At 43.4% G+C, this 144179-nt stretch overlaps 3 protein-coding genes across 5 annotated transcripts; 1 reads left to right on the forward strand and 2 right to left on the reverse strand.

Moving 5' to 3' along the window:
* The first annotated feature begins 9419 nt into the window (after nucleotides 1-9419).
* On the forward strand, nucleotides 9420-39292 carry ALG1 (ALG1 chitobiosyldiphosphodolichol beta-mannosyltransferase). Of its 2 annotated transcripts, XM_069983657.1 has the most exons (13): nucleotides 9420-9723; nucleotides 12938-13015; nucleotides 14111-14214; nucleotides 15563-15711; nucleotides 19415-19504; nucleotides 20633-20743; nucleotides 26390-26511; nucleotides 26921-26959; nucleotides 28608-28667; nucleotides 31366-31476; nucleotides 32378-32492; nucleotides 35674-35749; nucleotides 37926-39292. In XM_069983657.1, the coding sequence occupies exons 1-13, from the start codon at nucleotides 9459-9461 to the stop codon at nucleotides 38064-38066; spliced, it is 1461 nt and encodes a 486-aa protein (XP_069839758.1). In that variant the 5' UTR covers nucleotides 9420-9458; the 3' UTR covers nucleotides 38067-39292. The 2 variants fall into 2 exon arrangements, with proteins under 2 accessions (XP_069839758.1, XP_069839759.1); XM_069983658.1 differs by lacking the exons at nucleotides 9420-9723; nucleotides 12938-13015 and having other exon boundaries at nucleotides 14128-14214; nucleotides 15559-15711.
* A 382-nt stretch (nucleotides 39293-39674) lies between these two features.
* Nucleotides 39675-56631, reverse strand: EEF2KMT (eukaryotic elongation factor 2 lysine methyltransferase). Of its 2 annotated transcripts, none has more exons than XM_069985396.1 (9): nucleotides 56561-56631; nucleotides 54908-55024; nucleotides 54212-54268; nucleotides 52912-52992; nucleotides 51291-51392; nucleotides 45784-45917; nucleotides 44335-44606; nucleotides 42846-42995; nucleotides 39675-40087 (listed from the first exon to the last, which is right to left on the reverse strand). In XM_069985396.1, exons 2-9 carry the CDS (start codon nucleotides 55022-55024, stop codon nucleotides 39981-39983), a joined length of 1020 nt encoding a protein of 339 aa, XP_069841497.1. In that variant the 5' UTR covers nucleotides 56561-56631; the 3' UTR covers nucleotides 39675-39980. The 2 variants fall into 2 exon arrangements, with proteins under 2 accessions (XP_069841497.1, XP_069841498.1); XM_069985397.1 differs by lacking the exon at nucleotides 56561-56631 and adding an exon at nucleotides 56241-56398.
* Nucleotides 56632-66713: 10082 nt separating this feature from the next.
* Nucleotides 66714-106733, reverse strand: LOC138801140 (ectonucleotide pyrophosphatase/phosphodiesterase family member 7-like). The gene is made up of 6 exons (XM_069983660.1): nucleotides 106406-106733; nucleotides 103428-103573; nucleotides 94165-94791; nucleotides 84254-84515; nucleotides 82849-82954; nucleotides 66714-68834 (listed from the first exon to the last, which is right to left on the reverse strand). Exons 1-6 carry the CDS (start codon nucleotides 106716-106718, stop codon nucleotides 68762-68764), a joined length of 1527 nt encoding a protein of 508 aa, XP_069839761.1. The 5' UTR covers nucleotides 106719-106733; the 3' UTR covers nucleotides 66714-68761.
* Nucleotides 106734-144179: the final 37446 nt, after the last annotated feature.

Here is a 144179-nt window from a genome sequence, read left to right on the forward strand (position 1 = left end):
TGGGCATGGTCCGCATAGCGTGGTCTACAGCACTGTACTCTGACCCAGGAAGTCTCCCTCACCTTCCAAATCATAGCAGATCCACTTCAGGCTGGGGCTTAAATCAGGGGACAGGATTGGGGAGGTAATCTCTCCATAGCTGTAACCCCTCTATGTGGCCACATCTGCCCTGCTCATTCCTTTTTGCTCCCTGCAGTCTGTTAGCTTTTGTGTTTCCATTCTCTCCATTCCTGCTATAATGTGCCTGCACTTACACTCAGCTATACACACTGCTGCTATAATGTGCCTGCACTCACACTTAGCTATACACACTGCTGCTATAATTTGCCTGCACTCACACTGAGCTGTACACACTGCTGCTATAATGTGTTTGCACTTACACTCAGCCATTCACACTGCTGTATAGAAAAGTTTCTGTCACTATCCTCCTGCAGAGCTCTGTGATTCTCACTTTCTGATTGGTCCATGCTGAGCACACCACCCTTCCCCATTGCTGTCATGTAACCACACAGACCTCTGACAGCGGCCGTACTTCTCTATTCTAGCCTGTTGTACTACTCTACTGCATTATAGGGATCTGCAGTTCCATCCTTTATCTACAAAGTGCTGCTGCTTTTTTAGGTTTATGCCCTTACTATACATTATACTCCATATGATGATTGCTATACTGTACAGTATTTAAAATATGACATATTCAGCTGTTTATAAATGTTTGTTTCATTAGTTTTACATGTTATTCAGAATAAACAAATTAGTATTTTTGGGGTGTGGAACCAATTGTCTGCATTTCAATTAATTCTTATCGTAAATTTTGCTATAGTTTAAGAATGTTTTGGTTTACAAGCACAGTCCCAGAACAAATTATGCTCGTAATCCAAGAGACCAATGTATACATATACATATAAATCAGCTGCTTTAAAAAGATCTCTATGAAAGATCGAAACGTTGCACATTGATTCAACTATTTGTGGATTCGGAAGCCTGGGTCTGGCTACCTGAGTTCGTGCACCCACCTGAGCCTTGAGCCACACAGTAATAAGCCATGAGACTGGTCTAGACTATCCACATTTGCACTGCAGTAATATGTGCTCATTCTATCACTGGATCAGGATCTACTGTATAATCTCTCATGTTGTCAGGCCTCAGGGTACAAACACACAGGCCGGATCGGCAGCGGAATTCTTACTGCGTATCCCTTGCTTGTACTTTCTATGGGAAGAAATACAGTGGAATTGACACCCCGCTGTGAGTATGTAAGTGACAGCCCTGTTAACCCCCCGGCAGCCCAGAGTATACTGTACCTGCTCCCCTCTCCGGCTGGCTTCAGGGGCTCCAGGCGTCTGGACATCCCACTTAGCCACTGCGGCGGGCAAGCGCACTGATTGGCTGACCAGGATGTCCAGCTGGGAGCCCATGAAGCAAGCCGGAGCGGGGGACAGGTAAAGTTTGCTCTGGGCCGGCGGGGAGTTAACGGGGTAGTCTCCTTACATTCTCGCCGCAGGATATCAATCCCGCTGTGAGTATGTCTTCCCATAGAAACTACAGACAAGGGATCCGCAGTAACAAGAATAGCTGCTATAAAAGAAGCAAACCCAAACCAGGTTACCACATTCTTCTTTTTCTATGTTCACAGTTTACAGAGAGTTCAGAGAATGTCTTGAAGACTGAGAATCTCCAGCACAAAGTCTGTTGCATAATTCCACATTACATCATGATTTGGGTCATTTTAAATACATCTGTAGAAACCAGAAAAAATGTGAAGCTTCTGGTCCCCATGCAATTTTCAGCAGGGTCCCCCACCTACCCTGTCCCCTTTATAATGGTGTTTGTTCTCATGAGACAGATGGGTTTTGGGTCTCTCTAAGGCACGAGGGCCTTCTACCTCTGCACCCCCTATGGCTAGATATTTTATTATCTTATTCTCTATAAGCTGGCCTTCTTGGTTCAGGAGCTTTTCTGATGTCATCCATTGCCTTAGGACCACTGTGAGGTAGAGGAAGAATAGTGAACCTGATATGAAGAATAATTGACGAAAACTGAGTCTGGCACTTTAAAGTACTACACCCCGGCCTAGTGAAGAGCGCAGCAATCCTGATCAACCCGGATACAGCTCATACATTTACATGAGGAAGTATCTCGTATTAAACTGATTGAGTACACTCACTTTTGTAGAACCTTATCTGAGGTAACTGCATAAAAAAAAGAAATTCACTAATGTACAGCCATGGACAGAAACTTTATATGGTACAGGAAGAAGTGACTTTCACTGAATAGATCAGTGGTAGGGATGATCCGAACCTACCGAGGTTCAGGTTCGTATGAACCCGAACGCTCGGCAGCAGATTCCCGCTGTCTGCCCGCTCCGTGGAGCGGGCGGATACAGCGGGAGGAACGCCTGGAAAACTGGGATACAGCCTATGGCTATGGCTGTATCCCAGTTTTCCAGGCGGTCCTCCCGCTGTATCCACCCTCTCCACGGAGCGGGCAGACAGTGGGAATCATTACGAGGGTTCGGACCATCCCTAATCAGTGGTATAGAGACTTATTTGTCAAGCAAGCAATGCAGCAACCCAGGGCAAGAGGGAGGGGTATGGAGGCCCAGTGGGATGATTGGACATAGGGTGGAGCTGTCACAGTCTGGTAATGATAGGATTCACAGTTGCAGAGTTTATCCATTTGACCCCCCACAGTCCCAAAGCTGACACAGTGTAGACACGGTTGCATGAGGAAGATGATGGTAGTTGTCCCCTGGGGCACTCCATGTGTAATGTCTTCTGGCTGGTGTTGGTTGGGGTGTCCATGATGATGACAAGCCAATAGTCAGCCAGAGACAGATAACACAAGTAACACGTAAAAGAAGTGAACACACAGTTCTCTACTGCAGAACACTGAAGAACTTTAAGATGGAAGCTGTATATGTAAGCTTTGCTGAGGCTGGAGCAGGTTTTCCCAAGACAATACAAATCTGCCTCTTTAGCTGTTCCTGTATCAGTAGTCATGCTTCCTCATTTAGGGTACAAACACACACACCGTATACGCAGCAGATACACAGCAAATACGCAGCAGATCTGCAGCAGATTTGATGCTGTGTTCAGTTATTTAGAACTAATCTGCTGCGTATTTGTTGCGTATTTGCTGCGTATCGCAGCAGTAAATACGCTGCATATACAGTGTGTGTTTATACCCTTAGGGTACGTGCACACTGAGGAATCCGGGCTGATCACCTGCTGCAGATTACGCAGCTTGCCCCCTCATTCTTCGGGCAGACACATGCAGATGCGAGCAGGGGCAAGCTGCGGAATCTGCAGTGGACATACCCTAACAGATAGAAAATAGTCTCTATGCAGTGTGGTTCCCAGTGCAGGGTGCACAAAACTGAGTACTGCAGTTCCCAGCTGTGGCTTATTTTGGCGTATTTTTTAAATTATTTATGGCCGTTGTTGCAATTTGCAATTGAAAATTAACAGGATCCTGACCGGGTTTTATAGACATAGCTTCGGCCGGCATCCCCAGCGGCCGCACAGAACTGACAGTACACACAATGGGTAGTGCTTCACTCTCCATTGTGTGCTATGGTGAATTGGGATGCGGGCGCACACGGATGCACAAATGAAGTTAATCCGGCTAGTACTGCAGTACCGGCCAGGATGAACTTCACTGACACCAGCCGTTCTGTGACATGGCCGGGTCACAGAACGGCCGGTGTCATACGCTGTGTGAACCGGCATAATACTGCACAAAAATACAAAGACACATAAAATTCCAATGTTAAACTACACAAATTCACACTGCCCCAGAAGGAATAAAGCTTGTATTAGCCAAACCAGAGGCTGTAATTCTCAATAGAGAGGAGCGCAACTCAAGCATTCAGCATTTGAATACCGGTAGTTGACGAAGTTGAATGCAAAACATGGATACAGCCATAGGCCATACACTGTATCAATTTTTTTTCAGGACTCCCTAGGGCTGCATCCAACTTCTTCAGCCATCAATATTCAAATGCCGAACATTTAGATTTAAAAATGCTCGAGTTGCACTCATCTCTAGTTTTCAATAAACTTAGATGAAGGGAAGACACTGATCCTGGATTCTTGCAGGAGCCTTCTGGCCCAGTGGGGAAGGAAAAAATTTGTAGGGACTTGTTATAGTCCTCATCCCTAGGCACTAGGATATCTCAGGCTATTTATAAAATAAAAAATCTGTCTATGGATGGGTATGTGCTGTTTACCGAATATGAGATTGTTTTCTATTTTCCAAGCAGCAATCGGATACGTTGTGTGTGTTTGTACCCTTAGGGTAATCTCACACGGACAATAAACACACAGTATTTCACTGCATCAATTTCTGTTTTCAAAACAGCAAAAGTATCACTGAAAAGTGCTGAAAAGAAGTGAATAGAGATGAGCGAACCGGGTTCGGGTTCCACTAGAACCCATTTAATGTATGTACCATAAAACTGTTTAGTTATAGCCAATGTGGATGTCTGGAATATACATGAGCTCAAAAGCTAACATGGTGGCTTAAACACTGAGGCCAGGGCATACCTATAGGGGATCTCATATCATCATCAAAAAAAAAAAAAAAAAAGTATCATCCCTCTGTAGACAGCTGTTTCAGAGGGTTCCATCTGAATAGGGTACTAACTTTTTACACAACACTACATGGGAAAAATCTATGCAAATCCCCTTTCCACCAGAAAATAATCTCATGCTACCCTGTTTCTCCAAAAATAAGTATGTATTTTTTATGCAGGTTTTATGAGCAGGCTTGATATATAAGCCCTACTTCAAAAATAAGCCCTGGTTAAAGGGAAACTGTCAACTCCTGGGCCCTACCTAATGGTCCTTTTACACGGGACGATTGATCGTTCGTTTTTGCACGATAACGGTCAAATTCGAACGATAATCGTACGTGTAAACGCAGCGAACGATCAAACGACGAGCAAAAAATCGTTCATTTTGATCTTTCAACATGTTCTCAAATCATCGTTGCTCGTTCGCAAAAAATTCGCAGATCATTCTGTGTAAACATTCTTTCAGCGATTTCACCTATGTGTAAGATAGGCTTAAACGATCGCAAAACGATCGCATAGCGAATTTTCCGTACGATGCATCGTTCCGTCTAAACGCTGATCGTTATAAAAAAAACATTGTTCCTTCAAAATCGTTAATGGCGCGATCGGGCGAATTATCGCACCGTGTAAAAGTACCATTAGGTGCTGAGAGGGTGCTGTAGCTGGCAGCCCCCTAGTGAACATGGTGCCTTTTGGTAAATTGTCTGCAGTGGATTATGTATAATTGTACTGTAATGAAGTGTTAAAGAGTTTTTTTGTGCCACACTTCACCACTCCATCCTCCCCCTCTTCTTTAGGCTATTTTATATGCGGGGATGCAGGGGGGGCTATTCTATATGGGGGAATGCACAGCAGGGGGGCTATTCTATTTGGGGGGATGTATAGATGAGGATGTTGCTGGAGCAAGAATCCTAAAATGTCTGTCTGGCAGATCCCGTGGAGAGGAGTCATGGCCAGAGAAGCCTTCATGATGGCCGGAGCCAGATAGAGAAGAAAAGGAAAAGTGGACGTCTCTTCATGCAGACAAGACGCCTACTGTGAGTGACAGGATGTAAATGCACTATAATCACTTATAAGGTCTGCAGAACCTTTATACAGCTGGGATCTACCTCCGTATCAGGGGTGTCAAACTCGGCCCTCCAGGTGTTGCAAAACTACAATTCCCATCATGCTTTAGCTGTCCAGTCATGATGGGATCTGTAGTTTTGTAACAGCTGGAGGGACGGAGTTTGACAACTGTATTCTATTGTCAATGTTCTGGGAGAATATTGGTCTTCATTTAGTGTCTGTTATTTGGTGCCAGTATAGTGGTATTATTCAGTCACCGTATGCTGAGAGTAGTGGGCATGGTGTGATGGTATAGTGGTATTATCCAGTCACCGTATGCTGAGGGTAGTGGGCATGGTGTGATGGTATAGTGGTATTATCCAGTCACCGTATTCTGAGGGTAGTGGGCATGGTGTGATGGTATAGTGGTATTATCCAGTAACTGTATGGTGAGAGTAATGGGCATGGTGTGATGGTATTACTCGTATTATTGGTAATATTAGTGTTTTATATAGTGGATTGTATTCAGTCACAGTGTGGCGGTATTATTCATTATGTGGTGGTAATGGCTCATGGTGTGGTGATATTATTTGTTTCTTATATACTGGTAGTATTGGAATATTGGAAGGTTTGCTTAGTAACAGTATGGGAGTAACGTGTACAGTATGGTGATAATATTTGCTTTCTGGTGTTATTAACTATGACAGTTTTATCATGCACAGGAAATTCTTACCTATGTGACCATTATATATCCTTCAATTTGTCCTGGGGCCCTACTTATACCTGAGATAGATAGATAGATAGATAGATAGATAGATAGATAGATAGATAGATAGATACTGTAGATAGATAGATAGATAGATAGATAGATAGATAGATAGATAGATAGATAGATAGATAGATAATTTCCTACTGGATATCTATCTATCTATCTAGCAGCTCATTATGTAGCTTTAAATTACACAACCAGCAGACACATTTTAATAATGAAAACCTTACTACTTATACCGCCATTATATGGAGTGCAGACATAGCCAGGATAAAAGGGATTCAAAAAATATAGTAACTTTTGTCCAAAAACAGCACCACCCTGTCCTCAGACTGTGTATGGTTATTACAACTTGGCTCCATTCACTTCAATGGAACTGAGCTGCAATACCTTACACAAACTGAAGAAGAGTGTGGCACTGTTTCTGGAAGAAGGTGGCCATGTTTTTCTCCTTTAAAGGGAATCTGGGAGGTCCATACCAGGTCTAGGGCTGTAGATCTCAGCAGACAGGTGTGAGGGAGATATCATTGACAGGACCTTTAGTCCAGTGTAAACTTCTATAATTGTCCTTTTCATTACCAACTTAAGTTTCACAACAGCAGCTGCAGCGCCACCCTATACAGTACGTCCATCAGTCAGGGCAGGAAGGGACGGGGGCAGAAGGTGCTGCTGTGGCTCCACCTCTCTGACACTTCAGCTGGTAATGAAAAGAATGATTATAAAGGTTTACACTGGACTAAAGGTCCGATCCCTGACCTGTACGCTGGGATCTACAGCTGTGTTACCTTGTATAGACCCCACAGGTTCCCTTTAAGGGCACGTTCATACCTAACCCAATGCGGATTTGATGCTTCTGATTTAATCAGTTGAAATGAATGCATAAATATGCCGCATCAAATCCACAGCAGATTATGTTATAGCATTATTTTTAGGTGCTGATGGTGGGGTTCACATGTTTAAGGGAGTAGTGGGGACACAGCTAAATGAAGCAGAATTTACTACAGCACGTATTTTACACGGCTATCCATGATATGGTATGTGGGCTGCTGGGGTTTGATTGGCAGGGCTGATTTTAAAGGGGTTGTCCAGCGCTACAAAAACATGGCCACTTCTCCCCCTACTGATGTCTCCAGTTTGGGTGGGGTTTTAAAACTCAGTTCCATTGAAGTACATGGAGCTAAATTGCAAACCACACCTGAGCTGGAGACAAGAGAGGGGGGAAAGTAGCCATGTTTTTGATGCATTTAATAACCCCTTCAAGCTCCATTTACTTCAATGGAACTAAGGAGCAAAACCCCTCCCAAGCTGAAAACAAGAGTGGGGCTGTCTCTGGAAGAAAGTAGTCATGTTTTTGTAGCGCTGGATAACTCCTTTAAAGTGACTGTACTACCAGGCCCAGGCTGAAGCACTGGAGGCGGGCCGACCCACCCTTAGTGGGAGGAAACCCTAGCCCCTCTATGATAGGGTTCCATTGATTCTAATGCAGTCTTGTCATGGAGGGGCTGGGGTTTCCTCCCACTAAGGGTGGGTCAGCCGCCTCCAGTGCTTCAGCCTGGGCCTGGTGGTACAGTCATTTTAAAGGTAATCTGTCATTAGGTTTATGCTATTTATGCACCTGCGTGTAGGGAAGTGAATTGCACCTCCGTAAGTAACAAAGAGCGTGTAATCCCTTGGTTATACCAACCGCAGCTAATACTGTGCATCACTATTCATCTATCTGTGTAAGGCTCCGTTCACAGGGAGCAAAACTGACGGAATGCACATGCCCATTCTTCAGCGCTCAGAGACATCCCATAGACTGTCATTATGTCAGGGAGGCTGCCAGCCAGTTTTGCTCCGCGTGAATGGAGCCTAAGGGTGCTTTCACACGTACAGGATCTTCAGCAGATTTGATGGCGCAGATTTAATGCAAAGTAACTCTGGGCCATCAAATCTGCTGTGCATCTGCTGCAGATTCAAATCTGCGCCATCAAATCTGCTGTGGATCTGCTGCAGATCCTGTACGTGTGAAGGTGCGTTCACACCTACAGGATCCGCAGCAGATCTGCAGCAGATTTGATGCTGTGTTCAGTTATTTGAATGAAATCTGCTGTGGATCCGCAGCAGAAAATACGCTGCGGATCCGGTAAGTGTGAACGTACCCTAATGGTGCGTTCACACCTACAGGATCTGCAGCTGATTTTCTGCAGCAGATTTCATTTAAACAACTGAATGGTCCCCGGCTGCTTTTTGGTGTCCGACGTGGGCCCGAGACGATACTTCTCTGGTCCGCTCAGCCAGTCAGTGACAGAGGCGGGATCTGAGCAGACTTGAAACGGATCCCGCCTCCATCACTGACTGGCTGAGCGGACCTGAAACGTCATGTCTCGGGCCCACGTTAGACACCAGGAAGCTGCCGGGAACTGGAGCGCCGCAATGCGGGACCTGCCGCACGGGAGGTGAGTGGATGTCGTTTCCCTCAGCCACCTCCTCCCCGGTGTCAGGAAAAAAAATGCCCCCCTGCCAGACTACCCCTTTAATCTAATATATACTGGCGAATAGTCAGGTATTTGTCGACCCCTAGTGGCCAATCAGTATTGGTGCAGGGCAAGCACATAACACAGTGGAGAAATGTGTACAGTGCGACCTCGGGATATGGACTAATCAAATATATCATCATACCCTGACTCCGGCATATTGTAATCTTAGTGTGTGTCCTTATAATATTACCCATCACAATAAAGGTAATTTAATTTATCAATCCTTTCTGACACTTGGGAAATATAAGGCATCAATCAGATCATGAGATAGACCTTCCAGGCCCATATTTGGTGCTTCCATAATAAACCCGTGGCTCTCCAGCTGTACGGAGGCTACGACTCCCAGCATTCCCTGACAGCCAAGTACTAGTAGACTTGCCGGACAGCCAGGTAGGAGGCCCTGCTATAGAACCTCCGAGCCTGCAGGCTGCGGTGACGGGCTCGGTAAAGGCGCGGCTATAATCGCGCATATGACAGTTAGCCAATCAGCAGGAGGTGGGCGGGGCTAGCGCGATGTCGCCGGTCACAGTCACTTCCGTACACAAACACAATGGCGGCGGTCAGAGCGGCGCTGCTGCTGGCCGGTTGTACGTGTGCTGCGGCTGCTCTGCTGCTTGGCGCGGGACCCACTTGTATTCTGTGTGCGGTAACGCTGGCGGTCGCGGTGGTGTACACTACCGGCTTGTTTTCCCCCGGCAGTCCTTCCCATGTGTGCGTGCTGGTTCTGGGGGACCTGGGCCGCAGCCCGCGGATGACGTATCACGCTCTCTCGCTGGTTAGAAATGGGTTTAGTGTGACCCTCGCCGGCTTCCGTGGTAAGAAAGCTGAACTAGACGTGTAGGCTCTGAGCCGGGTATACAGCGGGGTAACTAGGGGACGGCCATTCCTTTATTATTGTCTCCCAGCGTGTAATGTACAAGGGGTATAGGGTTACTGACAGGGCAGAATTGTGGGGGCTACAGCTCGGTGACCCCGGCTCCCATTGTGTCACATGCATTCTCTCCATTATAAGTGAACCCAGACCCCTTTCCGTAAACATCTGTCAGAGTAGCTCTGGCGCCCCCTGGTGCAGCGATCTGGTTTTAGAAAGTTCCATACCTACTGTCTGTCTATGGTCCCTATTCCACCGGACGATTATCGTTTGCATAATCGTTAATGATTAACAATCAGAAACGACCGCTATTGCGAAAGACCTGAAAATGTTCACTCATTTCCATGGAACGATAATCGTTACTTATGATGGTAATTGTGATCGTTTTTCTTCGCTATTGCGTTCGTATCTATTGCGAACGACCGAACGGCGTCTTATTCAATGCGAACGATTTGCAAACGAGCAACGATAAAAATAGGTCCAGGTCTTATAAAGCGATCAACGATTTCTCGTTCTGTCGTTAATCGTTAACTGCATTTCAACCGAACGATTATCGTTTAGATTCGAACGATTTAACGATAATCTGAACGATAATCGTCCGGTGGAATAGGGCCTTATGGGTATGTTCTTGTGGTGGAACTTCCTGCAGATCAGCAGGGATTACACTGCAGTGTTCCATTGCCTACAATAGGAGTGTGTAGACATTTGGTGCACACCTTCCGTTTTACTGCATGTTTTTGCTGGGATTTTAGATGTGGATTAGTGCTGTGCAATACAGCTAATACGGATTTCTGCTCAGTCTGCGGGTGAGCCCTCTTGCATGAGGCTATCTATGTCCAATACAGAGGTAGAAGCCTCCGGATTAGACTGAACATTGCACTAGACTATACACTTTATTTCTAATGTATATAATTATCCAGTTTTTAAGCAGCCTATGGAATGTTCTGGTTGTCTGGCTACTAAAATACCATAGTGGCTCCTTGAGTATCCTACATGGTGGTAACTCTTACAGTATGGCCCTTATCTGTCTGTGTCTGCTTGTGGCAAAACATCTAGTTACTGTTTTGTATGGATCTGTATTTTTCTGACTCTTCTGCTACAGGGAAGAATCTTCTCATGCCCTAGAAGCTGCATAGAGTACTCTGCAAAGCATATATGGAGTTTAGTAAAACGCTAATCATTTGTATTGTACTGTTTTTTTTATACTACAAGAGAAATATAAGTGTAATGGATCTTTATACAGTCAAATATATAGAGAATAATAAAGTCTGTCACTACATGTCAAAAGTTATTGATCACTTTGGGTCTCATTCCATCACTGTTTTTCAATGTAAGTCTGTGAAAAAATATTGACCAAACGAGTGGCTGAGTGAATCATAATCTCTCAATGGCTATATCTTCTGATCAGAGCGGGTCTCAGCAGTGAGGCCCCATTCACACGTCCGTGTCAGTTTTTACTGTCAGGAAATCCTGATCAGGAGACCTCAAATGTCATGAGGAAAGTATCAGGATTTCCTGACAGTAATCCGTTTTTACCATCAGGAAACTATCAGGAAAAACCTTCAGGATTTCCTGATGAGATAATATGGTCTAGTATGCCAACATAAATCACAGGTACCCACACAGCCCCTAGTGTACCTGGATGGCCACAGGCTGCAGAACTACAACTCCCATCATGGCCTGTCAGTAAGGCATGATGGGAGTTGTACTTCTGCAACCCGGATGGCCGCATGCTGCAGAACTACAACTCCCATCATGGCCTGCCAGCAGAGCCATGATGGGAGTTGTACTTCTGCAACCTGGATGGCCACAGGCTGCAGAACTACAACTCCCATCATGGCCTGTCAGCAAGGCATGATGGGAGTTGTACTTCTGCAACCTGGATGGGCACAGACTGCAGAACTACAACTCCCATCATGGCCTGCCAGAGAGCCATGATGGGAGTTGTACTTCTGCAACCTGGATGGCCGCAGGCTGCAGAACTACAACTCCCATCATGGCCTGTCAGCAAGGCATGATGGGAGTTGTACTTCTGCAACCTGGATGGCCGCAGGCTGCAGAACTACAACTCCCATCATGGCCTGCCAGCAGAGCCATGATGGGAGTTGTACTTCTGCAACCTGGATGGCCACAGACTGCAGAACTACAACTCCCATCATGGCCTGTCAGCAAGGCATGATGGGAGTTGTACTTCTGCAACCTGGATGGGCACAGGCTGCAGAACTACAACTCCCATCATGTTTAACTCACCTGTCGGCGGCGGCGGCAGCTCGTGGTGAGTTTCGGGTGGTGGTGGGGGTGCGGGTGATCAGGCGGCTGCTGTCCGGGACGAGTTTGGGGCGGGCTGCTGTCCGGTCCGGGGGGGGTTGGTGATCGGGCGACTGCTAGCAGAACGATCGGGCGGCTGCTTTGCGTCCCCGGGGGGGGGGGGGGGGAGGGGGGTTGGGTGAGAGAGTGGTGTTTGCTGACCGGGCGGCTGCTTTGCGGTCCGGGGGGGGGGGGCGCATCGGGCGGCTGCTTTCTCGTTCGGGTGGCGGGGGACCGTAGTTGCGGGGACCAGCGGGCTCTCGCCTATCCGGAATCTCGTGATTCCGGCACTCCCATACTTCTATGGGGGTGTCCGGGCCGGAATTCCGGATATAAATAGGACATGTCCTATTTTTTCCGGATCTATTTTCCGGAACGGACACCCTTCCGGAAAAATCCGGAAGGGTGTCCGTGACTAATTAAAGTGTATGGGCCTGGAAATCCGTCCGGATTTTCTGATAGGAAATCCGGATGGTTTTTCTGGACGTGTGAAGGGGGCCTGAGAGCTGCAGTGATCAATAACTTGTTAGTCCCAAATGGACATCCCCCTGTGGCTTTAAAGTGACTGTACCACTAGGCCCAGGCTGAAGCACTGGAGGCTAGTGGAGGGGGGAGGGGGTCGGGGGGTGACAGGTTCCCTTTAAGGTACATCAGTTAGGAAGATGTTAATAGTTCAGGAAAACAAAACTTGCCATGATTCTTATGTTGAATTGCAAAGGTGGTATCATCTCTGTGAAATACTCTTGCATGGTATTGTGTACTCATTATCATTACAGTAATGTTAGACATAATTGTGTTGTGCTTGCTGGAAAGTAACAAGTTTGTTATTTCTATCTTCTTTATATTAAAAGAAACTGATCCTCACAGAGATGTCTTGAACAATCCGAAAATACAAATCCACCCACTGTCGGACTTCAAGGTGATAAAAGGTAACTGGAAATAGTTTTCTGTTGCTTTTTGACCATCAAAATTATTATTCTCAATAGTAACCCTTAAAGCATTACTGTCATTTAGTTATAATGGAGCTCTTCTCCTGCAATAAGTAGGATCAGCCAGCCAGCCTGGGATTGAAGAGCAATACCCACTATGACTAGCATTCAGAGGGGATCTTGGCACTGAAACCCTGAACGATGCTTGTGTGACATGTCAAAAGTTCATTTAAATGACAGCAGTGCTTTAAAGTGACCCTGTATCCACCAACCCACCCCACCAAACTGCTAGTACCATCTGTTTGATGAGAGTAAATCCTTCCCGGTCGTGTCTTTTTAAATGCGCCTGGCGCTGTGTCATACTGGCATAGCCTAGAGTGTCTGTGTCCCAGGTCTGCGACACCTCTCCTTCCTTCCTTCTCCTCCTCATTATTAGTATTGCCCCCGGGCTGGAATTCTCCTAATTATCACTTGTCTAAACCTGTATCGCTATGGCACATCTGCACTGTTTAGACAAGCAATGAATAGAAATCCTGCCTGGGGGTGTTCCTAATGATAAGGAGGGTGGAGAGGCATTGCAGACCTGGGGCACAGACACTCTAGGCCACACCAGTTTGACTCACCTGCTACAGATTAAAAGATAATTTTTTGTTCTAACCAAGGGACCAGGCGCATTTTAAAAGAATTACTGGTAAGGATTTACTCTCCTCAAACAGATGGTACTAGCGGTTTGGTGGATACAAAGTCACTTTATAGGAGTACGCTGATGTATTTACAATTCATAGTGCAGGCATTAGGGCTGTAAAAAGACCACCTGTCCCATACACAACTTGCCTGATGCAGCACTGGTGCTTCGCTCCACCCCTTACCCTGATGACACACACTACATGTTATACTCAACATTTCATACCCACTGCAACCTCGATGACTGGCCACAGTCAGCCGAGCAGGGAGGCAGCAGGGTAAGAAAAAAATATTCAGTAAAATGTAATGTTAAATGTCAGTATTTTTACCCAAAGACTTGGTAATTTTTCATCATGTCAAATCTCTGATCTGGAGTATTAAAAAATCATTATTCAAATTTTGTTAATTCAGTTGGACCAAGAGTACTTCGCTATGTGCTAAAGGTTGCTGTGCAGGCTGTTCAGCTCTTTTGGGAACTGTTAAAGATTGATCCTCCATCATTTATTCTCCTTCAGGTAAGAACTGATCAGTACAGCTTTGAGTGACTGCTACTAAACTCCCCTCGTCCTCCAGTTAGGGTTACACTACGCAATCCGCGTGGATAAGTTCCGGGGATTCCGTCGCTCGTAGCCACCTGTGGCGGCGCGCATCCCCTGCCTTAGACACCATTCTATGGCCGGACCAATTCCCCAGTTCACCGAAAGGATTGACGTGTCAATTCTTTTGGCGGACGGCTGAATTGGCAGAACACTGCAATTGAACTGACACAGCCATGAAGATCAGCACGTTTGAAGTGCCTTTACACAACACTAGAAATCTAGCAGCTGAGCTGCACAAATCATCCTTGAATTGTTCATGCAGCCCTGAAAAATAAATAAACATATATTTTTATGTTTGTCTTTACTGTCAGTTTCCAGATCACAAGCAGTGCATACAGTTGCGTCATGGATGTCTGTCACCGACACACCGACATAAATCTATGTCATGGGTCTCTAAGGTGCTATGAATATAACATTAGAGAATCTGTGTAAACCTGCATATTTTTGTGTTCAGACTGACCTATAGACTAATGGTGTCATGTCGCTTTTACCGTATAATGTATTACGTAGACACAGGAACCCCCGAAAAGTTACCATATTGCATTCATTTTCCCAATTTGACCAACTTATATTTTCATAAATAATATTTTGGGGTTCTATCATACATGTTATGGTAGAATGAAAGACCATTACAAAGTACAACTATTCCTGAAACAAACAAGCCCTTACATTGCCCTGTAGATAGAAAACTGAAAGTGCTGGAGCTCTTAGAAGAGGAGGAGGAAACAATAAAAACGCAAAAATGAAATTGTTGTGGTCCACTGCAACAATTTGGGCTTGGTCCTCAAAGGGTGAACAGACGATCAGCCGAGGATTGGGTGTTTTCCTGGTCCTTAGCTGATTGTTTTCACTTTTACATGGACCGATTATCAGCCAAAGAAGGTTTTTAGCAACACTCCTGGACGATAATCAGCTCATGTAAAAAGGCCTTAAAGGGGTTATCCAGCGCTACAAAAACATCGCCACTTTTCTCCCTTCTCTTGTCTCCACTTCAGGTGCGGTTTGCAATTAAGCTCCATTTACTTCAATGGAACTGAGTTTCAAAACCCCACCCAAACTGGAGACAACATTAGGGGGAAAGTGGCCAAGTTTCCTAAGAATTGAAAAGTTTTAGTATTTCTCCCTCACTGTGATCAGTCAATCACTGGGAGACACCTTTTACAAGAAGTGTCTTTAGAAACCAGCAACTCTGTTACAGAGCAAGCTTCGAGAGTTCACTGTATAACTCCCATTAAGGATTTTGTTCCTGTCTCTTTTAAGGTAGAATCCTCCAGGCTTACCAGCTATAGCAGTAACATGGTTCTTTTGTCTTCTGAGAAGATGTCAACTGATAATAGACTGGCATAACTATGGGTACTCTATTATGAGTCTCACAAATGGACCAGGACATCCAATTGTACGAGTTGCTAAATGGTTTGTATATTGGTAACATTTTAAATTAAAGAAGGGTTTTTCTCTTGTGCTCTGTTATTAAAAATGTAAATCAACAGTAGATGTGATATAAAGCAAGTTTGCAACATACATTCATTATTTATTTTATCATGCTATAAAACAAAGCTGTAGCTACCAGAAACCCAGGTCCAGTCTCCTAAAGGCAGGTTTTTAGACTTGTGCTGGTTGTAAATTGCAAACTTGCTTCATTTCACATCTACTGTTGATTGACTGTTGACTATTATCTGGGGTTAGGAAGTTGGAAAAAGCTTTCATATACATAGACAGAATTTAGTAAGTGGTGCAGATAAAGCACAATTTTTTGGTATTAGCTGAACACACTGCTCTATAACAATTGCAGGTCCATAGTCCTAGCAGCAGCAAAAGCGCAAAACATATTGTGCTGTTTGGCTAATAGGAGCAGTAACACAGTGGACTATGTTATTTAAGAGCAGAGTGATGCAACTTTCCCTGTTTTTTAGGATGCTGTTATCAACCAGAGGTGCTGAGAGGCAGTGGTAGCACCCACCTCATGAATATCCCACTATCATAACTATAAGCCCACAGTTTTCTTTTTTGGTGCCATTTTGACTTAATGGGCTACAGAACTGTGGCCCTAATATAATGCCTTTATTAAAAGCAGCATGTAAAGCTTGACAGATCCAACTGACAGCTGTGTTTACGTGTGTTAGGAGTCTTTTAACATTATTGAGATACTTGGCATTGGTCCATCAGGGGTAAGTTTTTTTTTTTTTTGATGACAAGAAATGTTGGTGTATATTCATGGCAGTTGATTCGTCCAGTATTAGTTTTTCTTCCGTATACATTTGTGGTATATTATGTGAATATGATGTTACAACCAGGGCCCTATTAGATATGGGTGGTCGGGGGAAAAGTTGTCGGTCACTATTTGGCAGCTTGTTTCTGAGCTGGAAGAGTCTATTGTGTGGGGGAGATCTGTGCTGTTTTCTTCCTGGATGCTTGATGACTGTATATGAGAAGTAGTGTAATATGGAGATATCCTGTGTAATATAGAGGAGGAGAAGACATAAGTAGTGTAGCAGTAACCTCTGTCCTCAGTGTGGTGTTTTCTCTCTGAGAGAAGATCGTGTTTTTTTTTCTTCAGTGTTCTATGGCTGCAGCTGTGTGTGTGCGTGCGTGTGCGCGCGCGCACACACTATAGCTGTAGCAGGCTGTGTGTGTATGCTATGGCTGCAGCAGGCTGTGTGTGTGTGTATGCTATGGCTGCAGCAGGCTGTGTGTGTGTGTGTGTGTGTATGCTATGGCTGCAGCAGGCTGTGTGTGTGTGTGTGTGTATGCTATGGCTGCAGCAGGCTGTGTGTGTGTGTGTGTGTGTATGCTATGGCTGCAGCAGGCTGTGTGTGTGTGTGTGTATATGCTATGGCTGCAGCAGGCTGTGTGTGTGTGTATGCTATGGCTGCAGCAGGCTGTGTGTGTATGCTATGGCTGCAGCAGGGTGTGTGTGTGTATGCTATGGCTGCAGCAGGGTGTGTGTGTGTATGCTATGGCTGCAGCAGGGTGTGTGTGTGTATGCTATGGCTGCAGCAGGCTGTGTGTGTGTATGCTATGGCTGCAGCAGGCTGTGTTTGTGTGTGTGTATGCTATGGCTGCAGCAGGCTGTGTGTGTGTATATGCTATGGCTGCAGCAGGCTATGTGTGTGTGTATGCTATGGCTGCAGCAGGCTGTGTGTGTGTGTGTGTATGCTATGGCTGCAGCAGGCTGTGTGTGTGTGTATGCTATGGCTGCAGCAGGCTGTGTGTGTGTGTGTGTGTGTGTGTGTGTGTATGCTATGGCTGCAGCAGGCTGTGTGTGTGTGTGCTATGGCTTCAGCAGGCTGCGTGTGTGTATGCTATGGCTGCAGCAGGCTATGTGTGTGTATGCTATGGCTGCAGCAGGCTGTGTGTGTGTGTGTATGCTATGGCTGCAGCAGGCTGTGTGTGTGTATGCTATGGCTGCAGCAGGCTGTGTGTGTGTATGCTATGGCTGCAGCAGGCTGTGTGTGTATGCTATGGCTGCAGCAGGCTGTGTGTGTGTGTGTGTGTATGCTATGGCTGCAGCAGGCTGCGTGTGTGTATGCTATGGCTGCAGCAGGCTGTGTGTGTATGCTATGGCTGCAGCAGGCTGTGTGTGTGTGTGTATGCTATGGCTGCAGCAGGCTGTGTGTGTGTGTGTATGCTATGGCTGCAGCAGGCTGTGTGTGTGTGTGTATGCTATGGCTGCAGCAGGCTGTGTGTGTGTGTGTGTATGCTATGGCTGCAGCAGGCTGTGTGTGTGTGTATGCTATGGCTGCAGCAGGCTGTGTGTGTGTGTGTGTATGCTATGGCTGCAGCAGGCTGTGTGTGTGTGTGTATGCTATGGCTGCAGAGGGCTATGCGTGTGTGCTATGGCTGCAGCAGGCTGTGTGTGTGCGTGCTATGGCTGCAGCAGGCTGCGTGTGTGTGTATGCTATGGCTGCAGCAGGCTATGCATGTGTGCTATGGCTGCAGCAGGCTGTGTGTGTGTGTGTGTGTGTGTGTGTGTGTGCGCGCGCGCATGCTATGGCATGCTCCCACAATGACCCCTCTATATCACTATGGCTGAGCCTTCTATATCACATGTATCTGGCATTGTTAGCAGTGTGTCTTTGTGTATGGTGAATAGTTAGAAACATAGAGGATTGTCAGCAGGAAAAGACCACCTGCTCCATCTAGTCTAGTTGTGAGTAGTTTAGGACATGGAGGCTGGAGACTGTGTGTGCAGTGGATGCAGACATAGGATAATCTGCTTTATATCTTTCCTTATTCCCCTTTAGAAGTCGCCCCAGGATCATGTAGGACATTAGGGAGAAGCTGCTGAGCCAGTGTGATAAATAACTCCCCTGGTATCTGACTGGCCATTTATGAAGGAGCAGGAGTCTGAGTCGGTCCTGATGAAATTCATGAGTAGGAGTTGGAGCTACGGCTTACCGACTCCACAGCCCAGGTTACATCTCGCTGTCAGAATGGATGGGCTGTGCATGGGTTGAACTAGTGGATGACAACTGAATGGGCACAGAAATGAAAAGAGAACCACTGGGTGCTTGATGTTAAAAAGATTTTTATTTTTTTTTGTTTTAAAAGCGACATTGGTTGTTAGGAACAGGGCTGGTTAGAGGCTTTAATAGATAACTATCAGCATGAAAAGGGATTCAGATACCATAGCTAATCCTCTTATATTCCTCCGTGGTGCTAGTTTGGGGTATTTTCAGCCAAAATATGTGTAAATTAGGTTGTTTGGTGCACTGGGGGCACTCCCTGGCCTGAGTGCACCATCCCGCCCTGCTTGTGCCTTACCTCCTACTTTATGCTTATTCATTTATGCATGAGTAGTGACATCTCCCTGCCCAGATCTCGCGCAATAACTTTGCCCGTCTTGTGTTACTGCTCAAGATTTGGGGCAAGAAGGGAGACATCACTACTTATGTATATATGAATATGCATAAGTTAGGAGGTAATGAATGAGCAGATGGGTGGGCTGGCCAGAGCACTAAGGTGCCAGAGAATGCCCCCATACACCAAACTGGTTTTATATGTACAAACAATCAGCAAATAGTTTCCCTTTTAAGTTGCATTTTGCAATGAACAGATTCCATTGTTGATATATTAACTCCTTAAATCTTGGTAATTAAAAAATTTCCTTTTGCAGGTATGAAAAAATCTTTGGCCGGGTGTCAAATTATAATTTCTGTGTAACAAATGCCATGAAGGAAGACTTGCTGCATAACTGGGGAATAAAGTAAGACTAAATTAGATTTGCCACAGCTGACAAATGACATGATGCCATTATGTGTAGGCTGAATAAACCTTAAAGGGCTGTTGTCTGGCTTAAAGTACAAAACTTTACTGCTGCAGGGGACACGTCAGTGTGGTATACTTACCTGTCTCGCTGTGCCCTAGCTGCAGGTTCCCGACCTGCCTGCTGTCCTCTGCTTTCTGCCACTCCTATTTCTGACAACTGTCTGTGCTGAGTGTCTTTCCTGTCAGAACGTTGTCAGAAACATGACAGTGGAGGAAGACAACAGGGACCTGGGAGCCCCAGTGGCAGCAGAGTTGTGTTCTATAGGCTGGACAACCCCTTTAAGGGAACGAGTCACATTAAACATTTTTATCTTCAATAATCCTGTTACAGAGCAGGAGGAGCTAAGCACACAGAGATCTATCTAGTTTAGTTTTATGTATAATGTTCAGGATAACTTGTGATTTATTTTATTAAATCTGTGCTCATTCCTAAGCTTAGGAGTTCAATGGGTGTTCAAACTTAGGCTGGGGTCACATTGCATTTTTGCAATCCGCAGATGAAAAAACAAGTGCATTTGTATGTATCTGTTCTAATTGTTTTTTCCATTGACTTCCATTATAAAAACACAGCTCAAAACGGATGCGTTTTGAACCTTTTTTTTTTTTGTTTTTTGCCAACTGAAAAACGGATGCACACAAATGCACCAGTTTTTTTAATCCGCTTTTTGCATAAAGCGGTTGAAAAAACTGATTGCAAAAACGTAGTGTGAACCTTACTGATTGGCAGCTGTCTTTGTATACATCACAAATGTCAAACTCGTGGCCCTCCAGCTGTTGCTGAACTACAATTCCCACCATGCCTAGACAGCTAAAGCTTTGGCTGTACAGGCATGATGGGAATTGTAGTTCTGCAACAGCTGGAGGGCCACGGGTTTGACACACCTGGTATACATGCTGATGCTGTCAAATGAGACGGCTCATTGGACTCCTAAGCCCAGGATGAGCAAAGATTGAATATGTTACTACTTCTCTTTATGCATTTTCATAGCGACAACTTCTTTTAAGTTACTTTATATTCTCTTGTTTCATGATAACCCATATAATATGCATTTCTTTACTGCTGCAGAGCCATCACCCTGTATGATAAACCAGCATCCATATTTAAAGAGACACCAGTGGAGCTTCAGCATCAGCTGTTTATGAAACTTGCAACAGACTATGCGCCTTTCAAAGATGGGTACATAAAAATTCTTATATACATAAGGACTAATGAAATGTCCTTATGGACAAAAACATATAATGTAACATGAGTTTCTCTGTAGCTAGGACCACTGGTTTCATTTTTAGTGAACAGATTCCAGGTACTGCAGCCATCATATCTTCCGGTCCATGCTCCTTTTGTCCTTTGTTTGTTCTTTTGATGATGTTGCAGAGCGGGGAAGGAGGGCGTCATTGGATGAACACAGGACCGCAGACCAGGTGATATGATTGCTGCGGAGGGTAGTGTGAGTATACAGGCACTTATCTGGTGGTAAATGGAGGCATAGGGTTAACTGGGTAAAGCGTTGGTACCAGTCTCCTGTTGTATGCCTCAGTTGCACTAAAACTAATGCAAAAAAAAGGGAAGAGCACAGCTGTGCAGTCCGAAGGACACTCTTACGCTTGGTTTTCTACTACAGGTCTCCCAGTTCAGCCCTAAAAATTCTTTATTTCTGTCCTTTAAACTTGTCCAAAAACATTGCGTAAAGTTATATGCACAGCAATGTACATTTGGGACATGGTCAATACACATTGAACAATTACGCAATTCATTTATGGTGTGCCAACTATGCGTTTTCTTTGCTAAATGCAGCAGTTTATACAGATATGTCCTTCCTTAACATCCCAAGATATTTGGCGCAAAATGTTAAAAGTGAGAAAAATTATAAATCCAACACATGATGGACACCTTCTGTTGCACACCCTTTCACATTCTTTTTGATAGATACTGTATTCACTGGATAGGCTATGAAGCGGCTGCATTACACTGACAATGGGGTTGGCACCCTACTGATCAACTATTGACAGCTGATGGTTTATTTTTTTTTTCCTGGCAAACCTCTAAGTGACCCAAGTTAAGCACATTTCTATACCAAATGCTGAAATATTCCGATCAGTTTTAGAAAATTCGACACCAAAGTTCTGTGTGACAAAACACTATACAACCAGGAGAACAGCGAATGTGTTATATAATGGATGCACACACAACAAATGAATATACAAATACAAATCTTTGTTAGCACCACAAACAATGTTAAAAACACTTAAAATTTGACCTCATAGGTCAAGCACAAAACCTAGCGACCCCCACAATCATTGGGGAAACGTCACAGTACCAGGACAAAGCAATTAGTTAAAGCGACTCTGTACCCACAATCTGACCCCCCCCCCCCCCCCCCCCCCCCAAACCACTTGTACCTTCAGATAGCTGCTTTTAATCCAAGATCTTTCCTGGGGTCCGTTTGGCAGGGGATGCAGTTATTGTCATAAAAACAACTTTTAATCCGGCAGCACTGTGTCTAACGGCCGGGGCTTACATTTGTATATGCATTAGGCTGGCACACCCTCTCTGTCCTTCCTCCCCATCCTCCTCATCATTAGGAATGCTCCAGGCAGATTGCTTCCTATTCCCCACCTGTGTGTATAATGAACATGTTAACACACACTTGAGCCCTCTCAGAAGGGTCAGGGGTCTCTAATTCAAATAAACTCCAAACCCACAGGCCGCAGCCCGGGGTAAAAAACCCCTTTAATTTATATCACCCCCGAAATAAAAATTAGCTTTTATTATGTATCTTTTAAAATAAACATGTGAACTTGTTTAAAATCACAACACACCTAGTACTACTATCACTAGCTAGTGCTATATGATATATAGGGATATAACTACCCTCTTAACTAACTATCTCAATCACTATCACAGTCTGCAGTCCTGTATAGAGGTAACTAGGAGATACTAGGTGTCTGCTATTCTAAAACCACAAATAGTGCCCCCTCTCTACATGTTTCGTTGCCACAGCAACGTCATCAGGAGAAAATTTAGGCAACTTTAGGTTGCCTAAATTTTCTCCTGATGACGTTGCTGTGGCAACGAAACATGTAGAGAGGGGGCACTATTTGTGGTTTTAGAATAGCAGACACCTAGTATCTTCTAGTTACCTCTATACAGGACTGCAGACTGTGACAGTGATTGAGATAGTTAGTTAAGAGGGTAGTTATATCCCTATATATCATATAGCACTAGCTAGTGATAGTAGTACTAGGTGTGTTGTGATTTTTAAACAAGTTCACATGTTTATTTTAAAAGATACATAATAAAAGCTAATTTTTATTTAGGGGGGTGATATAAATTAAAGGGGTTTTTTACCCCGGGCTGCGGCCTGTGGGTTTGGAGTTTATTTTATTATAATGAACATGGGCTGGATCGTTAATACAACTGTGCAAAGCTCAAACAGCAGTAAATGTTCCTGGATCATTCCTAATGATAAGGAGGGTGGGGAGGAAGGACGGAGAGGTGGTGCCAGCCTAATGCATATACAAATGTAAGCCCAGGATTAAAAGTTGTTTTTAGGACAATAAATGCATCCCCTGCCGAACGGACCCCAGGACAGATCTTGGATTAAAAGCAGCTATCCGAAGGTACAAGTGGTTTGGGGGGGGGGGGGGGGGGGGACAGATTGTGGGTACAGAGTCGCTTTAAGCTAAACAGCTAGCATGTGAGTTATACACAAAAACGGGCAATAAATACAATGAGTAAGTGCATACACTATAGCAGCAAATGAATTCGTAACGAAGTGCCAAGTGCCCTAAACTGAAATCATAGGTTAAATATCATGCAGCTATCCTGGTACAATATGCGTTCTGTTATGTTCCCATAACTTCATCAGTAGTGAACCAAAAAAACATCTATTTATTAGTTATCATATCATAGTTTATATCGTCACAGTAAACTACTGTAACAATACCTGAATCATCAAATTGGAAACTGACTGAGGCTATGTTCAAACGTACCATATCCGCAGCGTATTTTTCGCTGTGAATTCACAGCGAGACCTGCTGCGGATCCAGTGCTGTGAAGGTGAATGGGTCCCATACATACAGCAGATACACTGTTTGTATGGGACCCAGCCCCTTTAACTCCCCCCCCCCCCCCCCGCCGGCCGCACGCCCGCCGCCCCGAGCATACATTACCTGCTCGTCGCTGCGGCAGTGTGCGACGCTCACGGCTCCCATCACTCCTCATCGGCCAATCAGCCGGGAGTGTCACACACAGCTGCGGAGCTGAGCAGGTAATGTATGCCTGCAGCCCTGGCCCCGAGCATACAACTGGGGGGTTAAAGGAGTCGGGGCTGCGGCCAGCGGCGGGGGGAGGTGGGGGGGGGGAGTTAAAGGGCCCGGGTCCCATACACGCATCCGCTGCATGTATGGGACCCATTCACCTTCACAGTACTGGATCCGCAGCTGGTATGCTTAACCCTTTCATGACGCTTAAAATGCCGTAAATGACAACACCAATTTTCACTTGCTTTTTCCTTCCCCCCGCCTTCTAAGTTATAGCGTTTGCATTTTTCTATCTACAGGGCCATGTAACTGCTTGTTCTTTTCATGAAAAAATGTACTTTGTAATGATGCCTTTCAATCAAATAAAAATTAATGACATTGGGGGAAAAAAATGCTATTTTGTAACTTTTGGGTGGTTTATGTGTTTACTTAATGCACTTTACAGTAAAAGTGACATGATACCATAATTCTGTGGGCCAGTCTGAACACAATGCAATTTTACACAGATTTTTTAATGCTTTATTTATTTATTTTTGCAAATATTATTTAACGGTTTTATTTTCTCCCCTATGGGCCTGTATGGGATGTCATTGTTTGCGCCATGATCTCTAGAGTGGTCCGGTGATTGATAAAATCCTGCAGCCGGCGGGGGGGAATTAATTACTAACTTACCTCTCCCCTTGCCCACAGTGAGCCGCAGTACCCGGCCGCAGGACCCTCGTCGGCCTCTTTGATCTTCGGCGCTGACATGTCACGACCTGGCTGATGGACTTGCTGCTCAGCCTGCCGGTGATTGGGGCAGGACGCCAATCCAGTCTTCGATGGCTGAGTGGCAAGTCCAGCAGCCGGGACAGGTCTTTTCCCCCAAGTCGTGACATCATCACAACTCTGGGGGCGGGGGCCACTGCAGCCTGTCATTATCGGTGAGGGCTCGGCTGCTGATAGAAGCTGGGCCCTCACTTGCTATAAAGCGAACAAGCTCGTCTAAGGGTTTAAGAGACCCTGTCAGTAGGTTAAGGCTGTCCTATCTTAGGGTAGCATAAACAAGTGACAGAGAAACTTACATTGTTCTGTACAGCTAATTCGGAGAGATCCCCCTGAATAACATGGACAATAATGAAATTCAATAAAATATTGAACAACAAAAAAAAAACATGGACAATAAGTCCCACTACATCATGTGCGTGAGCCCAGTAGTCCTCAATATTCATGAGAAGCAGAAAACTCCGCCCACCAGCTGCTGATTGACAGTTATGTATCCATGCTGTGTATAGGCAGTCAACTGTCAATCAGCAGCTGAAGGGCGGGGGGAGGGGTGTGGCAAGAATCCCATTCTCTTACGTATTAGGAGAACAGCTGAACAAAATAATGTAGGTAATACACTGATCTGTTCAGCATTTCTGTCACTAGTTTATCCTGCCCTCATTTAAGGTGACATAAACATAGTGACAGATTCCCTTTAAACACCAAACATGGGTATAAATTGCCATAAAACATTTCATAATCTTATTCAAAATTGTTGCAATATCATGATTTTCACTGTGCAAAAAGTGACCCTATATTGACACAAGCACATGGGATTTATCAGACCGTAATAATGATTGCACAATTCCCAGATCTTAGTCACCTGTACAGAGCATCATGGGTAAGAAATATTTTCATAATTGCTGCACAGTAAAGTTCAGGGTATTGGTTGTTAGTTACCATTCCCAATGGCTGCAGGGCTCCTATTACCGTAGGTCATACAACTGTGACCATTGTGTTGAATTTACAGTTGGACTAAGATCTGGGCATTGTGCAATCATTATTACTGTGATAATTCCCATGTGTTTGTGGTGACGCTGTGTCAATATAGGGTCTCTTTTTGCACAGTGAAAATCATAATATTGTAACAATTTTTAATAAGATTATGCAATAATGTTTTATGGAAATTAATACTCACTTGGTATTTTAAGTATATTCCATTTTAGAAAATGTAGAAGACATTAACATTGACATTTTGTATACTACTTCTTACACTATACCATAGATGTCTTCACTGCTTTGTGTGATATCTATTTCATCTTCACGTGTATTGCGTCATACTTTTTGTTTATTGAGTTTCTAACAATGAGATGCGGAGGATTTTCTCTTCTCAGCACATCTTTTATTCTGTTCTGGCGTTGCAGCCCTGAAACAGAGATACAATTTTCCATACAAATAGGATAAGTTTTGATTAGCTACTTCTTGTGCTGAGCACATACTTTTGTAGTTGCCATGTATAATCTATTATATAATGAATTCTTGTAGTCACGATATTACAAGTGCTAACCCTTGCCTAAAAAACTACAAAACTACTCTGGGTGTTACTTCAGGCATCTTTATAACCTACCACACTGGTCAACCCAAATATACCACCACTTGTAGCATAAGGGCTACTACAAAATTACATATAGTTTGCATTTTAATCCTTTATTATTTTCAAGATATTAGATTGTGTAATCTAATTCATACAGTGAGTAAATGTCTATTTTCATAAAACCTTAAAAATAATTGTCATTTGTTTTTTTCCCTTGTATTTTAGATTAGAATGTACAGACATCAAAAAGGAAAGATCTGCTTTCACAGAGAAAAAGCTGACAACTGGGATTATTACATACAGGGAAATAAGACCTGCTTTGCTGATCAGTAGTACAAGCTGGACAGGTATTCTGTTACTCCCTGTTTTCTCCTTGTAAAGTATTTATACAGATACACATGCTCTGAGTGAAAGGGGTTCTCCATCGCTACAAAAACATGGCCACTTTCTTCCAGAGACAGCCCCTCTCTTGTATCCAGCTTGGGCAGGGTTTTGCTGCTCAGTTCCATTGAAGTGAATGGAGCTTAAATCCAAACTACACCTGAACTGGAAAGAAAAGTTGTCGTTGTCTCTGGAAGAAAGTGGCCATTTTTTTTTGTAGCGCTGGATGACCCCTTTAAGTATAGAGCTAGTGTATTAGATCAACATCTATGCAAAATAACTTACTATGCCAAATAGTTATAAGGGACAGAGATGTGTGTAATGTTTTGCTGTATGTGTGTAACTATAGTCACAGTGCTTTTCTTATTTCTCTAGAGGATGAAGACTTCAGTGTTCTGTTAAGTGCATTACAAGGTATGTGCGTAACGTTCTGCATAATGTCTTGTCTTTTCTTGTTATGCCTTCATTAGTGTCAGATAACAGGGTTTAGTGTGATACCACTGTTGCGATCCTGATCTTCTGGCATGTCCCTAGTGGCAGGGCACGCATGGAAACAAATGGGAGGACATTTTGGGATGGCATGGGTGCAATGGAGGCTCCTTATGGCACTCTCAATCCAGATGTGAGCCTTGTCTAAGGGGGGTGTTATCGAGAGGACTATATCATGTGCATGTCCTAAGTAAAAGAAACTTCACTGGTGTAATTTGATTTTGAGCATAACGTACGCAAAATGTTAAATCAGATGCGAAAGAAAAAAGTGTGACTAATTTATAATGGTCAGCGCTGCCTCTAAGGGCATGGCTACATTTAAAATACATAATACAAAACCAGAGCTTAACATAGGTTGTTACAGTCACATGTTGGAGACTGCCAGTGAACAAGGAGGGATTGTAATCCATCAGCCAATCCCAACAAGATACAGACATTCTCAGCATTGAGAATAAACTGATAGATACAAAGTAAATGCAAAAGTAAACAAATTAATCACATTATGAAAGCCTCTGTTAGGACCTGCCTTGCTGTATAATACCCAGTCACTGCCCCATGACAGTCAGCTGATATTATCCAGCAAGGTAGGTCCTAACAGAGGCTTTCATAATGGGATTACTTTGTTTACTTCTGCATTTACTTTGTATCTATCAGTTTACTCTCAATGCAAAGGATGTCTCTACGGGCCCCTATCTGTGAGTATCCCGTTCAGGCTATCCCCTAATTCTCCACTAAAAATATTAGCATCTTGCTAGTTTAAAACCTGATACCCACTTGGGTGATATGCATAAAGCCCAAGGGGCTTGAAGGTGAGCACCACATCAGCTCTCTGCCTATTAATATGACTTGTTTGTATGGTATCACACGAGGCGCTTCTGCCTGGCTTTTTTTTTTTCTCCCTCTACTTTATGATATGTTAAATCGGCCAGGCCATGGGAGGCCATGTCGCCTCTGTTAGTCTGTTAGCTGAGGGATGCACAACTTTGTTGTGTCCGAAACATGCTCACAACTTGTTGTTGTTGTTTGTGTTTTTTTTTTTTTACAGTAACAGGCCGGCACGGGGATGTCGGTGGTGCAGTCTTTTTATTGAACCGCCACATGGTTCCAACAGCACCGGTCTACTCTGGAGCACTGGGGACAGGCCCCACCTGTGACGCGGCTCCATTGATTCTAATGCAGCTGTGTCACAGAGGGGAGTTTTTTCACACTCTGGGCCGCTGGACCATTGCTTGGGAATAGACTGGTGCCGGTCTGTTAATGTAAAAAAAAAACAAAGTGACTCACCTGGTGGTGCATTCGCTTTAATTTATATTTACGAGTACCTAATATGCTGTGGATTTAATCAATATAAATAAACAGCAACGGATTAAGTACTTGTGAATGTACCCTAAAAGAGGGAGGCAATTTCCCAGGGTTTTTTGTATGACCTTTATCAGAGCAGAGCTGCAAGCAGAACTCTTATTTCATTTCTCCTTCAAAAATACTATTGAAGAATCTTGGATTTTAGAAACATGTAGTTTAATGATATATTCCTCTTATTGAACATATTATGTTTGTATTTTGCCTCCCTTAGATTATGATACATTTATTACAAATGGATCCGAACTTCCTTCTCTAATTTGTGTTATAACAGGTAAAGGAACTGTTCTATTTTTTTTTTTCTATTTAACCATTTAGATTTTCTTAGGAAACATCAGTGGAATTTTAGACCATAAAATTTCATTTTTAATTGACAAGTTGGTTGGCAAGGATTTTTATATAGAAAACGTGACACAAATTGTTGCAGCAGAATGTCATTTACAAGTGCCACAGGGTAGCTGCAAAATGGGAGCTTTAAAGTGACCCTGTACCTACAATCTGCTCACGGGTACTGTAGGCCACGCCAATTTGACGCAGTCCTGCAAGTTTAAAAGTCGATTTTTGGAACAATAGCTGCATCACTTGCCGAACTGACCCCAGGACAGATCTTGAAATAAAAGCACCTCACCTGCTGTTAGTTTCCCTTTAACCTGCTATTATGCTCCCTTATTTATGAGGCAGACATTGGGTGGGGAGGTCTATGCACTTAGAGGGTGGTCCATGCAATACGGTGGCACACACAGATGTGTGGATAAGGCCTAAGACCATTATTTCGTTAGTGTTTGTACTGACACTTCTTCCTCTACTAGATATTACAGGACTGTGATTATTTCTTTTTCTTTTTTTTTTAAATCATATTTTAAAGGGAACCAGTGAGCTCCCAGCTGCAGCAAATAGAGCTTCTACAAACCTCCCATACCTTATATGTGGTGTCTTTATCGATAAGGTTAGTTACTGGAAAAACATCTTATTCTGGTGTGCATGGAGGGGGAGAGCCATGAACTAGTCATCTGGGCGGTGTCCTGGCTGTCATTAGTCACGGCTCTCTGCCTGTCAGCACGCTCTGCGGGGATAATTGACAAGCAGAGAGACCCGTTAGTAGCTTCTTTGCCTGTCAGTTACCCCTGCAGAGCGTGCTGACAGGCAGAGAGCTGTGACTGACAGCCAGGACACCGCCCAGATGACTAGTTCATGGCTCTCCCCTTGCATCGCGTGTAGGAATAAAAGATGTTTTTCAGCAATTACCCTTACTGATGAAGATACCACAGCTGCAGCCATGAGCTAGATCAGCATCGTGCTGATTGGCTCCCTTTAAGAAAACACCTTTTAAGATGATCCATTTTTACTAGTAGGGTGTCCTATAGTCTGTGTGTGGATGAGACTTTGGAATACAAGTTTCTCAAAGGGGATATCCAGAGAGCAGGAAAGGTTCTGCCTTTTCTTTAGCGCTCGACTTCCTACTCCTGCCCGTCCGTGCTGATACTTTTGCAGACGAGAGGGGGGCAGGAGCATGTTGCGGGCAATGATCGCAGTTACTGGAAGTTACTGGACATTGCATGCGAGCATACTCCTGTCCCCATTTCGTCTGTGAAGTATCGGCACAGACCGGGCAGAAGGAGGAAGTGGAGTGTCGGAAAGCAGACAAGGTAGAACCTCTCCTGCTTTCCAAATATCCCCTTAAGGTTACAAACACACTTGCCGGATCTGCAGCGAGTCTCCTTGCTGCGTTTTTGCAGCGAGACTCGCTGCAGATCCCGGCCCTATACTTTCAATAGCAGAGAAACTCGCAGCAGGGATGTACATCCCTGCTGCGATTTTGTCTGCAGCCCGCCCCATTAACCCCCCGGCCGCCGGACATTATACATTACCGGGTCCCCGTTCCTGCTTGCTTCGGGGCTCCCGGTGTCTTCACGGCCCGCCCGGCCAATCAGTGCGCTGCGGCGGGGCAGCGCACTGATTGGCCAGGCGGAACGTGCCGGGAGCCGCCGAAGCAAGCAGGAGCTGGGATCAGGTAATGTATATCCTGCCCGCCCCCCTGCAGCCCCGATCGCCCCCAGCCCCATGATCGCCCCCAGCCCCGCAGCCCCCGGCCGCACGATTGCCCGCAGCCCCCGGCCGCACGATTGCCCGCAGCCCCCGGCCGCACGATTGCCCGCAGCCCCCGGCCGCACGATTGCCCGCAGCCCCCGGCCGCACGATTGCCCGCAGCCCCCGGCCGCACGATTGCCCGCAGCCCCCGGCCGCACGATTGCCCGCAGCCCCCGGCCGCACGATTGCCCGCAGCCCCCGGCCGCACGATTGCCCGCAGCCCCCGGCCGCACGATTGCCCGCAGCCCCCGGCCGCACGATTGCCCGCAGCCCCCGGCCGCACGATTGCCCGCAGCCCCCGGCCGCACGATTGCCCGCAGCCCCCGGCCGCACGGGCGATCATGCGGCCTGGGGGCTGCGGGGCTGCGGGCAATCGTGCGGCCGGGGGCTGCGGGGCTGGGGGCAATCGTGCGGCCGGGGGCTGGGGGCGATCATGCGGCCGGGGGCTGCGGGGCTGGGGGCGATCATGGGGCTGGGGGGCGATCGGGGCTGCAGGGGGGCGGGCAGGATATACATTACCTGATCCCAGCTCCTGCTTGCTTCGGCGGCTCCCGGCACGTTCCGCCCGGCCAATCAGTGCGCTGCCCCGCCGCAGCGCACTGATTGGCCGGGCGGGCCGTGAAGACACCGGGAGCCCCGAAGCAAGCAGGAACGGGGTCTGGGTAATGTATAATGTCTGGCGGCCAGGGGGTTAATGGGGCGGGCTGCAGACAAAATCGCAGCAGGGATGTACATCCCTGCTGCGAGTTTTCTGCTATTGAAAGTATAGGGCCGGGATCTGCAGCGAGTCTCGCTGCAAAAACGCAGCAAGGAGACTCGCTGCAGATCCGGCAAGTGGGTTTGTAACCTAAGTCATAAATGATTATGCTAAAATGTCTTTTTAGGTAAAGGGCCTTTGAAGGAATATTACTGTAAGTTGATTAGAGAGTTGCAGCTGAAGAACATACAGATCTGCACTCCTTGGCTAGAAGCTGAAGATTATCCTGTTTTACTAGGTAAGGAAATGTTAGATGAATTCTTCACGCAGAAAAAAAAAACATAGTTGCTTTCTTTCAAAAACTGCACCTTACTTGTCATTGAGTTGTTTGGCATTGCAGCTTAAAGGGGTTGGCGACTTCATAGTAAAATTGTTCAGTATTAGAGATGAGGGAACCTGGAGCATGCTCGAGTCGATCTGAACCCGAACTTTCGGCATTTGATTAGTGGTGGCTGCTGAAGTTGGATAAAGCCCTAAGGCTATGTGGAAAACATGGATATAGTCATTGGCTGTATCCATGTTTTCCAGACAACCTTAGAGCTTTATCAAAGTTCAGCAGCCCCAGCTAATCAAATGCCGAACGATCGGGTTCGGATGGACTCTAACCCGAACCCGGTTCGCTCATCTCTATTCAGTATGCAATATAAGTACTTACAGCACTTACTGACAGCAGCTCCCTGTGTGCCTCATAGAGCTAAAATCAGACTCCCCTCCTCCAGGCTGGGCTGCCCCGCTCTGTGGTGAGTCTGTCCATAAGGTGGCCGACATGGAGGGGCATGCGACTATGCCACGCCTCTAGTGTCCACCATAGGCATATACAGGCTCAGTGGGGGGTGGGGCATGGTCACATGCTCCTCCATGTCGGCCAGCTTATGGACCGAAACACCACCGAGCAGGAAAAGCCCAGCCTGGAGGATGGGAGTCTGATTTTAGCTCTGAGGCACGCAGGGAGCTGCTGTCAGTATATACAGTGACTACACTAAGTATTTTTACTATAAAGTCGCCAACCCTTTTAACTCTATTGAAGTGAGTACAACCTTTTGGAAAGTAACCATATTTATCTAATCTAGTAAAAGCTATATACACGTACTATTATTTTACAAATAAAGCTGTATTTAGCACAGTTCTACTTCTCCTAGGATCAGCTGATCTTGGAGTCTGTCTTCATAAGTCATCTAGTGGTTTGGACCTTCCTATGAAAGTAGTGGATATGTTCGGCTGCTGTCTTCCTGTGTGTGCTGTCAATTTTAAATGGTAATAATTTCTTATTTGCAAGGACACTAGTCTACATATGTTCTGAAAAAATAATATAAAAAAGTCTCTTGTGCAAAATTGGCAAGACTTAAAGTGTACCTGTCATAACATATAAAAACCCTACCAAACATCTAATTAGTGCTTGTCCTATGTATGCGGTCCATCTTTATTTAAATTTTGCATCTCCATCGGTCCGTTTAGTGCCCCATTGTGCTGCTTGTGTTTCTGCATTATACGGTGTCTGTGGGGGGACTCTTGTTTATCACTTAGTTTGCTCAGTTACTCACTTTTTATTTTGTATGTTAGTGATCTGGCTATCTGTATTACTGAATATATTAACATATAGTCACATCATAAAGATAGGTCCGCAGCAGGAACCTACTCAAAAGAATCATCTCTTGCTCTGGTGGATTCAGAAATCCATGAATAACATGGATGGTCATTTCTCTGAATAAACACCATGTAACACCCCATTTCCTTCTAGCAGACACTGAAAGGGAAATGATCCCCGATGGCAACTTCCTTTAACAGAATCAACTGAAGGTGTCTAGGCAGCTGTGTCATGTGATCAGCAGCGTTGTGGCTACCATACTAAAGACTTTTTCCGTGATCAACCCCTTTAAAGAAAACCTGTCACAACTTTGTTTTTATAGTACATGGTCAAAGACTGTATTGAATTGGTATTGCGACAATGTATGTAATCTAACACCGTTCAAGAAAGGTTAAAGGGGTTATCCAGTGTTAGGAAAAACTTGTCTACTTTCTTCCATTACAGCGTGACTATTGTCTCCAGTGTGGGTGAGTATTTGCAACTCTGTTTCATTGAAGTGAATGAAGCTTAATTGCAAACTACATCTGAACTAGTGACAAGAGTTAGGCTGTTAAAGTGACACTGTCACCCTCTTTTTTGCATTCTGACTTCTCTACACAGGTGTAAAGGGTAAATTTAGCAGTTTTCATACCTTATTTTATATCATACGTCATTGTGCTTGTTCACGTAAAAAATTATCTTTTATCAACTGTAGATTGTGATAAGTGGGCGAAGCTTCACGGCAACAGTGCCACTTAGCCCCTCCCACAGTGCCACAGTTGGCCCTGCTTCTCTGTGACGCCATCCACACATAGGCCCCACCCCCTCGACACCCATTGGTATGGGCCGGCCTAGAGGGGGGGGGGGGCCTAGACCTTTAGGCCAGCCTGTTCCAATGGTTGGCGAGGGGGCGGGGCCTATGTCCTTATATCATGGAGGGGCGGGGCCAACTGTGGCCCACTTAGCACAATCTACAGTTGATAAAAAATTACTTTTTACTTGAATAAGACGTATGATATAAAATAAGGTATGAAAACTGCTAAATTTTACCCTTTACACCTGTGTAGAGAAGTCAGAATGCAAAAACTGGGCGACAGTGTCACTTTAAAAAAGAAAACGAACACTGGATAAACCCCTTAAAGAGTGGTCACATCTGTGCATCTATGTAAAGGCACCAACAGGAATGTAAACTATACATTAGAAATGCAGACACCAACTTTTCTAGTTGACTGAAATAGGACATGTGTACGGCTTTTAAAAAGGACAAACTGCAAAAAGGTGGACTTTCACTGTCTCCTTTACATGCCTTTGACTAAGGTTACACATTTTCTCATTTTAACCATTGATCCCTGCACTTACCAGGTATCTCTTACTGCATGTGGCTCAAACCATGTGTCAGTGCACTCACCACCGCGTTGCATGGACGCATGGGTTTATTAGCATGAGGGAACATTGCCCAAGGTGCAAGCAGCTCATTGTGTTCTATTGGGCATCAGGTGTTGCATGATGGTTAAGACAGGTTAATCTCTCTCTGATGCTAGGGTTCATATATGGCGTTCTGGCACGTATTATGTGCCAAACCGTGTGCCATGCGCACAAATTGTTTTCAATGGGATTACAAATTGTGGCACATTATTTTTTGCTGGGGCCTAATATAATATAATATAGCCTAATATCTAAAATATCTGTGTAGCCTTAGGGCCCTATTACAGGGAGTAATAATCAGCAAAACCGGCCTGATGAGGCCGAATATCGCTCTGCGTAATAGAGATGATGATCAGCTGATTGTTTCTTTAGACCCTGACCTAAAATCATCGGGTACTGACCGCGCATTGCTACGTATAATAGCGATGCACTGCTGGGGGCTGACGGTTCAACAGTTTACGTTACCTATCCACGTTCCTGGTCGCGACCAGTGATTGACTGAGCCGCCTGTTAGCTCTGACGGGCCACTCTGAAACTGCAGCACGCGGGACCAGGAAAGAAAGCAGCGCGCAGGAGACCGGGACAGGTAATGTAAACTATTTAGGTATAGGCTGCACGGACATCGATAACTATGTCCGTGCAGCCCTCGCTTAATGATTATAGGGCCATGTAATACACCCAGTAAACGAGTGCTGATCTAACCCCCCGTTACAGCCCCCTATACTCACCTGATCCCGCTTTTGGATCCGGTTGGGTCACGGAGATATCAGCTCCCGAAGCCCGGCGCGCGCGCGCTGACAGTAGAGTCCGACGCTCATGGAGAATGAATGGGGAGTCCGATGCTCTGTCATTCTCTATGGGCATCGGACTCTCCTGTCAGCACACGCGCCGGGCTTCGGGAGCTGATATCTCCGTGACCCGACCGGATCCAAAAGCGGGATCAGAGTATAGGGGGCTGTAGCGGGGGGTCTGGAGCCTGTCACCCCTGCACTGGGGGTGACAGGTCCTCTTTAATGAAGTATGTGTTTAGCTGATCAACTTCCCAGCATTTAAAAAAACAAAATGGATATACATGAAGCCTTTTTGTCTGCAAGTACTTCTCAGACTTGGCTAATTGCAGTCAAATTTACACAAAATCACAGAAAAATTCAGTAAAATTTTGGGCACATTCACGCCACTTGTCTGCATACAGATTTCTGTTTCTAGGGCTGCAGTGTAGATTGAGATGTGCAGGTTTTACAGAACCTGACATTTACCACTGAGCTGTGCTGCTGCCCCATATAACGCAGTGTACCTGCTGCAGCACATTTCCTCAGTCCGCACTGTTGCTTTCCTGACAGACAGAATGTTGCTATTTATGAGAGGCTCAGTGGGTCGTCACTCCAGCAGCGCACAATAAATTGCTACACAACACTGAAATAATAAGCATGATTATTTTCTTTGCAGTTTACATGAACTTGTAAGACACAATGAAAACGGGCTGATATTTGAAGATTCTAAAGAGCTTGCTGCACAACTAAAGGTATCTAACCCGTCACTGGAGATGCATATATTTTGACATTAACAAAATATAAACGTGGCTTATAATTGTTAAAATAACAAAGTGCATAACCTCCTGTTAAAACCTTTGCTGCTCCTGTGCTGATGACTACAGATGAGCGGACTTTTCGGATTTCTGGTTTGTGAGAACCAGAACGATCGGCGTCTGATTCCCGCTGTCTGCTCGCTCCGTGCAGTGCATGGATACCTCCTAAGGAACGCCTGGAAAACTGGGATACAGCCATTGGCATTCTCTGTATCCCAGTTTTCCAGGAGTTCCTTAGGAGGTATCCACCCGCTGCACGGAGCGAGCAGACAGCGGGAATGCGACGCTGATCGTGCTGGTTCTCACAAACCAGAAATCCGAAAAGTCTGCTCATCTCTACTGATGATCATGTGGTTCTCCACTGGTCTGTCTGCAGCCACTTGTTGATGGAACGCTTGTTTTAGCTAAACCAGACTTGGACTATGTTCTATGGTGATCTAAGTTTAGTCGGTGTTGAAGATCACAGATGACCTTTATTTTCTGATCAAGTGGATTCTGCTTTTGATCAGTCCTAAATTTGCTATGGAGATGGGGTCAGTTCTTGTCATTATGGGACTCTTTTGTTGCAGTAACAGCCTCCTCTATTTTGAGAGACTTCAATTGTGTCTGTAAAAGTGTATGCCCATTCAGTAATTTTCAATGTTAGATACATATGTTGGGTAAGAAGCACTGGTTTACCATTGACACTCCATTGTATTTCATAGATGGTAGTTAATGTGTTCAGGCATTTTAAACCATGTCTTTACAGACCTCACTTTGTGCAGTAACTCTGGAATAATGAAAACTTCCTTTCCCAAACTATTGCCACAAAGTTGGTAACCTAAAATTGTAGTAATTTATTATTCTTCCAAAGACCTAATCCTGAAAAACAGCCCCAAATCATTATTTCTACTGCACATGCTTTATGAATTCTATGTAGGTAGACCTCCACCAAACGTGAATTTGTTTAGATTGCCAGATACTGAAACATGATTCATCATCTTTCCAGTGCTCCAGTGGCGCTGGGCACTGCACATTGTCATCTTTGGCCTGTGTGTAGCAGCTCCTGCCATGCAGTGCCTGTGCTTGTCACTTGAACTCTGTAGTAAGTGATAAAACTAGGAATAGGCAAGACCCACCACCCTGCTCTAAGGGCCCTATTCCACGGGACGATTATTGTTCGCAAAATAGTTAACTATAAATGATCGCTATTGAGAAAGATCTGAAATCGTTTGCCCACTTACGTGGAACGATAATCGTTATGATCGTTCTTGCGGTCGTCTTGTCGCTATTGCGTTCATCACTACTGCGAACGATTGACTTCTTATGCAATGCGAACGAGCAACGATAAAAATAGGTCCAGGTCTTATTAAACGATCAACTATTTCTCTTTCAGTCGTTAATCGTTAACTGTTATTCAACCGAACGATTATCGCTTAGATTCAAATGATTTAACGAAAATCTGAACGATAATTGTCCCGTGGAATAGGGTCCTAAGACTCTGTAATGGGTCTTGTATAGAGATGAGCGAACCTCGAGTTCATCCGAACCCGATCGTTCGGCATTTGATTAGCGGTGGCTGTTGAAGTTGGATAAAGCTCTAAGGTTGTCTGGAAAACATGGATACAGCCAATGACTATATCCATGTTTTCTACTTAGGCTGCATTCCCACTTTCCGTGATCCTGACTGATCACAGACGTGGAATGCATGTACCGGAGTCCTCCCACGCCCGGACAGCATCTGTAATTAGATGCTGGGAGCGGGGGAGACTGTATTCATAAGCGCCGCGCTGTAATAAATCAGCCGTGCGGTGCTGTTACTACAGCACGGCGCTTATGAATACAGTCTCCGGTACATGCATTCCACGTCCGTGATCTGTCAGGATCACGGAACGTGGGAATGCAGCCTAAGCCTTAGGGCGTTATCCAACTTCAGCAGCCACCGCTAATCAAATGCCAAATGATTGGGTTGGATGGACTTGAGCATGCTAGAGGTTCGCTCATCTCTAGTCTCGTAGTATTCAGTTTGTGGGAGGTTTCAATTATATAAGTCTGTGTATTACATTGGCTAAGCTTCTACTAACATATAGATACCCCTCAGTTGTATTTTTAACTATATTAAATTGCTTTACAGATGTTGTTCAAAGACTTTACAAGCAATTCAGGCAAGCTGAAACTGTTTCGGCGGAACATTCACAAGTCGAAACAAATAAGATGGGATGAAAGCTGGGATCAGACTGTTCTGCCAATATTTAGAGACCATTGTAAATTCTAGCAGCATTTTTCTTTCATTACAAAAAAGCACAGTTAGTAGAAAGAACGTCTTGTTAAGGACATTAACCACCATGGAGACCAATGCTGAAATGCTTGGATGAAGAGTGAGAGACTTCTCTCTGAATTTTTATACTGAGGCAATGCCGCATTCCAAAGATCTGCTTATAACCTGTTACATAAATCACAATGAGGAGGACCAAATGGGGAATCTATGTTGGCCAACTACAAAGGAACCTATGGTTGTGTGCAGCTGTTCTGGCAATTACACTTCTATGTGGATCTGCATTGGCTGAACTGTACACTGTTATAATTTGTGGGTGGGGTTGTTAGCTGCTATTATGACTTTATTTAGACTGTTATGGTGGAATGGTCTGGTGAGTAAAATGCTACAATGTGTGTGCTCTGACATATTTCATGTGTTGGATTCCTATATTATCTAAGCATAAAACCTTAGGGTTGTCTGGGGTCTGAACTGTTCTGCTCCACTTCCTCTGGCTGTTTAGGAAGTATACCATTTAAGGTGGGAGTGTGCATGTTGTGAGCATTTAGGAGTACAATGAGATGGACAAAAATGTAAAAGATGTCAGTCTTGGAAGAGTGCTGTTTAGAAATGTAATTTGTATTCATAATTAGTGTTGAACAAAGTTTGGGTTTAGCAACGTTTGTCTGAACACAAACTCTTGGCATTTGACTCCTGGTAGCTGGGAAGTGCTGGAAAACATGGATATGGTCATAGGCTGTATTTATGTTTTCTTGGCGGCCCTAGTGCTACATCCAGCTTCTCAAGATGCCAAGTGTTTAGGTTTGGACAAGCGTTGCTGAACCCAAGCTTTTGGCAGGTTTGCTTAACACTACTCCTTCAGCAGTGTTCACACATGGTGTAAAGTGAAACTGGCTCAGTTGCCCCTAGCAACCCATCAGATTCCACCTTTCATTCTCCAAAGAGTCTGTGAGGAATGAAAGGTGGAATCTGATTGGTTGCTAGGGGCAACTGAGCCAGTTTTACTTTACACCATGTTTAATAAATCTCTCTCATGGTGTTTATGAAATTGTGCTACTTTACTGCAAATTGCACAAATGTGGTGAAGTTCGAATACAGCCTAATTACCCAGACCCCACCTCCAAAGACAATTATGGTTGGACCCTCATTTGGATGTAACGTTTATGACCTTGAATTGTGCAAGCCAACATGCCAATGTTATTCAATAAATCTCTTCCATAATCCTGTACTGCTTCCTTCTGCACTTAGAGACATTAAAGCAGAGACTAGCTCTAATCCTTTACTATTCTCTGAGATTACTGGAGAAGTGTATTGGGTATATGTGAGTAGTAGAGATGAGCGAACCAGGCTCGAGTCGATCCGAACCCGAACTTTCGGCATTTGATTAGCTGGGGCTGCTGAACTTTGATAAAGCTCTAAGGTTGTCTGGAAAACATGGATACAGCCAATGACTATATCCATGATTTCCACATAGCCTTAGGGCTTTATCCAACTTCAGCAGCCACCGCTAATTAAATGCCGAAAGTTCGGGGTCGGATCGACTCGAGCATGCTCAAGGTTCGCTCATCTCTAGTGAGGAGCAATACAAAACAGGTAAGTGAGCCATGGTTGTTATATAAAATGTACTTTATTACTAGCATTTACTGTACACCACTTACAACTAGGAATAAGTGAATATATAGTACTAGCGAAGCGCTAGGCTCGGCTGCCTTTAAACTGTGCTCAACTCTGGGTGCCTGATAAAGCTGGATACAGTCCTGGGAAACTTCCTGCAGGACTGCATCCAATTTTTTCAGGCACCTGTAGCAGAGTTTAATGGTAGCCAGCTGATCAGCAGACCTGCCGAATCTAGTGAAGCCCTTCACTAGTACTGTAAATTCGCTCATCCCAACTAAAAGCCTCCTGCTAAAATAGTTACACTTGTAACGTCAGTTTTAGAATTTCTACTTTACAGTTTCTATCATATGCAAATATGTTCCTCTTTTGGTCCGGAAGTACTTGCCATCTTATCCCAGTGTCATCTAGTGGGAGAAGAAAAAAAGAAAAGTCATTTTGAAAGTTTAATTGTGTATCTCAACCAATATACTTAAACTTTTAGGGCCCGTCAGGTTAAATATTTTAGCAAATATATTAACTTGTCTCCTTCCCATATGCCCGCTCTTTTCCTTCCATTGTTAGGGTAAATTCATAGGGGCGGATCCACCGGGAGTCTCACGCACAAAAGCCGCAGCTAATTCGCAATACACGTATTATTCTTATTAATACGTGTATTGCGGATTTCATGCGTGATTCCCGGCGGATCCGCCCGCGTGAATTTACCCTTAAAGAAAATCTGTCAGCTCCTGGGCCCTAGCTAATGTGCTGGCAATCCCCTAGTGAGCATGGTGAAATTTGGTAATTTTCCGTGCAGTGGATTATGCACAATCTCACGTCTCCTACTGTACTGAAAAGGCAAAGAGGAGTTGTTTGTGCCACACCTTTGCCGCCTCACCACTCCTGCCTCCTCTTCATGAATAATTAATGCTGCCTGACCTCCTGCTTGCTCAGCTGTCAGCCAGTGTCTGATTGCAGACCAGTCCTCTGTAGGCAGTTAATGTCTTAGGGTCCATTTACACAGAAAGATCCATTCCTGGCTTTGGCTTCAAATCTTTGGCAGACAATCTTTCTGTGTAAATGGAGCCGATAAGAGTAATTCAGATATAGTTAAATCTCTCTGCCCAAATCCGTTGGAGCTGTGGTCTAGGGACAATCTCTCCACAGACCTGCCAACAGTTTATTCTCTGGTTCAAATTCCCTGAAGGAAACGAAATAGAGGTCTTTACATTTTTTTTTCTTTTTCTCAGTATTGTATCATTTGTAAGGCTATGTTCACACACCAAAACCAGGAATGGATTAAAAACATAGGCTATAGAAACACTGTTGAAATTGAGCAGATAGCCTTCACAATGGCAAATATCGGCCGTTTTAAAAAAACAGTAATTATTTGCCATTAAGTGGCTGCCATAAATTCAATTGCAACAGTGTTTGAACATTGCCTCTCTGTTTTCAATCCACTCCTGGTTTTGGTTGCAAAACACTGGCAAAATGAGAAAAAAAAAGACCTATTTAATTTCCATCAGGGGATTTGAACCAGAGACCAAACTGTCGGCAGGCCTCTAGACTGGTGAGTTACAGCTTCGACACATATGGGTTTAGAGATTCAACTATATCTGAGTGTTTCTTTCAGACATAAACTGCCTACAGATCTGCAATCACAGACATTGGCTGACAGCTGAGCAGAATTATTCATGAAGAGGAAGGTGTGGTGAGATTTGGTAATTTTCTATGCAGTGGATTACAAACAAAGTCACCATGCTCACTAGGGGATTGCTAACTACAGCACACTGTCAGCACCTTAGGTAGGGCCCAGGAGCTGACAGATTTCCTTTAATGGTTCGTCATCTAGATTACGACCAGTACTTTGCTCCAAAAGCAGTGGTCTGGCTGGTATATAGCTATTACACATATATACGTACACACAAAAGGGAGGTGTGGGGTTGAGGTGTTGTTTCCACCCCCTGGAAACAGGAGGACATAGGAAATTCATTATGCAATTAAGACAGCAACCTCACCCATTTATATAGGAACTTCTGACCTAAGTAAAGTGAGTAATTATAAAGAAACGGGTTCCTTGCTTGTGGAAGGTTTGGTCGTTGGTATAAAAAGTGTTTGGGAGTTTCCTGAGACTCCACTAACAGATGATGGTGAAGAAGGGTTAGCTGTAAAAGAATTTCAACACCTCATCTGGAACCCCACCCACCACTGTGATCACCTGTCTAAGGGCGGGTAAACAGCCTCTCCTGAGTAGTATAGGGGAAAGGAGATTATCCATCTACATGTATATATGAGATTTTTTTTTTTAGATAGGCAGAAAGAAAGATACTGTATTTTCTATGCAAATCAAGCCAGTAACTGGCAGTTGATTCTGAGGTGCAATGCAGTTTCCATGGTGTTAAACTGGGATCATTTGTAAAGGTTTGAATATGCGGCTAGAAGCAGTGTAAACAAGCGGGAAAGGTGTCAAAAATTGGTGAGGTATCCACTCCAATTCACAGGTTACCAAAGTACACCCATGTCGTCATCTCTGGTCCACAGACTCACCGGGCTACACCATGGCGGCCTACAAAACTGCAGACTAGAATCCATACTGTGGTAGAACATGAAGTAAGTATCCTGCAATACAGCTCCAGGGAGCTGGGGTCTAACTCTGCAGTCACAGGGGAAAAAAATAACTTCTTGTTCTGAGCAGAGATGAAGAAACAGCCAGGCCTATGGCTAGGGGTCCAATGTGGAGCATTCCAGGTTGCAAGAATTTGTTCACATCTAGTCCTTAGCGCAGAGGTAGCTATATACCTGAGGGAAGGTCACTATCTTTACTGTATAATTAATTTCATTAAAATATTCCTGTGTCCGGCTCACAGGTGCGGAAACACTCCCATCTGTTGTGCTGCTAGGGGACACCAGGAAATACCCCTTTAATGGAGGACCATTGTCTTTTATGATCTTATATATAGCATAGATAGGTTTGTGTTAATCCTAGAAACCAATCATACATATTAACAGTGCAGAAATATTTTACAACCTACCGTATAAGTTAAGGATTCAATTACTGTGCCCTTTAAGACTGGTGCAAGCTATTACAATCTGTCCGCCAGGTCATTTCTATTATGCTGCATACTTACAAAATGTTAAAGAAGCAACTGCAGCCCATCATTGTCATAATTCTTAGAAATCACTTACCTAAGGTTTTCTGGAATAGTCTGTATGTTTCAGGGTTACGAATAGTTGATGCTACCAAAACTTCCAGGCCATTCCCAGGTTTTGTATAATGGAAAAGTTTCCTCAATATTTTTGTAAATGAGGTTACAATATCTGGATCATACACAACATCTAGATACAATAAAACATACTGTTAACTTGGCCTGCAGCAATGCAGATTCTCAAGTTCATATTCAGAAACAAAAGTGTCACTCAATAGGAAATGTATGTTGCCTTGGCCATTTTACCTGCTGTCAATGACTGGTATTAAAGTTCACTCAATTCCATCTTACCCTCTAGATATGGGGTGTCAAACTCAAATACACAGTGGGACAAAAATAAATTTTAAAAAGTTGCAGGCCAATCTTAATATTTAATGAAAAGTGCATGTGGCGTTTCTGGCACTGCCTACCCTAAAGTAATTGTCCCCACATGGTAGTTACCCATTATATCCCTCAAGCAGTAGGTAATCTCATAATTGTACCCCATGTAGTAGCCCCCCCCCATAGTGACCCACATACTAGCTAGGCCTACTATTAGAGCCCCACATGGTAGCCAGCCCTCCCAATAGTGACCCATATAGTAGCCAGCACACCTAATAGTGCCCAATATAGTAGCCAGCCCCCCGATAGCGTCCCATAAAGTAGCCAGCCCTTCCAATAGTGTCATACATAGTAGCCAGCCCTCTCCCATTGTCTCCTATTTAGTAGTCAGCCCTCTCCCATAGTCTTATATAGTAGCCAACCCTCTCCCATAGTCTCTTATATAGCATACAGCCCTCCCAATAGTCTCTTATATAGTAGCCAGCCCTCTTCGATAGTCTTAAAAAGTAGCCAGCCCTTCCTAATAGTGTCTTGTATAGAAGCCAGTCCCTAAAATAGTCTTTTATATAGTAGTCTGTGGCCTAAGAGTTTATAATATGTGCGGTCTGAGCGACCATCCAGACCACCCATATTATAATCTGCTGCAACGTCAGAAGGGCCAGATTTAGCACAGCAATGGAAAAGCATGGCGGGCAAAAAATAGTAGCGCCCACGGGCCAGAGTTTGACATGACTGCTCTAGACGCCATGGGCAACAGCTACCATCGCATCTAGGCGGTTACATGCTTGAAGCTGATCAGCTGTGATGGCAGTCGGGGGGCCTTCTATTGGCTTCTGTGGCTGCCATGACAAGTTGTGCTAGAACAATAAAATGAGTACAGTGCAATGCATAGGCTTTGTAGTGTATGGTATAAGTAAGCAAGTGATTGCATAGTAAAGTCTCCAAGAGACTAAGAGAGAAAAAAAAAAGTTAACATTTTTTTTAAATAAAATTAAAATAGATACCCTTTTCCCAGCTTAGACAGCTCTGTAGATGGAAAAATAAAGTTACAGAGGTCACAATATGGAAATACAATAAAAAATAAAAATTTCAGACCAATTGATAAACCTAGGCCACTGATGTAAAATAGCATTTTATTTCTATGGTACCTGACGCAATCACTAGGTCAGCATCCAGTTTTAGAAGTTTATGTTCTGTAACCGATTCCCAGTCTAGGTCAGTTACTGAAAGAAGAGTCTTCGGTTTTTCACTGGTAACTGAATGCTCTTCCTCCAGCTTAAAGCCATTGAGCCGGATGTTTTCTTTGAGCTGCTGAAGCACTTTCTGGTGACAGTCACTGAAGGTGTATTTCTTGGGATAACAGCTCTTGCATATGACCAGTCCAGTCAGACCAATTCCACTCCCAAGTTCTAGAATTGTTCTCAAAACATGAGAGCAATGTTAAACTTTGACCACTCCAAATACAGAATTCCTCCATCTATTTTCCCCCCCTAAGGTTATGTGCACACTGAGGAAATTTGCCTGAAAATCCATTGTGGAATTCACCGCTCACACGCGTCCCCCCACGTCATATACTCTATTCTATGCATGGGCGAATTCGGCCCCTGCATAGAATGGAGTCTATGACACGGGCGGAGACACGCCCGCCACAGTCCACGAGTGGTGAATTCCGCAACAGATTTTCCATCAAATTTCCTCAGTGTGCACATACCCTAAAAAATATCAGATGTATAAGGCAGCAAGCGAACAGTCAGTTTTTGAATTGTGTTGGCTTGACAATGCGTTTACAGCATTACAAACATGGCAGGCCTTGTGGGGTGTTTGGTTAATCTTAAAGCAAATGTACCATCAGTACATTTGCTTTAAGTGACTTCACATGAATAGATGCCGGTGCCGCGCTCCTTTTTTTTGTTCCCGCTGGGGGTGAAGCACTGGAGGCAGGCTGGCCTGCCCCCATTGGGAAGAAACCACTGCCCCACTGAGGCTGCTCCATTGCTTCTAATAGAGCTGCGTCATAGAGGTGCGATGGTTTCTTCCCACTGAGGGCCAGCCAGCCCGCCTCCAGTGCTTCAGCCCGGGTCGGTGCTCAGTAGTAGACCGATGCCATGCATGGGAACCAGGCCGCGGTTTTAAAAAGAAAGGACAGCGGCACCGGCATCCCTGCGCCAGTGCCGTTCTATTCCTGTGCAAAACTTAAAGTGAATGTAATGACTGTATAATTCGCTTTAAAAAGGGCTTGTACTTGCTGCAGAAACATCTCCATTCAGCTTTATGGAACAGATTTCTCAGCCCATCTAGCAGTAAAACAATACTAAAATACAGATGTAATTTTGAGTGAAAATTAAAGTGTTAATAATGAACATGTTTATTATTTTTACACTTCTACTAAATTATGACTGCTTTTCTGTGCTTGTGCACTGATGGTCAAATCCCCATAGACATCGATAGAGCACATTAAAAACACAGCAGTAATGTGAGATGTTGATTTCTTAAACAAATAGTAGCATGCTGCAAGTATGAATGTATAGTGGGTACTTCATTTATTTATAAGCATATGGTAGATTATAGGTGGGGAAGGAATAGAAAACTTTTCTTACCGATTATTAAAGATATCATTGTGTTCAATCGCCCATTCGGCTAAAAAAAGAGCGGCTTCCCATGTCACTAGGCCTGTGGTTCCTTCTGAGATTATTGCCGCATTTTCAGATAACGTAATAAGGTCCCCTGTGGGCTGCAAAACAAATGCTGCATCTGTATTACAGTGAAAAGTTATAGCCTGGAGCCCCATGTGGCGGCATTTATTTAGATGATCAGAAAGCATGTACGGATACTGCTTGTAGCATTGTATGTGTTAACACTGCAGAACAAGAACTGCTGAAATTCCTAACTGGAAGATCCTTCCTTTTCCTTTAAGTCATTAACACAACGTAGAAAGCTTGATTCATTACACTGCAGTGCAGCCGTATCCTTGTTACTGAGAGGAAAGCAACCAAGCATTGCCTGTTGTCTGCTTGTCATGTGGAACACATGTACTGAAACTGTGTTCACTACTAGGAAGTCATTTCTCTTACCTATAAGGTGATTACACCAAATAAAAATACACAACTTATTGTGATATGGGTTATTTTATGCTTTATCAATGGGGAAGAACTAACACAAAATGACAGCATGAGGACAGGCTGGAACCATTCAGTGATTTAGCGGGATTTAATTCCTATTCACTCACAGGTAACCTCTACATATTGCAATTCATCATGTAAAAACAAACAAACATGCACCCCAGACACCTCCTTTCTACTGCATATACATGAATGAAGGAAAATACGTGTACAGCTTTATACTTTTCACCTTCCTTTCACTGTATCAGTTTCAGTATGTTTAACATTTAACAGAAAAATGTGGGCAGCCATGTCTTGGTGTACGTTAAGGAAAGAAAAACATATTTTTCTGTTAATTTTTTTTTTTTAAATAATGTAATAATAATAAATAATAATAAATTTATTTGTATAGCGCCAACAGATTCCGCAGCGCTTTTTTTTTTTCAATGCATACAGTACAGAGGTACATAATACGCAGTTAAATTGGAATAAATAAGAACATAGTAAATAAAAATAACAAAAATACAAAATACAGAGTATAAACGAGACCTGCTCGTTGGAGCTTACAGACTATAATTTTCGTTGACACCAGGCATAAGTGCTTTATTTGTCCATGGTCCAGCCATTGTACATAATTAGAATTACAGGATGAGCCAGTAACAACGCCAATGTCTGATGCAGGTAAACATATAAAGTGCAGGAACCGTCAGAGATAGAGCAAGGGAAACAACAGAAGGGGGAAACAGTTTAGGGAACGTTATAAGCGAGCCTGAAGAGATGAGTCTTCAGGGCACGCTTGAAACTGTGGGTATTGGGTATGAGTCTGATGTGTTTGGGTAGGGAGTTCCAGAAAATTGGTGCAGCACGAGAGAAGTCTTGGAGGGGGGAATGAGATGTTCTGATTATGGAAGATGTTAAGGTTAAATCATTTGCAGAGCGCAGAGCACGGGAAGGATGGTAGGTGGAGATGAGGGAGGAGATGTATGGAGGGGCAGAGTTGTGTAGAGCTTTATAGGTGAGGGTGAGGAGCTTGAAGTGGATTCTGGATTTAATGGGTAACCAGTGCAGTGACTGGCACAGAGGAGAGACATCGGTATAGCGGCTGAAGAGGAAGATGAGTCTGGCTGCTGCATTCAGGATAGACTGGAGAGGGGAGAGCTTAGACAGAGGAAGACCGATTAGTAGGGAGTTACAGTAGTCAAGACGGGAATGGATCAAGGCGACAGTCAGAGTCTGAGCAGTGTCAGTGGTGAGAAATGGGCGGATTCTAGAGAAGTCAATAGAAAACCGATCCTGCAGTATGGCATACAACAGCATCTGTTTTTACAATCCCTTTTTTTTTTCTTTCATGTAAACATATAAGTTAATGGGGGGGAATTTATCAATGCTTTTACCAGAAAACTAGAGTAAACAAAGGGGGAGATTTATCAAACATGGTGTAAAGTGAAACTGGCTCAGAATCAGATTCCACCTTTCATTTTCCAAAGATTCTGTGAGGAATGAAAAGTGGAATCTGATTGGTTGCTAGGGGCTGCACAGTTATTTAACGCTGCTGCAACATGCACAGAAGCAGTGACCGTGCCATTTGTGGTAGGTCCTGGCTGTCAGTCATGGCCAAGCTCCAATGCTGACAGTTAACACTATAGAGATGTTGTGGTCAGCCCACAAAGTCCGGATGGCAGCCAGGGCGACTGTACACCTGACAGAGGCCTTTGATATCCTGGTCAAGAGAGACCTGAGGCAGAGTCTGATCTGTTATGCCTGTCATTGTATTCATGGCCCAATGTGCCAGGGAACCAAGCTTTCCCCTCGCTGCAATTTCCTTTTACACTGCAGCAGACTATCGACTATTCACACACTGAAGGCATAACAAGCAATCATTCTTTTACTTTTCCTATGCTAGGCCATGAAACTATGTGAAAAGAAATAAAATCAAACAAGGGCAATAATATCATAGAACCTGGGTAATAGCTGATATAAGAAAAAATATGGTAGTAAATAATAAAATAATGTTTATATATAGAATAGGATCCAGCAATTGGTTCCATTAGGTAATATGGAATCAGATACAGATATACAGTGGTGCCTTGGATTATGAGCATAATTCGTTCTGGGACCATGCTTGTAATCCAAATCCACTCTTATACCAAAGCAAATTTTCCCATAAGAAATCTGTGAAATGCAGACAATTGGTTCCACACCCCCAAAATAATGATTTTTTTTATTCTGAATAACATGTAAAAGAAATGAAACAAACATTCAGAAACACCTGAAAATGTTATATTATAAGTTACAGTACAGTATAGCAATCAGCATGTGGAGTATAATGTATAGTAAGTGCATAAGACTGAAAAACATCAGCAGTTTGTAGATACAGGATGGAACTGCAGATCCCCATAATGCAGAAGCGTAGTACAACAGACTACAATAGAGAAGCAGGGCTGCTGTCAAAGGTCTGTGTGGTCACATGACAGCAATGGGGAAGGGGGGAGGGGTCAGCATGGACCAATCAGGAAATGAGAATCACAGCGCTGTGCAGGAGGACAATAACAGAAACTTTTATATAGCAGCAGTGTGTATAGCTGAGTGTAAGTGCAGGCATATTATAGCAGGAATTGAAAGGTGGGAAACACAAGGGCTGACAGAGACTGCAGGAAGGAATGAGCAGGACATGTGAGTGCACATAAATACAGGACTCTCTGTCCAGCGTTACAGCTATTAAGAGATTACCTCCACAGTCCTAGCCCCAGCCTAAAGTGGATCTGCTATGATTTGGAAGGTGAGGGACTTCCTGGGTCCTGAGTACAGTGCTGTAAACCCCTCTATGCAGATGACGTTGTCCCCCACTCCCCCTCCCTCCCACCCAGTACAGGGAGCTCTTAAAGTGTCACTGTCGTTATTTTTTATTTATTTATTTATTTTCAGAAATCAATAGTACAGGCAATTTTTAGAAACTTTGTAATTGGGTTTATTAGCCGAAAAATGCATTTTTACCATGAAAAAGTAATTTGAAGCTCTCCCACCTGTCTTTATTGTTCTCTATGACGAGTGGAGGGAGATGAGGCACCAAAACAGGACACCAAAGATTTAATTTACAGCTATATCACCAGGCTCTCTCCTCTGACTCAGCACTGACCTCTCTGACCACTGAGTAGGGGCTTTCAGCGGCTCCCTGCTGTGTAATCCTTTGTTCTCTGCTGCCTAATCTTCCTCCTCCTCCTCCCCCTCCCCTCTTCATAGAACAGACAAGATCCGAATGATGTAAAACAGTCGAGATTTCCTGATAATGAGCAGTGGATGAGAGAGAGGAGGGAGGGGGGACCTGGGAAAAGGCTTTTTGAATGCAGATAATGGCATATTTTCCTAATAAACCCAATTACAAAGTTTCTTAAAATCACCTGTACTATTGATTTCTGCAAAAAAAAAAAAAAAAAAAAAAAAAATTTTACAACAGTGACACTTTAAACCAAAGCAATGCTCTTAAACCAAGTTACAATTTTGAAAAAATGTGATCTCTTCTTGCAAAACGCTCTCAATCCAAGTTACCGAGGTACCACTGTAGTGTATTTTAGTCTTAACATGATTGTGCTCTATGGTCCAGGATCATATAACTGATACTATGTGGATATACTAAATAGGTGTGTTGCTTTGGCTACTGTGGATATACTGATAGTAAATCTGAATCCTATCAATAGACAGACATAGGCAAGAATTTATATCAGATAAAAGAGGCGAAGGAGAGGGATTGAGGCCCATAGAATACAGCGTCCTCAGATGTTAGATTCACTGGGCCTTCTTTGTAATAGATGTCTATCTACATTACCACCTCTGAGAGAAAGGCCTTGGAAAGTAATTGCAAAAGGTGTTGTAGGGTGTTTTTATCACTTTTAAAGTGCCACAGGTTTTCACAGTGATGTTTAAAGTGTCACTGTCGTGAAATTTCTTTTTGCAGAAATCAATAGTCCAGGCGATTTTAAGAAACTTTGTAATTGGGTTTATTATCCGAAAAATGCATTTTTATCATGAAAAAGCAGTTTGAAGCTCTCCCCCCTGTCTTCATTGTTCTCCTATGGAGAGAGCTAAAGAAAAGACCAAAACAGGACAACAAAGAGTTAATCTACAAATCCCTCACGGGATATCTCCTGTGACAGTCACCAGTGACCTGTCTGAGCTCGGATTACAGCTGTCACCCAGCTCTGTGCCTGTAATCCTCTGTTATCTGCTTTCTGCTGCCGGCTAACTCCCTCCTTCCTCCTCCCCCCTCCCCTCTCCCTAGAGCAGACAGGGGACGTCTCCTGCAACAAGTCACAATTTTCAGATTTTTCAGAGTGGATGAAAAAGAGGAAGGAGGGGGGGACCTGGGAAAAGGCTTTTTACATGCAGATAATGGCAGATTTGGCTAATAAACCCAATTACAAAGTTTCTTAAAATCGCCTGGACTATTGATTTCTGCAAAAAAAATAAAAATACGACAGTGACACTTTAATGTTGCCTATGTGTTCAAGTATGTAACAGCAAAATTCTCTTCTAGTTTTTCCCTAAATATAACAGCTGACAAGGACAAGTGGCCAAATATACAACACACATTGTCTTGCAGTTAGGATATGCCATAAATATCTGATATATGTGGACCATCATCAGTCCCCAGTATGGTAGGTCCTGTGACTTTCGCCCTACCTACTCAAGCAGTCACTGTGAACTGAGAGGTAGCTGCGCTTACATGGGGAATCTCTATTTACTTCTGTGAGATTCCTAAAACCAACCAAGCACACATGCATGCATCATAAACATCTACAATGGAAATAGTGTTAAAGTTCCGCTGTGTACAGCATGGCCAGAAGTATGCTGCATCAGGAAGAAACCAGCAACACTGATAACAGTTATGGGCATGAACATCACAATCACTATGATTGTTCTTAACAGCTGAACACATGAAAATTCATCTCTACAGTAAGGATCCCGATCATCCTATTGTTCTTCCCATTAGTGTACAATACAGCACTTACCAAACAGTAACTTTTATAGCAAACTGCAGTCTCTTCTGAATTTAAGACTTCAGCCAATGCACTATATAAATCATCCAGAGGTTCTGCTCCTGTACATTCATGCTGCAGAGAATAAAGCATGAAAATTACTACTGTAATATTATCTTCAACATGTATAATTCTCATAAGATAATCTGTCTTCACCATGCAGCTTCCTATTCTAATAGAAACAATGCAGTTGTACACTCAGAGAAATTTACTTGTATTATTCAGAAGCAATATGTAGAAAATAGCAGAACATAAGGACAATCCATCTCGCCCACAGCTAAGGATGACAGCAAACGTAAAGAGCACTTAGACTCTAAAATAATGATTTACAATAAAGAGATATAACCGAGGAGACAACCCCTTGTAGACAGCAGCTGCCAAGGTTGGCACCCGCTGCCAAATGGGCCATTTTTTCTCTAGCTGCTTCCTGGTCTGAGACACCGCTACAGCCACTGAATGGCTCACGTCATGTCTCAAGTCTCGTCTCAGACCAGGAAACAGCCAAAGACCAGAGCAGCTGGATGTGGGTGGCAGCCTTGGAGACAGGGAGGTAAGTGTATGTTACTGTTTTCAGCCACCCCGTCCACGGCGATTATGAAAAAAGAAGTACCCCTTTAACGGCTGTCCATGTAATACATAGATGTGGCATGGCCGCACATCCACATGCTATACACAAATCCTCTGTTTTTCAGAGGCTGGTGATTACATGACCTGGTTACAGTAAAGTAACACATGGATCCAGCTGTGCTGGAATGAAACAGATGGCACTGAAGGATTAAATATAGTAAGTTTGTGCACTATATAGGCAAAAAAAAGGAACTTTAGCATTGCTCTTCTGCCTGTTCTGCAAAGATTGGAGTGAAGAGATGCTGTACAGTGGTCAGGTTGCCAAAGCAACTGTACAACGCCCTGTGAGTCCCCTGTACAAGTCCTACTGATAGGAAAAAGGCTTGTGCATGGAACTTGCTGGGCGTTGTATGGTTGCCTTGTCAATTGTATCACCCAGAGTGTGAAGCATCCTTTGTATTAAGTTCCTAGTGCTCAGGATGCCAATCAAGCATAAGTGGCTGGAAGGAGGATCCCATGCCTACTTACTGGACACCTGGAGCGGGGATTAAAGACCAGTATTTAAAAAAAAGTGTGAGGCAGACTCTATGAGAAGATCGCCAATTGTTCTGCACTGCAGTATGTATTTGACCTCCGGCAGGCAGGGAAAATTTTTGGGACTCCTGCAGTCACACTGCCGGGTTCTCGATCAGACAGTGGCAGGAACTCTGATGCCCGTCACTGACAGGCAGCGCAATCACTACTGCTCGTCAATGACGGTGAGGGCCCAGCTTCTAGCAGCCAGTCCTCACTCCCTATGAAGAAAGTTCAGCTCTTGAACCTGCTTCATTGAGCCCATGAACTTAATGGTGTACTGGTACAGCATGGATCCTTAAGTGACGACACTCCCATGGTGTATCGATATGCCATGGGACCTTAAAGGGTTATTTACCCTGACAAACCTCTTTTATACTGAAGAGGACCTGTCTCCAAGTGGCCATATATTGCCTCTGCAATGGTTCCCTATCACATTGTCTTGATGAGTCACCTTTTTAATCAGCTCAGACAGGAATAGTCTTCTGTACTGTAACGATGGTGGATACTTTTTGCACACTGGGTGTTTGACAGTCTACAAAGAAGAAAGGTGTCCATTAGTAACCAGGAAACCTATAGTCTAGCAAAGAAAAAAAAAACAGACTGGACTTGTTCTGTCCCTCAAGGGGCTGCAAATCTAAACTTTCCTAGTCAGCTATATAACAGCATATGTATCTACAGCATATTTATCTACCTGACTATATGGCAAAAACAACCCAATGCTACCAAGAACTCTTCTAGTTTCATATGACAAACATACCACCACAGGACTGATCACACAGTAGTTGTATCCAAGATGCACCTGTGAACCTGTGTGACCACTATATGACAACGCAAAGATTTTCATCCCCTGGATATAAATAATGAAGGTTTTTATTGAATAACATCAAGCCGGGTTTTTTGATAACCAAGTATTATGGAAATACACAAATACAGCCCCAGACTGACTTTTATTCACTATTGTAAAAGAGAAGAATAAATAAGTATGTACTGTATATAGGGATGTGCACACATATACTTTATTAGTGATACAGCCCAACCAAAAACATTAAAAACATTTAAAAACATGCCAAACAAGACCCTGAGATAAAGGGTGTACACCCCACTGAACAAGGATCTAATGCATCTGCAGAGGTGGCCGGGTATAGAATAGATGTGTACGCGTGTTGCACCTGATTGCTATATTGTTGTGTACAGTGGTGCCGGCTTTCTATATACTGTGTATGCATTGACTTTCATTCACATTAAAAAACGTAATCTTCAAAAGATATACAATCACAGAGTTCAGCTGTCTTTGCTGTATACCATCAGAAACTAAAATAAAGCTGTAAGCTTGTCTCATGATTGGTGGCTGTTCACATTACTTCTTGGCTGTATGCCATCGGAATTCCATTAATAAGGTATACTGAAGTATATACCTGTAAGCTCGTAATGTAGCAACAGATTAACAGGTCAGTCTACTTGTGACTACGTTTTGTCTGTTATATGATGGAACAAAAAGTGTGGTAGACTACACTGTATGTCCTACAAATAAAATATATACAACATAGTCCCTAGTACAGAACGTGGGCTAATTCAATTCTATGGCTGCACCGCAGACATGCTGTCATATACTGTACCTCAGAATAGCTATTTTTTTTACTGTATAATGGCAGTATACAGCACAAGAGTGATGTAAACAGCCTGACATGTAAAGGATATCTGCAATTACCCAGCATGCAGTTGTGTTATTCACAAACAGAGGTATGTTTTACCTTTTCCAAAATACAAAGAGCCAATAATGGTTGTAGGGTCAACTGATGAGCCAGGTCCTGGAGAAGAGAAATGTAATATTTCATTAAAGGGGTAGTGCGGCGCTAAACAATTTTTTTACAAAATAACACACATTACAAAGTTGGGGGGGGGATGAGGACACGGGGAAGGGGGCCATTCACATACATAACATACATTACAAAGTTATATAACTTTGTAATGTGTGTTATTTTGTGAATAATTGTTTAGCGCCGCACTACCCCTTTAATACACTGTACTGCGTGAGCTCTCTGTGGGGCTAAAGAGGGATGCTGGGGTCCCGGCTCTATTTCTAACTTCTTATAGCAGCATCTGCAGTCATTAATAGAGAATTATTTCCTTCAATGTCATTTCGCAGGTGGGTGCTGAGAGCTGTGCTGTGGGCAACAATGTACAAATCGGGTCACCAATGATAGTTTTTTTCTAATTTTTCATTTTGTTAGTTAATAAGGTTGGCACCATAATAGTGCGCAAAGAAATTAAAAGAATATTACAATGAGAAAGTAAAAACAGAGCAGGTGTAAGAAAAGGGCTGTGGTCTGAGAGTAAAAGGACAGGATTTCTGGAAAAAAGTGGCGTGGCCTAGATGCGCCACAAAATGTTTGTTTTAGTGAATTAGAACCAATGTCTGATATCCTCCTCCTCCTCCTAATGCTTACCTTCCATGGCAGGGATCCGATACGTCTGCAACACAAAAAGTCTCGCTGGAAGGTGTCACACATAGTGGCCTGTGTGGCGTCCATAAATTGATCACCGGACGGCAGCTGAAGATCCATCTATAAGGAAATTTATATTTAAGAGCAGTTTTTAATATTAAGTCTCATAAATGTCAGGTTTTGACATCAAGCTTTGATGTATCTTCTGCACCTTTCACTTACTACTGTCTGGACATTTTGCGTCATGATTTACAATGCACTATAAACCTATTACCAGAACGAACCCCCTCAATGGAGAGCACTAAGACAAGTCACCGTGCACCCCCTAATCTCCTATCTGGAGGGGGGCTAGAAGTGCAGTGTATAGTACTAAGAGCCTAAGGGTGCATGCACACTATGGAATACGCGCGTAAAGGCCGCTGTGGATTCCGTTGCTGGCCCCTGCTCGCGGGCGTGCGCATCTCTGCCTGTGCCGTAGACTCCATTCTAGGCACAGATGGATTCCGGACGGTGGAATTGGCCCAGCCATAAAATGGTGTTTATGGCACGGGAGAAGATGTGCGCGCCTGCGAGCAGGGGCCAGCAATGGAATCCGCAACGTCCTTTACGCACATATTCCGTATCGTGCATGCACCCTTACTCAGCTAGGTTCACACTGGATGTTTGATGTCTGTCACAGGTATCACAGGTATCCCTCAGATTTCTTATACAGTGGTGTACAGCAGCGGGTGTCATACACTTTATTGGGCCGAAGGTAGTCACCTAGTGAGTGACTATGCTTGGGCTGATTTTTTTCTAGTATACGCTAATTTAAAATAAAATAAAAAGCTTTTAAATCAACTGGTGCCAGAGATTTTTAATTTACTTCTATTAAAAAATCTCAAGTCTTCCAGCTGCTGTATGTCCTGCAGGAAGTGATGTATTATTTCCAGTCGGGAGGGCAGAAGAGGTTTTCTATGGGTATTTGGTACTGCTCTAAGCAGTTCCTGAAATGGACAGAGGTGGCAGCAGAGAGCACCGTGTCACACTGGAAATACACTACTTTCTGCAGGACATACAGCAGCTGATAAGTACTGGACTTTTTTTTAATAAAGTAAATAAATTGGTCTCTGTTGGTTTTTGAGATATTACAGCATGCTGTCCTATTTGTATAGTGATAACACTAGTAATAGACACTCCACACTGAGCCCTTTGCTGTAGAGCAGATATAACATAGGCAGGGTGCAGGGCTCTGCCTCATACAGGAGGTCTCTTATAAAGAGGCTGCCTCCAGCTAGAAAGTTAGTCCCAATCTACTAGAAAACCAAGGACAGCCCCTGATCCTCAGCTACAGCACCTGTGCAAGGAACTCGCTGGGCGGCAGGATATCGCTATGGCAACCGGACCCACGGCGATTGTGCCCTTCACACTGGCGGAAGGTTACACAGCTTTATAGATGCGAAGGTAGAATGCCCTTAGAGAGAGCAGCCACAGGGGGGCAGCCTATAGCACTGCACCAGTGCGCACATACAGCCGCTGACAAGCTGCAGTCAGTCAGCAGCACCTAGGCAGAATGTCCTGACCACACAGTGACTCGTCTCTATGGTAACGTGCTCAGGGGTCCCCCGTGAATCCAGCCCCACAGACCACGTGTCTACAGCGCCGCCCGCACCTTACCCGGCTCACTGAGCAGCGCCCCGGCCGGGTGCGGCAGGGATAAAGGACCTGTAATTACGTCATGATCATGTGATCGGTCACATGGGTAGGAGGAGTCAGACGCTGATGTTTTGCTGTAGGTAGTATGTTTTTCTCTTTGTGAATGCTAGAAAACGCATCCTTCCTGTCTTGCGCTGTTCACACACAACACTGTTTATTGCTGGGTTTTTTTCGCTAAACAACTTCACCCCCTCTTTTCCCATTTTATTAATAAATCACCCCCCTTTTCCCATTTTATTAATAAATCACCCCCCTTTTCCCATTTTATTAATAAATCACCCCCCTTTTCCCATTTTATTAATAAATCACCCTTTTCCCATTTTATTAATAAATCCCCCCCCTTTTCCCATTTTATTAATAAATCCCCCCCCTTTTCCCATTTTATTAATATATCACCCCCCTTTTCCCATTTTTTAAATAAAAATATATAAACAAATAAACGTATTTGGTATCGCCGCACACCTAATCGCCCAAAGTATTACGTTATCACTTTCCTAATCTCGCACAGTAAACGGCGTAAGCACAAAAACTCACCAAAGTGCAAAATTGCTGATTTTTCATCACATCAAATCCAGAAACCTCACACAGCCCCATAGACCAAAGGATAAAAGCGCTATAAGGATGGGAATAGAGCCATTTTAAGGAACGTTTTATTGTTTTGTTTTTAAGTTTTAATTTTTTAAAAGCAATAAAAAAAAAATTGCATTTTATTTTCAATTTCACAGTGCAAATCATTTCTTTCTGGTTTCGCAGCATATTTTATGGAAAAATGAAGTCTCATTGCAAAGTACAATTAGTGGCGCAAAAAAGAAGGGATCATGTGGGTCCATAGGTGAAAAAAAGGAAGCGCTCTGGCCTTTTAAACACGAGGAGGAATAAACAAAAGTGCAAAAGTGAAAATTAGCCCGACCCTGAAGGGGTTAAAGGGTTACTCCAGGGATTTTTTTCTTTAATTTCATTTTTATAACAATCAGTGATTATACGAAGTGAAAAATCGTTTAAAAAATTGTTATTGCGATCGTTTTAAGATCGCTTAAGCCCATCTCACACAAAGGGTCAATCGGTGAAAGACTGTTTACACAAAACCATCTGCGAATTTTTAGCGAACGACCAATGACGATTTGAGCACATGCTGAAAGATCAAAATGAACGATTTCTCGCTCGTCGCTTGATCGTTTGCTGTGTTTACACGGGCCGATTATCGCTCAAATGCCATCGTTATCGAAAGATAATCGCTCCGTGTAAACACACCATCAGAAAGTTGTATAGATTTGTATTTGACTTCTATTTGAAGATCTCTAGTCTTTCACAACTGTCAACACCTGTCCACAAGCTGCAGGTGAAGTCCTATTCATTTCAATGGAGCTGGCTGCAATAGCAGATACAGCCTTATACACAGGAGTGGTGCTGTTTCTGGGAGAAGGCTGTGTTCACACAATGCATATATCTGGTGACTTTTTAACATGCATTTTGATTGGTGAACTTATTGAGAGACTTGGGAGTTCATCCACCCAATCGTATCATAAACGCAGTGTGACCCCAAGTCTGCCAAGTCTAATCATGTAGCTGCGGGGAGTCACACGCTGAGTGTTTGGGTTCAGATAACGTTGCTGAAGCCAAATACTTTTTGCAGGACATACAACAGCTGAGAAGTACTGGAAGACTGGAGATTTTTTAATAGAAATAATTTTCAAATTTCTGGCACCAGTTGCTTGGAGCGCGCTTCATAGGAGGTGGGGGCCGGCTGCAGTGAGCAGCCCGGCCCTCACCGTTAATGACAGGCTGCAGCAATCGCGCTGCAGCATTTCATTAACCCTTTAAATGCCGCGATTGCAGTGCGACCGCAGGGTTTAAGTGTAAGTGATAGGGGGAGTGCCCTGTCACTTACTGATCGGGACCCCTACAGTGTGACTGCGGGGGTCCCGATAGATATATCGGACCACCGGAGGTCTCTTACCTGCCTCCGTGCAGTGCCGATCGGCTTTCTGCTCATTGAGCCTGCCACAGGCAGGCTCAATGAGCAGAACGCCTATCACACTGATCAATGCTATGCCTATGGCATAGCAATGTACAGTGTATGCAATCTGAGTATTGTATGTAAAAGGGACTTAAAATGTGTTAAAAAAAAAAAGTGAAAATCATTATTACACTACCCCAAAACCCCTCCCCCAATAAAAGTTTAAAGGGGTAGTGCACCCAAAAATTTTTTCTTTCAAATCAACTGCTGCCATGAAGTGCCAGAGATTTGTAATTTACTTCTATTAAAAAATCTCAAGCCTTCCAGTACTTATCAGCTGCTGTATGCCCAACAGGAAGTGGTATTATTTCCAGTCTGGAGAACAGGAGAGGTTTTCTATGGGGATTTGCTCCTTCTCTGGACAGTTCTTGACATGGACAGAGGAGGCAACAGAGAGCACTGTGTCAAACAGGAAAGAAAACACCACTTCCTGCTGGGCATACAGCAGCTGATAAGTACTGGAAGGCTTGAGATTTTTTAATAGAAGTAAATTACAAATCTCTGGCACTTCATGGCAGCAGTTGATTTGAAAGAAAACATTTTTTGGTGCACTACCCCTTTAAATCACCCCCCTTTCCCATTATATAAATAAAACATATAAAAATAAATAAATAACATATAATATACCGTAGCGTGCGTAATTGTCTGATCTATTAAAATATAACAATCGTAATTACTAACGGCGATCGGCGTAGATGAAAAGAGGGAAAAAAGTGCCAGGATTCCTGATTTTTTGTTACATTATATAAAAAAATAAATAATGAAAAGTGATCAAAACGTCCAATCTTCACAAATATGGTATTAGGAAAAAGTAGACACATCATGACAGAAAAAATGACACCCCATACAGCCCCTTAGGTGAAAAAATAAAACTGTTATAAGTGTTACAATAGGCCCATTTTATTAATAATTAAAGGGGTAGTGCGGAGGTAAAGAATTATTGCCAGAATAACACACATTACAAAGTTATACAACTTTGTAATGTATGTTATGTCTGTGAATAGCCCCCTTCCCGTGTCCCACCACCCTCACCCGTGTACCCGGAAGTGTGGTGCGCTATACATACCTGTCACGTGCCGACTCGTCTCCGATCCTTAGTCTGCGATGTCGTCTTCGGACGGCCGGGCCGAATCCCTCCGAGCGTCCTGAGTGCCGCCCGCCCTCTGCCAAACTGTGCTCAGCCAATCACGGCTGAGCATCTGATGAGGGCGGCCGGCACTCAGGACGGTCGGAGGGATTCGGCCCGCCCGTCCGAAGACGACATCGCAGACTAAGGATCGGAGACGAGTCGGCACGTGACAGGTATGTATAGCGCACCACACTTCCGGGTACACGGGTGGGGGTGGTAGGACACGGGGAAGGGGGCCATTCACAGACATAACATACATTACAAAGTTGTATAACTTTGTAATGTGTGTTATTCTGGCAATAATTCTTTACCGCCGCACTACCCCTTTAATTGTAAAAAAAGGATTTCATAAAAAAAAAAATATATAAACCTGCATATGGTTGTGTTCGGACTGACCTATAGAATAATGGTATCATGTCACTTTTACCATATAGTGCATTATGTAGACACAGGAACCTCCCAAATGTTACCATATTGCATTCTTTTTTACGATTTCACCAATTTATATCTTCCTAAATAATAATTTTGAGGTTCCATCATACATGTTATGGTAGAATGAAAGACACCATTACAAAGTCCAACTATTCCTGTAACAAATAAGCCATTTCATGGCCTTGTAGACAGAAAACTGAAAGTGCTAGAGCTCTTAGAAGGGGAGGAGGAAAAACTGAAAATGCAAAAATGAAAATTTGCACGGTCCACTGGGTCATTATGGGCCTGGTCCTCAAAGGGTTAATACTGTGGAGTAGTTTACTTTTAAACAGCTAGGCGACCCCTTTTGTACAGTCAATGCAGATTCTCCAGTGATCAACTAATCAGGCGATGACCGATTTCCTATGAAAGCCTGGGAAATGTAGTTTTACATGCCACCCATACTGCTTGTGTAGAAATGTCCCTCCAAAAGTTGGAAGGTATGGAGGAAGGGCTGACTGCAAAGCATTATGAAAAAGCCTGATTTCATGTGTTTTCAGTCATTATCATCATCAGTTTTCAGCAATGAAGCAGCTTTATCAATCTGCCAGAGACAAAACCTGGTCTGATTTGCCCATAGCAACCAATCACAGCTCACCTTTCATATCTTAACAAGCTCTTATAAAATTAAAGCGGAGATATGATTGGATATGAGCAAGTTAGACTGTCTAAGTTGCGCATGACAACCAATCACAGTTCAGATTTTATTTTACCATAGTAATTTGAGAAATGAAAGCTGAGCTGTGATTGGTTGCTATGGGACACATCAAACCATATTATTTAGTGTTCTTAGTGTGGCCTAACCATAAGCTGTTTGCTTGGTCACAAGTGTGTTTAGTGACCTCTGCAGTAAAGCGCATCGCCGGTCATTAATGGGTTAATGCTTCAGATGTGTTTACCTGCAGTAACCATGGCAACTGTACACTGTGATGACAAGCGCTTATGTCATAAAGAAGGTTCCATAAAGCAATGCACCGCACCCTGATCAGTGCCATCTTGGATGCGCCAGAGGACCTTGAGCTTGATTACTTTATTTCCCCCTACCCTTGATGTAAGTTGGAGGTTCTAGCAGGGGAAAGGGGTGATCTCCTTTAAACTACCCCTTCATTGAGTCTCTACCTTCTTGAGAACTTGACCTGGATCTGTGACAGAGAAGAGAGACTTCTGCCAGCCATCAGAAAGGTGACGGATATTGCATCCAGATCTCTCTCACATTCAGTTTATAACATTTATAGTATGGTATTACCCTCTAAGCCCAGGGGAGGGGCAACTCTCCAGCCATGGCTCCCTCGAGGTTTCCCCCACAGGGGTTTTTTCCTCGTCTGAGTGCTGGAGGGTGACTCTTTGTGAGTCGTGGATCTGCCATTTTCGGTGTCATGTAATTTTAAATAAAATTGGGACCCTTTGACACCTGATTACAATGTGTTGTCTCTTTATTTTGTGTTCTTTGGTTTATCTTATTATGCTGGGGAGTTGGGGATCCATCACATATTGCAGAGCCATAAAGCTGGACACCTTCCTGCTACACAGATCTATCACCTGCACAATGAGCCAAGTAGGATGGAGCAGTGGCTAGTAGAACTCCTGTATGTAAGTGTGTATTCCTGGACACTCAAATCTGGAAGAAAAAGTATACATCACAAGGTTTATACCTACATCTGCAAGGTTTGACAAAAGGTTTTTTCAAGTGACAAGGTCACGCGAATCATAGAAAGATGGACAACACCATAAATATACATCATATATACAGAACCCAGTGGCTCTTGTGTGTGTGTGGACAGCATCAGGGGAAAGGCAAAGTATTGGGCCCTCTCACACATACATCCAGGTGTGGCCTAGGTATCTAAAATCCACAGGATAGGGGATATCAAGCTGATTGGTGGAGGTCCCAGTCATCACAAGAATGTGTCCCCCTCAGATAAACAGTGTGGACGGTGCTCCATTAATTCTCTATAGGTCTTGTTATCCCTTTATCCTGTGAATAACTTTGGGAGAGGGGTATGTTCTCATGTGCTATATTTTTGGGGGTCAAAAATGCTGCGACCAGATGTTAGCTGATATGGAAATTAGTGTTTTTTCTCCAGTTCTTCAAAAAAACTGGAATCACATGATAAACTATTGATAATCACATGACTTGTGCTAAGAAAAAGAAAAAAGCAGGGGGTAAAACGCCAATAGTAATTTACACTAAAAAGAGAAAATGGCAGAAAAAGTGCCAGAAAAAACACAAAAAGCAGGAAAATATGCAACAATTTTTAACTTGGTTCAGATTTGTAGTGAAATTTGTAGAATTAAAGCTGTACGCCAGCGAATAATTTTTTCTTTCAAATCAACTGGTGTCAGAAAATTATAAAGATTTGCATTTCACTTCTATTTAAAAATCTCCAGTCTTCCATTATTTATCAGCTGCTGTATATCCTGCAGGAAGTGGTATATTCTCTCTAGTCTGACACAGTGCTCTCTGCCACCACCTCTGTCCATGTCAGAAGCTGTCCAGAGCAGAAGTTTTCTGCTGAGATTTTCTACTGCTCTGGATAGTTCCTGTCATGGACAGAGGTGGCAGCAGAGAGCACTGTGTCAGCCTGGAAAGAATACACCCTGACAGATACCTCCCCACATAGTTATGATGGACACTACTTTTTTTTATGCTACAATACCTCCCTCTCAGGAGCCGGGCCATGCGCTTGGCTCCTCACACTGCCGGGATGTGCGGTCGGCTCACTGACAATACCGACGGCGTCCTTGGCGACCGGACTGGTCAGTTGCTAGGGGCACGCCAACAGCATACCTAGTGGCTGGCTGGTTGCTGGGGGGCGTGTCGGCATTTTCCTATTGTGTTGCTGTGGCCGGGGATTTACCTCCCCCGGCCAATGAGATGTAGGTGGTTGTTATTATTGTAATTGGTGGTCACCAGCCAGTATGCTGTGTTTTCCTGGGGCTGGAGTCTCAGCCCCAATCAATTCTGGGGCTGGGACTGCAGCCCTCATATATACCATGTTCCTGTTAACCCTTTACATAGTAACCCTAGTGTATCTTGATCTAGCATTCCTCTGACGCAATTATCCTGTGTATCTGACCTCTGGCTATTGGACCTCAATGACTCTTTTTGAACCCTGATTTTGTACCTGAGTATATTCTCTGTATTTGTCTTGTTGAGTGTTGAGTGTTTCCAGCTTACAATAGGAGAGGCAATGTAGCCTAGTTGCCCGCTGGCGTTTAGGGCAGAGTGTGCAAGCAGGCAGGGACAGCTGGGGCCTGCCCCTGGCCCCTAACCCTGACCTTCCCGGTGCCCTTCCCAGCCTAGGCCCACCCAAGTCCCATAACACGTACCCTCTCTGCACCCTACCTAACCCAAATCTGCCCCAGTGCCCTAACACAGACTCTCCCATCTACCAGCCCAGGCCCTCCCCAGCTCCCTAACCCGGGCCCTCCCATCAGGGAGGCAGGCATAGTGGATGCAGTGAGCCGGCTACGTCCGCTTTCAAATACTAGGTAGTGTAACTAAATGGGCTCACTATTTGATGAATTTCTGTGGCAGAATAATGTGTTTGAATAAATGTCTTTCAAAAAATGACGCCCCCTTTTCTTTATGTCTCTCCGTCTCCACTTTATCAATGGCTTAGATATGGAGAGTATGTCCGGTTGCAACCAACGGCTAAGCAGAAGTCGCCTGGCCGTATTATGGGAATGCTTTTTACCGGTACACACCCCCTTTTGTGGGGAAAGTAGAGTGAAAAATCACAGCCTACGGTTCATTTCTGAGTCCGATCCTCCAGCGTTTTTCAGAGATTTTAAGGCAGGTAGTGGGTTCACACTACAGAATCCGCACGAATAAGTTCTGGCGGATTCCGTCACTCGTACCTGTGCGCATCTCCGCCGGCTCCATAGACACCACTCTATGGCCGGGCCAATTCCGCCCTTCGCTGAAAGGCCACATTCTACACTGCGCAAGAAGGTCTGAATTCCACGGCGGATCGCTTTGCCACGGAATCCCGCCGTGCTCAGTGTCTCACTGTGAGTGATTGAGAGGGCCCACGCTCCTCCGCTGCCGCCGCTCTCCGCTCAAGGAAATGACATGTCATTTCTTTGAGCAGAGAGGGGAGGAAGCGGATGTGCACGTGCCCTCTCCTTTACTCACAGTGAAACACTGAGCACGGCGGGATTCCGTGGCGGAGCGCTCCACCACGGAATTTCGACCTTCTTGCTCAGTGTGAACGGGGCGAAAGAATTGACATGTCTATTCTTTCAGCGGATGGTGCAATCAGCCCGGCCATAGAATGGTATTTTTGGCGCGGGCGGAGATGCGCTAGGGGCACTACAAATTACTGTTAAAAAAAAGTCCTCACCACTAATGATTGCACTGCCGCCTGTCATTAACTCCTTAAACACCGCAATAGTTCTCCCAAATTGTCTATTAAAATACAGTGATACCTTGGTTTAAGATTAACTTGGATTGAGAGCTTTTTGCAAGAAGAGCTCACAGTTTTTAAAAATTTGGACTTGGTTTAAGAGCATTGCTTCGGTTTAAGAGCTCCCTGTACTGGGTGGGAGGGGGAGTAGGGGAGGGGTATGGTCTGCATAGCGTGGTCTACAACACTGTACTCTGACCCAGGAAGTCTTCCTTATCTTCCAAATCATAGCAGATCCACTTCAGGTTGGGGCTTACATCAGGGGACAGGACTGTGGAGGTACAGTAATCTCCTCATAGCTGTAACCTCTTTCCCTGGACATCTGCCCTGCTCATTCCTTCATGCTTTCTGCAGTCTCTCGTGTGTTTTCCATCCTCTCCATTACTGTACAGTAACTTATATTATCACATCTTCAGCTGTTTCTAATGTTATTCAGAATAAAAAAACATTATTTTTGGGGTGTGGAACCAATTGTCTAAATTTCAATTATTTCTTATGGGAAAATTTGCCTTGGTTTAAGTGTTATTTGGATTACAAGCACGATCCCAGAACGAATTATGCTCGTAATCCAAGGCACCACTGTATATGTATACAATATTATTTATATAATCATATAAGAAAGCAAGCTACCAACAGAAAGTACAGATCATGGTGCAAAAATGACATAAAACATAGCCCAATAGACAAAAAGAGAAGTGTTATAAGGATGGTAATTAGCTGTTTGTTTTTTTAAAGGGGGTCTGTGGAGCCTCAATCACAAGTCTCAAACCTGAGTGGGAGTTTAGAGGCTACATATTAGGGTGGTTTAGTGATGTCCCCACTGGGAGACACCCCTTAGCTATGGGTTTCCTTGCCAAGAGGAATATCTGACTATTCCAGTGTTTTGAGACTTGTGACTAAAGCTCCACAGACCTCTTTTTTTTTTGCATCTTGAGTACTTTATTGAATTCTTTTGCTTTTTTTTTTTTTTAAAAAAAAAGGGCCATAAGAGAAACAGATCACTTATCCCAGGGAGTCCAGCCAAAGATAACACTACCGGCTGCGAGTTAAAGCGCTCAATGCAGTGAAATCCTAGGTGCATTGCTCCCTGGGAAACATGAATATGCAAAAAAAGAACCAGTGGAGCCTCATTTAAGAGTTTCGAAACAGGACTAGCCAGATATACCTCTGGGAAGGGCCCAGCTAAGGGGTGGCTCCTGTAGGGAAACTCTTAAATGAGGCTCCAGGTTGCCAATTGTTGAAATCATACTTTTTAACATTTAACAAGGCAACATTTAACATTTAACAAGGCAAATGATATAAAAACACCCCCCCCCCACCCCAATTTAAAAATAAACAAATAAGAAAAACTTTTGCAGCATATTTTACGGGGGAAAAAAATTAACATGAAGAGAAAAAAAACGAATGCTCGTTATTCGTGTTGAGTATTTCTCAATACTTGAATACTGCTGTATTAGCTGTACTAACTGTATACTGTACCACTATCAGACTGAGTAGACTAGATCTAATACTAGTATACTATACTGTATGTCAGATGCTTTTTTCTGTGTCACACAGGCATATCACTAGTCCTAAAAAGCACTTTTGGATAGTTGTGGATTAATGCCAGTACGCCTACTGCGTACTAGCTATATACCAGTATGTATCGGTATCAGTAGACATTATAGTACTGGTATATTGTATGTGTCACGAGATTACTAGTCCTGACTTTGGTTTTTTTTTAGTTAGTTGCCTATCTAACTATTAAAACTATGCCTTACACTAGCTCTGTCTCTGTTTCAGCTTCTCTCCGTTAGCTACAGTATGAGAATGCAAGTGAATGGAGCATCAGGTGACCCTGATACTCGAGCGACTCTTATACTTGAACAAGTATACTTGGTCTATTCAATTAAGGAGTAATCTTTTGTTAATTAGGTGATTTACAATTATGTTAAGGATCACATAGGAAATGAAATGGAAGCAAGTTGTTGGAAACATCAGTGTACAGTTATGGAAAGTTTCTTTTGTTAGCACATGATAAAATTTGTTGAAATAAATTCAGAAAACGAATGAAAAGAGTTAAAGAATAAAGTGAGCATACAACAGAAGAAAGTTGTTGTTACTTCTTTTAATATATGGCTCTGTTTGTTTTCCTTGTAATTAATATAGTATCAAACAAAGTTATGCGACTGTCAGTACCAGCAGCCCGGGGTAATTGTTGACTACTGAATCATGGAGCCTCGATAATCACAACAAGTAGAATTTATTTTTCTCAGTGACTTTTATTTTATGAAATTCTTTTGTTGGGAAACATTAATTTATTCATCCTATCTTGAAACTAATTACATTGCTGCATCTGCATATTCCAGACGTGAAGCAAAGAAATGTTCATTTATAGCTCAGAAAATTCACTGTAATCTTATGTAAATGTTTTTGTTTGTTATTGTTTCTGTAGAAATTGCAGAGTTAAAATCTTATAAGACGCATTTTGTGTATGTCCATATTTTTATTGATAGTTCTTCCAATTAAAGCTTAATCACCATATAAATGCAAAGTTCCAGTTCCATCAAATGCTCTGTAAGGGTGCGTTCACACCTACAGGATCTGCAGCAGATCTGCAGCAGATTTGATGCTGTGTTCAGTTATTTAAATGAAATCTGCTGCAGAAAATCAGCTGCAGATCCTGTAGGTGTGAACGCACCATAAGTGAGATACTCCAGGAGGCGCTGCACAGATCTCGCTGATACTTTGCTACATTGTATCAGTGTGGAGTCCAGGCTTTTTAGCTAAAGGAGCTTTGCCTAGACATTGGCTCACAGCAAAGATATACTAGGAAGATGCTGGGGTTTTTATTTTAAAATATGCTGTGGTAAGAAGCTTCAAGACCTGCACACTTTCTCAAAAATTTACAGCACCTTTTGGTTGTTTGTGCACATGAAAAGCCAACCCTACACTACCTATAATTTACACCGTTTTCTGACATAAGCTACAGTAAATCTTCCTCACTAAGCCATGTCTCTTTAAGCTAAATCCTTATCAGCTTTAAGCAGTGTCTTAAGAAGAAGAAACAGCAAAAAGTCTCAAATATTAAATAGTAAATTTCCCCAGGAGTATACTTGAACATTGTATAAGGCTGTGTTCACACTGAAAAAAATAGAATCTCCTTCTGAAAAATCTTTAGTCATACCTAATTAACTATGCTAAAAAGGGAATGTAGTCCCACCAATGCATTTCCAGCCCTAATGGATTCCTACTCCATGCCATGATTAAGAACCCATTAGAATTGGAAACATGTTGGAAGATTCCCTAGAAAGTATCTTCTGTTTTTAACTTACTGTGTACTCTTGGTTTAGAAAAAACATTCTGAAGTTTTAATCGGATGCTGGACTTCTATCTTATATTTCTCTGAACTGTGAAATGCCTAAATAAGTGGTCATAGGCATGAACATGCATTGCAGCAAGTAAAGGTCTTCATACACCTTCTACTTTTGTCAGCTGTACCAGCAGCTCTTTGCGGGTTGGTATGAGATGTATGGGGCTCTCCCGACTGCCCACTTTCAGATGATGTCAGTCTAGATAGAGGTCAGACCTGATGGAAAAGCTGACAGAGCTTTCTGGCTGCAACTTAACCCTTCTCATACAGCGCACATGGAGTTTCAGCCATGCAGAATGTTCCTGTGTATGGGTAGGATGGAGGCCAGATGGGAGAGATAACTGTTTGTTAGTTATTGAAGGTCTATTGGTACCTTAATATTTGTGCAGAATGGTATTTTTTTATTATCATTTTATTATGAATGCTATAGACTAGGAGAAATGGACGTTTGTGTTTATGGAAGTATATTTGGTGGCATTCTTTCCCAGTCTGAACTTGCCCTCATAGTGGGTAACCTCATGTACTAGAATCTGACTTACCGTGTACCCTAATGGATGCAGGGAGTGAGAATGGCAATGGGGGGAGGAATGCATTTGTAACCGTGTTGTTACATTAAAATATTCTATAAAAATATTTAAAAAAAGGAAAGATGGTCGAAGCCTTGCCATGTCCTACTGAATACATGTATGAAATATATCATGTGTGAAAATATAGGTATCTCATGCACGTGATTTTCTTTTCTGATCTTGCTTTTAATATAGAGAGTATAAGAATCCCTAATACTTTATAGTGGTGTCTGTGCTTGTTTGTCTTGTATGTCATCTTCGTGTCTTTTCTCTTTAATTTCTTTCTTGGCTCTGCAAAAAAAAAAAAAAAATTGGAAGAGAGAAAAATTGAATTAAGCTCTTTTCACGCAAGCTTGTCTGAATTCTGTGGGTTTTTTTTAGTTAGCGAAGTAGAGAGATCAGGAAAAATAACAATCAATGAAAGTAATAAATGTCACTGAAGAGTAGACGCACACGAACACTAAATATTCAAGTTTATTTACTGCAAAATAAAGCTGTGAAGATTATATTTATTGGATGGAGATTTTGATTAACAACCATTGTTTTAACCCTAAATGTATATAAAAAGTGATATTATCTTAGTTATTGCAGGGACACTTGCAGGTGCTTACTACTTGCAGGTACACACACCAATCAGCCATAACAGTAAAACTGTCTGCTGTATAGGATGTATAGATCTTCCTTGTATTGGCAAAACAACAGTGGCATAGAACCTTTGCTGTGTCATCAGCTGCTCAGCCGCGATTGGCTGAGCATAACTGTGCTCAGCCAATCGCGGCTGAGCAGCTGATGACGCGGCAGAGGGGGGCCGGCATGAGAGACTGCTGGAGCGGTTTAGCTGGCCTCCCGAAGATGACGTCAACACAAGATGGCGGCCGGGGTCGACAGCGAACACGTAAGTATAAAGCACCAACACTTCCGGGGTGGGAGGAAAACGGGGAAGGGGGCCATTCACTTAAATAACACACATTACAAAGTTGTTATTTAGTGAATAAGAGTCAAATGCCGCACTAACCCTTTAAAGGGGTATTCCACCCAAAATCTTTTTTACATTATGTAATAGCCCACCCATAGCTTCACATATTTCTCAAAGCATGTAATTATGTATTCTGTGTTTTTTTATGCTTTTTTTTCTGTTGACTCACCCCCTTTGGATGCAAAAAATTTGCTGATTGGAGTCCTCTCTGACATGCTCCTTCCTCTGCCCACAAAAGTGATGGAGGACACCTGACCGCTGCCACTGAAGATCACTGTGTGGTACTCTAGGTTTCTCTCTACCTCTGTTGTCCCCCTCATGCTGCCGCTGCTACAGGTCACTGTGTGTGGCCCCCTTCTCTCCCTCTCTACTTCCACCTCCTCCTCAGTTACCCCCAGGTGCCGCTGATTATCACTGTAGGACACTCTCCATCTCCCTTTCTCACAGCAACACTCCCATGCACGCCTCCGCTGCTGCAGATCACTGTATGTGGCCCTCTACTCTCCCTCTCTCCTTCCATCTCTGCCTCCTTGGTTCCCACTGGTGCCGCTGATGATCACTGTAAACATTCTTCTCTCTGACAACAGAACCCCCACTGCTGCTGCTGCTTCAGATGACTGTATGTGGCCCACTTCTCTCCCTCTCTCCTTCCACCTCTGCATCCTCGGTTTCTCCCGGTGCCGCTGGTAATCATTGCAGTACACTCTCCCTTTCTCACAGCAAACACCCCCCCCCCCCTTTGCGGCCTGTGCGTGCCACTTCTGCTTCAGATCACGGTGTGGCCCTCTACTGTCCCTCTCTCCTTCCACCTCTGCCTCCTTGGTTCCTCCCAATGCTGCTGCTGATCACTGCTGGACACTCTCTGTCTCCCTCTCTGACACCCTCCACCCCCCAGCATGAGTACAATACCAGGGGTGTTGCATTAGTAATGTCAGGAGGTGGTGCAGGTGTATAATGCCAGGAGGTGTTTGAATGCTTTGAAGCAGGGGCGTAACTAGGATTCATGGGGCCCCATAGCAAAAAAGTGTATGGGGCCCCCCCAACATATTACCTGTACCGGCAATATGGAGCTATCCCCCTGCCTTTGGCAGCTCTGAGACGCTGTGCCCTGGGGTGGGGGTGGGTGAGTGGTAGCAGGCCACTCGGAGTCCCTACTGGTTGGAGCAGCTCTGAGTCCAGGAGGGTGACCTCCATTATACTGACCACTATACAAGATGCTAGGGAGGCTGAATTACCCCATTATACAGGATGCAGGGAAGCTGAGTGACCCCCATTATACAGGATGCCAGGAAGGCTGAGTGACCCCATTATACAGGATATCAGGGAGGCTGACTGACCCCATTATACAGGATACCAGGGAAGCTGAGTGACCCCATTATACAGGATGCCAGGAAAGCTGAGTGACCCCATTGTACAGGATGCCAGGAAAGCTGAGAGTCCAGGAGGGTGACCTCCATTATACTGACCACTATACAAGATGCTAGGGAGGCTGAATTACCCCATTATACAGGATGCAGGGAAGCTGAGTGACCCCCATTATACAGGATGCCAGGAAGGCTGAGTGACCCCATTATACAGGATGCCAGGGAGGCTGTCTGACCCCATTATACAGGATGCCAGGGAAGCTGAGTGACCCCATTATACAGGATGCCAGGAAGGCTGAGTGACCCCCATTATACAGGATGCCAGGAAGGCTGAGTGACCCCATTATACAGGATGCAGGGAAGCTGAGTGACCCCCATTATACAGGATGCCAGGAAGGCTGAATGGCCCCATTATACAGGATGCCAGGGAAGCTGAGTGACCCCATTATACAGGATGCCAAGAAAGCTGAGTGACCCCATTATACAGGATGCCAGGAAAGCTGGTGACCCCATTATACAGGATGCCAGGAAAGCTGAGTGACCCCATTATACAGGATGCCAGGAAAGCTGAGTGACCCCATTATACAGGATGCCAGGGAGGCTGAGTGACCCCACTATACAGGATGCCAGGGAAGCTGAGTGACCCCATTATACAGGATGCCAGGGAGGCTGACTGACCCCATTATACAGGATGCCAGGGAAGCTGAGTGACCCCCATTATACAGGATGCTGGGAAGCTGAGTGACCCCCATTATACAGGATACCATGGAGGCTGAATGACCGCATTATACAGGATGCAGAGAAGCTGACTGACCCCATTATACAGGATGCCAGGAAAGCTGAGTGACCCCATTATACAGGATGCCAGGGAAGCTGGTGACCCCCATTATACAGGATATCAGGGAGGCTGACTGACCCCATTATACAGGATACCAGGGAAGCTGAGTGACCCCATTGTACAGGATGCCAGGAAAGCTGAGTGACCCCATTATACAGGATGCCAGGGAGGCTGAGTGACCCCACTATACAGGATGCCAGGGAAGCTGGTGACCCTCATTATACAGGATGCCAGGGAAGCTGAGTGACCCCCATTATACAGGATGCCAGGGAGGCTGACTGACCCCATTATACTGGATGCCAGGGAAGCTGAGTGACCCCCATTATACAGGATGCTGGGAAGCTGAGTGACCCCCATTATACAGGATACCATGGAGGCTGAATGACCCCATTATACAGGATGCAGAGAAGCTGACTGACCCCATTATACAGGATGCCAGGAAAGCTGAGTGTACCCCATTATACAGGATGCCAGGGAAGCTGGTGACCCCCATTATATAGGATATCAGGGAGGCTGACTGACCCCATTATACAGGATACCAGGGAAGCTGAGTGACCCCATTATACAGGATGCCAGGAAGCTGAGTGACCCCATTATACAGGATACCAGGGAAGCTGAGTAACCCCATTATACAGGATGCCAGGGAAGCTGAGTGACCCCATTATACAGGATGCCAGGAAAGCTGAGTGACCCCATTATACAGGATGCAGGGAAGCTGAGTGAACCCATTATACAGGATACCAGGGAGGCTGACTGACCTCATTATACAGGATGCCAGGGAAGCTGGTGACCCCATTATACAGGATGCCAGGGAAGCTGGTGACCCCCATTATACAGGATGCCAGGGAGGCTGACTGACCCCATTATACAGGATACCAGGGAGGCTGACTGACCCCATTATACAGGATGCCAGGGAAGCTGGTGACCCCATTATACAGGATGCCAGGGAAGCTGGTGACCCCCATTATACAGGATGCCAGGGAAGCTGGTGAACCCCATTATACAGGATAACAGGGAAGCTGAGTGACCCCATTATACAGTATGCCAGGGAAGCTGAGCCTGAGTGACCCCCATTATACAGGATGACAGGGAAGCTGGTGACCCCATTATACAGGATAACAGGGAAGCTGAGTGACCCCATTATACAGGATGCCAGGGAAGCTGAGCCTGAGTGACCCCCATTATACAGGATGCCAGGGAAGCTGAGCCTGAGTGACCCCCATTATACAGGATGACAGAGAAGCTGGTGACCCCCATTATAAAGGATAACAGGGAAGCTGAGCCTGAGTAACCCCCATTATACAGGATAACAGGGAAGCTGGTGACCCCATTATACAGGATAACAGGGAAGCTGAGTGACCCCATTATACAGGATGCCAGGGAAGCTGGTGAACCCCATTATACAGGATAACAGGGAAGCTGAGTGATCCCATTATACAGGATGCCAGGGAAGCTGAGCCTGAGTGACCCCCATTATACAGGATAACAGGGAAGCTGAGTGACCCCATTATACAGGATGCCAGGGAAGCTGAGCCTGAGTGACCCCCATTATACAGGATGCCAGGGAAGCTGAGCCTGAGTGACCCCCATTATACAGGATGACAGGGAAGCTGGTGACCCCCATTATACAGGATAACAGGGAAGCTGAGCCTGAGTGACCCCCATTATACAGGATGACAGGGAAGCTGGTGACCCCATTATACAGGATAACAGGGAAGCTGAGTGACCCCATTATACAGGATGCCAGGGAAGCTGGGTAACCCCATTATCCAAAAAAGGTAAGTGCCCACAGCTTCTAAAGTATAAATATTTCTTTATTTGCGCATCAAAACATAAAAGACAAAACAAAAAGTGAGCAGTGAGCTAAAAAACGCCGACGCGTTGCGAGGTCCTCCCTCTTAATCATGGCAAAGTCAGAACATCAGTAACAGGTTTTTATGTTGCCACATGTGATGCAAATGAAGGAAGGAACGCCCATCAAAGAGGAGGGGAGATCTCACGTCAGATAAATCACATGATCGACTTACAAAGAGTATATATGTACATAAAATAACTGACGAAAGATACAAAATAAGTAAAAATAACAATGACATTACATTAATGAATAAGTAACACTGATAAATATCAGATTAGAAGATTAGTAAATATACAGAAGGTCTGTTTTGTAATTCAGACCTTTTGGAAACCTTGTGTCCAACAGAAGAATCCACGGGGCTTCTCGTTTGCGCAGTAGGGAGGTCCAATTACCGCCTCTCCTAGGTTGATTAACCCTTTCAATCGCGCTAATACGGAGACTACTGGTATTGCCAGAATGGCACTCTACAAAATGTTTAGATAAACCTGATAGGGATCTAGTTGATCCACCAAATGTATGTGACCTGATATCTGTCAAGTGCTCCCCCACTCGGATCTTAAGTTTCCTAGAGCTAGAGCCCACGTATTGTATGTTGCAAGAACAACATCGTGCAACATACACTACATGGGTGGTGTTACAGTTAATAAACGACTTAATAGTGTAGTTGCGACCTGTACTGCATGAAGTTATGGTGTGACATTTTTCTGTAAATTGGCAGAGGCCGCACAGCGGTACCGCACACTTAAAAAATCCCTGTACCGCAAGCCAATTTTGTGTGCTCCTGCCCAAATTACCTGAGGAAATATCACTGGGTGCAAGTATATTACCCAAAGTTATACCGCGTCGTGCCACGCACCTAATACCCACATCAAGGGCCGATTCACATTTTTTATCATGATATAGTAAGGGTAAATATTTATTCACTATTTTGCAAATGTCCCGAAATTGTGGACTATATCTGGTGGAAAAAACTATGGGGTTTCGTGAAGGCTGGTTGGATGAGAGGCTATTCACACTGTGGTTCTGTGTAGCGAATCCACTCAATGGGTCACTGTTCACATTATAAACTGGTGTGTCATGTCTATCTTGTAGATGGAACAAGCAATCCTTTTTTTCTGCTATGACTCTAGCTCTATCAATTACATGACTGTAACGCCTGGAGTAGTGGATCCACTGGACCGACACCAGCGATGGCACTAACCTCACCAGGGGGCGGAGTCTAAGGGGCCGCTGGTTTTCACCAGAGCCCGCCGCAAGGCGGGATGGACTTGCTGCGGCAGGCGACCCCCAGGTCGCTACCCCTGGCTTGGTTGCTGGTGTCGGCAGGCGAGGCGTGGCAGGAGATGGCACAGGCAATGGTCTGCAGGTGAGAGCGCACGTGACAGGCTGAACACGGGAACAGATGGAGTGACAGGGGAACAGGAACCAGGAACAGGGACTAGGGACCAGGTAACGGATAGGACTCAGGAACAGGGACTTGGGACCAGGTAGCGGAATAGGACACAGGAACAACAGGGGGCTGGGCCAACGCTATGGGAAGCATGTAGAGGCTCCAACACAGGGGACAGGGCATGCTGGTATTTATAGGGGAGTGATTGGGTGCAACTACCAATTAGGAGCGCACTGCCCCTTTAAATCTGAGAAAGCCGGCGCGCGCGCGCCCTAGGAGGCGGGGACGCGCGCGCCGGCCGGCACAGCGAGAGGCAGGAGCGTGGAGAGGTGAGGCGCCCCCCGGGGCCGAAGTAATAGCAGCGCCGGGTCCCTGACAGTGGACACCGGCTGCTGCACGGGGCAGGAGGCGGTCGCGGCGGCGGCCCGGAACGCGGGACGCCGCCGCGGCCGTGACAGTACCCCCCCCCTTTGGCCTCCCCCTCTTTCTTGCCTGCAGATGGCACAGGAAGCCACAAAGTCTTTGACATCTTGGAACAGACTGGACCACCAGTAGTGGCGGGAGATCCGTTGGCCGGTCTTACGGACTCCAGAGTGCCTGGCCTCCAATGAGGAATGTCCCCACTTCAAAATACCTCTTCGAAGCGCAGGGTGAACATGGGTCTTTCCGGGGGGTACTTTCCGAAGAGTAGAGGTGACGACTGGTACTAGACGATCAGGAGATATAACGTGGCAAGGGGATGTGGGTTTGTGGAAGAGATCCTTCTGAAAGTTCTCCCGGTGGTAATAGGACATAGAGTGTTTGGTGCGGTGCTGAGGTGACTTGAGACACTGGCTGGAACAGTCCTGAACCCAACTGAGAATCTCCCCGGTTCTCCAGTCCAGCTTAGGGGCATGTAATTGCAGCCAAGGGAGTCCCAGGAGAACGGTGGGGGTAGAATGGGGCAGGACGTAGAAGGATATCTTTTCTTGATGTAAAGGACCCACCTGGAGGACTAAAGGTGCGGTCTGGTAGTACACACGGTCGGTAAGAATTTCGCCCGTGACCGAGGAGATAGTCAGGGGCCTGGCTAGGCGGGTCACGGGTAGCTGCCATCTTTGGACCAATGTAGCCGCAATGAAACTGCCTGCAGACCCAGAATCGAGAAAGGCAGTAGTCTGGTGATTTTGTCCTGAGGGAGTCCGGATGGAAACTGGCATAGACAGACTTGGAAGGGTGGCATTCACACCTAGGGACACCTGTCCCACCGGACCTAGGTGCGAGCATTTTCCGGACGTTTGAGGACGTAGGGGACATCTCAGCCGAAAGTGACCAGAACCACCGCAATAGAGACAGAGATTCAACTCCAGACGACGGATTCTTTCATCAGGCGTCAGGTGAGCCCGTTCCACCTCCATAGGAATATCAGGAGAGGGCTGGGACATCGGAAAGTCAGGATTCTGGAAAACCGGCGCCAGCTGGGGATGGCGACGGGAACGGCTTAGTAGATGTTCATGCCGAACCTCCTCCTCCCTCTCCGAAAAACGAGTATCAACTCTGGCGGCCAGTAGGATGAGTTCGTTCAGGGAGGTAGGTAGGTCTCGGGCGGAAAGCACATCTTTCACTTGACTGGATAGGCCCTTCTTGAAGGTGGCTATTAGAGCGGCTTCATTCCAGTCCAATTCAGCCGCCAGGGTACGGAACTGGATGGTGTAGTCACAAACAGAGGAGCTCCCTTGAGAGAGGTTGAGGAGAGCAGTCTCGGCTGAAGAAGCACGGGCAGGTTTCTCAAAGACAGAGCGAAACTCGAATAGGAAGGCCCGGAGATTGGCAGCAACAGGATCATCACGGTCCCACAGTGGCGTGGCCCAGGCCAGGGCTCTACCCTCCAATAGGCTGATGATGAAAGCCACTTTAGAGCGCTCGGTGGAAAACTGACTACTTAAAAGTTCAATATGCATGGTGCACTGAGTCAGGAATCCTCTGCACAACTTAGAGTCACCAGAGTATTTGCTTGGGAGAGCAAGTCGGAGTGTAGAAACAGCGTCAGGAGGTGGTGTGCGCTGTAAGGCGGCAGTGAGTTGCTGGATCTGCTGCGACTGTTTCTGGATTTGTTGCGCCTGTTGAGCGACCACTCTGGCGACGTCACGGAGATCAGGCACCTCGCCGGGATCCATGGTTGGAGCCTACTGTAACGCCTGGAGTAGTGGATCCACTGGACCGACACCAGCGATGGCACTAACCTCACCAGGGGGCGGAGTCTAAGGGGCCGCTGGTTTTCACCAGAGCCCGCCGCAAGGCGGGATGGACTTGCTGCGGCAGGCGACCCCCAGGTCGCTACCCCTGGCTTGGTTGCTGGTGTCGACAGGCGAGGCGTGGCAGGAGATGGCACAGGCAATGGTCTGCAGGTGAGAGCGCACGTGACAGGCTGAACACGGGAACAGATGGAGTGACAGGGGAATAGGAACCAGGAACAGGGACTAGGGACCAGGTAACGGATAGGACTCAGGAACAGGGACTTGGGACCAGATAGCGGAATAGGACACAGGAACAACAGGGGGCTGGGCCAACGCTATGGGAAGCATGTAGAGGCTCCAACACAGGGGACAGGGCATGCTGGGATTTATAGGGGAGTGATTGGGTGCAACTACCAATTAGGAGCGCACTGCCCCTTTAAATCTGAGACAGCCGGCGCGCGCGCGCCCTAGGAGGCGGGGACGCGCGCGCCGGCCGGCACAGCGAGAGGCAGGAGCGTGGAGAGGTGAGGCGCCCCCCGGGGCCGAAGTAATAGCAGCGCCGGGTCCCTGACAGTGGACACCGGCTGCTGCACGGGGCAGGAAGCGGTCGCGGCGGCGGCCCGGAACGCGGGACGCCGCCGCGGCCGTGACAATGACGTCTATAACCTCTAAGTAAGAGGCGATGAGTAAGTTGTTCTGCCTGATATAGATAGACATCCTTGTCTGAACAGTTTCGTATGAGGCGAATAAACTCTCCTATTGGCAGGTTTCTAGTTACGTGTGATGGGTGACTACTAGTGGCATGGAGCACCTCATAACCTGCGCTCGGTTTTCTGTACATCTCAGAATGTATTTTCCCCTCTACAAACCTCAGGGTGACATCCAGGAAAGAAATAGATACAGGTTCAAACTGGAAAATAAATTTTAGACCCAGGGTGTTATTGTTGATAAAACGCACAAAATCAACAGCCTCCTCATGTGAACCACGCCAGACTAGGAGATCGTCTATGTAGCGTCGGTAGGTATGGACGCTACATAGACGATCTCCTCCTAGTCTGGCGTGGTTCACATGAGGAGGCTGTTGATTTTGTGCGTTTTATCAACAATAACACCCTGGGTCTAAAATTTATTTTCCAGTTTGAACCTGTATCTATTTCTTTCCTGGATGTCACCCTGAGGTTTGTAGAGGGGAAAATACATTCTGAGATGTACAGAAAACCGAGCGCAGGTAATGGGGTGCTCCATGCCACTAGTAGTCACCCATCACACGTAACTAGAAACCTGCCAATAGGAGAGTTTATTCGCCTCATACGAAACTGTTCAGACAAGGATGTCTATCTATATCAGGCAGAACAACTTACTCATCGCCTCTTACTTAGAGGTTATAGACGTCATGTAATTGATAGAGCTAGAGTCATAGCCGAAAAAAAGGATCGCTTGTTCCATCTACAAGATAGACATGACACACCAGTTTATAATGTGAACAGTGACCCATTGAGTGGATTTGCTACACAGAACCACAGTGTGAATAGCCTCTCATCCAACCAGCCTTCACGAAACCCCATAGTTTTTTCCACCAGATATAGTCCACAATTTCGGGACATTTGCAAAATAGTGAATAAATATTTACCCTTACTATATCATGATAAAAAATGTGAATCGGCCCTTGATGTGGGTATTAGGTGCGTGGCACGACGGGGTATAACTTTGGGTAATATACTTGCACCCAGTGATATTTCCTCAGGTAATTTGGGCAGGAGCACACAAAATTGGCTTGCGGTACAGGGATTTTTTAAGTGTGCGGTACCGCGGTGCAGCCTCTGCCAATTTACAGAAAAATGTCACACCATAACTTCATGCAGTACAGGTCGCAACTACACTATTAAGTCGTTTATTAACTGTAACACCACCCATGTAGTGTATGTTGCACGATGTTGTTCTTGCAACATACAATACGTGGGCTCTAGCTCTAGGAAACTTAAGATCCGAGTGGGGGAGCACTTGACAGATATCAGGTCACATACATTTGGTGGATCAACTAGATCCCTATCAGGTTTATCTAAACATTTTGTAGAGTGCCATTCTGGCAATACCAGTAGTCTCCGTAGTAGCGCGATTGAAAGGGTTAATCAACCTAGGAGAGGCGGTAATTGGACCTCCCTACTGCGCAAACGAGAAGCCCTGTGGATTCTTCTGTTGGACACAAGGTTTCCAAAAGGTCTGAATTACAAAACAGACCTTCTGTATATTTACTAATCTTCTAATCTGATATTTATCAGTGTTACTTATTCATTAATGTAATGTCATTGTTATTTTTACTTATTTTGTATCTTTCGTCAGTTATTTTATGTACATATATACTCTTTGTAAGTCGATCATGTGATTTATCTGACGTGAGATCTCCCCTCCTCTTTGATGGGCGTTCCTTCCTTCATTTGCATCACATGCGGCAACATAAAAACCTGTTACTGATGTTCTGACTTTGCCATGATTAAGAGGGAGGACCTCGCAACGTTTTTTAGCTCACTGCTCACTTTTTGTTTTGTCTTTTATGTTTTGATGCGCAAATAAAGAAATATTTATACTTTAGAAGCTGTGGACACTTACCTTTTTTGGATGCCATACGGGTTGCAGCCCGCTATAATGCTTTTCCACGTGCTTCAGGATACCACTGCTAACTGAGTTAACCACCACAGCGTGTTTGGGTGAGCAGACATTTTTTCTTTTATAACCCCATTATACAGGATGCCAGGGAAGCTGGGTAACCCCATTATACAGGATACCAGGGAAGCTGTTGACCCCCATTATACAGGATAACAGGGAAGCTGGTGACCCCATTATACAGGATAACAGGGAAGCTGAGTGACCCCATTATAAAGGATGCCAGGGAAGCTGAGCCTGAGTGACCCCCATTATACAGGATGCCAGGGAAGCTGGTGACCCCCATTATACAGGATACCAGGAAGCTGAGTGTCTTCCAGCTGGCAGTGATAGTTACCATCTTCCTGCTGTGTCTCCTCCTCAGGCCCTGTGCACTGTGCCATGAGCGAATATCCCACCCGCGGTGGGCGCTGGGGGCGGGGCTTGCCGCGCTGGGGGCGGGGCTTAGCGGAACGTCCCGGGACAGTTCCACTTGTGGAGAGGGGGACACTGGTGCAGGACGCTCTGAGCCTGTGTCCGGGGGAGGTGCAGAGGTGTTTCAGAGGGGATTGCAGACGCTCCCTTCGGGAAGGGTGCTTTGCTATCAGTAGCGTAGCTACCTTAAAGACAGGGGAGACGGGCAAGGCGGCCCCCGGGCCCCCTGTAGTCCGGGGGCCCCATAGCAACTGCCTTCCCTGCCTTCATGGTAGCTACGCCATTGCTTTGAAGGTATATAATACTATATTTTATAATGATTTCACTACTGTCAGGGATTTGTCTGCTCTGTCAGGGCTGCTCTCCGTTGCACAGTCCTATGTTCACTGTGCAATGCACTAATGACCAGCAGTAAGCAGTAAAGAAAGCTAAGGGGGTGAGTACAAACGGACCAATCAGGGAGAAGCACTGCATGATGGGAAATGTAATTTCCCAGATGGTGCTATCTTGGATATAGACATGCTTTTAGGAAAACTTGTAACCCAGGAACAGCAGCAGCTAGAAAGATGGGAAGAGGGGGTGGAATACCCCTTTAAGATTTCAGAAGGTGTCTTGTGGTATCTGGCACCGAGATGTTAGATCCTGGTCTAGTAGGTTGTGGGGTATGGCCTCCAGTATATCCCACAGATTGACAGATATGCTGGTTAGATTAGATTGAGATGGGGGATTTGGAGGCCAAGTAGACACCTTAAACTCTTTGTTGTGTTCCTCAAGCCATTGGTGTATAATGCATTCACTGTGGCTGTGGCTGTGACTGTTGCTGTGGCTGCCAAAAGAGACCACTGAAGTGAACAGTATTGCTATGAAAGATGTGGTCAGCAAATGACCAATTCTAATAATTTTCTCCCAGTCTCCCACAGTGTGTCTATAGGAGGGCCTGAGCGCCTCCACTTCAGCTGCTGCTTCAGTCACTTTTAGTGGTTTTATTGTTTTGGCTGACCTGCACATGTGGCCCTTTTCTTTTATCATTTACTTTAAAGCTTGTTTATTGACCGATCGCTGAGCCTATGACACAGGGCAAGATCAGCATGTTCAGCCAATAATTGCTTTGTGTAATGGGGCCCATGTGTGAACAGTAAAAAAAAAAAAAAAGCAAAGGCATTTGATAACTAATAAGCATATTCATTATAATAGTGTGTGCACTGCCGACCAATTTGCCATTGACGTCAATAGAGCGCATTATTACACTGAAAATACTGCTGTATTTCTACTTCAAAATTATTGTACCTTCACATCTTACTGAATCATGGCTCATAGCACATATGAATGTGTGAATGGGGCCATTTAAACTTATAAGGGAATTGCAGACAGAACTACGGAACGTGTGAAAGAGGGCTTATTCACATGTCCCGTAAAGTTGTCTGTAATTACGCATCTGTAATCTTGTTTCAAGTTAGAGAACATTAATTTCTATTGAGCTATTCAAACAGTCTGTTTTAATTTTAATCCGTTATAAAAAAAAAAAAAAGACATGTCTTAGAGCAGATTGTGATTGCATTACAAATGACCAATAGTCTATGGCATCCATATTTTTCACGGACCTCACGGATATCACATGACATCCGTAACAATCACGGATCAAAATCTATGCAAACTAGTACAGTTCACATTTTACAGAAACGGATACAGGAACGGATGCAAATAAAGATTATTTTACGGGTCACAGAGAAAAAATAGTGGGAGGTTTTGCAACCCAAAAAAATCACTGAACGTGTGAATGAGGCCATAGGGATGAGAGGCATGGTCTATTAATTTCTAATAAGAAAAAAACTGGAATAGATCCCAGAAAAGTCATCTATGTTTTAATCTTAATCAAATATTTTAGGGTCACCTTTTTACAGTTCCATGTTATGCCCTCTGATTTTTAAGATATATGGGATAATAGTTTGACAATTTAAGGAATCCTTAGATGGCATGCATTTTAATAATGAGAGTAACTGTCAGGTGATGGCTATGATTATATAGTGAGTGGATGTGTATTAGGTATACATGGCCCACAATCTAAAACATTGATGCTGCCTAAGGGCCCATTTACACAGAAAAATTATCTGACAGATTATCTGACAAAGATTTGAAGCCAAAGCCTGGAATGGATTTGAAAAGAGGAGGAATCTCAGGCTTTCCTTTATGACCTGTTCCCTGTTTATAGTCTGTTTCTGGCTTTGGATTTAAATCTTTGGCAGATAATCTGTCAGATAATCTTTCTGTGTAAATGGGCCCTAACTGTATAATCAAGCTCATTACCTGATAATCACTCCCATTAATAAAATTAAGTTCATGCCCAACTGATCATTCCCCGACTTGTCAGACTATAAACCTATAAATCTAAGAATAGAAAGGCACTAATAAAACTGTAAATAGGTGTGTAACTGGGGTACCCTAAGCTATTTGAAGGTAGTAACTTTCTGGGGGGTTGGTGAAAGGTCCTCTTAACTCTATTTACCTCATGCTACCTTAACAAAAACAGTGTTAAAATATGGAAATGAGACCATGTACTGTACACAGCCTTTCTAGAATTTGTCAGTATTTACCCTTTCTTCCTCTTCACAGCTGTATATGGCACATAAAACAGGAAAATCAGCAGGAACACTCCACATACTGCAGATAGCACAATCACCGCCACAGATACTGCATCGGCTATAAAATTAGAAAAAGCAGAACAGTTTTGTTACAACATATTTGTTAACAATAGATACAAGTAAAAGAAAGTGTCAAGATACAAGTAAAAATAAGTTGTCTGTTACCACTTCTCAAACAATAAATATAAAAAGACCCCAGGCATACAGTTACTAAAATGACAATATAATTCAAGCAGAAAAATTACAAAACTACACTAGGATTTGGAAATTCACAAAAATATGGCTAGGCCAAACCACTATATATGAGTGTCTCTGGTAAAATGACCAACGTTCTTACTAAAACGTGTTTATACCCCTATCCCCAAGACTGACCCTTCAAAAAAAATAAATAAAGCAGCTACCATGGCGCAAATGGAGACGGAGGTAGAGTGCAGTAGCAAAACTTTTAGATATTTTTAGCACATTTTCTTAGTAACACTCGATTATCAACCACTAAATGGTACAAACTACTTTCCCATGCCCACACGAGATGAACAAAAGTTGCACCAATCTTGTGACAACATCATTCAGATATTGGTTTTGCCCACATACAATGAAATACCCTGAAATACCCCTCATGTCTCCAAGGGTTTACTTCTGAGACGTGGGAATATTGGAAGTGAGCAAGTATTGGAAGGTGTCAGCAGTATTCTGCTTTCTGAACAAATCCTTTAACTTTATTTTGTTTGTCAGTTCCATTCGCAAACAAAATATACACTTTAGGTATCACTATAATCATATTGACCCAGAGAATAAAAGTATACTCCATAATCCAAACTGCATTAAAGGAGAAGCCCGGCCAATTTTAAAATCTGGCAGCCGGCAGGGAAGAATTTGATCAGGAGTCCAAACGTAAACCCCTCTCTATGCCCGTGGTGAGCAGCGAGACCGGCCTTGAGACCCCCGCCGGAAGGCATTTTCCTCCAAATTGTGATGATGTCTGGACTCTGGGGGAAAATGCCTGTCCCGGCTGATGGACTGGCCACTCAGCCAATCAGTGACTTGAGCGGCGTCTCACCCGAGTCACTGCCTGATTCTATCAGCGGGGTCGTGATATGTCCATCCCAGAGCCCCGGGGGTGCCAAGGCTGGTCCCTCTGCTGACCGAGGGCACAGGGAGAGGTAGGTTCGTAGCTCTGATCAAAGTGCCCCCTACCCCATTTAAAATCGTCTGGACTTAAAAAGATGAGCTATGTAAATGAAGACATACATACAAATTAAATGATGAAAAAAATGAAGATTGGGTAAAAAGTCCAACATTGCATTGGCCACTACAGGGTTAAGTAAGCTAAATTGTTCATAAAAAAATTGTTACTTACTATTTGCACTGTTGCTATTGTTCTCACCCGGCGCTTCTGCCACACTTGCAATCATATCTTGAGTAACTGCAATAGACCCATTGTGTGGCTCTGGAATGACACCCAAGAGTTTGCACATCAGGGGATATATTTGAATGCTATCAAATGGTTCTGCAATGTAATTCTTTTTAAAATCTGGTCCAAAGGCACGAAATATCATCTTCATGTCCATTTCATTGTTGTCAAATCCATGGTCTCCTTTGTTAACATATAATATTAGTCGCTAAAAAAGAGTGGAAGGGTTGGATAAGCAACATGCAGAATATACATGGCAGCTGGGTAAAAGATACCATACAAATATCTCCTTTTTCCCATCCAAATCGAGCTCTAGGTGCCTTAAAGTGACTCTGTACCCACAAGCCGCTCACCCCAAACCGCTTGTACCTTTGGATAGCTGTCCAAGATCTGTCCTGTGGTCCGTTCGGCAGGGGATGCAGTTATTGTCCTGAAAACAACTTTTAAACTTGCAGCCCTGTGTCAAACTGACGTGGCCTACAGTGTCTGTGCATTAGGCTGGCACAACCTCTCTGTCCCTCCTCCCCACCCTCTTCATCATTAGGAATGCTCCAGAATGCTCTAGATTTTCTACTATTCATCACCTGTGTGAGCATGGCACATGGACCGGATCATTAAGGCAACTTTGCAGTGTTCAGACAAGTAAGTAATAGGAGAATACCTGGCTAGGGCATTCCTAATGATGAAGAGGGTGGGGAGGAGGGACAGAGAGGTTGTGCCAGCCTAATGCACAGACACTCTAGGCCACACCAGTTTGACACAGGGCTGCAAGTTTAAAAGTTGTGTTTTAGGACAATAACTGCATCACCTGCCAAACGGACCCCAGGACAGATCATGGATTAAAAGCATGGACTCACTGACTTCTATGGAGTCTATTCTGCAAGTAGAGATAGTATAAAAGTATGTCCTATTTTATGTGGACCATAAAAAAAACTGTTGAGTGCAGTGGTTTCTATACTGTCCATAATTATTGATCCATAATGACTCCAGACAGTATATGGATAGAAATATACAGTCATGTAAAGGAGGCCTAAGGGTTGTATTACACTGCCTGACCTGCTAGATGGGCACTCACTTACCGAGCCTATTGCATGCCTTGATGACTGTGCAGCAAGGGACATCATTAGCAATATGCTTGCAGCCCTTGATAACGTACTGTAGGTGTATATTTAAAATAATAAATACTTACCTCTTCCCCGGTGTCCTCCTGCTTGTTCTGAGCATTCTCCGCTCACTGCAGCCGCCGCTGGCAACAGACCACTCAGCCAATCACTGGTCAAGAAAAGACAGCACTGCGGGCAGTAATTGGCTCAGTGGCCTGTCACGTCAAAGATGGCTTCAGAGCAGCTAAAGTGTGTGGGGAAAAGCCAGAAGGACACTGGGGAGCAAGTAAAATCTTTATTATTTTATTTTACTCGGTCATCAGCAATTGGACATGCATCACTATTACTCATACTGATGCATGGGTGGCGATCAATGATTTTTAAACAAGCCTAACCCTAATCCTTACACGGGCTAATATCAGCCTAAATTGGCCGTATTCGGCAGATAATCACTCTATGTAATACGGCTCTAACTTTGCTTTTTCTCAGAAAGCCTGCTTTATATTATATAAACATATATATAGCTTAGCTTCCCTCACTTAGGGCCCTTTTACACCAACAGATTATCTGACAGATTTTTTTTTGAGCCAAAGCCAGGAATGGACTAAAACAGAGAACAAGTCATAAAGGAAAGACTAAGATTTCTCCTCTTTTCAAATTCATTACTGGCTTTGGTTTAAAAAAATCTGTCAGATAATTTGTTGGTGTAATAGGATCTTTAATCATATCCTGCTCTCAGAGCAATATTAAAGGCGTAGTGCGGCGCTAAGAAATTATTCACAAAATAACACACATTACAAAGTTATACAACTTTGTAATGTATGTTATGTATGTAAATGGCCCCCTTCCCCTGTTCCCCGCCCCCGCCCGTGTACCCGTTGGTGTAGTGCAGTATCTATACCTGAGCTGTCCCTCATGCCGGCCCCCCTCTGCCACGTCATCAGCTGCTCAGCCGGGATTGGCTGAGCATAACTGTGCTCAGCCAATTGCGGCTGAGCACAGTTATGACGCTGCAGAGGGGGGCCAGAATGAGGGACGGCAGGAGCGGGTCGGCTGGCCTCCTGAAGATGACGTCTTTGACAAGATTACAGACGGGGTCGGTCGACACGGATCAGGTATGTATACTGCTCTACACTTCCAGGTACACGGGCGGGGGGCGGGGAATACGGGAAGGGGGCAATTCATATACATAACATACATTACAAAGTTGCATAACTTTGTAATGTGTGTTATTTTGTGAATAATTTCTTAGCGCCGCACTACCCCTTTAATCATCTGATAGGTTCACTTTCATGTCATTGTTCCACTTATCATTACTTAGTAGCAGTTATCTTTACAGCTCAACTTCAAAGATAAATTATATATTTTTCTATTATACCTCTCTGAATATTAGAGACTAAAGGAGACTAGAAATAACAGACTAATCACACATAGTAAAAGACCCCAATAGTCTTTAATTTGTGAGACAAAAGATGATTTCAAAATTATGGGAAAGTCTTGGGACAATAAAAAAAAAACAAATAGAATTAATCGTGAAAAAACTGTTGCTATTTTTTTTGTTTTGCAATATATTGGCTTTTATTTTAAGTTTTCTATGTCTAAATCAACATCATACACATGACAATGATAAACAGGAGCCTTTCCTTGCATGAGCAAAGGACTGGGACTTCCTTTGTTTCCTTTGTTTTCTTTGTTTCCTTTTTTTGAACAGAAAAAAGACCAAGTATTGTCAGGAAGAAAGCATGGACCACAGTTTGAGAGGAAGGGAGACACCTAGTGGCCAAATGTATAACGTTGATTTAAATGTAAACGTAAAAAAAATAGAGTATATTGCAAAACTGCTTGCGTTTACAACCCCTAATGACTTCTTAAAAACATTTTTTTATGATGCTGCCTCTTTTAATAACCAAAAGTTTCCAAAGTACCGTAACTTCTTTATTAAATAATCTATTCGTTCATATAAATTGTATATTTTTAAACCAACGAGTTTATTATAACGCATAGAAAATGCAAAAGAAAAAAAAAATTAACACATGATTCCGACATAAGAGTAACTAAGGGAAAAGGGCTTTGTGCCTATTTTTAGGTGAATAATTGAGTTTTCGACCTTTTTGGGTCTAAGTTCTATTTATGAACCAGTATTCTATGGTTGAATATATTTTAGAGCAACTTTATTTTTTATCTGCATGTTTTGAGTATTCACCCAAAAGTTCTTATAATCCGGGATTAGCGCCCAATTTATCATTTGTGATTTTTTTAAAAGTTGCACAAACTGGGGCAGACCTACGTCTGGTCAGTACCAGGTGAATTTTGCAAAAGTGGCAGTGCTACATTTTAACCCCTAGACGACCCAGGATGTACATTTATGTCATGTATGTTTGTCACCAGACGACCCTTGACGTAACTGTACATCATGGGTCCCTAAGGTGCTATGAAGCGCGCTTTGGAGCAGAGTGTGCTTCATAGCAGGTGGGAGCCGGCTGCACTCAGCACTGTTAATGACAAGCTGCACCGATCGCGCTGCAGCCTGTCATTAACCCCTTAAACGCAGCGATTGCGGTGTTTAAGTGTGACAGGAGCAGCTCCGGTCACTTACTGATTGGGACCCCCGCAGTGTGACTACGGGAGTCCTGATCACTTTTACAAACCAATGGAGGTCTCCTACCTATCCCTGTGCGGTCCGATCGGTGCTCTGCTCATTGAATCTGCCACAGGCAGGCTCAATGAGCTGAGCGCCTATTACTTTGATCAATGCTATGCCTATGGCATATCAATGATCACTGTGTATAATGTAATAAGTGTATGTAAAAGTCCTCCAAGGGGACTTAAAATGTGTAAAAAAAAGAAGTAAAAATGTTTTTATAAATACCCCAAAGCCCCTCCCCCAATAAAAGTTAAAATCACCCCCCTTCCCATTATATAAATAAAACATATAAAAATAATTAAACAAAATAAACATATTATATACCGTAGCGTGCGTAATTGTCTAATCTATTAAAATATAACAATCGTCATCCCCTATGGCGTAAACGAAAAAAAGAAAAATGCCAGGATTACAGATTTTTTTGTTACATTATATATTAAAAATTTTTAAATAAAAAGTGATCAAAACATTAGAGGTACACAAATATGGTATTAATAAAAACTATAGATCATGGCGCAAAAAATTACACCACATAGAGCCCCATAGATGAAAAACTAAAACCGTTATAAGAGTCACAATATGACCATTTTATTAATATTTAATTGCAAAAAAAAAAAAGAATTTCATAAAACATATATACATTTAACATTAAAAAATCTGTGTAAATCGACATATTGTTGTGTTTGGACTGACCTATAGAATAATGGTATCATGTCACTTTTACCATATAGTGCATTATGTAGACACAAGAACCCTCCAAAAGTTACCATACATACCTTTACAAAAGACACCTATTTCTAAAAAAAACCAAGCCCTTACATGGCCCTGTAGATAGAAAACTGAAAGTGCTAGAGCTCTTAGAAGGGGAAGAAGAAAAAACGAAGCCGCAAAAATGAAAATTGGTGCGGTCCACTGAGTTCTCAAAGGGTTAATAAATCAGTCACAAAATATTGGAACAAAATATACACCAATCCCCATTAGAAGAGTCACACACATTAGACTCCTTAGATTTATATGTGTTGTCTGTTTTTAGGACCTTAGTCATGATCCATAATAAAAGTAAAGATAGGACTCCCTGCCTCTCAGATTTTTTAAGTATTACCACATTTGTAGTTATTACACTTCTCAAAAAAGATAACCCATTTGATAAACTGATCGCTATGATAGCCTTTCTGATATATAGATCAGTTTTTGAAGGAGGTGGTACTAGAGAACACTGCTGCCGCTGTTTTTGATCATTGGTCCTCACAATTACCTATCCCCAACTTAAGTTTTCATTTACTCACGGGTCTCAAAATTGTACTGGCCTTTACCCCGAATAAAAAACAGAGGGAAATGCACCTCCATCTTCTACCTAAGGCAACTCTCCCTTTGAACATTCCTTATAAAGATGCTCCCGCATACTATCTCCGCTTCTGCCCCAAATGTCGTCTACCTAAGGCCGATTTACTACATTGTATGTGGAACTGTCCAATAATTCAGCCTTTATGGTTTAAACTGCTATCTTGGATCAAAGCATTTTGGGATCAAGAGATTTCAGCAGATCCATTCAGTTGTTGATTTCACTATATCCTGTTGTCTCCTCATGACTCAAAAAGAAACATGGTCTCGCAAGATCCTCACTTATGCTTACTCTCTATGAAGAAATGTTCATTAAGACAATGACTGACTAAAGATCCCCCATTTATATGTGAGTTTATTGATTTACTGGAATGATCTATGATCTTTCCCATACTTTACGAAACTTGGATCTACTAAACAAGTTTTTAAGATATGGAGGCTTTATTGTGAAGTCTCTTCCTCCCTTCCGACAGGCATTCATTGATGCAGAAATTTAAATATACAGATGTTCTGCTTGCAAGTCTTAGCAGGCTCTCTTGGTTACTTAAAAATAACTTAGGTCTAGTTCTAGCCTGGGCTGACTGGCAAGGGTTGCCCCAAGATGTTTGGGGCGGCCCATTTAGTTGCATGTTAATAGTTCTTTGAAACCTATTTGCTCTGTTAAGTGGATATATGATTTCCAGAAAGCAGACGTCCACTATCGTGACTTTTTGGGGTGATGTCCTAAATCTAACTTTGTGCGCCACGTGTGAGTTATACAGTGTGCTTTTACTTCGACTCCCGCCTCTCACTGAAATGCATTATCACAGAAATAACCAACACAGCCCATAATTTTGCCCTTCGGACTTCTGTAACTATTTCTGCTGTGAACTGCTGTTTTATTTGATCTTGTTTGTTTGTCTAATGTGCCATAACTGTAGTTGTAACCATGTTTAAAATTGTGGGAAAATTCAAACACCATACACAAAGATCTGTCCGTGTCTTTTAAACATCGCTAATTTTATTAACTTTATTATCAATATTAATTTCTTTAGTATCTAATTATTTAGCTATTTAATTTTATAATAACTGGTCTTTAACAAGGGGTTCCTCCCCTAAAAAGGAAGCTAAAAGCACAGACATGCATATCAAAGTGCTGCCAGTTTCCTATTCAACAAGCAGTGTGTACGTACCTTTATCTTTCTTCTCTAATCTGGCATTTTTTTTGCAAAAAACGCCCTATAATTCCCAATGACAGTGTCACAGGGGCGGGTCTGTGGGAGGAGGGGGCGCAGACTCAGAGGCCGCGGAATTCATCAATTTATTCGCAATAAAATAGTCAGGAAACCTACTCCAGCTTTGAGCTGGCCTAGGTTTCTTGGCGTGCGAACTTGCCCGCACGCCGCTACATAATTCTCGGTACTGTCGGAGCTGCGGGGACATTTTTAAGTCCGACGCAGAAAACACCGGACTTAATAAATTTCCACCTATTTATATAAACTCCGGCCGGGATTCCTTAGAAGGCAGCACTACGTAAATTCCGTAGTAATCTTAGCCGTTGTTACAATCGCTGTGATTACTACGGACCTTACATAGTGGGAACATGGCCTAACACTGTACACTGAACGGTTTTACTATAAAGTGGCCAACCCCTTTAAATAGGGAACTGGCAGCACCTTGATACGCATATCTGTGTTCTCAGTTTCTCTTTAAATTTTGATCAAAATGAATCAGAATGAGAATGATTTCTAATCTACACCAAAAGCTTTAATGTAATCCACAGATAATATTGTGTGATTTATACGTTTGAATGTTAGTATAGTTTGCAATTTTGTATTAATCCAAGTAAACTGAACAAGTAGAATTAAAAGATGTTCCCGGCATTTGGAAGTAACTTACAATTTAGCTCTAACTTTACTCTTCCTGAATATAATTGGTTCAAAATTTGATTTAACAGATTATAAAATGTTATTATATGATATACAAAAATAATTGCACCATTTACCAAATGGCGATGAATTGCAATGCAAGTCTTTAGTGAGTTAATTTGCTTTCTAGAGTATCAGCTATCAAAGTGGCGCTGACTGCTGAACTAGAACTGTACATATCATGTCTAATGGAATAAGTTTATTAACTTGAATAACTTGTCTTCTGCTGACAACAAGCAGTCTTTGTTTTTTTCTGTGGCACTTTATTAATCCCTCCATCTGCTTGCTATAAACTGTTTTTTTTTAATGCTTTTTTGCTAGATTATGAATTGTATTGTATTATAGATATTCAGACACAGTTCAGACTGACTGCAAAATGAAACAACTGTGGCTGAGCTATAAGTTTATTCCCCTGCAGTCCAAGCCAACTTGATATGGTAAAACATGAAAATTTCCATGATATTAAGGCTCAGTTCACACGCTGTATGACACTGGCTGTTCTGTGACCTGGCCGTGTCACAGAATGGCCAGTGTCAGTGAAAATTTGTGCTGAATTCACCATAGCACACAGTGGAAAGTGCGGGCGGAGCCGCACTTTCCATTGTGTAAGCTGTCAGTGTTGTGTGGCCGCTATTTATTGAATAGTGCCTGCAAAAATCTGACATGTCAGTTTTTTGTGTGGCCGCTAGGACTCCCGGCTGGAGTGTATACAATGTGTATACACTCTGACTGGGATTCCATTAACTGCAGTGCAACATAAATTTTCTTTTAATCACGGCTGTTGTTGCAAATCAGCAACAACAGACATGATTAATAGAAAATTTACGTTGTGTGACCTTAGCCTAAGGCTATGTTCACACCATGTATGTGTGCGGCTGTATTTTTTATGCGGCTGGAAATGTGCGGCTGAAACTCCGGCCGTGGGAAAAAATAGACATGCGGCTCAAAACATACGGTCATGTACTTGAAAATCTGGTTCAACTAAAAATAACAACTAAAATCTTAAGAAAGTGATGCAAACACCTCTGGATGCATCTGGGAAAGCAGGGAAACAGTTTACATGAATCGCTATTACCGGGGTTTGCGATCCTCTGCAGTAATGCCGATGTCTCTCATGGTTAATCTATTAAAATAATAAAACACATTTTCGTTGTAATAAAGTACCTTTCATTGTTCAATAATTAAATTTAAACGAATCCATCATTTTGCAATTAAATATACTGTTAAAATAAATATATATACAAATAAATGTATATTTATATATATATATATATATATATATATATATATATATATTTATTTTTTGACAGTATATTTAATTGCACAATAATGGATTCGTTTAAATTAAATTATTGAACAACGAAACTGATTTTATTACAACGAAAATGTGTTTTATTAATTAAATATTAATTAGTACAGGAAGCTCCAGTAAGCCGTTAATTCATATTGCCGGCAATTGAGCATTCTGTACTAATCATCACTTTACTTTAATTAAAACATCAAATGTTTCTTCTAATTATGTTATCACAATAGCATTATTAGAAGAAACATTTAGAATTATATGTGCGCTCAGCTGATTGGCTGATCGGCTGAGCGCACATATAAAGAGCCGGTCCGCAGCACAGTGACTTCATTGTGCTGCGGGCCAGCGAAGAGACATCGGGGTGAGTATAGAGCTCTCCCCACCCCCTCCCCAGCACTGCACCCCTCCCAGCAAGGAAGGGGGATCACTTAACCCCTTCCTTGCTGGGATGGGTGCAGTCTGACATCAGTCTGGCCCCCAAGGGGTTTAGGGGGATGCAATACATCCTCCCTTAACCCCTTGGGGGCCAGACTGTAAGCAGCGATCTGTAAAGATGCTGCATACTGTAAGGAGCACAACACCGCTCACAATGATGGGTGTTGTGCTCCTGTTTGTGTGTTTTTTGTGTGTTTCTCCCTTTTTGTTTTTCAGATATCGGTATGCTGTGGATTATGTCGGATTCCGTGGACTACGTCGATAACCAGCGGTTGTTTGGTGTTTTTTTTAATAAAATGGTCAATGAGGGGTGTGGGGGTGTTTTTATTTGAATAAAAAATTTTTTTCACTTGTGTGTTGTCTTTATTTCTTTACTTTATAGACTTAGTAGTGGAAGCCGTCTAATAGACGGAATCCATTACTAAGTCGGGGCCTAGTGTTAGCCGGTATAAAATGGCTAACACTAACCCCCTATTATTACCCCAGTACCCAATGCCACCAGGGGTACTGGGAAGAGCCGGGTGCCAGTGGTCCCAGAGCGTCAAAATTGGCGCTCCTGGACCGGGCGGCAGCAGGCTGGTAAGATTTAGGCTGGGGAGGGCCTAAACCAATGGCTCTTCCCACCCTGGTGTTACCAGGCTGCTGTCGTTTGGTTTGTAACCCGGCTGGTTATAAAAATAGGGGGGACCCTATGCGTTTTTTTTTTTAAATAAATAAAAAAAAAAAATATGGCTACACCATAACAGCGGCCTATTTAAAAAAAATTATTGTAAATTTACTAATTTAATAGAAGAAAAAAAAAAAGATCTTGTGATTGGTCCTCTTTAAAGCAGAGAAGAAGGTAAAGGGAAACGTTCAATGGAGTTTTGGGCACTTACGTGTGTGTGCGTGTATGTGTACATGTATGTGTATGTGTAGGAGGGGGCTAGTTGAAACTAGGATTTCTTGGCTATGTAACCTCCACGAGTATCCACCCAACTATGTGTACTCTGCTATCTCTTTCCATTATATAGCAGTTTTAAGGGCTCAGAGCTACTGACCGACTCTTCAAGCATAAAGCTATAAAAACACCATACACAGAATTTGTATACATAAGAAATAAATATGTTCACAATATTACTTACCCCATTTACACTGTAACCCAGATCTCCATAAAGCAAAATAGGCAAAATCCTTTCATGTTTAGAATAATGGAAACGTTCAGACAATTCCTGTTTCCTAGCCACCTTTAAGTGAGGGTGTGCATCTTTAAGGGCCTGATAAATTTCTTCCTCCTTGCCTGCTTTTGGTTCAATCATTCCAAAACCACCATAGTCAAGAATGTCAAACTTAACAGTATCTCTGAAGGTAATGTAATTGGCCAGCTTAATTTCTTCTACAGCGGGTGCTTTCTTTACTGTGGTCATGCCGTGATCAGATGTAATGATGACATTTAACTTATCCTTTAGCTTGTGTTTTTCTATTGCTTCTAAGAGATATCCAATAGTTCTGTCTATTTGTTTTATAATTGTTTTTCTCTGTTCGGTTTCTGGACCATATTGATGCCCGGTTTTATCTGGTTCCCCATAGTAAAGGGTAACAAAGTCCAAGCCATCTTCAGTGAACCATTTCATAACAATATCTATGTTATCTCTCCACTCGTTCTCATCGCTGTCAGGGTGGTCGGGTGTCTCTGCCAATGCCTTATTGACTGTTTTACCACTATAGTTAGCATTTCCGCCTGGAAAGTGGAGAGAACCAGCCTTCAAGCCCTGCAAAGACAAGAACATTCAGTACAATAAAGCACTCCTCTTTCTTATAGAGCCCTTTGCCTTTTTCAGTCTGAAGTTCAAGAAAGTAACTTTTTTTCCTTACTATACATTTATATTGTTGCAGCACTGTCCTTTGAAAATCTAAATAAACAGGAGATGGGAAATAAATGCAGCTTTTTAGTCTTGTTCAGATTGATAAAAAGAGACTAAACACAGGAAGTCCCAGTCATCTACAGGCTTACAGAGAAGGCAGTCATTTAATTGAGGACACATTGGGCTGTGACACTCTACTGTACTGGCTGGAACTTCCTTTGTTTAGTCTGTTTTTAGATCCAGCACAAGACTAAAAAGCTGCCTACAGGAAACTGAACCTGGTTTTAAAGCATGATAAAATAAAAAAATAAAAAAAATTACTGTAAATTGCAAACATGGTTTATATCACAGCCCCTGTTGATTTAGATTTTGAAAAGTTATAACAATGGGTACATTGATTCTGTCAGCTGAAAGGCATGGTTCACACTACATTTTTGCAATCCGGTTCACACTACATTTTTGCAATCCATTTTATTAAAAAAAAATGGATGCATTTATGTGCATCTGTTTTGATCTGTTTTTCTAAATTATGGGAGCATAGATTATATATATGTGAAAGGTACGCAGTGTCTACTGCCTTAACAGAGTGTCAGCAGTTTGGAATGTGAATTAGACTGGCTTTACGCTACATTTTTCAAAAAGCAGATGAAAAAAAAACCTGATGCATTTGCGTGCATCCTTTTTGATCCAGTTTTCCATTGACTTCTATTATAAAAAATGGTCTACCTAGTCTACGTAGTCTATTAAAAAAAATAAACGGATCTGTTTAGATCAGTTCTTTTTTACAATGGAAGTCAGTGGAAAACTGGATCAAAAAGAATGCACGCAAATGCATCAGTTTTTTTCATCTGCTCTTTGAAAAATGTAGTGTAAACTCAGTCTAATTCACATTCCAAACTGACTTAAAAATCTGCATGTAACAATCATGCTTATGCAAATATATCAAATTCTTGTTTGAGTATTTATCCAGTTTGATTACTAGGTTTAGAGTGAATTTCATGCATTCTGAAAGTCATAATGTTCCCTTGGTCCTACCACAGCTAGGCCTTACTGCGCTATGTAGCGTTGCTAGGGCACAGGGAATGATAGGCCCTGCCTCCTTGACACTTTTGATTGGTCAAATAAAAGTAGTTTTTTTAATATATATATATATATATATATATATATATATATATATATATATATATATATAATTTTTTTATGAAGAAACATTGCTTCTCGTAAAAAATGTAGTGTGTTATAGAGGAACCAAATGGCAGCATGCACAGTGAACCATTAGGGTCTATGCATATGGCATGAATAATATTGAATCTTACAAAATCCTACAATGTATGAACACATAGAGCTTACAGAGGAAATATGATGGTTTCCATGAGTGATGTAAATATTCCTGGTGTACAATATTATTTATTACACTACTGCAAATATTGTCTGTGCCATTTTTAATAAATGACCCTATAGGTAAATCAAAGCCAACTCATCCAAAACATTTCACTGCTATTTGACCATTTTGCATATCATAACTTACCTGCAGTCACGTATATATTGAACTGTGCGACATAGCAATTCAGCACAAATAAGGTAATAAATAAGGCTTCCTGTGTGAAAGCTTGCATTCGTGAAGGATTAGTATAGGTAGAACCATAGTTCACTGGGTAATATCTGTCATGCCACTGATAAAATTAGAAGCTGTGTTTTACAGTTATGTTTTTTAAGATTATCGGTGCTAATTCACTATGTCACAGTGCTCGATAGAAGGAGACCTTTTTATGCTTGAGAAAAATCTTCAGCAGAGGATATTTTCCATATTATATATTGATAAGATATTTAGTCATGACAGGGGCCGAGTCATCTCAACATCAGGGTAGGAGGGCAACCACTTACCCTCACCAGCCCTATGACATGGTCACTGGTATGTCTCTATAATGAATATTAGTGTCAATTTATAGTACAATATCTGATTTCAATAAATGACACCTTGTACTATCTAATCTAGCCAGTGCCACAATAAAAACATTTTGATCTATATATCACCTGATGTTACATACAAATTCTTTCTTCCAGAGACAACACGGGTCTTGTCTCCAGTTCAGGTGTGGTTTGCAATTAAGCTCCATTCACATGAATGGAACTAAGTTGCAAAACACCACCCGAACTGGAGAAAAGACTGGTGTTGCCTCTGTAAGAAAGTGGCCATGTTTTTCTTTCACTGGATAACCCCTTTAGGTTGTTTAATTCCAATGACCCATGCATAAAAGTGGTAGGAAAGCAAAGCTTAGCTGGTACTGTATATCTTGTTTTCAGAGACTTCAGCATAGGGTATATTGTGGTATATTGCTAAACATGTTTTGGAGCCCACCTACCTATTTCATCAGTCAATCTTAAAATACTGGAAAGGGCCCTGCAGTTTATATGACATTTATTCATTTGACTTGTTTAGACTTGCATATGTATATATCCATGCTGTCAGTTACCAGATTACAAGTAGCAGTACATACTTACCAGCCACGCTGCTTGTGTTTTGCTATCCGACTCTTCAGTCCTCGCACCGGCTGTATCTTTACGCCCCGCTTCCTCAGGCTATCAATGATTCTGGAGGAGGCGGCGGCCTGAAGATAAAGTCAGTGGCTGGAGGACTGGAGAACCAGATGTAGTGTGGATGGTAGATATAGACTGCTGCTTGTTATCTGGAAACATGGATGGATATATACATATCTGAGCTGTCAGTTTCGCTTTATCTTTCTCGGCCACACAAACCCTTGATTACTGCTCCTTTTACATAGGCCTATTATTGGCTGCAGGAACGACTCTAGTGACACTGCAGGAACGCCTCTAGTGATGCTCCTTGCCAATAGTTGGCCCATGTAAAAGGACCCTTAAGGAAAAGCAGCCAAGAAGTGCTCAGTACCTCTGAAAACTACTTCAAGACCGTTTTAAAACCATTCAGGGTGACTACCTCATGAAGCTAAGAGAATGCCAGGAGTGTGCAAAGCTATCATTAAAGCAAGGGGGGGGGCTACTTTGAAGGATCAAAATATAAAACATTCTCCTTTGACATATTTTCTTACTACTGAATTTCCTAGTTCCTTCATAATTTTCATGTGGTCGGTGCCTAGGGCAGCACCTTGCAGGGGGACAGCACCAGGAAGCAGGGGGAAGGAAACAAGTGTTTTTTTTTGTTTTTCCTTTTTTTAGTCTTAGGGTTTTATGTTGGAATTGTTCAGGTCTGATATGTCAGTGTAATCAAGTCACAGTATGGCAGTACTGGTCAGGTCTAGTGTGGCGGTGTTATCCAGTCACAGTATGGCGGTATTGGTCAGGTCTAGTGTGGCGGTGTTATCCAGTCACAGTATGGCAGTATTGGTCAAGTCTGATATGTCAGTGTAATCAAGTCACAGTATGGCGGTATTGTTCAGGTCTGGTATGGCGGTATAATCCAGTCACAGTATGGCAGTATTGGTCAGGTCTGAAATGTCAGTGTAATCAAGTCACAGTATAGTGGTTTTGGTCAGGTCTGGTGTGGCAGTGTTATCCAGTCACAGTATGGGGGTATTGCTCAGGTGTAGTATGGCGGTGTTATGCAGTCACAGTATGGCGGTATTGGTCAGGTCTGGTATGGCAGTGTTATCCAGTCACAGTATATGGCAGTATTGGTCAGGTCTGGTGTGGCGGTGTTATGGAGTCACAGTATGGGGGTATTGCTTAGGTCTAGTATGGCGGTGTTATGGAGTCACAGTATGGTGGTATTGGTCAGGTCAAGTGGGGTGGTGGTAAATGTGACGCCTGGATCTATTACCTACCAATCTACCAATCCTGTGGTGAGAATTCCCTCTGACAATATGCAGACTGCTCTTATCATGGATTCAATGTGGAAATGTATTTATGTTTTAAGCATGAAAAACGCGATTCAGAAAATGTTTCTCCATGTAGAGCATGTGGCTAGAACCACTCTACCCCAGTGCCTAGGGCAGCAGCAGCTGTTCATATGGCCCTGGTACTGTAGGTAACAATCTGAAATCTGGAAGCAGTTTATACAATCCTAACCTGGTGATAGATCATAATAGAGGAGGTGACGGGAAAGCTGTAGGTTCCTTTTTAATGTTGGTGCACTGCAGCTGCAGGGGGGAGATTTATCAAACTGGTGTAAAGTAGAAATGGCTTAGGGGCCTATTCCACGGAGCGATATTTGGCCGAATCGGCCAGATTTAGCCGATTATCGCTCCGTGAAATAGAGAGAACGATCAGCCGATCAGTTCATTTAGGTTCAAACCTAAAATCATCGGTCACCCTCGCATTGCTGCCTGGAATAGCGGGCACGGCAGGCGACCGACGATTTCACAAACATCATACATTACGTGTCCAGGAGCAGGTCTTCTCCTTCTCCCAATCCCGCGCGACAGCATTATCTTCGGAGCGGCCTGTCTGAGCTGACAGAGCGCTCAGCCAATCACTGGCCAGGACCGCCGGAGCCAGTGATTGGCTGAGAGTTCAGTCAGGCCGCTCCGAAGCTGCTGCTGCCGTGCGGGACTGGGAGAAAGGGAAGACCTGCGCCTGGACAGGTAATGTATGAAACAAGGGCTGCAAGGACATCGGTAACAATGTTCCTTCAGCCCTCGCTAACGATTGTCAGGCCGTGGAATAGGCCCAGTAAACGAGCGCCGATCTAGCAGATCAGCGCTCGTTTACATCATTTATCGGGCCCAGCTCGGCCCGTGAAATAGGACCCTTAATTGCCCCTAGCAACCAATCAGATTCCACCTTTCATTTTTTAAAGACACTGTGAGGATTAAAAAGTGGAATCTGATTGGTTGCTAGGCGCAACTAAGACAATTCTACTTCTACTAGTTTGATAAATCTCTCCCCAAGTGCATATTTATGTGTAGATATTCGGTAGGGGCTGTTTGGAGGGCAAATTGGTGCAATGTCCTATTAAAATCTATAAACAGGCAAGGAAATCGATTTGGTGTACTGGTCAATCTACCTAACAGCGCCATGAACAGCTGTGGTAAAACAGTTGATCATTATGGTGGATAAATATACATCTATATCATAAAAATCAAAGTCTGTCTGTCTGTCTGTCCTTCTGTCTGTCTGTCTGTCCTCTATAGACTTCCAAACGCCTGAACCGTTTGACCCCAAATTTGGTAAACAGATACATTGGGTGCCCGGGAAGGTTATTGCGAAGGTCCCGTCCCCGCCAGATGTACAGGAGGGGAGGGGGAGGGGAAAGAGAGGCGCCCCATAGAGATGAATGGGAAAATCTCCTCACTGCAAACACAGGTGATATAATTAGCTGCAGCAGACACGGCAGTTGGAGCCTTAGCAACCAATAGGATTACTGCTTTCATTTTCACAGGGAGAAATGGTTGCTAGGGCAGCTGCCTCACAACATCCACAGTAATAACTGGTAGACCCCCTACTCCATCTGTACAGTACATGTATATACAGGGCCCCCTACTCCATCTATACAGTACATATATATATATATATATATATATACAGGACCCCCTACTCCATCTATACAGGACATGTATATACAGGACCCCCTACTCCATCTATACAGGACATGTATATACAGGACCCCCTACTCCATCTATACTGTACATGTATATACAGGACCCCCTACTCCATCTATACTGTACATGTATATACAGGACCCCCTACTCCATCTATACAGTACATGTATATACAGGGCCCCCTACTCCATCTATACAGTACATATATATATATATACAGGACCCCCTACTCCATCTATACAGGACATGTATATACAGGACCCCCTACTCCATCTATACAGTACATATATATACAGGACCCCCTACTCCATCTATACTGTACATGTATATACAGGACCCCCTACTCCATCTATACAGTACATGTATATACAGGACCCCCTACTCCATCCATACAGTACATGTATATACAGGACCCCCTACTCCATCCATACAGTACATGTATATACAGGGCACAACAGGTATACCAAACTGTGACTGGGTAACACTGCTACACCAGACCTGACCAATACCACCATACTGTGACTGGATAACACTGCCAGACCTGACCAATACCGCCATACTGTGACTGGATAACACTTCCAGACCTGACCAATACCGCCATACTGTGACTGGATAACACCTCCATACCAGACCTGACCAATACCGCCATACTGTGACTGGATAACACCTCCATACCAGACCTGACCAATACCGCCATACTGTGACTGGGTAACACCGCCACACCAGACCTGACCAATACCGCCATACTGTGACTGGATAACACTGCCACACCAGACCTGACCAATACCGCCATACTGTGACTGGATAACACTGCCACACCAGACCTGACCAATACCGCCATACTGTGACTGGATAACACTGTCATACCAGACCTGACCAATACCACCATACTGTGACTGGATAACACTGTCATATAAGACCTGACCAATACCGCCATACTGTGAATGGATAACACCGCCACACCAGACCTGACCAATACCGCTATACTGTGCTGGATAACACTGTCATACCAGACCTGACCAATACCGCCATACTGTGACTGGATAACACTGCCAGACCTGACCAATACCACCATACTGTGAGTGGATAACACCTCCAGACCTGACCAATACCGCCATACTGTGACTGGATAACTCCTCCATACCAGACCTGACCAATACCACCATACTGTGACTGGGTAACACCGCCACACCAGACCTGACCAATACCGCCATACTGTGACTGGTAACACTGCCACACCAGACCTGACCAATACCGCCATACTGTGACTGGATAATACTGCCACACTAGACCTGACCAATACTGCCATACTGTGAATGGATAACACCGCCACACCAGACCTGACCAATACCGCTATACTGTGCTGGATAACACTGTCATACCAGACCTGACCAATACCGCCATACTGTGAATGGATAACACTGCCATACCAGACCTGACCAATACCGCCATACTGTGCTGGATAACACTGTCATACCAGACCTGACCAATACCGCCATACTGTAACTGGATAACACTGCCATACCAGACCTGACCAATACCGGCAAACTGTGACTGGGTAACACCGCCACACCAGTCCTGACCAATACCACCATACTGTGACTGGATAACACCATCATATCAGACCTGACCAATACTGCCATACTGTGACTGGATAACACCGCTATACCAGACCTGACCAATACCACCATACTGTGACTGGATAACACCGCCACACCAGACCTGACCAATACCACCATACTGTGACTGGATAACACCCCCATACCAGACACGACCAATACCGACACACTGTGACTGAATAACACTGCCATACGGGTAAATACAACCTTGCAGGTATACAGGACACTACAGGTATACAGGACCCCAAAACTATACACTACAAGTGCACGGGACCTCCACAAAACTATATACTACAGGTATACAGGACCCCAAACTTTACACTACAGGTATACAGGACCCCAAAACTATATACTACAGGTATACAGGACCTCCACCAACTATATACTTCAGGTATACAGGACCTCCACCAACTATATACTACAGGTATACAGGACCCCAAACTATACACTACAGGTATACAGGACCCCAAAACTATACACTACAGGTATACAGGAACTCCACCAACTATATACTACAGGTATATAGGACCCCAAACTATACACTACAGGTATACAGGACCTCAAAACCATACACTACAGGTATACAGGACCTACACCAACTCTATAATACAGGTATACAGCACCTTCACCAACTCTATACTACAAGTATACAGGACCCCAAATATACTACAGGTATACAGGAACTCCACCAGCTATATACTACAGGCATATAGGACCCCAAACTATACACTACAGGTATACAGGACCTCCACCAACTCTATACTATAGTTATACAGGACCCTCAAACTATTTACTACAGGTATACAGGACCCCCGAACTATATACTACAGGTATACAAGACCTCCACCAATTATACACTACAGGTATCCAGGACCCTCAAACTATAAACTACAGGTATACAAGACCTCCACCAACTATACATTACAGGTATAGAGCACCAACTATATACTACAGGTATACAGGACCCCCAAACTATACAGTACAGGTATACAGGACCTTCACCAACTGTACACTGCAGGTATACAGGACCTCCCTCAACTATACACTATAGGTATACAGCCCCCCTACTATGCACTAGAGATTTGCGAGACCCTTAAAAACTATACATTGTGGGTATACAGAACCCCTCCAACTATGCACTACAGGTATACACTAATTCCACTGATTAACTCAAATGAAACAATACCTTTAGCTTGGCCTCCTGGCACCTTAGAACAAATCTAATTAACACACTGACACTTTATACCCGGGCAGCGCCGGGTACATTTTCTAGTACAACATAAAAAACACACATAAACACAGGGACTCCACGAGCCTCCATGCATACTGCTTTGTCCTGCTCTGTTGTGTGCATGATTCTTTTCTTGATAACATTTTATGGTCATGTGACTGCCGTGCTTTATGTCACCTGATTCTGTGCAGTAATCCATAGGGGAAGCACTCCATTGTCCCACCATTCTGACATATTTTGAGTTTTTTTGAAAGGAATCTTCTCAAGGGTGTCAACATTAAACATCAGGTTGTGGATGACGCCATGATCTTCGATCCAACGACCTGTAAAGGTCATAAAATTCAGGTCATATGATGAAACAGAAGACCACTTTTAAAAAACAATATAAAAAAGGCAATACAAGAAGTTGATGGAACATGTTTAGGCTATGAATTCGAAAACCTATGGTTGTAGTGGTCATTTAACACAGCAGCCATAGGTTTCCAAATTCATTGATTTCTATTGATTTCTGTAAAACAGCTATTGTGCACACAGTGCATCAACTGCGTTCGTTGTTCGTGAACAACAATCATAGAAAATAGACTGTTCATACACTATGTGGCCATTCTGCTGACTTCTATGGGTGTAAAATAATGTTCCTACGGCCGCGTAATACAGAGGCCGTTGTTTGACACTGAATATCACAAATAACAAAATCAACAAAAGAATCTATCTGCATTGTGATCAGCTGAAAATATTGGCCCAAGATTATTTGGTAGCAGCAGGAAACTTTGAGACCGACATGGGGTTGGTGTTTAGTAGGAAACATGGACTGATGGACTTTTAGATATGGAACCCTATAGCTCTAGTTGTTTATGGAGCAATGCAGCATAGTTTTATGTAGCTCATGTTACTAGGTTCAGTCTCAGTGGCATAGATAAAAAATATTCAAGTCATGGAAGCAAGTGAAAACACCTGGTAAATTGACATTTTTCCTCAGTTTGGATTTCCTTCATATATAGTATAAATTCCTACATTACAGGGGAAGTCCTATTTAGCAATTGCCTGAGGAATAAGGTACATAAGCCAATAAGCAATGTCTGACTACTGTCATTATCATTTTAAAAAACTTTTCATGTTTAGTGTACAAATTATACAGCAGCGGGACTTTTTCCTAGCCCCGATGCTGGCTTCAAAATAAATATTGAATGTTAGTATGGTGTGCAGTTTCATTATAGTTCTTTGTTCTATCTGTTTAGGGCATGGGCCTCCAAACTTTGGCCCTGCAGCTGTTGCAATACTACAATTTCCATCATGCCTGGACAGCCAGATCCAAAACTTTAGCTGTTCGGGTATGATGGGAATTGTGGTTTTGCAAAGCTGGAGGGCTGCAGTTTGGAGACCCATGGTTTAGGGCATCACATTTGTCAGGTGATTAGTTCGGGCAAATTATCCTTATCTGTTAACATTTAAGATGAACATAATTTAGGCCATGTTCACACTACATATAAGTACGGCCGTTGTTGCCATCGGCAAAAACGGCCGTACTTTGTACAGTGTGGAACACTACCTGTTCTTCTATGGGATCCTGGCCGGAGCGTATACACATAGTATATGCTCTGGCCGGGATCCCATGCGGCGCCGCAAAGAACTGACATGTCAGTTTTTTGCGGCCGCAATTCAGTGAATTGTTGCCGTAGAAACCCATGTCAGTTCACACAATGAAGCGAGCGGCTCCAGCCGCTTGCTTCATTGTGCGCTATGGGAAGTTCTGATGCAGGCGCGCGCTGATGTGCCCGCATCAGAACACTGCTGACGGAAAGATCATCCAGCCGGTAATTAAGTACCGTCTGGAATGATCTTTGCAGAGATCAGCTGTTCTGTGACCCGGCGGGTCGCGGAGCGGCCGGTCTTTTACGAAGTGTGCACATAGCCTAAAAGTGTAACTATCATTCTTTGCTGATGGTAGGATATGTTGTCAAAATCCAGAGCCAGAGACGGAATTCTTCTGGGAGCGTCATTGTGTAACTACATGTCTCTCCTGGGAGAGGGTAGAAGGAGACGTACGAGCCGACAAGCAGGCTGTGTGGTGCACTGGGGGGCTGAGGAAGATCAGTGCACCAAAAGAACTATTTATCATATTTATTCAGGAAGAAATAACTCCTAAACGGCGCCATGTAGAAGAATAAGAAGACCGGTGCCAGGATGAGCATCTTAGCTTCAACAGTTGCATTTCAAAAGGTGAAGAAATTCTTTTTGGGCGGCACGTCTGTGTCGAGGGTGGTGCTCGTAGTAGGAAAAAATTCCTATGACATCATGAAAGTTCAAATCTCGGCACTCACCATTTTCCAGCTTCCATAAATCTTTATTTTAGAAAATTCATCAGATTTTTACAGCGGTAAAAAAACAGGACGTTTCGGCGTCAAGCCTTCCTCAACTGTCTAATCATTTCAAAAGGTGCTCTAGAAGCCATATTTGTGCTATTTCATAATATACTTTAGGGTAGCTTCATACGTACCGGATCCGCAGCGGATTTCACGCTGCGAGTTTGCAGCAAAATCCGCTGCGGATGCTGGTAGTGTGAAGGTCTATAGGGTTACATATCCACAGCGGAATTTTCATTGCACTGCGGATATGTAAGACGGCCCCTTTAATCCCCCACCACCCGCAGCCCCTTGCCCAGAGCTTTCATTACCTGCTCGGCACCGCGTCTGTGTGTGAGGCTCCTGGCTCCCTATCTGCTGTGCACTGATTGGCTAATGGGGAGCGAGGGAAGCCGGGAGCCTTACACACAGCCTCGGCTTCGAGCAGGAAATGTAAGCTGTGGGCGGCGGGGTGTTAAATGGGCCAGGTCACATACTGGCAGCGGAATGAAAATTCTGCTGCGGGCATGTGACCCATTCAATTTCATACTACCAGGACCTGCAGCGGATTTTGCTGCAAACTCGCAACTTTAAATCCGCTTCAGATCTGGTACGTGTGAAGCTACCCTTATACTTATCTTGTGAAAAGATAAAATCTGCAAGGTGTGTCTCATCACTGATGTGAATCCTTCTTTGAATACATTACATAGGTCAGTGTTTTAGCACTGTGTATTGTACAGTTCACCATATTACCAGCCCCTCATTTTGTGCAGATCAACAATAGAATTATCTTAATTGGCTGTCAGGACTTACCAGTAATTGTGGTGAAGTGAGAAGGAGATGTCATTGTCACAAAAGGAGGGGTGATGTATTTTGCCTTTACACCAATCTCTGCCAAGTAGTCCAGGAGTGGAGTATCAACATCTTGATCATAATTCCATCTAAATCCATCAAATGAGATCACAAGAAGCTTGTTATGTGTTGCTTTTCCATTCTTGAAGATTGGCTTACAGAAAATAATGGTGGCAAAAAGAAGAAATAATATTAGAGAGCTGAGAGATTTCATGGTGATGTATGGACAGTAAGCTGAGATCTGTTGACTGTCACTGAGAAACATGTATTTCATTTCCTTATCAATCGCTTATCAGGCCAAAGCTCGCTTATCTGCATCATGGGAAAACCTGCCCAAGCATTAACCTTCAAGAACGTAGTTACTTGTTTTGCATATCTAGTTAGGACAGTGAAATTTCATTATTGCTTGATGTAAGGGACCAATAAACTATGACTTAGAATAAGCAACTTGCACCAATAATATTTCCTGTGAATTTAAGTTACCAAAATACAAATATACACCTCATATCCATGATTGTTGACCAGACTCTAGGAATTCAATATTTCATACATTTATCTAATTGTTGTTCAATTAAAACACAAAAGAAACTAACATATTTACGGAAAAAAATAGAAGTGCTGGAGTAATTATAGAATTTTAAGAAAAATATATACAGTAATCCCTCAACTTACAATGGCCTTAAGATACAATATTTTTAACATACAATGTTCCTTTCTGGACCATCGTAACTTGAGACCAGACTCAACATACATAGCTAGAGACAGTCAGGATCTACAGAACATGTAAATAAAAAAGCTGATCAACCAATGAAAGTGGCCATTTTAGTGGTAAAATCCCAGTATTAGTGAAGTGCCTGTACTGGTTGGCTGTCTGATATCTCCTCTCTACAGTACAATGTGATGCTACATGTCCTGTGCTGCTCTTTACCTGGGCCAGGATGAGTTGCACCTTTGGGCACCAGGTGAGGGCGGCATTTTATATTTCTGGGACCCTGTGTGATCTGTAGAGGACCTGCAAACGCTTCAGTCCTATACATAGAAAGTAATTTACAGTCTCTTGTAGCTCTTTGACTGTTTGTATGTAAGGTTAGCTGCTCATTTTCCTTTAAATTTCCATTTTTTTCTCATTTTGGGGCATTTAGAACCAATAAGCAGTTTTCCATAGAGTTTTGGTCTCAACATACAATGGTCGTCCTGGAACCAATTAATATTGTATGTTGTTGAGGGACCACTGTATGCTCAGTAGTACAGATGAATACATGGAACTTTACCACAGATGTAATCAGGGGACAGGTATATCTGACAGGTATATCTGATGTGACTGAAAGAATAGTAAATGCCTGTAACAAACAACAAGATGAGCCAGATACATGTTATTCTGTGTCTCTAAGTACTGCCGATAAGCCTTTAATGGCAGGTTTTAAGGAAATGTATTCTAGAGTGCTGTGCTTTTATGGTGTGCAAAAGTGCGACATTAGTGACCCATTGTAGTTGGAGTAGGTGTTTTGGCTGTCTAATGCAGTGGTCTGTAGTGACTCGACATTGAGGTTTTTTTTTTGAAGGTAGGGGGTTTCTGTAGGTGAATTATCCTTAAAGTGAATGTACCATTTTTTACATTACCCGATCGATGCCAGTGTGGGGATCCCGGTGGCGTGGTCCTTTTTTCAGGACGCAGCATGGTTCCCACACTTGGTGCCGTTCTCTTACCATGCCCTGGGCTAGAGCCGGGCGGATGCACGGGAAGAGAATGGTGCTGCCCACTGTGCTGGCCATTTATAACCCTGGCTGCAGCACTGGGGAAAGATAAATGATAAAGAAAATGTTTTCAGGCTATGCATGTGACATAAATTTCTTTTGTAAAATGTTTTCACCAGTTTTAAAAAAAAGTTAAGGCTGGGTTCACACTGTGTTCAGGCAGTAGGTCACAGGTGTACGCTGACAGAAACTGATCAAATGATGTAAATCAGTATAAATCAGTAATCATATGATAACCTTTATCAGGCTGGACAAATGGGAACATCCAATAATTGTAAAACTTATTACAACCTGTTACTCAACACATCATTAAGAAAATTCAATCTTCCTTCCTGGGCCTTTTTTTCCTTTAATTTTATATATTACACAATTATGATCAAGAACTATGCATTAGCACAAAGAAGAGTAAAACCTTTGAAAACTGGAGCTTGTCTCTCAAAATGTACAGTTTATAGAAGGTATGGTTCTTATGGAAAGATTTTTTAAGTGCCCAGACTGGCATGATGGACACCCTGATTGCAGGTAGAAGCCTGACTGTCGGGAGAAGGACACAGTGAGCGTGACTGGAAGCTGCTTCATCCCCTCTGTGACTGGATAGCCAATCACTGGGAGCCTGTTCAAAATTGTCTGTGTCTGAGTAATGGTGCGTTTACACAGATAGATTTATCTGACAGATCTTTGAAGCCAAAACCAGGAACAGACTATAAACAGGGATCAGGTTATAAAGGATCGGCGGGGGGGGGGGGGGCGGGGGCGATCGTAGCAGCGGGGGTGGCGATCGTAGCAGCGGTGGGGGTGACGACCGGATCGGCAGTGGGGGGGCGATCGGAGCGGCAGGGGTGGCGATCGGAGCGGCAGCAGCAGCTCCGTGTAAATTTAGCATAAGGGTCCATTTACACAGAAAGATTATCTGACAGATTATCTGCCAAAGATTTGAAGCCAAAGACAGGAACAGACTATAAACAGAGATTAGGTCATAAAGGAAAGCTTGAGATTTCTCCTCTTTTCAAATCCATTCCTGTCTTTGGCTCCAAATCTTTGGCAGATAGTCTGTCAGATAATCTTTCCGTGTAAATGGACCCCAAGAAGGTAATCCCCAGTTCCATTTTCCTACAATCCTCCTTTTCATTAATATGTGGTTAGGTGCTCTGGGAGCAGAACTACAGCCCTTAGTGCACCAATACCCCCCCCTAATAAATATTGGTGCGGTGCTCTGCAGTGCCACTGATCACTGTAGAGCCCTGCTGGACAAATATTCATGAAGAGGAAGGGGTGGGATGGCGGGCAAATCGGTACACCAAAGGCTGTAGTGCTGCCCTCGTGCATTTAAAGAAAACAGAGGATTGCAGGAAAACAGTGCCAAAAATGGAAGAAAGAAAACTACCTTCCTCTGTGTCTCCTGCCCTATGGGAACATAACAGCAGGTTATGCTACGTTTACACAGAGCGATAATCGCCCAATCGATCGTTTAACGATTTTAAAGCAACAATTTGGTTTTTATAACGATCAACATTAAGACAAAGTGATAAATCGTTTAAAAAATCGTTATTGCGATCGTTTTAAGATCGCTTAAGCCCATCTCACACATAGGGTGAATCTGTGAAAGACTGTTTACACGAAACGATCTGTGAATTTTTAGCGAACGACCAATGACAATTTGAGAACATGTTGAAAGATCAGAATAAACGATTTCTCACTCGTCGCTTGATTGATGGCTGTGTTAACACGAGCTGATTATTGCTCAAATGCAATCGTTATCGCGAAAATTTGAACAATAATCGTTCCGTGTAAACGCACCATTAGTCTTCTAACCTGCTGTTAGTTCCACTTGAAGCGTCATTTAACAAACACTTTAACTTCTTTAAAATTCTATGGAAATCTCAGTGTTTGATGCGACAGTATGGAATGTAATGTAGATGTCAATAGTTGTAAGTGTTTATAAGCCAATAAAGGTGAACTTTGTGTTTTAGAGCTTTGATTTATCAGAAGGAATACATATTTATCTGGTCATTATCAGAAAACTATAATGACAGTCTGATAAGTTAGTTGCATATGTGATAATTATCTAGAAAGTAAGAGATTAGCCATCTTGGCAGCATAGTATTGTATTCATTATTTCCAGAGTACATAGTTAATCAAATGACAGTATTATCTGCTGTTCAAGGGTCACTGGATTTCACAGTTGTCATAATAATGTAAAATAGAGCATGACCAGCAGCACCTTATACATTTAGGTGAGTGCATTTCCTCCTAACAGTCTAATTGTCTCATAGGTCCTACTAAAGGCCCTATTACACGAAACTATTATTGGCCGTATTTGGCTGATATCGGGCATTACGGTCGATAATCGTCTGGTGTAATAGAAGACAACGATTAGTTGACATGAACGATGTAGGCTGATCGTTGCTGTTGTTTGTCTTTCAATATGTTCACCCGAGCAGCCCCCCGCAGCCCCCTCACACCTCTCTGCGGCCCTCCCGACTCTCCTCCACTCACTGCTGTTGCATGTAATAGCTTACAACACTCGTTTGCTCCTCAATATCGCTCCGTGTAACATGAGCTTTAGGCTATGTTCACACATAGCATTCATTGTGCATTTAATTTTTGTTAATTAGCGCTATTTTACGGCAAATTGTGCAAATTTTCAATTAAATTTAGATATTTTTCACAAAAAAAAAATATCACTAATTTACCACAAAATTGCAAATATGTGGCAAAACAGCACTAAGTAATGCTAATTAAACATGCAATAAATACTATGTGTGAACATAGCATCACCACATGTGTAATTTTTTCAATTAACTTTTATTTGTTCTACTCTTTAGGTATGCCACAGGCCATTTTAGCCTCCATTTGGCTGGTTTCTGTTGGGGTTCACATTTTTCTGCCAGATGGAATACCACAGATCTCTAGACACCTCAAAAACTAGAAAGGTCCATCCAAAATGGACCTTCCTTCATCACTATGTTTTTCCATAATGTTTCTGTTGTTACTGCCCCGGGCAACTGTGTCTTTAAATTATTCACAAATATTATTGTTTCATTCATGCCAGCTATTAGTCAGGGAACATAAAGAGATTTAGTTAGGGGGATTGAAGATCTTGGATTGGTGCCTTAAATTGGTGTGATGATTCCAGGGACATTTTCCACCCACATACTTTAATTTGAACCAAATATTGTTTCAAATTTGTTACATTTTCATTGGCTTTTTAAGCCAATTTTTCTGGGTAAAAATACTACTGTCAAATGTAATTTTAAAATTTATAGTAAAATATTTGGAAGTCTGCAAATACGACATTTTGGTTTTTGGCAGTGGAGGAGGACTGATTTGGCCAATGTGTCTGTACACAGAACATACGGCTGCAAAACTATATTGCCAATTCCTCAACTGAGATTTTGGCAATATGCATATCCAGCCTCATAGACAGTTCAGTTCATTTGTAAGTGGGGCATCTAAAAGTGGTACATCTGTATAGCTTTTTGATGACATGACTGTTTTTCTGGATTTTCTTTTTTCACCATTCTCCAGATTAATCCCTTAAATCTGCAACCAATTTTGGCGTTAAGGACCGAGCCCTATTTTTGAAATCTGACCGGTCTTGTTTTATGTGGTAATATGGTAATAACCTTTGTGAAATTTGAACTTATCCAAGTGGTTCTCAGAATGTTTTCTCATGACGTAAACAAACTTCATGTCAGTAGTTAATTTTGGTTGATATATTAACCCATTCTTTGTGAAAAACTCTAAAAATGAAAATAAAAATGAGATAATGAGATATTAATTTACATTTACAATTTGTCTAGTGTATGCTGGCAATATTTGGTAAAGGTCTTTTTACTATGTTACAGGGCTTAAAGTTTAGCAGCAATTTGAAAAAAAAAATTCACATACAGCAACAGCCATGACAATCAGGTACAGTAACAGGAGCGAGGATCACATACACTTACAGCAGCAACAATCAGGTAAAATAACAGAGGAGATCAGGTACAGGAATGACTATCCCTACAGTAACAGGGGTGACTATAGGCGCAGTAATGGGTGATAGGAGAGACTATCAGGTACAACAACAGTGCACAGGGTGGACTATATATAGATTATAGATATATATAGATGGATTAATTTTAGGTTCCTATCTGTATATAATATATATATATATATATATATATATATATATATATATATATGTTTCCTTATCTACTTGTTACTTAGCAGCACATTAATTACACCAGAAATACATATTATTTATTATACATTTATTATAAACTACTATTGTTTGCCTTGTGTAAGTTCACTTACAGTAAATTGACTTAAAAAGAAAACTTACACTATATATATTTATTTTTTCATTTTCATCTGATCAAGCAAATCTTTTGCCAGAAAAATGAAAATTGATTATATTTAACAGAACTTTTGAAGCCATTGTGCATAAAAAGTTTCTATTAAATAGAAATGACATACTTCATTAACAATGTATTTCATTACAAAAATTAGTCTAAGGGAACATAATGATGCATGTCTAAATTAGCCTGGAGAGCGTTAGATTTTAATTTACTTTAATTAACAAAGCACTTTTCAAACAAACTCAGCTGGTTTGTCATTTTCAAGAGTATACATGAAATATATTAAAAGGGATCCATCTTTATAAAATAAACATTTCATATCTGTGTTTGCATGAAGCAAGTGCATAAAAAGTACAGCATACTTTATATTTAATCCTCAACAAAGATCTTATTGGTTGTCAGTGATGGATTTTCGTGTTCTTATTGTTTCTCCTTAAAGGGAGTGTCGTGCCGGGACAACTCCATTTCTAAACGTAGACACTTTGGCGATTAGCTGAATGGCTGCTTTGTTTTAGTACATTTTATTCAATGTAGGATTGATGGTATCTATTAAAAAGAATCCGATCAATGGGACTCCATGTTCTTCAAGGCAGTGGCTACCCGCATTGAGTTACTGAGCAGGACCCCTTTAAATGCCTAAACTACACCTTTAGTTGATTTGCTTTTTCATTTGTTTCTTGAAGACAAGATGGATCCCAGAATGGAAATAAAACAAATTGATGAACACTAGCCTCAGTTTAAAGGGACTTTAATATTTATAATCAAGAATTGTAAGGTTTGTGAGTGCTGCAGTCCAAAACCTGCATGGCTCCAGGGAAAGGAAATTCTGTGCTACTGTCCCTTAGATGCCTTGAGAAGGAAGCTGTAATAGTGTCCTGACTTATTGATGACAACCTCTGAAATCACCATGGTGGCAGAATACCAGCTGTCTCTTGGCCCCTTTAAAAACTTCTTCTTTTGCAATTCCTTGATGAGTTCATTACAGGGGTGTATGCAAATAAAACATAACTTGTCATGATCGCGCCTGAAAAGGCATCAGTGCCACCCTCTGCTGCGAAGATTAGACCTCTGCGCCAAAGACTGCGATTTTGGCCATAATCTTCCATTTATTCTGTGTTTAGTTTGCCTTGTTTTTGCCCTGTCTGAACTGTGTCTTATTCCTTCTGGTCTGCTAATTGTTTTCCCTGCCCCACCCATGTCTGTGCTGCTAGTTTCTTCTGGTCTTGTAACAGTTAACCTGCCTTTGCCTCAGTGATTGACAGCTGGTCCCTCCTATCACTTTCTGGACATGGTTCCTGGTTTCCTATTTAAGATTGCAGCTTCTGCCTGTGCCTTGCCGGTTATTGACTTGTCTCTGCCTGCTTGTGTGTTCTGTTTTCTCCTGACTCCTGCTTAGTATTTTTTACCTCCCTTGTGTGCCGCCTGCCCCTGACCTCATTGCCTGTTTTCTGACTACGCTTTTGGATCCGATTTTGTACTTTTGCTGCCAGATTGTTGTGACCCGGACTATCGACCATTCTTTATTGTGTTTTGTCTGTCTGTCTTGTCTTTTTGTCCCACCAAGCCAGTGCAGGGACCGCCGCCCAGTTGCTGCCCTAGGGTTTAGCCTAGGGGGGCAAATAGGTAGAGTCAGTGGGCGGGGCTGAGCTTAGGGCTCACTGTCTCTGTGTGTCTGGTGTCACCGGTTCCTGACATAACTCTTATTTTAGGCTTGCCTAAAACCAATACCCTAAAGACACAAAACCAAGTTACTGTACAAGACACCATACAATAACTCAGTAAGGGTTGAGGCTCTATGCATAGACACATATTCTTAGGACCAAACACCAATTTAGAGGAGAAGTCTGGGGGAAATTTTTTATTAAAGTATTGTATTGCCCCCCAAAAGTTATACAAATCACCAATATTTACTTATAATGGGAAATGCCTATAAAGTGCTTTTTTCCCTGCACTTACTACAGCATCAAGGCTTCACTTCCTGGATAACATGGTGATGTCACGACCCAACTTTCAGAGCTGTGCGGGCTGTGGCTGCTGGAGAGGATGATAGCAGAGGGATGCTCAGTGTCCCTCCAGTGCCCTGTGTCCCTCAGTGTCCCCCTGCCATCATCCCTTCCAGCAGCCACAGCCCGCACAGCTCTGGGAGTCAGTGATGGAGTTAGTGATGCACAGGGTTGGCAAGGTGCTCTTTGAGCAGAAATAAAAGAAATAGAAACAGCAATGAATGGGTTACACAGAGCTGTTGACGTTGCTGCTGCTGAGAAGCTAAAGGGAGGGGGAAGACTGTGGTGCTGTGGGCATACAGCAGTAGATATATAGTTATTAACATGTTTCATTTTTAACCCCTTCATGACCGAAGATCATTGATCCAAGGACGTCCAGGTCACAATGAAGCAGCGCTCTCCTCCTCGCCATAACACTTTTATTTTTCCACCTATGGTTGGGGTGTCATTTGTTTGCGCCATAATATCTAGTTTTTTATTGGTATTATAGTGGTGTAAAAGAATCAATTTTGATAAATTTTTGTTACTTTTTTTCTGAATATAATTTAAAACAAATCAGCAATTCTGGGGTTTTATTTTTCCTCTTTTTGTTTACACCGTTCACCTTGCAGGAACAATAATAGTATATTTTTATAGATCTGACAATTCCACATGCTACAAGTCCACATTTTACATATTTTTATTTTATAATGGGAACGAAGGTAATTTAAACTTGTATTGGGGGGTTATTTTATAAAGGTCTTCATACTGCACGGGCATGTACAGTAGGAACATATATATACAGAATGTGGGCTTAAAGGGGTTCAATAACTGCATTTTGCACTTTATTACATGAATTAAGTGTTGAATATTTACCTAGATACACACACAGCAGCAGGGATTTTGTCATACTCCGCCATACAGATCTTCTCCAGATCTTTCAGGTTTCTGTGCTGTCAATGGGCAACATTTCAGCTCCATCCAAAGAGAAGCTAGAAATGCTTCTTACGAAGCCACTCCTTTCTTGCCCTGGCTGTCTTTTGGGTCATTGTCATGCTGGAAGACCCAGATACAACCATCTTCAATGCTCTTAATGAGGGAAGAAGGTTGTTGGCCAAAATCTCGCCCCATCCATCCTCACTTGCATATGATACAGTTGTTCCGTTCCCCTTTGCAGATGAGCACCCCCAAAGCATGATGTTTTCACCCCCATGCTTCACAGTTGAGACTATGTTCTTCACAGTTGGGACTCTTCATCCTTCTTCTTCCTCCAAACGCGGCCAGTGGAGGTGATACCAAAAAGTTCAAGTTTGGTCTCATCTGACTACTTGGCCTTATCCCATGCCTCTGACCACTTGGCCTTATCCCATGCCTCCTCTGGATCATCCAGATAGTCACTGGGAAACTTTAAACAGGCCTGGACATATGCTGGGGATCCTTGCATGCCCTGCAGGATTTTAATTCATGACAGCATAGTATGTTACCAATTTAGATAAGATGCACTTCTAATATTTTTAGTAGTTTTTAGTAGTTCCAGGATAGATGATAAGGGTAAACTATTAGGTTCATTTAACATATATTGTAGCTCCAGCTCTACTTCTTGGTCTACTGTACTAAAACAAACCACTATTATTGCCATTAATCCTAGTCAATAAGATTAGTAGCAATTTACTGGTTTTGCTTTAGTCTCAGTGTGTCATTCTGCCAGGAAAGACGTGCACTCTACCTTTTCTCAGATCCAGAATAGCTTAATGTTATCAGTAGGCGGATGCAAGCTACAGGAAATATAATTTAGATTACTTTCCTGTTTTCCCTAAAGAGAAATTCCTTTAGAATCAGTCAGTTTACCAATTTTGTGCATTTTTTTTTAAATAAATTTGCTAAAATCTAGTCTTAGAAATTTAAGATGGGAATTAACTCATTGCAACATTACTGCACAAAGCCAAATGCAGCTACAATCTTGCTCTGGCTGTAACACATAGCTTATGATGAGTCTACTCTTTTATATTAGAAAATTTTATAAGCAGCAATTTCCTAACAAACTTCTATAATCAGAACTGCTCTCTTCGTGAGCAGGAAGATTTCTGATCAGGGAAATCTAAGTCCCCTCTGGACCATAAGCAAACACTAATGCTCTGCGTCATCACAGAGATGAGCAAATCTGTGACTATTCACTCTTCTATTGTTTCTCCAACAGGTGAATTTGCCATTACAGGGCTATATTTTCCATGTATGAGACTATAAGGCTCGAACAGAGAATTGTATTTAAGTAGTTTAGCCTCCATTATCTTCTATATGGGAAATACTCTGGCATATGGATAGGGGTTGTCTGATTTGACAACCTGCCAAATTACATCTTTACTTGGTTTTCCCTTGCATTTTTTTCTCAAAGACAGAATGGATCCCAGAGAGGAAATAAAACCAATTGATAAACGCTACATATAATTGAACCTCTAAAGTCAAGCCTCCGTTAAAGAAACTTTAATGATTATAATAATTATTCCATTTACAAGGGCTGTCTGTGGGCTGGAGTCATAAACCTGTATGACTGCGAAGAACTACCATTCTCTGCTACTCTCTAATAGATTCATTGTGAGTGATGTAGATTGCCAGTCTGTTTCCTCGTAATGCACTTAAATAGAGATGGAGAATTAAAGGGGTACTTCAACACTTGAAAAACTTTTAATATACTGTACTACTGCCTGTATATAAAACATAATAAACTTTTTATTCTTTCCTCACATTACTTCCCCAATGTCCTCCTGTGGTGTCTCCTGGTCCCCTGCTGACTGTTGCTGCCACCAGCAGAAACAAATGGAGCTGTAGGCCTATTGCATTATATGGGGAAAAAATATGGGAAAAAAACAAACTGACATCAACACAAATTGCTGCAAGGGAAGAATTAAAAACATAAGGAAAAATATTTAATACTCAGGAAACTACCAATGTTAATGCCCACAAGAATGTTGTGGATAAATACGGTGGTGTTTCCCAAGTGGGTGTTAGAACTTACTTGCAAAATCCTTAGCACATGAACAATCCCCACGATTACTGTGAAAATCGCGGGAATTGTTTTGCTGCAGCCTTGCTGTAATCTTAACAGCAAACTGTAATCTGACTGCACTATAGGAATAGACCTGCAGCTAGCACAAATGAAGTTCTTTAAAGTTGCAGAACCAATATGGCCCTCAGTAAAACTGCATGTCGAAAATAAACCTTAAACACTAAGGCCTTCTTTACATGTCAACCAATAGGATTGCATTGGACACAGACACCCTTCAGGAATTTCTGATTTTCTCCTGAACGTAAATACTGATTATTGTCAGGAAATCCGGATGGATTTTCCTGACATGTGAAGCAGGCCTAAGAAAGGTGTTTAATGCTCTGATTTAATGTAAATGTCTTCAATAAATCTGGTGCACCTGAGGATCCCCGAGTGGTAACTTTATAAGGCCATGTTCACATGGCGTATGAGACTGGCCATTCTGTGACCCGGCCGTGTCACAGAATGGCCAGTGTCAAGGAAGATCATCCTGGCCGATACTGCAGTACCGGTCGGATGATCTTCATTTCTGTTGAATTGGGATTTGGGCGCACCCATCCCAATTCACCGTTGCACACAATGGAATGTGCAGCTGGAGACGCACTCCCCATTGTGTGAACTGACATGTCTGTGCAAATTGCAAATTGCAACAACGGCCGTGATTTATGCTAAACATATGATAAATGAACATAGCCCAAATCTGTACCTAGGTCTCCTTTACACGTCAGGAAGATCTGTCTGGATTTCCTGACAGTAATTAGTATTTACGTTCAGGAAACCATCAGGAAGATTTTCCTGAGAGGTGAAGGAGGCCTAATTCAAAGCTGGTGTAGATTTCAGCTACAACTTAAGACTATTTTTCGACGAAATTATATTATGAGCTTGGCCCACTTAGCAAATGCGATGGTTTTCACATCCTGGAAGTATAAATTCCTGGGAAGGAAGGGAGTGGGAATTCCCTATTGCAACACTGGTGACATCCTGCAGCTATCAGACATCCCATGCGGACGTGGCTTTGCGACACATGGCCACCTCCTGTTTCAGAAGATGTACTTTTAAGACGTTGAAATTCTCAAAGTTTGTGGGGGCGCCAGAACACTTGAGCCATGAAGACTTCTTCCATCTACCGTCCCTGATATGAAAAATTAGGCCACTTTGGAGTTGCCCTAATTATTATTATTATTTTTTTATGTTTTATAATTTCTTTATTTATTTTTTCCCAATAAAAAAGCATTTTTACAGCTTAACAACATTTTCATAAACAAACATATGTTACAATACAAAATACCCCCATAAACCCATTCCCTCCCCCCCCCCCCGGGCCTGCCAGTGTACCCTTTTCAGCCCTGCCATCTACCCCCTTCTCCTTCAGACTTTTCATAACACCTTTCCCACTTCTCGCTACTTGGTGCCGCGGGAGCCATCCATTGTCTGATTATAATTAATCTAGCATAAAAAAGCATTCTCTGTGCCAGCTTCTTACTCTTTTTTCTTGCATTAATATTTGTAGTGTCACCAAGCATCGCAGTAAGAGGGTCCAGCTCGAATTTCACCTTGATCCTTCCCTCAATTTTTTTGTGTACCTGACTCCAGTATTCCTGTAGAGAAATACAGGCCTAAAGCATATGTACAAAATCTGCCTCACTGCTACCACACCTCGGACACTTGCTATCCTTCCACTTCCCTATTCTGGGGAATAATATAGTTGATGTATTATATTAAATTGGATGATTCTGTAATTACCAACTCTTGAAAATTCCTTAATGCTTCTCAACACTTTCTCCCACCTATCTTCCTCTATCTCCCCAATTGCTGATTCCCATTTTTCCTTACTTTTAATCCCCCTCTGTTGTTCCGTTGAAAGAAGCGAGTATATAACTTTGATCTCTTTCCTTCCAATCGAACCGCTCCTTAATTTTACAATCAATGGACTGGGACTATATACTTTCAACTTGCTATTATTTAGACTTGCTACTAAGGCTTTCCTACATCTAACAAAAGAGAACCAATGTATTTCTTCTAACTTATATTCTACCTTTAAAGTATCCCAACTCTTTATAATATTTCTCTCCATTATGTCTCTAACTGTTTTCACCCCCACCTCCTCCAATACTCTTACTACTCCCACTTTCTCCATTTCTCCTAACTCATCATTTAGCTATAATGGGGCAAATTCCATTACTCCCTGATTGTTTAAGGCTTTTTTTACCCAGTCCCACGTTCTAACTAGGGTCTTCACCATTTCCAATTTGCTCCAGGCTTTCTTCCCCAAAACTCCTGTCTCCAGAATTTGAAAAATATCCCAAGATCCATTACCGATACTGTTGGTCAGGTACACAAAAAACCTGTTCTGTTTCCACTGGGCCAACCAATATATTTGAGAGGCTAGATAGTACTTCTCCATGTCTGGAACCCCCAAACCACCTCTTGTCATCGGGCTACATAAGTTCTCCAGTTTTGTTCTCACTCTTTTCCGCCCCCATATTAATGCATTTAACATGACCCTTATTCTATTAAAATATTTATTCTCCACCCATGTAGGTGTAGCACCAAATACATACAGGAGCTTAGGCAACAAGACTGTCTTAATTAAAACTATTTTGTCTGCTTTAGAAATCGTCAGTCTCCCCCATAATCTCACCTTTTTCTCCAATGTATCAATGGTGACCCCTATATTTTTTTCATTAAACTGGTCCAGGTCTCTCGATACCTGTATTCCCAAGTATCTAAAACTTGCACCCTCTTCTACATTAGATAAGGCCGGAAAAGACACCTCCTGTTTATTACTCAAAGACATCAGAATAGACTTGGACCAGTTTATTGATAGTCCTGAAAATGTCCCCATTTCCTCCACTAATTCTATAATTCTAGGGACCGCCACCAAAGGGTTTTAAAAAACAAACAAACAAATCATCTGCATACAGGGATATCCTGTCCCCTCCACCCCTCGCCCCGAACCCTGGAGTTGCCCTAATTATTGAAGACTGCGCAATTACAGCATGTAATTATTATGAAATAAAAATCTGCTACGCTCACTTGTTTTATCCCTGTTATGTCCCATGCCCAAATTACTGCTCGCATTACACGAAAAGCTTTGAGCGGCAGGACAAGTAGCAGAGCACTCCCTTGCTTTTGCTAGTGTTAGCATTTTCATGTGTGTAAGGGCCCTATTCCACGGGCCAACAGAGAGAAACAAAGGAGCGCTGTCAGCGCTCGTTTGCTACTCGTTCCCCGCTCGCTGCCACCACTATTACACGCGGCGGCATCGAGCAAGTGAGTGTGGGAGGGACCGCGGGGAGCTGCAGTGGGGCTGCCCGGGTCATCGCTAGATCGTCCAGGCAGCCCAAAGAGGATAGTTGCGGTCTGCTGCCGCTGCTCCTATTCCACGGAGCGACGGCAGCAGATGTCTATCACTGTCGCTTGTTTTTCCACATGTTTGAAAAACAAGCCACTGCAATGATCAGCCGGCATGAACGATGTCGGCTGATCGTTCCCTTCTATTCCACGGGATGGTTATCGGCCGTAATGGCTAATATCGGCCGAATCCGGACGATAATCGTTCCGTGGAATAGGGCCTTTAGTATTGTGAGGACATTGATGCAATTAAATACAGGAAGAGCATTGTGCAAACTTAGGGCCCTATTACACGGACCAACCAACATTCCCAACGCGTTTCAGTATCAAGTGTCGGATACGTCATCAGGGGCTAAACGGTCGAAGCGTCAAATATGTCATGAATATATCATAATAGATCAAACAGGAGGACAGGAGAATGTCTCCACAAGGAGCGCTGGCTGTGGACTGATCCTAGATGTAAGTCTGTACCCAGGTAGACCCCTGAGCATGACAGAAATCGTATGGTGGGATAAATATCTGTTGATCACCTGGACGTTGGTACAGTAAGTACGGGATACAGAAGCGCTCCACACTATCATCACACACATATAAACTACTGGCGTGCAAAATTAGCCTAAATTATGTGCAATTGTGATGTTTGATCTATTATGATATATTCATGACATATTTGACGCTTCGACCGTTTAGCTCCTGATGACGTATCCGACACTTGATACTGAAACGCGTTGGACATGTTGGTTTGTCTGTTCTCCTTGGATAAGTATAAACTAGAAGATTATGGTTTACTGACTATCAGGAGACAGCTTCATTGTTTCACAATTGGTCCTATTCTATAGTCGGTAGATACTATTGGTACTGTTTATAATTGTAACTGGATTTGGGACGGTTATCTGTGGACACGAACAGAGCTCCCCCCCATACCAGTGAGGACAGGACAGCTATACCCCCTTCCTACTGACTACGGACCCTGTTCTTGGAGACCCTTGTACATTTGTATATTGCTACCTTTGATATATTTTAAACGAATAGAAATAAAGTATTCAATGTTTTAAGCTTATCCTTCTTGTAGTTATTTAAAGTTTATGTAAGGATAAAACCACTGTGGGGCTGGTGTACCCCATATCACACTATTGTTGGCCCTATTACACGGGACGATTATCGTGTGAAAAATCGCTATATCATTCGAATTTAAACGATAATCGTTCTGTGTGATTGCAGGCAACGATCAAAAAATCGTTTGTATGCCGTTGATTGTTAATTTCGATCTGGACCTAAAATTATTGTTAGCTAATTGTTCGCTGTAGTTCCACATTTGTTCGCTCAAGTTGCGCATTTTTTCACTAATTGTTCAGTGTAATTGCACATTGTTCATTGTTTTGCTGGGATCAGAAGGAATAACGATCATAGTAATGATCGTAACTAACGATTATCATTCTGTGTAATATGGTGAACGATTTCAGGTTAACGATAAACAATCTCGTTTACGATTGTTAGCCGTTAATTGTTAAAAATCGCTCCGTGTAATAGGACCCTTAAGCCCCTATTCCATGGGGCGACTATGAGGAGCAAATGAGCGCTATTAGCGCTCGTTTGCTCCTGGTTTCCTGCTCGCTGCTGCCACGTGGAATAGCAGGTGAGTATAGGAGGGCCGTGAGGAGCTGCGGTGGGGCTGCCCGGGTGATCGCTAGATCGTCTGGGCAGCCCTTAGAGGATATCGGCGGTCTGCTGCCACCACACCTATTCCACGGAGTGACGGCAGCAGATCGCTGCTATATCAGTCGCTTCTTTTTTAATGCGTTGAAAAATAACCGACTGCAACAATCAGCTGACATGAACCATGTTGGCTGATCATTGCCTTCTATTCCACGGTGCAATTATTGGCCGTAACTGACATTATCGGCCGAATAAGGCCAATAATCGTTCCGTGGAATAGGGCCTTTACTCTTGGCAGTTCCCTGAACTGGCTATTATTTTAACATCCATATCAGGAAGACCACAGGGAGGCAGCATATGGCAAAGGGACTCCCCTTTAGCTTAGGGGCCCTAACACACATCAGTGGGGCAGCTCCTATGTCTGAGGATTCCCATAAAGCATATAATTAAATACTGTAAAAAACAGATCAGGCAAGATTACTGTTCCCATAATAATATGCAAAAAAATAGAATAAAAATTACAATCAGAAAATCGAAACAAGTTTTTAAAACAAACAAACAGATCATACTTTCGTATCTGCCTCTAATCACCAAACAAAAAACATCTAGGCGACACATTCCCTATAGCCTATAGTATAGCATTATACTGTACTGGCACATTGCTAATTCTAGCCTTGCTTTTATATCTGTGTTATGAGGGTTAGAGTGACTGGACATTCAGGAACTGTATATTTATTACTAGAAACAAAATCCTTTAAAACAGTAAAGCATTATGACTATGTAAAAATTATGTCTTGTTGGCACTCGTAAATTCAAGTAAAGTATTTATATAGAGAAGATCTCTGCATTCAGCATTTCTGCTCTGAACACCCATGCCAAGCCCTTTATGTGGCTATCAATCATGTTACTTTGCTATACTTGTGTCAGTTTAAACACCAACTGGTTTTAACCAATAATATGACCATATTTAATATTCAGAGAAGAACAGCGTGGGGGCACTTTTGCGCTGGGACGAGGTGTCCAAGGGAAAAGACGTCCACTCACCTCCCCGATTCCAGCGGCGGGTCCCACATTGTGGCGCTCCAGTGCCCGGTTCCCGGCCGCCTTCCGGGTGTCTGACGTGGGCCTGAGACGTGACCTCTCAGGTCCGCTCAGGCACTCAGATCCTTCACTGAGTGGCTGAGCGGGCCTGAGACGTCACATCTCGGGCCCGCGTCAGACACCAAGAAGCGTCCGGCAACCGGAGCACCGCAATGCGGGACCCGCTGCTGGGACCGGGGAAGTGAGTGGACGTCTTTTCCCTCGGCCACCTCGGCCCCGGTCCCAGCACAAAAGTGCCCCCACGCTGGAGTACTCCTTTAACATTATGAGGAAGCTGCTGTTTCACATAGGGTATAGTGAAGGTCCAATTCTACCATTCACTGCTATTTCACCTGTGCTATTATTTACTGATGAGATACAGACACCCGGCACCGCGCCGATCAGCCGTTCGGTGCCGCACAACACACTGAACTGAATTTGTCTCTAATCATTGTATAGTGGTGGCGATTTGTAACCGTAAGTCTTTTCTAGGTCAAGTGAATAGGAGCTAAGCTCTAGTTACAGGGCACCATCACTACACAATGTATGGTTCAGTGTGTAGTGCAGCACAGAACAGCTGATCGGCATGGGTGCCAGGTGTCTGCACCCTGATGATCAGTTACTAATGAGCTTTCCTATTGCTGCGTTTACAGGGAACGATTATCTTTCGAATTTTCGCAATAACGATCACATTTGAGAGATAATTGTTCTGGGTAAACACAGCAAACGATCAAGCGATGAGCGGAAAAAATTACTTTGATCTTTCAACATGTTCTCAAATCGCCGTTCATCGTTTGCTAAAAATTCACAGATCGTTTTGTGTAAACAGTCTTTCAAAGATTCACCTAAAACGAAAACCCAACATACGGATATTAGAGCGCCTAGAGCGGTCTTCCAGGTCGGTGACTTTAGCCTGAGTGGAAACCAGCTGACCGCGTATTTCCTTAACCTGGAGCCTCAATTCTCCCAAAGATTTCTCAACTGTAGGTACAATTTTTTCTATATCCGTTGTTCTATCACGAATCTTATTTACTTCGTCTCTAATTATCATTACTTCAGCCGACATCGTGCCCACCTGTGATGTAAGATCTGATAAGGATTTATTACAGTTCTGTACCTCCTTCAAAATAACAGATAGCATATTGGGTTCCTGCACTTCCTCCCCCTCCTCCAAATCTTGCTCATTCAAAGGAGGCCCATGCATAGGGCTATTAGGCTGTACGTGCCCCGTACCAGGAGGTGGAGATTTTAAATTTGAAGTATTCCCTGAGGGAGCAGGGGACTTCAGATAACTGTCCATCCTTTGCCCCTTGTGGGGGCCCTTTGGGGAGGCTGCCACTGGGGTTTTTTTGGAGGAACCCTTTAGAGGCATTTTAATCCTAAGCCGATGCTGTTCCACCGCGTAGACAGCCGGTTACATCCGGACCCCTCTTCAACTTGTTATCCTGGTAACACAAGCTTCTTTCACCAGACTAAAATCCACCAGCGACCCGGCTCAGGCTTCCTAGCATACTGCCACAAAAGCATGCGAAACATCATCTTCTGCTCTCCAACAACCAATCCGGGGGCCTCCAGGACATCACGTGACCCAGAGCCGGCAATAGAGTCCCACCGGGGGAGGAAGGGGGAAGCCCCGAGCCGACTCCGCATCTCAGCCGACCCCGGCTCCCCCCATCCCCAGCCCCACACCAGCAATCCATACCGGACAAAAGGCAGGCGATGCAGTGCCGAGCCGATTCCAGAGCAGGGGGCCGCTGGTCATAGCCCCCGACGGAGCCGACCCACCAGGTAGGCGTCCGAGGCCGCATCGGATCCAGGCCTGAACGGAGCTCCGGCGGCAGGAGGGGGGTGGGAGGACGGAGCGAACGCGTCTACGTCATGACGCTGCGACCCTCACCTAAAAAGATAGGCTTAAGCGATCTTAAAAACAATCGCATTAACAATTTTTCTTAAGAATTTTCTTACGATTTTTCTAACGATTTATTTGTCTAAACGCTGATCATTATAAAAACCAAATCGTTTCTTCAAAATCGTTAAACGATCGATTGGGCGAATTATCGCTCTGTGTAAACGTAGCATTAGGAATGCCCATTAATGAATTTTGCCCAGAAAACCAGTCCAGCCAAAATGTAAAATCCACTGCAGGCAGGGTGGTGCAGGAACATAATGAAGAATCTACACCTACCTGAAAGAAACCTGAGCCCAGCAGTGGTCAGAGAGCCTTTGATGTGGTGCTGAAGGGGCACAGGGACAAGTAAGTATGGACTCTTCATTATGTTCCTGCACCCCCTTAACTGCTGTAGATTTTTTTTCTTCATTTTGGCCCCTTTAACTGTATACAGATATTTGGAAGTGAATATGGCATACTCTTAGATCTGTGAATTTCTGCTTGTGAGTTTAATAATTCTCATTTTTTTCCTATATGCAAATGAGAAGATTGGGGTGGTCACAGAGAACATAGGCTGTCAAAAACCAGCCATAATAGATGGCAATGCTGGGCACTTGAGTTGCTTGGCCCCATCCTGTAGGCATGTGTGGTGTCCCACCACGGGTGTTGCTTATGGTTACACCCTTCACAAAAGTCTGTACTCTAAGTAAACTGTGGTGATGAAGCAGTACCTATGTTTTGCCACAAGATTTCACTATTGTATGTAACTGTACTTATGTTTTGCACAGCTGTAGGTAACCAAAGGGTCATTGTGATCTGTACACTAATGAGGATCTTCTCTTTCTCTCTACCTATCTCTGAGCTCCTTTCTTCTATGCTTTTCTTCTCCAACACTCACAGGGATTATTACATCACCTGTAGAAAGTCATCACATGGGGAGAGGAAGCACACACCCACACCTAGTCAGTCTTAGCCATGTTTCTTAGCAGAGAGGAAGCAAAACAAGTTGGTCCCTTTTGTGGTCCATTTGGGCCCTGGCTTTGCCAGGTCCCCACTCCAGAGATACACTCTGCAGTCTTAGTCTAGTTGTTGAGCAGAACAGACGTATATGGGAGACTTAGACACCCTTTTCTTGAAAGCAACACTTCTACATACTATGCAGTGTTAAGCTACTCAAGGGAGAAGACCCCAACCCACATCAAGAACCAGGTTAAAAGTGCAGGACAGTATCCTGCTAACGAGAGGAACTGATCCGGAGAGAGCAAAATTGCTAGAAGGCTACATACTCTATCTTGCAGCGCAGGTGTCACCAGGGAACCTTGGCCACTCTGCTCAACCCAGGTAACAAGATCTGGGGCTTGTGCCAACCTCTAGGACGGGTCACCCGACACTGGTGGGCAACAGGTGGTGTAAAGAAAAGACGTAAAAACATGGGCACAAGTTAACATCTATTGTCAAGTTCACAGTATTCTACTTCTTTTTCTTCTTCTCACGTCCCCGAAGAGCACATTTCTACCCTGGGTTTGGACTCTCACGACATCCTCCTCTCTAATACTCCGAACCTGCAGTAAAAACGTCTCTCCAATGTTCTAAACTCTCTGCATAAACTCCTCTCAACTACTTACAGCTATCATATACGAAAGATCCTCAGTGCAGTTCCTGTCTTGTCAGATTTACAGTCTACTATCAACTATTGTACAAAGTATTCCTATAGTAAAGAAGATCTATTTATGCTAACAGGACTCAGTGGTTATTACTCCAGCACCTACACAGTAGACACAACATCCTTGGGTTATCTCCCCTTTCTGTGAGTGGCGGTAATGATAGTCCGGGTGGGTCACAACTCCACTACGGACCACGTGATAAGTACCCAAGGGACCCCCTCACAGCTCGGCAGGTCACCGACCACAGGGGAAAGGGTATAGCTAGCCTCCCCAAACTAAAAGCAGGTGTGCCACCATACCTGTGTGCCCAACCAGCACTGGCATCGCAACAGTATACCATCTGCCTAAGCTATATTCCGACCAACCAACACAGAAGTGGCGTCACACGTTACCATCTAGCAAGTGACCAGTCACGCACACACCACACATGTACTGCAAACCTGCATATTTAAAAAAAAAAAAAAAAGAGAATGCATGGTATGCTTGTGAAGGTGTTCTACCTGGAGCTGTGCTTAATTAGACCATGTAGAACCACCTGAAAGATTCTCTATAAATAGTCACTACTATGAGTAGTAAATCACTTTATTTGCCAAAAATGACTCCATACCCCAGGAAAACAGCTGTACAAATTTGACCACTTGGTATTTAACTTCCCTGTCATCTTCTCTTCAGTGGTGATGTTTCTATACTAGCAGCAAGGTTAGAATGGAACAGATAAAGGGGGGGGGGGGGGCTTGGCTACTGCTCCGTGCAGGAGAGAGTATAGGGTGTGTTCTTGCAATCTTAAGCAGTCTGCTTGATGAAGATGACCCAAGCTAATCCTGTCTACAACCATTCAAAAAAACTCAGGGCAGCTGTACTTCCTCCTTTACTCTAGCTTCAGGTTTGCTCACATTGCACCCTGAATAGCCAATGGACAAGAAATGTACTGTGTAAATCATCCCCCAGCAGAATGCAGCCTGCCCAGTGCACCTCCAGCAGCACTATGTCTTATAGCAGAGAGTAGTTTTTTCTGTTCTGTGATTGACCGGAGAAGTAAGGAAAGGAATTTCTGTTTGAGTACTACTGGCAAACGCCTCAGCTCAGGTTCCTGTCCCAACACTGAGAGTACTAAAATCCCTTTGTCACCACTTCAGAGTGTTACTGTAACCAAACCATGCAGCTTTTCTACGAATCTTTTGAAATAACTGATATGCATTACATGTCTTTTGTTGACTCCCCCATTTTGAACCATTGACTCCCCTATTTTGAACCATTGGCGGTTGTGTGATGCATACTGGTATGATTTCTATCTACTGTGTGTATATTTGGGTGACTGTGTTTTTATTATGTGACCCCACATAACAGTATTAATGCAGTGGTTTTAATATTTACCAAAAAAAGACTAAGGACATATGACAAGTGGGGGAAAAAGATCTGACACATGGAAAATTTGTTGCAAACGTCTCTGTGTCTTTATTTAAAGGGGTTGTCCGGCGCTAAAAAATTATTCACAGAATAACACACATTACAAAGTTATACAACTTTGTAATGTATGTTATGTCTGTGAATGGCCCCCTTCCCCGTGTCCCACCACCCCCACCCGTGTACCCGGAAGTGTGGTGCGCTATACATACCTGTCACGTGCCGACCACGGTCTCCGATCCTCAGCAGTGACGTCTTCTTCGGGCGGCCGGCGGATCTTCCCGAGTGCCGGCCGCCCTCTGCAGCGTCATCCGAAGCTCAGCCGCGATTGGCTGAGCATAACTGTGCTCAGCCAATCGCAGCTGAGCAGCTGATGACGTGACCGCGTGGCCGAGAAATCCCAATGAATTAAGGGGAAAGGCAGAATTTTAGGCAAAGTCCACGGCGCAAACCCTGCTTGAAATTTCTCACTGATTCCATAGTGTGAACATACCCTTAGAGGAAAATGTGAGCCCAAGTTAAAGAAAACAAGGTTTGAATCATACAGAATGAGTCCCTCAGCAGAATAACAATACACGAGAATAGATAGGAAAAAAACAGACTGTTGTAAACCAGCTAACAATGAGTCCTCATTATCAAAGGTTGTGTAACCAAGTAACAGGAAAGGGTGCCATTAGCTCTTTTATGATTTTCATTTTTTGGACTTTTGTTTTTTGCGCCTCATGTTTAAAAAGTCATAGTTGGTCTGTAGCTATTTTACATTCATAGAGCTCTTTGGGGGTTTTTATGCCGTGAAAAAAAAAACACAAGTGCAAATGTTTTTGCATTATTGTGTGGCCTCTTTCTTATATTGTACTGTATTTTATTGTAGACAGAAATCCTCAAGTCACACAATAAAACAAGCATCTGACAAAATAAAAAACTACCAAAATAAATAAATAAATAAATACTAATACACACTATTTTTGGGGAAAAAACAACATAAAAAAGCTGATGTCTGAAGTTAGCCTTAGGGCCATTTTGGTTAACTTGTCATCACAACTGTCGTAGCACAAATAGCTGTCAAACCACACAAAATAAAATATTTAAAGTCTCATTTTTCATATAAGCCCATGTCAAAATGTATGGCAAGGTCACATGTGAGGACACCCCCTACCCTTTAATATCTCTCAGCATTTTCTCATTTCCGTTTGACAACTTGCAGAGTCTCTTATTTGTTTATGCTATTTTATGTGTTCTTCCAATAGGAGCACAAAACACACCGCTGCCATGAGATTATTTTTAGTCGTATATAAAGTTGGTTTAATGCTTTCCATTAATCCAGAAAGTAAAAGCGGCATGTTTGACCAATATAGTATAAAGAGCAGAAAATGCTCATGCTGTCAATGTACTGGACCCATAATTTCTCTGCGGAAAACAAAGCATTTAGCAGAAATACATTTTATACTTCAATGTTATAAATCTCGTTTTCATGTGGTGTAATAATGTATGGTAGTACAGTACGTAACACCAAACAATATTGTATTTTCCTTTGTCTACTTTCTAAGTATCAAGATTTTTTATGAACCATTTCACTGTTGAATTCACAAAGATAAAAGGCTCATTCTCTGGCTTCCTGACCTTGACCAAGCAGCAGAGAAATTCAGCTGAACTGTGCAAAACTGTAAAGGTGACATAAATCAAATTTAGACAGCGCATGCCTTGTATATAAAGCATGAAACATTGGCTGCCACATCCCCCAAAAAGCTCAGAACAATAATAAAATCCTGCTAAGCCTCAATCAGACTTTTCTGCATAGAGCATTTGATAATTTTTCACTTCATTGGGGAATAAATCAGACAATAACCACGCTATGTGGAAATCTGTCATATAGACAGAGGTTTTGTATACTCAGGTTATAGCTGCTGAAAAACAGTTACATGGCTATTGGTTATTTTAACGCTTTACATTTCTGAAGGGTTCAATTGCTAAGTTATTTGTTACCTTAGGGAAGACTCTATTTAAGTCTCTTAATGATAAAGTATTAACTAGCAATTCTGTAACATGGTGTTAGTATTTGGATTTTTTTCCCTTGCATGTGGGATTCTGTTAATCCTACTGGGCCCCAGGGATTAAAGGGGAATTATCTGCAGGTTAGACAAACCTAACCTGCTGATAGCCCCTTATAGTGCACGGAGGAGGAAGGTATGAGTGTTACCTATCTCCTTGGCACCAGTCCCGTGCTGTTAGTCTGAGTACTCTTCATTCTGGTGCACTGTTAGGAGCACTGACGCATCATCGTCCCGCTTCTCCTAATGATAATCAATGGAGAGTGCAGGCCAGATGAAGCAGCAGTGCTCCTAAAAGTGCAACAGAACAAAGATTACTCTGATTAACAGCGCAGGACTGGCACAACGCGTCGGCGTGTTTTTTTTAATTGTTTGTAGTTTTTTATGTTGATGCCTAATTGAATAAAGAAGTTACGTTTTTATGAAGCTGGAGATAGCTAGCTCTTTTTCTATGTTATGGACTAACGGGGAACGGCCCGCAGTAAAGATATCACGTGCTTCCACCCTCGAGAGCCTTCATCATATAAAGTGAACGCTTCATGGTGAGCTAATACTTTTGCTTTTTGTCTGCTGACCATCAACTTAATACAGATGCTTTTACAGTAAACTATGACCTTTACTATGCACAGTTTAGGCAACGCTATGCCTAAACATTGATTGCTCCATCAAAAATTACCATATTGCACTACAGTGATTGGGCTGTGTCGCAGCTAAGTAAATTGGGTCGTAGTGCAACAGTTGTACAAAAATTTCCATCTCAAATTCCATCTTGGGTCACAGTTGCAATCACATGGGGTTGCAACATACAATAGTGCACAATAGGTATTTTACGACACAATTTGTCCCAGGCCCTCTGTAATCACATATTGTTTAAAGGGACTCTGTACCCACAATCTGACCCCCCCCCCCCCCCCAACCACTTGTACCTTCGGATAGCTGCTTTTAATACAAGATCTGTCCTGAGGTCTGTTCGGCAGGTGATGCAGTTATTGTCCTAAAAAACAACTTTTAAACTGGCAGCCCTGTGCCCAATGGCCGGGGCTTAGAATGTCTATGCATTAGGCTGGCACAACCTCTCTGTCACTCCTCCCCACCCTCCTCATCATTATGAATGCTCCAGGCAGATTGTCTACTATTCATCACCTGTGAGCTGTGTGAATACCGAACATGGGCTGGATCGTTAGGGCACCTGTGCAATGTTCAGACAGGAGAAAATGTTCCAGTGGCATTCCTAATGATGAGGAGGGCAGGGAGGAGGGACAGAGGGGTGGTGCCAGCCTAATGCATAGACATTCTAAGCCCCGGCCGTTGGGCACGGGGCTGACAGTTTAAGGCCGGGTTCAGGCTATGTAAGTGTGCGGCTGTATTTGCGGCTGTAATTGTGTGGCGGTATTTTTGGTGGTTCATGCGTACGCTGGAAAGTATAGGATATACGGCTGCACAGTGCACACTATGAATGAATCTACGGCCCGATCGTAAACGGACCCGTAAAAAATGAACAAGACCATTGTTTGCGGCTGGAAACGCGGCCGTGGATTGACAGGCGGTCCGTACGGAGTACTTCAAAAATAGCTGGCAATGATGCCGAATGCCGATGCCTCTAATAGTTAATATATTAAATTAATAAAACACATTTTCTTTGTAATAAAGTCCCTTTCGTTGTTCAATAATTTAATTCTAACGAATCCATCATTTTGCAATTAAATATACTGTTAAAATAAATATATATATAAATAAATGTATATTTATATATATATTTATTTTTTGACAGTATATTTAATTGCACAATGATGGATTCGTTAGAATTAAATTATTGAACAACGAAACTGAATTTATTTCATCGAAAATGTGTTTTATTAATTAAATATTAATTAGTACAGGAAGCTCCATAAGACGTTAATTCATATTGCCGGCAAAAGAGCATTCTGTACTAATCATCACTTTACTTTAATGAAAACATCAAATGTTTCTTCTAATTATGTTATCACAATAGCATTATTAGAAGAAACATTTAGAATTATATGTGCGCTCAGCTGATTGGCTGATCTGCTGAGCGCACATATAATTCGCGGGTCCGCAGCACAGTGACTTCATTGTGCTGCGGACCAGCGAAGAGGACACATCGGGGTGAGTATAGAGCTCTCCCCACCCCCTCCCCAGCACTGCACCCCTCCCAGCAAGGAAGGGGGCTCACTTAACCCCTTCCTTGCTGGGATGGGTGCAGTCTGACATCAGTCTGGCCCCCAAGGGGTTAAGGGGGATGCAATACATCCTCCCTTAACCCCTTGGGGGCCAGACTGTAAGCAGCGATCTGTAAAGATGCTGCATACTGTAAGGAGCACAACACCGCTCACAATGATGGGTGTTGTGCTCCTGTTTGTGTGTTTTTTGTGTGTTTCTCCCTTTTTGTTTTTCAGATATCGGTATCCTGGGGATTACGTTAGATTCCGTGGACTACGTCGATGACCAGCGTTTTTTTTTTTTATAAAATGGTCAATGAGGGGTGTGGGGGTGTTTTTATTTGAATAAATTTTTTTTTTAACTTGTGTCTTGTCTTTATTTCTTTACTTTATAGACTTAGTAGTGGAAGCCGTCTAATAGACGGAATCCATTACTAAGTTGGGGCCTAGTGTTAGCCGGTATAAAATGGCTAACACTAACCCCCTATTATTACCCCAGTACCCAATGCCACCAGGGGTACTGGGAAGAGCCGGGTGCCAGTGGTCCCGGAGCGTCAAAATTGGCGCTCCTGGACCGGCGGCAGCAGGCTGGTAAGATTTAGGCTGGGGAGGGCCTAAACCAATGGCTCTTCCCACCCTGGTGTTACCAGGCTGCTGTCGTTTGGTTTTTAACCCGGCTGGTTATAAAAATAGGGGGGACCCTATGCCGGGTTAAAAACCAAACGACAGCAGCCTGGTAACACCAGGGTGGGAAGAGCCATTGGTTTAGGCCCTCCGCAGCCTAAATCTTACCAGCCTGCTGCCGCCCGGTCCAGGAGCGCCAATTTTGACGCTCCGGGACCACTGGCACCCGGCTCTTCCCAGTACCCCTGGTGGCATTGGGTACTGGGGTAATAATAGGGGGTTAGTGTTAGCCATTTTATACCGGCTAACACTAGGCCCCAACTTAGTAATGGATTCTGTCTATTAGACGGCTTCCACTACTAAGTCTATAAAGTAAAGAAATAAAGACAAGACACAAGTTAAAAATTTTTTTTATTCAAATAAAAACACCCCCACACCCCTCATTGACCATTTTATAAAAAAAAAAAAAAAACGCTGGTCATCGACGTAGTCCACGGAATCCGACGTAATCCGACGTAATCCCCAGGATACCGATATCTGAAAAACAAAAAGGGAGAAACACACAAAAAAACACACAAACCGGAGCACAACACCCATCATTGTGAGCGGTGTTGTGCTCCTTACAGTATGCAGCATCTTTATAGATCGCTGCTTACAGTCTGGCCCCCAAGGGGTTAAGGGAGGATGTATTGCATCCCCCTTAACCCCTTGGGGGCCAGACTGATGTCAGACTGCACCCATCCCAGCAAGGAAGGGGTTAAGTGAGCCCCCTTCCTTGCTGGGAGGGGTGCAGTGCTGGGGAGGGGGTGGGGAGAGCTGTATACTCACCCCGATGTGTCCTCTTTGCTGGTCAATCAGCAATGCAGCCAATCAGCTGAGCGCACATATAATTCTAATTGTTTCTTCTAATAATGCTATTGTGATAACATAATTAGAAGAAACATTTGATGTTTTAATTAAAGTAAAGTGATGATTAGTACAGAATGCTCTTTTGCCGGCAATATGAATTAACGGCTTATGGAGCTTCCTGTACTAATTAATATTTAATTAATAAAACACATTTTCGATGAAATAAATTCAGTTTCGTTGTTCAATAATTTAATTCTAACGAATCCATCATTGTGCAATTAAATATACTGTCAAAAAATAAATATATATATAAATGTACATTTATTTATATATATATATATTTATTTTAACAATATATTTAATTGCAAAATGATGGATTAGTTTAAATTTAATTATTGAACAACGAAAGGCACTTTATTACAACGAAAATGTGTTTTATTATTTTAATTGATTAACCATGAGAGACATCGGCATTAGTGCAGAGGATCGCAAACCCCGGTAATAGCAATTTATGTAAACTGTGTTCCCTGCTTTCCCAGATGCATCCAGAGGTGTTTGCATCACTTTCTTAAGATTTTATTTGTTATTTTTAGTTGAACCAGATTTCCAAGTAAATGACCGTATGTTTTGAGCCGCATGTCTATTTTTTCCCACGGCTGTAGTTTCATCCGCACATTTACAGCCGCATAAAAAATACAGCCGCACAGTAACATAGTGTGAACCTAGCCCCCGAGTTGTTTTTTAGGACAATAACTGCATCACCTGGCGAATGGACCCCAGGACAGATCTTGGATTACAAGCAACTATCCGAAGGTACAAGTGGTTGGGGGGGGGGGGGGTCAGATTGTGGGTACATAGTCACTTTAAAACCTTAATAACATGACCAATTGTATCCTCTAGCCTCTCTAAGTACAGGAACGTGTTATCAGCATAGATGTTGCTCTAATCCAGGGTTAGCATCAGCACAAGACAGTAAGTCAGTAAGTAACATGTGTCAGTAATGTTCGTCAGTAAGTTTGTGTGTGTCAATTAGCAATGTGTGTGTGTCAGTTAGTAATGTGTGTCAGTCAGTAAGTGTGTGTCAGTAAGTGTCTGTGTCAGTAATATGTGTTTGTGTATGTTAATGGTGTCTCAAGTGATTATGCATAGTGGATGTCGCCTGAGAGCCCACAAAAACCTGGAGCCGGTCCAGCTCTTATTATCTCTTCCTCTCCTTTCATATCTCTTCAACTGCTCATCCTTCCTTATCTTTATTGGCAGGGGTTCGATGGGCAATACAAATAGCTTTGCAGACAGCGGGAGGTTGTGCCCAAATGTCATGAATCCCTACCTAGGTGACACTGCCCACAAATTAAATCAAGCAAGAGTAAGGAGGTGCCAGTATCACTTTAAAAACTGCAGGGCTGAGTTTGGCGATATTAAGGTATTCAAGAGACTATTGTGTACCCATCAAGCTGACTGTGTCACACTGTGTGTTTGCATCTCTCAAGCATTCTGTGCAAAAAAGACTACTGTTGTTTTAAATGTTCTGCAACCATTCTTGAAGGAAAGTCGCTTACAACCACCCCTTACAAGTGAGAATCCCATTATGGAGGCCAGTCACATTCATCATATGGTTTTACCAGTGGGTGATTGATATTCTACACAGTTTTGTATGAAACAATTAGGTGGATGCAATTACAGGGGTATTCCACTCGAACATAACTTTTGATGTGTTGCTGCCCATGGTGAAACTAACAATTCCTTCCATACTTGTTATTATCTATACAGTCTCCTTCTTCCAGTTATGAGCTTCTGCTTTCTGCTGAAGACACAAAAAACTGTGTGTGAGCTTTTCTCTCTTTCTCCCCCTTCCCCACTCCTTCCTTCTGAGACCAATGATATAAACAAGTCCCTATCTGCAACTTTGTAATGACAGGAGAGATAATCACGGTGAGTTCATCAGCAACTTGACCTCACATTAACCATACATGTGAGGCTCCCGACTCTTGTCGGTCCTGCTCAGCAAATCAGAGCCAGGCAGCACTGATTGGCTGAGTGGGACCGATGGGAGACGGGAGCTTCACATGTAGCCACGATGCCGAGCAGGTAATGTATGCTGTGGGCTCTGGGCTGCGGGCTGTGGTTACATACTTGCAGCGGAATGAAACCCCATTGAACTTCATATATATATATTTAATCTTTTAGCGCAAAACTAAATATACAATATTTGAATCTGCTCATATGTTCTTCTGTAACATGATAATAAATCATCATTAGTAAATATGACAGATCTGCTTTAAATAAAATACAATCAGTGGCTTGTGCCATGAGCTGCTCTCATCCCTAAAGTGCAATACAAGTGTTGCATCTATTGTTTCTAGACTCCTCAAAGAATAAATTGGCCTAGTTCTGCATTGATACTTTATTGTCCCTTATATTGCTGCAGTCCTTGTCAAGGGTGCAAATAAAATAGATGAAAACCTCCAAGAGAGCTATCAATGTATATCTTTTTCTGTGGGGAAACTAACATCACTAACCCGACAAGTCTCATAACACAGTCCAGAATGTTAATTCTGCCCCATTGGTAAGTGCTACATCTCGGCTCGTGTTTCTGCATACCGTAGAAGAAGTGACATTCATAGGCATTGTCTTGACTTGAACTAGAACTATTGTAGGGGTATCATCATCCACTGACATGTGGCACAATTCGCAGTCATAGTACTTGTAAGGACTATTGTTTGTAAAATCCATAAAACAACTATTATACCGCTAATTTATGTATCTGTACATTATGTTAGTACTGCCTTTCATCTCCAATCCCCTCCTTATAGTCTGTAAGCTCCTACGAGCTGGGCCCTCACTCCTCATGTATGGATAATTACAAGTGTATTTCTGTAATGTCTGATTTTTGTCTATGTATGAACCCTCACAACAGGGGCATAACTAGGATTCATGGGGCCCCATAGCAAAAAAGTGTATGGGGCCCCCAACATGCACACCTGTCCTGGCGATATGGTGCTTTCCCCCCTTTGGTAGCTCTGAGACGCTGTGCCCTGGGGTGGGGGTGAGGGGTAGCAGGCCGCTCGGAGTCTATGCTGGTTGGGGCGGCTCTGAGACACCTGCGGGGTGCGGGCTGCTTTAAGATGCTGAGGGAAGCTGAGAGACCCAATTAGAGAGGATGCCAGGGAAGCTGAGTGACCCCATTATACAGGATGCTAGGGAGGCTGAGTGACCCCATTATACAGGATGTCAGGGAAGCTGAGTGACCCCATTAGAGAGGATGCCAGGGAAGCTGAGTGACCCCATTATACAGGATGCTAGGGAGGCTGAGTGACCCCATTATACAGGATGTCAGGGAAGCTGAGTGACCCCATTATACAGGATGCCAGGGAAGCTGAGTGACCCCATTATACAGGATGACAGGGAAGCTGAGTGACCCCATTATACAGGATATCAGGGAAGCTGAGTAACCCCCATTATACAGGATGCCAGGGAAGCCGGGTGACCCCCATTATACAGGATGCCAGGGAAGCTGAGTGACCCCAATATACATGATGCTAGGGAAGCTAAGTGACCCCATTATACAGGATGCCAGGGAGGCTAAGTGACCCCATTATGCAGGATGCCAGGGAAGCTGGTGACCCCATTATACAGGATGCCAGGGAAGCTGAGTGACCCCATTATACAGGATGCCAGGGAAGCTGAGTGACCCCATTATACAGGATGCCAGGGAAGCTGAGTGACCCCATTATATAGGGTGCTAGGGAAAGCTGAGTGACCCCATTATACAGGATGCTGGAAAAGCTGAGTGACCAAATTATACAGGATGCCAGGAAAGCTGAGTGACCCCATTATACAGGATGCTAGGGAGGCTGAGTGACCCCATTATACAGGATGTCAGGGAAGCTGAGTGACCCCATTATACAGGATGCCAGGGAAGCTGAGTGACCCCATTATACAGGATGACAGGGAAGCTGAGTGACCCCATTATACAGGATATCAGGGAAGCTGAGTAACCCCCATTATACAGGATGCCAGGGAAGCCGGGTGACCCCCATTATACAGGATGCCAGGGAAGCTGAGTGACCCCAATATACATGATGCTAGGGAAGCTAAGTGACCCCATTATACAGGATGCCAGGGAGGCTAAGTGACCCCATTATGCAGGATGCCAGGGAAGCTGGTGACCCCATTATACAGGATGCCAGGGAAGCTGAGTGACCCCATTATACAGGATGCCAGGGAAGCTGAGTGACCCCATTATACAGGATGCCAGGGAAGCTGAGTGACCCCATTATATAGGGTGCTAGGGAAAGCTGAGTGACCCCATTATACAGGATGCTGGAAAAGCTGAGTGACCAAATTATACAGGATGCCAGGAAAGCTGAGTGACCCCATTATACAGGATGCTAGGGAAAGCTGAGTGACCCCATTATACAGGATGCTGGAAAAGCTGAGTGACCCCATTATACAGGATGCTAGGGAAAGCTGAGTGACCCCATTATACAAAATGCCAGGGAAGCTGAGTGACCCCATTATACAGGATGCTAGGGAAAGCTGAGTGACCCCATTATACAGGATGCTGGAAAAGCTGAGTGACCCTATTATACAGGATGCTAGGGAAAGCTGAGTGACCCCATTATACAGGATGCCAGGGAAAGCTGAGTGACTCCCATTATACATGATGTCAGGGAAGCTGGTGACCCCATTATACAGGATTTGAGATGAGCGAACCGGGTTCGGGTTTGAGTGGATCCGAACCCGAACGTTCGGTATTTGATTAGCTGTGGCTGCTGAACTCGGATAAAGCTCTAAGATTGTCTGGAAAACATTGATACAGCCAATGACTATATCCATGTTTTCCACATAGCCTTAGGGCTTTATCCAAGTTCAGCAGCCACCACTAATCAAATGCCGAAAGTTCAGGTTCGGATCGACTCAAGCATGCTCGAGGTTCGCTCATCTCTATACAGGATGCTAGGGAAGCTGATTGACCCCATTATACAGGATGCCAGGGAAGCTGAGTGACCCCCTTTTACAGGATGCCAGAGAGGCTGAGTGACCCCCATTATACAGGATGCCAGGGAAAGCTGAGTGACCCCATCATACAGGATTATATACAAAAAATGTGAAGGAAAAAAGGCTCTCTCACCAGGTCGCTGTAATCTTCGGGTGTTTCAACCCACTGTACTCCAGCAATATGGACTGCAATATACTCACAGAGTCCACTTGACTGCAAAATTCTTATTTATTTTTCATTGAATACAGCAAACATTCAGTAGTACGCTCACAGCTGATGTGTCTCACATTCGGACGCCCACACTGTGGACGTTGTGGACATTGTGGGCGTCCGAATGTGAGACACATCAGCTGTGAGCGTACTACTGAATGTTTGCTGTATTCAATGAAAAATAAATAAGAATTTTGCAGTCAAGTGGACTCTGTGAGTATATTGCACTCCATATTGCTGGAGTACAGTGGGTTGAAACACCCGAAGATTACAGCGACCTGGTGAGAGAGCCTTTTTTCCTTCACATTTTTTGTATATATTACTGTGTTTACCGGACTGGTGGTGTCCGGAGGTGTGGAGGGTGCACATAAGCATTTCAAAGTGCGTAATTATTCTGTTGAACCCATCATACAGGATGCCAGGGAAGCTGAGTGACCCCATTATACAGGATGCTGGGAAGCTGAGTGACCCCCCTTATACAGGATGCTGGGAAGCTGAGTATCCCCAAATATAGGATGCTGGGAAGCTAGCAGTGATAGTTACCATCCTTCAGGCTGTCTCTTCTCCTCAGATCCTGTTCTGGTGAGCTAATATACCACCCGCGGTGGGCGTCGGGGCCGGGGCTTGCCGTGATGGGGGCAGAGCTTATAGGAACCTACCGGGGACTGTTATCACTTGTGGAGAGGGGGACACTGATGCAGGACACCCTGAGTCTGTGGCAGGGAGAGATGCGGAGGTGCTTGAGAGGGGGTTGCAGACGGCTCCCTTTAGCTCTCTGACACTGTGTTTTGCTGTCAGTGCTGTAGCACCATGGAGACAGGGGAGACAGGCCAGGCGGGGCCGGGCCCCTCTGAAGCCGGTGCCCCATAGCAACTGCCTGCCCTGCCCCCATGGTAGCTACGCCACTGCCTCACAATTGTAAAGCGATGGAAAATATGTTGGCGCTGTATAAATAGAAATTGCCACTTTTATATTGCACTATAATGCATCACTACATTGACATAGCACTCCTTTTATCAGATCTATGATTCCATTGCTATATAGACATCATATAATGCTTTAATTGCCATATCCACTCTTAAAGGTTGTCTGGAATAAAACAATTGATAATATCCACAGGAAATAGGAGCCAAGGCTTCTGTACACCGGCACCGCTGCTACACAGGGAACAGAGCTAACTGATTCTCACTTCGCTCTCGTTGTAGCGGGGGTGCCAGGTAAGGGAAAGCCTATTGATCAGCTATTGATAGCCTATCCTGTCAATAGCACAAGCCTGGAGGACAGAAATGGCTGCACATCACACCCATGGTTGACACGAAAGCTTGTTCAGTTACATTGAAAACCAACATCAGAAGTTAGTGTATAATTTGATCAAACCATATTGCCTCATGTACCATGTGCAGGTCTCTGATACACATGAGTCCCTAACCAAACGACACTGTGCCGGTCAGCGAACGCCAACCCCGCAAGCAGGGAAGGGAGGCCACGGAATGGCCCTGCAACCCATTGTCACAGGACCAAACCCCAAGGGTCCCCCCAAAGAGACCTGCACGTGGTAAAGGAGGCAATATTGTTTGATCAAATTATATATTAACTTCTGATGTTGGTTTCTAATGTAGCTGAACAAGCTTTCATGTCAACCATAGTCAATCATGGTTTGGTCCTGTGACATTGGGGTTGCAGGGCCATTCCGTGGCCCTTCTTCCCTGCTTACGCATGCTATGCGGGGTTTGCGTATGCTGACCGGCACAGTGTTGTTTGGTTAGGGACTCATGTGTATCAGAGACCTGAATGTGGTACATGAGGCAATATGGTTTGATCAAATTATGTGTCAGCCATGGGTGTGATGTGCAGCCATTTCTGTCCTTTAGGCTTGTGCTATCCTGTCAATAAGCTATCAGTTGTTTTATCCCGGAAAACCCCCTTAAGACTCTTTTACACTGATTATTACAAGATTATTACAAGATTATTGGCTAAACAGCTTGATTATTGCCCTATGTTAAAAGCTCCGCTATCGGCAAACACTTGGTTATGGTTCATCTTTTATGCGGCAGTAAAAATTATTATTTGTTGACAGCACAAAATCTGAATTGTCACCTGTGGTTCCAAAACTGTAAAATAATAAAGAATCCTGTGTACTCTCTGCTGGTAAAGCAATCTGGTACTCTCTGCTGGTAAAGCAATCTGATACTCTCTGCTGGTAAAGCAATCTGGTACTCTCTGCTGATAAAGCAATCTGGTACTCTCTGCTGGTAAAGAATTAATGGCAGTCCCATAAACATGCATTGCAAGTGTATTGCAATTTAAGGCTATGGTAATTTTGGTAATTCTGTGTACCGTTCGCTTTAGCTGCTGCTAATCAATCATGAGGTATGAGGGAGAAGGAGAAGAAAAAGGGCTGTGATGTACAGTAAATTGTACTGCTTAAAAAATTTACTTTTAATTTGCCTTTTAATAAAGAAGTGTTTGCGGATACACTATTATGACCTTTACTATTGTAACTTTTATCACTATTATGACTTTATGTTCTGACACTATTATTAGAAAGGTGTCTCTTTTACTTACATCATGTTACACACATGAAGAAAATCTTAGCTCTACAGTCCCTGGTCTCAAATGCAAATACATGTGTTTGATACTTTTTAACGTGAATGTAGCACTAGTCACACCTGGTTCCCACGCACAGCGTCGGTCTATTACCAAGTGCTGGACAGCACCGCAGCCAATGATTGTCGGAATGTGCTATCACTCCTGAGATGAGTTTGTCTCACAAGTGGTGGGGCTGCAGTCAGCGAGGACAGCAGAGACACCACAATAGGATACTGGGGGAGCAGGGAGAGGTAAGAATAAACTGTTAATTATGTTCTGCAATAGCACAGCATTATATAAAATATTTTCTAATCTCGGACAATCCCTTTAAAGGGGTATCCCCATCTGAGCTTGTTATCCCTTTTTCCCTATCAGAGGCTTTCTTTGAAGACTTCACAATGATCAATAAATAAACTGTACTTGTGCAGGCAGATTGGTCACAGGTGAATATACTTTCATGGCTAACACAACACTGGGTCTGCAGGATTGCGAAGTCACAAATTGTTTACAGATATTTAATGGTGACCTCCATTTGAGTTCTGAGGCTAAAGCAGCTCCCGCAGATAGCCCCACCAGCATTGGACCCCTAAAAGTATGACTTCAAGGATTTAGGTGACCCACGCCCAAATGGACTTCTCAAGTTTTGGATAGAGTTAGGTTTTTTTGCATAAAAAGTTAGAACAAGTTCAATAGTTAAGTCCTTTGTCCCTTTGCGCATTACCTCTTTTTTTATTCTCACCAATGGGCTCAGCAATCCATGATCATCATTGACACAGCTCATTGTAAAGTTATTTGCTTGGGTTAGAGCCTTCTCATGGGCCAATTCTAAGGCAAGAGCAGATTCAGTTTACATTCCAATGCATTATTCATATTAAGAGGATAAGCCAGGTTGGAATCACATTAATAAGCATCTGCTAATATATATAGTTCTGGGTTATAGAAACATCATTTCATTTAAGCAGTTTGCATAATGTGATATGCAGGGCATCCCTCCAATTCCCCAGAATTTTTTTCTCCTTTTTTTGCTTGTTCTGCTGATTCTTCCCTGATCCGATATTCCGCAATGTATCATCACTTACTGCACAGCTCCACTGTTCAAAGAGAAGATTCATTCTTTCTAATCCTTTGGGATGTTCTTGTTTGGTTTTCTGAGTACGTGGGATGAATGTCATAGCCTGTGAAGGAGTAAACAAAGATCCTCCTCAGAGTTTACTAGTAAACATGATTTCGTAGACCTGTTTATTATACTGCGGCAGTGTAAGGGGTTTTTGTCAAAACAAGTTTATCCAAATACAAAGGGCAACAATGTCCAAGGTGACAATGTCCAAGGTGACAACTAACCTCATATCACAGTATAATGTATTTCTAATCCCTGCATGGTTGCATCTCCTTGGCAAAGAGCCTTTTTCTCTCTATGGGCTATGGTTGGGTTACTAAGTGCAACATGGAACCACTACCATTGGGTGATATTTGCCTTATTATTATTATTATTATTATTATTATTATTATTATTATTATTATTATTATTATTAATTTCATGAATTGTAACTTGGAGGTGACGGGGGCCATGTTATACATTTTGCTAAGTAGCATAAATGCTTTAAGTTTCATCTCTCATAACATGAGTGGATCTGACATTGGTGGCAGCGATGAGGAAGATTTTTTTTAGTCACCTTAGCTTGAATAGTGGAAAGGAACAAAGGGGTAAAAAAAAGGGACATGTAACAGGCAAGGGCAACAGTAGTGCTACTTAGAGATGCCAACATGTAATTGTAGGCATGGTGGTTGTGTTCCTGGGGACCCACAGTTCTCTTAAGCTCTGAAATAATGTCTTGGATAATGTCTTTCCCTCCTTTTTTAAAGGGGTCATTCACCAAAACATTTTTCTTTCCAATCAACTGGTCCCAGAAAGTGCCAGAGATTTGTAATTTATTTCTGTAAAAAATCTCAAATCTTCCAGTACTGCTGCCGTATGTCATGCAGGAGGTGGTGTATTCTTTCCAGTCTGACACAGTGCTTTCTGCTGACACCTCTGTCTGTGACAGAAACTGTACATTGCAGTAGCAA

Source organism: Dendropsophus ebraccatus, chromosome 9 (assembly GCF_027789765.1).
Source record: "Dendropsophus ebraccatus isolate aDenEbr1 chromosome 9, aDenEbr1.pat, whole genome shotgun sequence".
Classification (NCBI taxonomy): Eukaryota; Metazoa; Chordata; class Amphibia; order Anura; family Hylidae; genus Dendropsophus; species Dendropsophus ebraccatus.

Excerpts from the sequence above, each read along its gene's own strand:
- ALG1 (XM_069983657.1), top strand. The coding sequence starts at position 9,459 with ATGGCGGCGGTCAGAGCGGCGCTGCTGCTGGCCGGTTGTACGTGTGCT. Across the intron at positions 13,016-14,110 it reads GGACTTCAAGGTGATAAAAG|TTGGACCAAGAGTACTTCGC; the intron begins GTAACTGGAAAT and ends TTGTTAATTCAG. Across the intron at positions 28,668-31,365 it reads TCTAATTTGTGTTATAACAG|GTAAAGGGCCTTTGAAGGAA; the intron begins GTAAAGGAACTG and ends ATGTCTTTTTAG.
- EEF2KMT (XM_069985396.1), bottom strand. The coding sequence starts at position 55,024 with ATGGATCTTCAGCTGCCGTCCGGTGATCAATTTATGGACGCCACACAG. Across the intron at positions 52,993-54,211 it reads CTCTTTGTATTTTGGAAAAG|ACTGTCAAACACCCAGTGTG; the intron begins GTAAAACATACC and ends TCTTCTTTGTAG. Across the intron at positions 44,607-45,783 it reads AATGATATCTTTAATAATCG|AACAATTCTAGAACTTGGGA; the intron begins GTAAGAAAAGTT and ends TCATGTTTTGAG.
- LOC138801140 (XM_069983660.1), bottom strand. The coding sequence starts at position 106,718 with ATGAAATACATGTTTCTCAGTGACAGTCAACAGATCTCAGCTTACTGT. Across the intron at positions 103,574-106,405 it reads TCACTTCACCACAATTACTG|GTCGTTGGATCGAAGATCAT; the intron begins GTAAGTCCTGAC and ends TGACCTTTACAG. Across the intron at positions 84,516-94,164 it reads TGGGTTACAGTGTAAATGGG|CGACTAATATTATATGTTAA; the intron begins GTAAGTAATATT and ends ACTCTTTTTTAG.